This window comes from Pseudophryne corroboree, chromosome 8 (genome assembly GCF_028390025.1).
Source record: "Pseudophryne corroboree isolate aPseCor3 chromosome 8, aPseCor3.hap2, whole genome shotgun sequence".
Lineage (NCBI taxonomy): Eukaryota > Metazoa > Chordata > Amphibia > Anura > Myobatrachidae > Pseudophryne > Pseudophryne corroboree.
The window spans coordinates 406,559,842-406,704,020 of record NC_086451.1 but is presented as its reverse complement, the minus strand read 5'-3'; the positions used below and the strand labels follow the sequence as shown (position 1 = coordinate 406,704,020).

General features: G+C 44.4%; 2 protein-coding genes across 3 annotated transcripts in view; one reads left to right on the top strand and one right to left on the bottom strand.

Moving 5' to 3' along the window:
• Positions 1 to 1,387, top strand: part of LOC134949331 (uncharacterized) — a 9,865-nt gene extending 8,478 nt beyond the window's left edge. For both annotated transcript variants that reach the window (XM_063937828.1, XM_063937827.1), the window contains exons 4-5: positions 222 to 342; positions 417 to 1,387. In XM_063937828.1, the coding sequence (XP_063793898.1) occupies positions 222 to 342; positions 417 to 712 (417 nt within the window). In that variant the 3' untranslated portion in view covers positions 713 to 1,387. The remainder of the gene's footprint in view (positions 1 to 221; positions 343 to 416) is intronic.
• A 55,515-nt stretch (positions 1,388 to 56,902) lies between these two features.
• LOC134949330 (cytochrome P450 2B1-like) lies at positions 56,903 to 130,109 on the bottom strand. Its single transcript, XM_063937826.1, has 9 exons — positions 129,880 to 130,109; positions 121,514 to 121,676; positions 117,939 to 118,088; positions 116,469 to 116,629; positions 97,439 to 97,615; positions 94,391 to 94,532; positions 61,571 to 61,755; positions 60,935 to 61,076; positions 56,903 to 57,216 (listed from the first exon to the last, which is right to left on the bottom strand). Exons 1-9 carry the CDS (start codon positions 130,051 to 130,053, stop codon positions 57,032 to 57,034), a joined length of 1,479 nt encoding a protein of 492 aa, XP_063793896.1. The 5' UTR covers positions 130,054 to 130,109; the 3' UTR covers positions 56,903 to 57,031.
• Between the last annotated feature and the right edge of the window lie 14,070 nt (positions 130,110 to 144,179).

The following is a 144,179-nucleotide window of genomic DNA, read 5'->3' as shown; positions in this document are numbered from 1 at the left end:
TCAGCTCGTGGAGAAGTTGCCCATGGCAACCATTCAACTGCTCCGTACAATTGTATAGTATGCAAATTATAAATGTTACATAAATGCTGATTGGTTGCCATGGACAACTTCTCCACTGGCTCACTTCTCCGCACTTTTCACTGCTACATGAATAGACACCTGTGTCATTGCTGGTATCAACCTCTCCGTCTATAACACAGTCCTCTTTTCATCACCTTCAGAGCCTATCACAGCCCCCACTTTCGCCAACCAGCTGTAGGGTTCACACGCTGTCCCCCATCCGAAGGTGCTGCTGGAGTGATGTATCCAGTCAAACCAAGGACAAGACTCATGTGAAGGAAGGTGGGTGATACCTCCTCAGCTGGGAGTCTCCTCTCTGCATCACAGCCCTCATTAATTAATTCTGTTTCCTATAGGCAGAGCAGCTCACTGTAAGGAAAAGTGTCCACCTCGTTGCCTCCGCCATGGTTCCCAGCTGCACTGGGGGGTGAAGACAGCATGTGTGCTCATGGGGGGAGCCGCTGCAGGTCCAACCCTGGGTTACATGGTCACCTCCAGCCATGGTGCTCGCTCAGTTGACACTGCCCCCCCGGATTTTCGAGAGCTAGGTTACCACCCCTCAGCCGATGTAGAGGGCTGCCAGTATGACGTGGATTTTGAAGGCATGGACCAGGATTTTAATGGCTTAGATTTTGGTGGATTTGCCTTCTAAACATCGTTTGCTGTGTATAACTATCCTAAAGTGAGACTGCTGTGACCTCCCGTTAATTCAATCCCACGAAACATTACTCATGAGCTTCACGTACCCTTCTTTGTCAAGGGGCATTGGACACTAACAGATACTTCTTACCACTGGAAATGCTCAACAATCATTACAACCTATTACTGTATATAACACTGCTCGCCATCTATGTAAAGTCCTACAGATGGGTCCATGGTCATCTTGGCTAGTTTGCTGCACCTAGGCACAACATGGTTTATTAACATAAACCCTTCATCTATTGTTCTCAGAGGCAATACAATACAGAGAACAATACAGCAGGGGATTAAGTCATTACAGCAGGGGATTAAGTCCGACTGCCCAGTTTCTGTTAATCCTATTAAAGGTCAAGATAAACATGGACCCATCTGTAGATCTCCATTGTGTATTATCTCACTTGTGTTTTATGAAAGTGTGGTGACACATGTTGGTCTTTTTGTGATTATTTAACCATTGTGGAGCAAAGTTAATACCCTATGTTTATAAACTCCTTATTTATAGTATTAATATATGTTAGATTGTGAATTTTGAGCATGAAGCCTCCTATAACATGGGAATAAAATAATCCTCTTGAAACTTGTAGCATCAATTTTACAGCTTGCTTAATAAACTGAATTTTATACTGAATATGTGTGTGCTGGTGTAATAGTCTTCTGAGGGCGGCACTGAACTCCACAAAATACTAAGAACCTAACCTTGAATCAGTCACAATAAATTAAAAACTATTTCTTCTTATTGTTGTAGTTACAGGGAATCTGTCACACGGGTGCAGGATTTCAGATGTACCCCCATTTTGGGCCTTTTGGGGGACGGTTATCTAACCTTTTAAGTGTAGTTTTAACCCTTAGCAACCAATCAGATTCTGTGTGTGGTTCATTAGATCAACCATAATTAGGTCAACAGTCAATAGGTTGACCCTATGCTGAGACAGGCACTAAACGACATTGACTGGGAAGTTTTGTTTCATGCAAGGAAGAAGAGAAGGACAACTCTATTTTGTTGGGGCACTCCTCGGAATAATTAAAACTTAACTTTTAATAATTATATCAATTAAGTGACTTACACAGACATAACAACGTAAAACATACAATGATAAAACACACAGATGAAACCGAGTATATTGGACTCTCTCCTGTAGAGTAATATTTTATAGAAATGGAACACTGTTATTAAATCATTTCCTATTGTGTCTTATAAAGGTAGCTGTATAATATTTTGGACATTTATTGGAACAACTAGAGTTCTCTAATATTAAGGCTCATGCAAAGATATTTTCACTAAGATATGTTCTTATGTGTCTGAAAAAGGGTTGTCTTCTGTTTGCCGGCGGTCGGGCTCCCGGCGCTCAGTATACCGGCGCCGGGAGCCCGACAGCCGGCATACCGACACTTATTTTCCCTCGTGGGGGTCCACGACCCCCATAGAGGGAGAATAAAATAGTGTGGCGCGCGTAGCGCGCCACCGTGCCCGTAGCGTGGCGAGCGCAGCGAGCCCGCAAGGGGCTCATTTGCGCTCGCCAAGCTGTTGGTAAGCCGGCGGTCGGGCTCCCGGCGCCGGGATGCTGGTCGCCGGGAGCCCGACCGCCGGCCAGCCGTAGTGAACCCTCTGAAAAATAGTAACAATTTATCAAAGCATGACTGACTGGGACTTTAGATACAATTGTTTACCAGTCTCACACATTAGAAACATTTGTTATTGGACACATTGGTTCCATTACTAGCTCTTTAGCACCTGTTCACTGAGCAAAATTACAAAGTCCTGATGTACATACATCTACCTTTAATTTTACACATATGTGGTGATTAAAGATAAGTCAGAAGGAAGAGGGATATATATCATGTGACTGGTTTCTGCTTTTGAAAATCTGCTAAATGGCATTGAATTTTCAATGAGAGAACCGTATTGGCACACGCATAGATCCCAAGATATGTATCTGCTTTTGACCTGTCGTGTGACCGTAGGTCAACACAGGTCAATGAGAGTACAGATGAGAGGTCCCTGACAGAAAAAAAATATTCTTTGTTTGAGATGGTGCCCACCGAAAAATAATATATTAGACAATTATATCAAAACATGTTAAAACTTGCTGAAATTTCTTATATGCAAAATAGAGAGAAAAGAGGAATTCTCAATCTGAGGGTGTAAAATTATTTAGAATTGTGCATGCGACGTACCCTTTTGGCTGGTATTGCTAGAAGGAAGCTTCACATGGAAATAACATCAATGGTTTCTACTGTCCGCAATCATATCAAAGGACATTGAATTGCTGATGAGAGGACCAAAAAAATGCTTATCCATGGAATCAGACATGCTTCTACAGTTGGTATTTAGATAACCAGGTACCGATGAGAGGGTACAGAAACAAGAGGTAATGAGAACCAAGATAGGAGACTACATTATATGCTGCTAATAGCAATTGTACCTATATTCAGATGTAATATGTAATTCACACAACATTCCTATACATCATCTATGCGTGAATTATGAACCATATAGGTATTGGTAATTATTTATTTAATTGAGTCCTACATTCAATCAGATAAAAACTTCTGATACTCATCTAACCACCTTGTTAGAATATAATTAGCATCCCTGTAGATATAATTATATATGAAATCCCGTGGGTAGATCAAAAATGAGGCGGCACTCAGAGATTTGTTGAAAAGCAAACAGGTGTGTATTCAAATCATCACATCACATCAACGTTTCACGGAACTAATCCCCTTCATCAGGATGAACAAACAGTGCAGAAAGGGAAATATACAGACAGACTCACCCAAGGAGACTTCCCACTGCACATCACCGCAGTCCCAGCATCCCTGGCTCCGTCTCCCTCACTTCCGGGTATGTCACTTCCTGCGGAAGTGACAAAATGGGTCCCTGGCTGGTAACCACGGTGATGCTGTAAACAAAACAGAGGATCATCAATGGGACCAATAATCAGCACTCTGTGACAGAAATTTCCAAGACATTATGCCTTATTCTATATTATAATTAATCAAAAAAAGCTTAATTAGAGTTTGACCCTGATAGAGTCAAGTATCTACCTTTTTACATTAGCTATATACTAATACCGTGTAGCCGTAATGGCTGCTAAACCACGTGCACATGCTACGCACTCCGTACGCTATTTGCGTATGAAGACCTCGCACGTGGTACGCAAATTAAGTACACACGCTGTGCTGGGTGTACGGAATACCCACAGCGAGCATACACACAGACCGTAACCTTTATAAACTTTAAACACAGAATATGCTTACATTGTAAACCTTAATGCAACACACTATGATTGAGTTTGTATTGTAAACCTTACTACTGAAATACTGCAGCGATATAACGCTGCTTAACCTTGTTAATGTAAATGCTGTTAGAGCGATTTAGAAACTCAGAAACCCTTTGTACTAGCTAGAGAGACACAGACACCCTGCTGAGGTTCCAACACCTTTACTAACGAGCTTTTAGATATATCAAAAGGGGTACACAGTTACAGTTTATACTCTACATACTAACATATAATTCTAACAGAATATCTAGACAGAAATATACAATAACGTCACAATCTTATACTATAACAGAGAGAGAGAATATGGCCAATACAAACAAAGATTTAGAATGGTTACAGAGAATTATGTCAAAGTCAGAAAAATATCTCTATGCACACTACCATATTTGCACCTCACACAGGTCCGTGCTGCGCATGCGTACGCTCTCCCGTACGTACGCATACTCACAGTCGCGGGCACCCGCAGGCGCATGGTATGCGTATTTACGGTAGAGTTTATGCGATCGTAGCGTGCGACTCAATCATTACATATTTTCACTAATAATGTATTTTGTAGATCATGGTCCCTTTGATAGATTCTGAAAGTTTGGTTAATATAGAATGTTCATGAACAGAGAAATCCCTCTTTGTTTGATACGAAGGGTCAGACAGGAGTAATACAGTGGTGTTTAGTATCCATCGGAAGAATATTTAATTAGAAATATTCCGGTGTTGGTTCGAAGCAGATCAATCGCTCGTGCGAATAGTTATGGACATAAGAAGTTTATGAACATTTACTTTATTTGCACTTTATTACCCATGCGGCGGGAAACCCAGTTTCCCTCCCACCTGAGCAGTTGGAAATAGTCACAGCCCACCTGTATGAATCAACCTATGACCTTTTGTTATAATGCGAAGCCGAATTCCTGTGTCCAATGAACAATGAGATTGTAGGGACCAGTGAATTGTATTGTGTGTGGGGCATAAATAGGCAGGCCGACCGTATCCAGTTCACTCTCTTCAACGGTTCTCATTGCTGATAATCGGGAGCTGGATATCGAGGCGCATGCGATCGTTTCCCCTTGTGCGTAAGTTTTCTCCGCAGTCATATTGTCTTGATGTTATTATGAGCCATCTCTCTCTCCTCTCTTTTTCCCTTATTTTCCCTTGATTGTATTGTATTGTATTGTATGGTATTTCCTGTGTAATTATCTGGTTAGTTAGTCTATGTTATATTGTAGTGTATGCTTTGTACTGTGATTCTTTTGCAAGTATAATAGTCATAATACATATAATAGGTTTTGGACCCTAAGCCCAGGTATCTGTGTATTTCTTATAGTGTTAAGTATTCCCTGAGCGTCGGTGACGCCCAAGCAGCTTTGTAGTTAATCAGGTTACACCAGGTTGCATTTACACTCTATCACCACACTAAGGTTTACTGTATATTTCGTTGTTAATGGTATAGATATAAAGGTTTAACGTCGTAAGCGTCTGCACCGCTGGAGATCTCCTCGTGGTCCCAAGCGTCCGCTACGCTATAGCGAATCATTACGTTAGTCGGCAGCCAATAGCGTGCCTGCCTGTGATCTCTGGGCCGTAAGCGAACGTGACGCTTGAGCGTCTCGACTACGGTTGAGCGATCGTTACGCAACTGGCGTACCCTTACGGTACTTCTTACGTAGATAGCGTACAGTGTTCTTAGACCACTTAAAGTGTTTTATATACGATAAATATTTAGCTTTATCAATTGGGGGCCGTCCAGTCCTTCACATATCTGCACTAGGTAATATCAGCAGACATTATCCATCAGCAAAGGGCGGGAGGTTGTATCCCTCGTAGTGCTGACGGGATAAGCGTCTGCTTCGCTTAGGTAAAGGGTGCTGAAGGAATCCGGGAACCGGAGGTAAGAGCAAAACGCTAGTGTCTTTTAAAACTGTTTATTTTTCTGTCTTGCACGCACACATATATATCTGCATTTCCTTTTCATTTGTGTATTTTCGTATGTCACTCTCCTGTTTGCCAGTTTATAGTTGATAAACGTGCTGAGAGAGATTTGCCGCTATTTCAATAGTTTGAGTAAAGGTAATATAGTTAAAGTGTAGACAAACACACAGTTTTTGCCTGGGAGATAAGGCGAAGTCAGTGTGGTGTGTGGTAGATGATCAAGGATCATCTACATTGATAAAAGTATAAATTGTGTTACGGTGGATCTTTGCTTTGCGTACACGTGTCTCTAACAAAGACTTGCGTACGCAATCCAAAGGCCGACGCACGCAGCGTATATTACGCAACGGAGCGTCTGGGTACGCCCACGTAACTCAAACAACAGGCGATAAGTAGCGCAACGCGGTAAATAACGCAAAGCGATAAATAGCACAAATTGATTTCAGCTTTCCAAAACTTAGTTTAAATACCTTACTTTACTGCAACACCTCTGGGGAGAGCTATCAGACTACGGGAAATGATTTTTTTCTGATCAGAAAACTATAAGAATGATAGTGGGTTGAAAACGGTATGAGTGTATTGAATCCCGCTTTGTGGACTTTGTGATCTATGTGATAAAACGGTATTGAATCCCGCTTTGTGGACTTTGTGATCTGTGTGATCTATGAGCACGGCCTGAAGTGAAAACGTGCAACAGAGTGTGATAAAGTTTTCGTTGTATTACGCTCTGGCCAATGATCCTACCATTTATGGGCAACAAGTAAAAAACAGAATTTTAGGAAAATTCTTAGTGCGCACTTAGTGTCTATAAGTGGTACGATTGGACCGCACGGTTGTATGTGTGACCAATAACGCAACGTGATATGAGGTCGTATATCCATGCGTAAATCTTGCCCTCATACGTGTTGTAGGGAGCACATGCAAGCGTGATTCGTGTAAAGAAAAAGGAAGGGAATTTTCTCAGGAAAATCTCTAAAGATAGGGCCTGCAACGGCTACACGTGTCTGCTAGAAGGCGGACCGGAGATACCCGGAGCAGAAGAAGTTCAGTGGAAGAGCTTTAAGGATTTCCAACGAAGTTCTGTGTTTGGTGCATTTTAGGAAGTTTTTTCTGTGTTAGAAAGGTCCACAATGGCAGCCAAGTGCACAATACAGAGACGGTCGGAGGTCAGGATTCAGACTCCAGAGGCTTGCAGACCCCGAGGGTCTGCTCGGTTAGTAATGTGGAGGAGGTATGGTCCCCACACTGAGACCTTTTGTGATGAATGGACACGAATGACTGCGGGGGATAAGGCACCATTTCCCGGGATAGGTAGTTTTGACTTAGAGGTGTTGCATAATTTAAGGCGGAGGATCGGTCTCATAAAATCCTGGAAACAACGAGTTAAAAATGATGATTGTTTGCAGATATGGCTACAGGAAAGTGACATGCAGAGAAATGTAACTTACTTACCTAACTTTCATCTTGAGAGGAGAGACATGGCAATGGAGGGGATTATGGTTGCGGAGAAAAGCACAAGGGTGAACAATAAAAACGCTCTTAGCAACTGTAGTATAGATGATAAGAATAAGTGTAATAAATGTAACAAAGATAATTGTAATACTGTTGAATGTACAACTATTAACCCATGCAAGTCGCACCCCATGTCAAACTTTCCTCAGGAACACCAACAAGAAAGTGAGCCCAGAACGATGTCGGCACCTCTTCCAGAAGCCATCACACAAGACATCCAGGTGGACGCGACCCAATCGGTAAAGACTGTAATCAAACCCCCTAATGGAGGGTCAGGTGAGGTCGTGTCCACAGGTACGTATGGTATTATACATTACGCACAAACAAATGTACCTCATATTGTAGAATCAATTCAGAATGACGTTACTGGACTTAATCCTGTCAGGGTAATTGCAGTACCAAATGGGAAAACTGACTCTTCAGGAGTCACCCCCGTCAGGAACATCGCCATGTACTGCCCCTTTTCCCGAACAGAATTAAGAACAATTCTGTCTGAATTTCCTGATCCCAGGAAAGACTTAGTTGCTTGTCAAAGATACATTAGAGTGCTAGGACATACTGCAGAGCCAAATAACAAAGATTGGAGGACAGTTTTGAGGGCATGTTTACCCCCCGATGTTGATTCATTGAAATTTATCGCTGATTGTAAGCTAGATGAGGAAGTGCCACTAACAAACGAGTATAACCAAGATAATGTAAAAAGAATCAATCTACAGTTGAAAGAATATTTTCCCACAGTAGTAAAATGGAATAAAATCTTAACAATAAAACAAAAAGAAGGTGAATCCGCATCAGAGTATTTTCACCGGGCTCTGCAGGATATGGCTAGGTACACGGGTATAGATGACATTGACACTAACGTACACCACAGAGAGGTAGCTGTGTCTGTATTAATGGACAGCTTAAAAGACACACTAAAAAATCAGGGTACAAACCTCCATACCTCACTGGAGAGGCATCTCGGTGGCTGCATTAAGAGAGTCCGCTATCGAGCATGACCGCAATATCCAAAGAACCAGGGAAGCGCAGGGAGAACGGTTGATGGCGATGAGCATCCGAGCGTTTGAGGAGGCATCAAATCAACCAAGACCTCAGGTCATTGACACTTGGAGGAAACCAAGGATTTGTTATAATTATAGAAGAGAAGGGCATTATGCCAGCAACTGTAATAACCCACATAAAGTCAGACCCCCTAGACCAAGAAATGAGCAAAGTTATAACACACAAAATTATAATCAGGGATCATATAGGAAAAATTTTGGCCCACACCCATAATGTGCAGTCAGGAAAGGTGATCATTAGGACTGATGGTAAGCCTGAGGTTATAGTTAATAAATTGGGAGGTCATTCCCTGAAAACACAGGAATGACCGGGTGAAACGTTGTAAATGTATCTGTGAAATGTTTCGTTTTCTCTCTCCCCATCTCTGACGATTATTGGTAGGATTCAAACATTGCATACATACTTGGTCTTTGCAGAAGTCTACCAAACCCCAGCATGACCTATCCGCACCAATGTATTCTGGCCAGATACAGACAATGGAATATGGAAGTGCTGGGGGGAGGGACTGCGCAAGGAAACCATTGGACATGTAGATATGACAGCCTGATGATCTGACAGTGTTTTGAAATGTTTGAAAAATGTTTTTTTTTTCTTTTCCTATTGATGGCTATTGTTGATTTAAGTAATATACACATGCACATAAATTGTTCTCTCTCTTTGTTTTTTTTTGCTGTTGTTGTTTTCTCTCTCTTCTCACTCATGCTTTCATGTTTTAAAGATGGTATGTCACCCATCAGTTAGACAAATGGTAATGCAAGATTTTTGCTCCTTACAGAAAGATCGCTGGTTTGGAGGGAATATTGCATCACCAGAATGTTCGTTTGGAAGACTGAGAGACAGCACCTTTGAGAAGACAGCAGAACAAGAAGAACAACAAGACGAGAGAACTAATTATCGTAACAAGTTTCTCTCCCCCTCAAACTGATTTTCTGTACCCCCATTACAAATTTCTTCTTTTCTCCTCCTGTAAGATGGACTTGCCCCAAGAGACTGTGATCCGGATTTTCCTGTTGACCATGATGTTGACCAGAGCAGTCTGTTCCGGCGAGAGTACCATGGAGGTCGAGAGAGGTTCTGGAATGGGTTCTGATGATAAAGATGGAGGCGTAGTTTTCCGAGAACAACATAATCAACAAGCAAAGGCGAGTATCAGAAAACGATCCGATAGCATTGACCATAGAAGGAATTGTGAAGGATTGTTAGCTGAAGAAAACTGTATCTGTAGGCTCTGTAACAATGTCATTGAGGATGGGTGCATTAAGAAATGCCAATCCAGTTTTAATATCCATATGGATCGGCATCCATTGAGTGACTATCACTCCTTAGTGGGTAATGTGTTAAACAAAACAGATTGTTGGGTATGCTCTCAAGTACCTCAGGGTCATAGCAAATCAGGGCTAGTACCATTTCCTTTAACGATAGAGGAGGTACTTGAGTTAAATGGTGGGAGACCGGTGGACCGGAGGTTTAATATCTCCAGCCCTCCTAGTTTGAAGCTCCACCAATACCATGTGGATAGGTCCCTATTATGTTTCAACATCTCCAATCCCCGAAAACCGGGAAATTGGGAAGTGCCATGGAGTAACCACACCATGACCTTTTCGCATAGAGCAGATAGAATGCCTACAGATACAGAGCTTGTACGCCACATAGCCAGTAGAGGAAAATCTTTCCGGTATAGGTATACCTTAGGAAATAGGATTACTAAAGTTGGAGAGGTATCACCAGGATACTGTGCACATATCATACAACCTGATACGTGTACTAAGCAGATGAAAGAATTAGGGTTAGGAGATTTCACATGGAAGGTGTGTAATATGGTTATGTCCTACTCCGTCCCATATGTTCTCCCCGATGATGCATATTTCATATGCGGGAGAAAGGCGTACAAGTGGCTTGCCCCAAACTCTGAAGGATTGTGTTATATTGGAAAAGTACTGCCTGAAGTAATGACTGTATCACATGACAAAATTAAAGACATACACCGTGGTGCCCAAGCTCCTTATACTCACACCCATTACGAGCACGTTGTTAAGAGGCACCTGATAGAGAAGACAGAGCATCCGGCCTCTGATCTGATAAGTGAATCCACCGGGATTCAATTCTTAATCGCGTTAGATTTCACCCGCACCGCTAGAGGAGTGCTGAATTATAAATACATATCGGCGCTCGCAAATTTGTTAGACAATATCACTGAAATGTATGATGACACGTTTAGGTATACTGGAAGAGAACTTCAGGCTTACAAAACAGAACTGGTACAGCATAGAATGGTTCTCAATTACCTCACAGCAGTGACAGGCGGATATTGTGTCACACTGGCAACACAATACGGCGTGAAATGTTGCACATATATTACGAATAGCACCGAAGATCCGGTCGAGGTCATAGACCAAAAGATGGACGATATTCTCCAATTGAAGTGGGAATTTCGCAGGAGACACAATCTCACTCTTGCTGCTGTAGGTAATGAGCTGACTGGTTGGGTGTCATGGTTGAACCCGCGAAATTGGTTTTCTGGTTTAGGAGACTGGGCTCAAGGAGTCATAATGGATGTTGGGAAGTTTCTCCTATGTATCTTAGGTGTTGTCATATCGATTGGATTGATATTTAGATGCGGTCAGGCTTTAATGAAGTGCAATCATCGTACTAGGGTAATGAGTTTAAGGAGTGAGGAAACTGTAATTAACCTGGACTTGATTTATGACCCAAATGTAGAAACAATGATGTGATGAAAATGCGATTTCTACGGTCCGTTTCTTTCACCTGTTTTTCTGTTTTTCTCCAAGATAAAAAGACCCCCTTGGACGAGGAAGTTGATAAGACACTATACAGACAACGGATTGACCAAAGAAGAAGTTTTGACCACTTTAGATACGGACATTTGATGAACTTTGCCATGGATCCCCAGTTTCCCTAGAATTCTTAAACTCACGCTAGCCCAACATTTTTGTAAATCTATTGGCATTGACAAAGCTTTTTGCTCGCACCTAATGGGCAAAACAGCGCAAAGAAGACGACTTTCAACTGATACCGAACAAAACCTCAATCGACGACTGTACATTTACCTGACATAGAATACCACCGCATTTACCGTAATTATGTCTTTTCTTCATTTCTACAACCCACAGGTAATGACACACATAGTCGATAGGGAATACAGGCACAGATATCAGCAATCACATATCTCCCCCATTCATGTATCATCAACTAAAATGTGCTTCCCCATTTTGTTACAACCAAAACCGAAAAGAGCTCGGTAAAGGTTGACAGCCCATCCACAGACCCGTACCACGGGATAAGAAGGAATTCAAATGTATACTTCGCAATACCTCGAAGCTTGATTTACAACACGTACGGCACGATGATACATGACCCCCCCAAACATGGACTCATACACACATGCTTCTGCTATCTCACTAGGTCATACCCTTTTCCTACCATCTCCTCTCCTCCCTTACCCAACCATGTAAATGTATTAACCCCTAACATATATTTTTATCCTTTTGAAATGTTTTCATGAAGTGGCAGTTATTGTTGACTGCCAAAGGGTGGACTGTCAAAGTCAGAAAAATGTATCTATGCACACTACCATATTTGCACCTCACACAGGTCCGTGCTGCGCATGCGTACGCTCTCCCGTACGTACGCATACTCACAGTCGCGGGCACCCGCAGGCGCATGGTATGCGTATTTACGGTAGAGTTTATGCGATCGTAGCGTGCGACTCAATCATTACATATTTTCACTAATAATGTATTTTGTAGATCATGGTCCCTTTGATAGATTCTGAAAGTTTGGTTAATATAGAATGTTCATGAACAGAGAAATCCCTCTTTGTTTGATACGAAGGGTCAGACAGGAGTAATACAGTGGTGTTTAGTATCCATCGGAAGAATATTTAATTAGAAATATTCCGGTGTTGGTTTGAAGCAGATCAATCGCTCGTGCGAATAGTTATGGACATAAGAAGTTTATGAACATTTACTTTATTTGCACTTTATTACCCATGCGGCGGGAAACCCAGTTTCCCTCCCACCTGAGCAGTTGGAAATAGTCACAGCCCACCTGTATGAATCAACCTATGACCTTTTGTTATAATGCGAAGCCGAATTCCTGTGTCCAATGAACAATGAGATTGTAGGGACCAGTGAATTGTATTGTGTGTGGGGCATAAATAGGCAGGCCGACCGTATCCAGTTCACTCTCTTCAACGGTTCTCATTGCTGATAATCGGGAGCTGGATATCGAGGCGCATGCGATCGTTTCCCCTTGTGCGTAAGTTTTCTCCGCAGTCATATTGTCTTGATGTTATTATGAGCCATCTCTCTCTCCTCTCTTTTTCCCTTATTTTCCCTTGATTGTATTGTATTGTATTGTATGGTATTTCCTGTGTAATTATCTGGTTAGTTAGTCTATGTTATATTGTAGTGTATGCTTTGTACTGTGATTCTTTTGCAAGTATAATAGTCATAATACATATAATAGGTTTTGGACCCTAAGCCCAGGTATCTGTGTATTTCTTATAGTGTTAAGTATTCCCTGAGCGTCGGTGACGCCCAAGCAGCTTTGTAGTTAATCAGGTTACACCAGGTTGCATTTACACTCTATCACCACACTAAGGTTTACTGTATATTTCGTTGTTAATGGTATAGATATAAAGGTTTAACGTCGTAAGCGTCTGCACCGCTGGAGATCTCCTCGTGGTCCCAAGCGTCCGCTACGCTATAGCGAATCATTACGTTAGTCGGCAGCCAATAGCGTGCCTGCCTGTGATCTCTGGGCCGTAAGCGAACGTGACGCTTGAGCGTCTCGACTACGGTTGAGCGATCGTTACGCAACTGGCGTACCCTTACGGTACTTCTTACGTAGATAGCATACAGTGTTCTTAGACCTCTTAAAGTGTTTTATATACGATAAATATTTCGCTTTATCAATTACTTACATACACTGGGAATGATCGCTGCTCAGCTTCTGGTACCAGCTCCAAGTTAGTCAAGATGAAAATCGTTTGTGGAGTGTGAGAGAGTGAGCTGTCCAGGCTGGCTGATCTTATATACACTGCATACAGTATACTACAAAGGGACCTATAATCTCATTGTTCATTGGACACAGGAATGTCTCCTCACATCATAACAAAAGGTCATAGGTTAGTTTGAACAGGTGGGCTGTGACTATATCAAATTGCTCAGGTGGGAGGGAAACTCAGGATTTCCAACACATGGACAATGAACTGCAAATATAGAAAATGTCCAGAAACTACTAATGGCCATAACTATATGCAGGAGCGATTAATCTTTACCTAACCAACACCGGATTATTGCTATTAAAATACTCTTCGGTTAGGTACCAGACACCACTGTTCAACCTTAATCAGACCCTTTGTACCACGTAAAGAGGAATTCCTTTGTCCAGGGACCAATTCACTTTAAACAAACTTACAGTTATCACTAAGGGGAACATTATCTATAAAACATACTATTTGGTTTTATTATTAAACGACTGAGTCGCCCGCTAGACGCACACAAACTACCGTAAATGAACATACCACGCGCTCGAGCGCATGGCCGAGGCGCCATCACGCGGCTGCGTATATCCGCACGCATGGGAGAGAATGTGCACGTGCAGCAGGCACGCGCATGAGGTGAATATATGGCAACGTGTAGCATGATATTTTTCTGACTTTGACAGTCCACCCTTTGGCAGTCATCAATAACTGCCACTTCCTAAAACAGTTCAAAAAGAAAAAAATATATGTCATATGTAATACATTTCTATGATTGGGTAAGGGAGAAGAGAAGAAGGTGGGAAAAAAAGGTATGACCTAGTGAGATAGTAGAAGCATGTGTGTATGAGTCCATGTTTGAGGGGTCATGGATCATCGTGCCGTACGTGTTTTAAATCAAGCTTCGAGGTATTGCGAAGTATACATTTTAATTCCTTCTTATCCCGTATTACGGGCCTGTGGATGGGCTGTCATACTTTACCGAGCTCTTTTCGGCTTTTTGTTGTAACAAAATGGGGGAGCACATTTTAGTTGATGATACATGGAGGGGGGGAATATGCGAGTGCTGATATCTGTGCCTATATTCCCTATCGACTATGTGTGTCATTACCTGAAGGTTGTAGAAATGAAGATAAGAAGCAATTATGGTAAATGCAGTCATAAACTATGTGAGTTTAATATACATTTGTTGATTGAGGTCTTGTCTTGCGTCTTGTCTCGATGTACATGTTGACTGTAGTCTCTTTGGGCTTTTGCTATAATGCGAGCAAAGCCGTTTCAATGTCCATAAAATTTTAAATCACTAAAGTTCTGGGCTAGCGTTTTCATTAAAGTCACTAGGGATATTGGGGGCCGGCAACATAGTCCATAAAAAAATCTTTGTATAAATGTGGTCTTCAAATCCTTCTTCCAAGCGAGTCTTTGTACCTTGGAGAAAAACAAAGGAGAAACGGGTGAAAGAAACGGACCGTGGAATCACATTTTCATCACAACATTGTCTCTATCGTTGGGTCATACATCAAATTTGTTGTTGTTAGTACAGTGTCCTCGCTCCTTAGACTCATCACTCGGGCACTACGTTTACACTTCGTTAAAACCCGAACGCATCTAAATATCAGACCGACCAATATGATGACACCCAGAATACACAAAAGAAATTTCCCTACATCCATGATAATACCTTGGGCCCATTCTCCTAAGCCTGAGAACCAATTTCGTGGGTTCAACCATGACACCCAACTGGTCAGCTCATTACCCACAGCAGCGAGTGTGAGATTGTGTTTCCTTCGAAACTCCCACTTTAATTGTAAGATGTCATCCATCTTTTGGTCTATGACCTCGGCTGGGTCCTCCGTGCTGCTTGTAATATACGTGCAGCACTTGATTCCATATTGAGTTGCCAGGGTAACACAATACCCGCCTGTCACAGCTGTGAGGTAATTGAGAATCATCCTATGCTGAACCAGTTCTGTTTTGTAGGCTTGTAACTCTTTCCCAGTGTACCTGAATGTGTCGTCATACATTTCGGTGATATTGTCTAATAAATTTGCAAGCGCAGATATATATTTGTAATTTATCACTCCTCTGGCGGTGCGAGTGATATCTAACGCGATTAGGAATTGAATCCCGGTGGATTCATGGATCAGGTCAGAGGCCGGATGCTCTGTTCTTTCTATCAGGTGCCGTTTAACGATGTGCTCGTAATGAGTGTGAGTATAAGGAGCTTGGGCACTGCGGTGAATATCTTTCATTTTAGTGTGGGATACAGTCATTACCTCAGGCAGTACTTTTCCAATATAACACAACCCTTCTGAGTTTGGGGCAAGCCACTTATACGCCTTCCTCCCGCATATGAAATATGCATCATCGGGAAGAACATATGGGACGGAGTGTGACATAACCATATTACAAATTTTCCATGTGAACTCTCCTAACCCTAATTCTCCCATCTGTTTAGTACACGTATCAGTTTGTACGATCTGTGCACAGTATCCTGGTGATACTTCTCCAACTCGCATGATCCTACTTCCTAAGGTGTACCTATATCGGAAATATTTTCCACTGTGGCGTATGAGCTCTGTATCTGTAGGCATTCTATCGGCTCTGTATGAAAAGGTCATGGTTTTGTTATTCCATGACACTTCCCAATTTCCCGGCTTTCGGGGATTGGAAATGTTAAAGCATACTAAAGACCTATCCACATGATATTGGTGGAGCTTCAAACTAGGAGGACTAGAGATATTAAACCTCTTGTCCACCGGCCTCCCACCACTTAACTCAAGTACCTCCCCTATCGTTAATGGGAATGGTACTAGTCCTGATTTGCTATGACCTTGAGGTACTTGAGAGCATACCCAACAGTCTGTCTGATTTAACACTTTACCCACTAAGGAGTGATAGTCACTCAATGGATGCCGGTCCATGTGGACATTAAAACTGGACTGACATTTCTTGATACACCTGTGCTCAACTAAGTTATTACAATGCCTACAGATGCAATTCTCTTCAGCTAACAATCCTTCACAATGTCTACAAATAACATGGCTGCTAGATCGTTTTCTGGTACTCGCCTTTGCTCTGTGATTGTGTTTCTATTGGAAATTTACGCCTCCGTCTCAGTCATCAGAAACCCATTCTGGATCCTTTCTCGACCTCACTGGTACTCTCACTGAAACAGACTGCTCTGGTCAACATCATGGTCAACAGGAAAACACGGACTGCAGTCTCTTGGGGCGAGTCCATCTTACAGGAGGAGAAAGAGAAATTTGTAATGGGGGTACAAAAAAAAATAGTTTGAGGGGGAGAGAAACTTGTTACGATAATTAGTTCTCTAGTCTTGTTGTTCTTCTTGTTCTGTTGTCATCTCAAAGGTGCTGTCTCTCAGTCTTCCAAACGAACACTCCGGTGATACAATATTCCTTCCAAATCAGCGATCTCTCTGTAAGGAGCAAAAATCTTGCATTACCATTTGTCTAACTGATGTGTGACATACCATCTGTAAAGTATGAGAACATGAGAAAGAAGAAAAAAAACAAAAGAGAGAGAGAACAATTCATATATATATATATGTTACATAAACCAACAATAAACAACAAAACATTGTCAGATCTTCCGTTCACCATCAGGCTGTCACATCTACATGTCCAATGGTATCTTTGCATAGTCTCTCCCACCAGTATTTCCATACTCCACCCTTTGTATCTAGCCAGGATACATCGATGCTGGTAGGTCATATTGGGGTTTGGTAGACTTCTGAAAAGGTCAGGTAGTCAGGTGATGTTGGAGCTGTTGCGGTGAACGTCAGAGATGGGGAAAAAGAAACATTTTACAGATACATTACAATTCTTACCCGGTCATTCCTGTGTCTTCAAGGAATGACCTCCCAATTTATTAACTGTTACCTCAGGCTTTATCAAGGTTAATGATCAACTTTCCTAATCATAAATTATATGTGTGGACCAAAATTTGACATGTGTGATACCCGATTATACTTCCGAGTGTCGTAACTCTGCTCGTGTTCTTGTCTAGGGGGTCTGACTTTATGTGGGCTGTTGCAGTTACTGGCATAATGCCCTTCTCTTTTACAAAGATAACAAATCCTTGGTTTCCTCCATGTGCCAATGGCCTGGGGTTTTGGTTGATTTGATGCCTCCTCTAATGCTTGGATGCTCATCACCATCAACCGCTCTTCCTGTGTTTCCCTGGTTCTTTGACTATTATGGTCATGTCGTTGTCTAGGGGGTGTATATATCTTGTGTGTGTTTTTAGACCTACAATCTCGTGCAACATGACCTTCCCTTAAGCAGTTGTAACACCTTCTTACTTTTGACCTATTCACAGGGGTTTGTGGCTTGCTTTTAATGTTCCGGTCATGATTAATAGCGGACTCTTTCAAATCGACCACTGAGATATCTCTCCAGTTAGGTAGAGAGGCTTGTATACTCGTTCTTAATACTTCCTTTAAACCATTTATTAACACACAAACTGCTACTTTCCTGTAGTGTACATTTGTTTTAATATCTTCTATACCAGTGTATCTAGCCATTTCCTGCAGTGCCCGATGAAAGTAATTAGAAGTGATTTCCCCCTCTCTTTGTCTTATGGAGAAGATTTCTTCCCATTCCACATCGGATGGGAAATATACTCCTAACTGTTGATTGATCTGCTTGATATTCTCCTGATTGTGTTCCTCCGTACAAGGTACTTCGGTGTCTAATTCACAATCAGTAATAAATTTCGCAGAGTCAACATTGGAGGGCAGACATGCCCTCAGCACTGCCCGCCAACCTTTGTTGGTGGGTTCTGCAGAATTACCTAACTCTCTAATGTACTTCTGACATGCGGCTAGATTTCTCCTGGGATCAGGGAATTCAGACATAATTGTCATCAATTCCATCCTGGACCAGGGACATTGCATAGCAATGTCTCTGATGTGAGCGACCTTGTGACTATTAGTCCTTTCATTGGGGATTGTGTTCACCCTGACAGGATTTTGTTCCATTATGCTATTTTGTGTTAACTCTTCGGTGTAAGATGCATTTGTCTGTGAGTAACATACAATACCGTACTTACCTGTTGACACGACCTCACCTGACCCTCCGTTAGGGGGTTTGATTATTGCCTTTACCGAATTGGTCGTGTCCACCTGGACGTCTTGTGTGATGGCTGCTGGAAAAGATGTCGACATCGTGCTAGGTTCACTTTCTTGCTGGTAATCCTGAGGGAAGTTTAACATGGGGTGCAACTTGCATGGGTTAATAGTTGTACATTTAACAGTATTACAATTATTCTTGTTACATTTATTACAATTGTTCTTATCATCTATAATACAGTTGCTAAGTGCATGTTTATCAAACACCAGTGTGCCATTCTCTGTAACCACCCTCTCTCTTGCTGCCATATTTTTCTTACCAAAGTGAGAGTCAGCTGTATAAGCTAATCCTCCTTGTATTTCACCTTCCTGTTGCCATAATTGTAAACAATCATAATATTTGATCCGTCTCTTTGCAGATTTAATGAGACATATCCTTCCTCTTAGATTCTGTAACACCTCGGGACTAAAACTGCCTACCAGTGGGAACTTTTCCCCATCATGCACAGTCATTCTTTCCCATTCATTGCACAATACCTTTGTGTGTGATCCATCCGGACCTCCTGGTCTGTTATAGACCTTGCCGACCCTATTGGCCGGTTTACTAAACCAACCCGAACCGAGGTTGATCGCCCCCTACCTGAACAACTGGCCCCCATCTTTGCAGGTGTTGCTTTCACTACCTCTGACCTTCAAATCAGGGTCTTCAGCGAACCCTTACAAAAACCAAGATGTCCGGGGTAGGCCGGCGGTGGCAGTTTACCGAGTACTCCACTTACTCGACCACGTCGACCAATACGCCCACACACTGCACTAGCGCTGGCGTACTCGACCTAGGGCCCCTGCGACCTGAACCTCTATTTACTGGAACATGTGGGTGCGATCCGAAGAGCACTTAACCCTTTCCAGTAACTATTGGTTGTTGGATAGTTCCCAAGTGACTAGCGAACTTCCCTTAAAATAAAAAAAATTACACAAATCACGTTAGAATGTACAAATAGCGTTTATGACCCCTCTAGCGTACGCAAATGGTACTGGATCAAGTTACTAACTAATGCACACAATTACGTGCGGTACAATCGTTCTGCACATAAGCAACTAATCTTATGTGCGGAGCGACCAGTGGAATCGAAAATTGTGGCTGCGAATTCCTTCAGCCTGAGCTTAATGGCCTAGATGGGTACCGCACCAACCCTTTCTGGTGTTGTGCTCCTTTACTTTTTATCTATAGCGGACTTCTTAGTCTGCTGTACCTGGACCTCCTGGTCTGTCTGGACCTCCTGGTCTGTGCTACAGTAGACCTCCTGGTCCGCTATACTCTAATGCTCTTTTTTTTTTAATGTTTAACAAGGGATGCCTCCCAAGCCACCATGCAGTCACTTACACGTATGTACCTTCACGAGAACTTGATGATTTCCTTGGTTCAACCCCAAAAATTAGAAACTTATATATATGTATACACACTCTTTCACCTCATGTACTCTTTACTTTCGTTTCTGCGCAGAAATACCTTTCATTCAGTATCGCAGGCTAATCCCGAGGAGTTACAACTAGAGAAGGATCTTTTAGCTTAAAATTTTGTACACTGAAATTGACTTGCGCTATTTATCGCGTTGCCTCCTTTTCGCCTATTTAAAACAATACTATCGTGTGATTTGTATCATGTGGGCGTACCCAGACTCTCCGTTGCATAATATACGCTCCGTGCGTCGGCCCTTGCGTCGCGTACACTCGTTCTGTCCCTTGTTAGAGACACGTGTACGTAAGCCAGGTATGTCCACAGTAACACAACTAACACGTTTATCAATGTAAATGACCTTTAACTGTAATCATCTACTGAACACCACACAGAACTTCCTTGTATTTTAGGCAAGCCGTGTGCGTGTTTTACAAATTACTTCCTTACGTATTATTTTTACTTTTTAACTATCAATAGCAACAAATCTTTCTTAGCACGTTATCAATTATGAAATGGCAAACAGGAAAGTGAGATGTGAAACTTACACAAATGAACATGCAATTCTAAATTAATCTAATAACATACATTGATGTAAGCACACGCATATAGATATTACATATATGTACTAATCACTATTACTTATGTGAGACCTTATTCAGTACTTCTAATTTGCATATGAATGTGCTTTTTTTTTTAACTAACTCTGTAAAGGCGATTTCTTTCACTGCTGGGAGAGAAAAAAAACCCCCAAAGGTTAATTTGCACTTCAATGGTTATCCTACACCAAGCAGAGTTAACTAGGCTCTTGAATGGAGACAGTGACAAAACAAAAAAAAAAAAAAAACTACTTTGTTTTATTTGTATATTTCTTAAATCAAATATTTAATTTATTATTAACTTTTATTAAACTCTATCTGAACCACTTATGATTGACTATGATATAGATTAAATAAATGCATTAAAAAAACTCATTAAATGATGATTTCTTTTTGACAATGGATGGCTGATTATTTCCTGAGTCAACTGGAAAATCCGCCGCTTAGGGGGTTTTTTTTTACCTTCCCAAAATGGCCGCTGCTCCTCCCCCTTCCACCTCCATGAGGGTTACACAAAATGGTGGACAGACCATGCGGTTCCTTTTGTCATAAAGAAAATCATCATGCCAGCTCCTTTTAGTTATTTTTAAGCCTGGGTAAAAACTATCACGCTATGCAGAGCGATTAAAAATAATTTTTAAACCTATTTAAACAGACAAACCATCCAATCTGCGTGTGCAGTTGGCACCAAATAGAAATAAAAACCAGATTTACAAAGACAATAGCTTAATGTTCCTACCTCTGGTTCCGGATTCCACCAGCACTCCTACAACATAGCGAAACAGACGCTTATCTAGCCAGCACTACTGCCTTCCCGCCCTTGCTGACAGATAACGTCTGTTTTCGTTAGTGCGGATATGTGGAGGACGGATGAGCCCGCAATTGATAGAGTCAAGTATCTACCTTTTAACATTAGCTATATAGTAATACCGTGTAGCCGTAATGGCTGCTAAACCACGTGCACATGCTACGCACTCCGTACGCTATTTGCGTATGAAGACCTCGCACGTGGTACGCAAATTAAGTACACACGCTGTGCTGGGTGTACGGAATACCCACAGCGAGCATACACACAGACCGTAACCTTTATAAACTTTAAACACAGAATATGCTTACATTGTAAACCTTAATGCAACACACTATGATTGAGTTTGTATTGTAAACCTTACTACTGAAATACTGCAGCGATATAACGCTGCTTAACCTTGTTAATGTAAATGCTGTTAGAGCGATTTAGAAACTCAGAAACCCTTTGTACTAGCTAGAGAGACACAGACACCCTGCTGAGGTTCCAACACCTTTACTAACGAGCTTTTAGATATATCAAAAGGGGTACACAGTTACAGCTTATACTCTACATACTAACATATAATTCTAACAGAATATCTAGACAGAAATGTACAATAACGTCACAATCTTATACTATAACAGAGAGAGAGAATATGGCCAATACAAACAAAGATTTAGAATGGTTACAGAGAATTACTTACACACACTGGGAATGATCGCTGCTCAGCTTCTGGTACCAGCTCCAAGTTAGTCAAGATGAAAACCGTTTGTGGAGTGTGAGAGAGTGAGCTGTCCAGGCTGGCTGATCTTATATACACTGCATACAGTATACTACAAAGGGACCTATAATCTCATTGTTCATTGGACACAGGAATGTCTCCTCACATCATAACAAAAGGTCATAGGTTAGTTTGAACAGGTGGGCTGTGACTATATCAAATTGCTCAGGTGGGAGGGAAACTCAGGATTTCCAACACATGGACAATGAACTGCAAATATAGAAAATGTCCAGAAACTACTAATGGCCATAACTATATGCAGGAGCGATTAATCTTTACCTAACCAACCCCGGATTATTGCTATTAAAATACTCTTCGGTTAGGTACCAGACACCACTGTTCAACCTTAATCAGACCCTTTGTACCACTTAAAGAGGAATTCCTTTGTCCAGGGACCAATTCACTTTAAACAAACTTACAGTTATCACTAAGGGGAACATTATCTATAAAACATACTATTTGGTTTTATTATTAAACGATTGAGTCGCCCGCTAGACGCACACAAATTACCGTAAATGCACATACCACGCGCTCGAGCGCATGGCCGAGGCGCCATCACGCGGCTGCGTATATCCGCACGCACGGGAGAGAATGTGCACGTGCAGCAGGCACGCGCATGAGGTGAATATATGGCAACGTGTAGCATGATATTTTTCTGACTTTGACAACCCTCTCTGGGGATAGAAAGTGCATCTAGTGCTTGTGGAAGCCACCTGGCTTAACATTAAAGGTGCATTAAGTAAACATAAGGTAACATTTATAAAGTGGCTCTGTGTAAAGTGTATTAAAAGCGCTGATTCATATCCACACGTGGGTCCTAATTATTCTGTTCCACACCATATACAGTACTTTCCACATTCATGCGTATAGTCCATAAATAGATTGTAAATCATGTGAATAATTAAATAGGTATTTGGGTCATGGGTACAATCAGATAGAGGCGCATGATATTTCCCCAGCACCATATTGAAAATTAATAGACAAACTTGCATATATAAATAACCAAATAATTTACTGGCATAGATGGATAGAAACAGAGTATTTGGAAAGTTATATGCCTATATTGGCCGTGTGATATACTCCCAACTAATATTCAATCTTTAGTCAAGTGTATATATTAAATTCAAATCTCATACAGAAGTTGTAATTACACCTGTATTGAATAATCAATTTGGACCCAAATATTTAAATTCACGGGTACCAAATTATATATATATATATATATATATATATATATATACATATACATATACAGTACACATGTTCATCTGAACTATCCATGTAAGACCAAAGTAGTTGCAGAATTGCATGCCTATATTGGTCACGTGATATGTTCCTGGTTAGTGAAGGTATAATTACACCTGTAGTGAATAATAAATTTTGACCCAAATGTTTAGATTAATCAATTTGTATATATATGCACATATCTATCTGGACTATTACCAATGTCCAAATGAAAAATTTCTTAGGTATCAATTCATATATATACATATTTATTTATACTGCTTCAACATGATTTTTTTATAACGAAAAATTCATGGGTTATAATTCATATATATACACATGCACATATGCATTTTTACTGTTTCAGCATGATTTTTTGCAAGAAAGATAAAGGCAGGAAAGATAAAAATGAAATTATTCATATGTGTGCACATGTTCATCTGTGTCAATTCTACTGTTTAAATTCATGGATTCCAATTGTTACATATACACACATACATGATGATCTATGTTATACCAGCATAATTTATGCAAATGAAGGAAAGGGGAAGGGGACAGGTTGTACGCCATGCCACTGAGCCACCTCACCTTATATTTCATAAGGAGACATGTAAGGCTGGAGAAATAACAGGTGCCTATATTGGTAATAAAAATCCCCTATAAAAAGTAAGGTGTTACTTATCTCAAGGACGATTTGTCCGTCCTAACATGCCGGGGAAGCAGCCGCTCAGTGTCTCCGTGCCCTGATATGGAAAGTGCAGGAGCAGAGCGCCTTTTAAGGAGAGTCTCCGTTTTAATATATCAAGGGAGTACTTTCTCCATGCTGTGTCTCCGTGTCTCAGTACGGGGGATGCAGGGATAGTGGCCGCGTCCACGTGCGTCATCCTAACCAAATGTATGCCAAATTAGGTTTTATATATCTGTGTGTGTATATATATATATATATATATATATATATATATATTTCAAAACAAAGAGCCCACACATCCAGAAGTAATGCAAAAAAAGGGATTTTTATAAAAGATAGCAGCAGAGCAAAAAATTCACAAAACATCACATAAAGTGCATGAATCTGGAGCCAGGACAATAATGAAGTTATACAAGCCTGCCAAAATGGTCAGCTACAAGCAAGGTCCAATGGGCTCCGGTAAGTATCAGCATAGTGTCAACAGCCGTTTTGGTGCCCCATTAGCACCTTCATCCAGGACTACCAATACCAGTGCAAACGCTCCTTACATAGGGGGTCATTCTGAGTTGATCGTAGCTGTGCTAAATTTAGCACAGCTACGATCATCTTCCCTGACATGCGGGGGGACGCCCCCCCCTGCACAAATACAAAAGCGCTTTTTGTATTTAAGGATAACTCCCGGCCAGGGCAGCTCCTGCAGCTGGCCGAGAGTTGTTTGTCGCTGCCGCTGGCCAAAGCGGCTGCGTGAGACGTCATGCAGCTGCCGCGGCCGGCCCCATCAACGGTCTGGTCATGCCAGCATTGGTCATGCCTTCTAAATGGCTGCTTAACGCCGCCGTTCCGTCCCCTCCTGCCCTTCGACCACCTCTGTCTCAGAGGCGATCGCTAAGCACCGACGACTGCTATGCGTTGGCGCATGCGGCTCCGGCGCATGTGCAGTTCTGACCCGATCGATGCGCTGCAGCAAACTGCAGCGATTGATCAGGTCAGAATGACCCCCAAGGGGCCCCTAATGTGCATAAGCGTACTCACCTGTGTGGCGCCATTCCCGCCATGTCCGGGAGTCTTCAGCCAGAAGTGATGCCGCGTCACCATGGGAACAGTTACACAAACAAATCCGGAAGTGACGTCTTGTCACCATGGGAACTGTTCCACCATCAAACCTAGTCCGTCCTCCGCTTGCGAGTGTAAACAGTCGGGAGTGGTGCCACGTTACCTAGGCAACAGGTGTGGTATAAGCAAAACGGACCTTAGTAATAATATTTCCACATTAAACGTTAAGTAAACAAATGAATTGATGCAAACTAGTCACCACTGTACATTACACACTGGGGGTTTTATGTATGGAGCTATAAAGACAAATAACACTAAACAGACAAACACATATGAACACCATAATAATAATAATAATAATAATAATAATAATATTATACACAATACTACAGCATATGTCAAAAAATATCCTAATCAGAAAAAGTCACAAAAAGCAACTCAGACATTGGGCTTCATTTAGCCCACCAGGTGTTACTGTATTGAGTTTGTTAATCCAATAACACTCCTTTTGTAATAATAGCTTATTGCGGTCACTGCCACGTCTTAAAGGTGCAACTTGATCAATAGGCATACAGAAAAAGTCACTGAGCGTGTGTTTACAAGACACAAAGTGCCTGGCCACAGGTGGAGTATTAGAGTCTATAGCAATATAAGCCTTTTTAATGGATGTACAATACATTGCTATTCGTTCTTTCAAACTGCGAATAGTCTTACCCACATAAATGAGATTGCAAGGGCACATTATGATGTACACAACATATTTGCTATCAGAGTCCAAATGATGGCGTATGTTGTACACTATGCATGTTTTAGGTTCAATAAAGGAAGTCCCTAGGTGTAAGAATTAACAGGTGACACATCTGTGGCATCTGAAAACACCTGGTTTAGGTTGTAACCATGTCTTGGACTTAATTGGTCCTATGTCAGACTTGGCAATGACATTTTTGATGTTACTACTTCTCTTGTAGCAAAATAACGGCTTCTATTGACACAATTTGCCAATTACTGTATCAGCTTGTAGTATATACCAATGACGTAAGATGGTATCTCTAATGTGTTTCGAGGCAATGGAATATGTGTATGAAAAAATTATCCACTCCATTTTCTGGGGCTTCTCTGTAGACACCAAGGTATCCTCATGTTTAATCGACATGCATCTTTCGATAGCTTCTGCTATTTCTTTTACATCATAACCTCTGTTAATAAACCTATTGCCCATCTCGTTAAGAGCCTCAGGTAGTTCCGTGGGTTCTGATGTAATGCGCACCACTCGTAGTAATTGTAAAAAAAGCAATCCACGTTTCAGTGGCATAGGGTGGAAACTGTTTGCCAACAAAACTGTGTTTTTATCTGTGGCCTTACGCTAAATCTTGGTGGATATTCTATTACCCACCTTTGTAATACACACATCAAGGTAGTTAGCAGTGACCGCAGTATAACCAATAGTAAATCTAATGCTGGTTTCCAAACGATTCAAAGAATCTACAAATTGGGTAAGGAGTTCTGCACCACCAGTCCACACACCAAAAATATGTTGTCAATATAACGAACATAAAAATGAATATACTTTGAAAAAACAAAATTAGTCATAATATGTTGTTCTTCATAAAGATGCATATATAAATTGGCATATGATGGGGCCATGTTAGACCCCATCGCCATACCACATAGCTGTAAGAATAAAGAATTTTCAAAAAGAAAATAACTTTTACGCAATACAATTTCAATTAATAACAGCAAAAAATTGACCTGTGGACCCTTGTAGTGTGAGCTGGTGGTAATCAAACTCCTCACCACATCAATACCATCATCATGGGCAATATTGGTGTAGAGGCTCGTGATATCCAATGTCACCAAAAGACAATCATCAGGTAGCGGACCCAGTGACTCAATTTTGTTGATGAAATCAGTGGTGTCCTTAAGGTAATATTTAGTATTTTGCACTACCGGTTGTAGCTAAAAATCAATGAATTGTGACAACGGTTGACACAATGAACCACAAGATGAAATAATAGGTCTCCTGGGAAGGTGCACCAATGTCTTATGCACTTCTGGCAAAACGTAAAATAAAGGCACACGTGGATGCGGTTGTATAAAAAACCGTGCTGTTGTTTCATCTATCCATTGATTCAAAAGACCCATATTAATGACAGAATCAATGTCATTTTTATAGATATAAGTGGGGTCGTATTTCAAGACACGATAACACTGTGCATCCATAAGCTCCCTTTTTACTTCCGGCACATAGTTGTCCTTGTTAAGCATCACAATACCCCCTCCCTTATCTGAGGGATGTATAACCACATTGATGTTATCTTTCAATGAAGACAGGGCTAAATTCTCCTTCCTAGTCAAGTTGGTATAAGATATTTTTTTGTTGTTCCATGAAGGGTAATGTGTCACATTTAACCAGGTTAAAGAAGATCTCAATGGTGGGATTGTTGCTGAGGGGATCGAAAGTGCTTTTGGGTTTAAAGATATTCTCAGATAGACCAACCTGTTTAATATTTCAATACGCAAGGATCGGTGAAATCTATATAGCTCTACCTCGAAATCAAAAGCACTCTGTTTGTAAGTTTTAACAAACGAGAGGCCCTTAGATAGAACAGTCATTTCGGCTGGAGTAGGTAGGTAGTCTGACAGATAAAATACAACTACTTCTATTTGTTTTTGTTTGTTTTCTGTCCTGACGTGCTTTCTCCTGTTGCACCTCCTACACTGTGTCTTTCCACTGTACCTTTGTGCCTGCTTCTTGTTACCGACGCCCTTAAAAAATAATTCTGTGTTTGTGAGTGATCTGAGTCACTAGCAGATGTGTGGGTCTCAATGTCTGAAAATGATTTGTCTGCACAATATCTTCCCTTATGGAAACCACCCCTCCAATTGGGCCTGAGTTTCCCACCTAATATATACATGAGCCTCTTTATAATCTTCCTTCACTTTCTTGTATTTATTCTTTTTAAAAGCTGACAATTCACTATGAAAGGAATTTATAGAACTCTCCAACCTGGACAACCAGTCAATAGGTTTATCAGTTTTCAAAACATCCAAACCAATTGTCTCACAACTCAATATCTCCTTATTAAGTATTTCCAAATCTCTGTTGACTTGTTCAATCACAAGAATTGTAATGAACAATCATTGAGGATTTGACACCATTGTTTGCAGAAACCAGCATTAGATCTACCTAAAGTAGGTTGATTCCTAATTCTAAAGCCCCTAGGAATAATTTTCTCTTTAAAGTACTGGGAAAGTGTCAATCCATGTAGCTGTAACTCCACTCTCCGTTTCTTTAATTTCAATAAATCTGAAAACACCTCTGAGGGGCTGTCTACATCAAAAGCCAATGACTTGGTATCCGCAAACAAGATTCTCGTGATATCTTTATCCTCAAATCTTTTAATATCCGTCAGGTCATCAGAGTGTGTCATAGTTGTGTCCATATCAATGGTGTTCATTCCATAAAAACATCAAAAAAGTATTTTCTTGAAAAAGGATAGTTCAAAAAGATATCCTATGGTCTCTTGCTGAAAAGACCACAGAAAACATACTGAGGTGCAGACCAGTATAATAATGTTGCAATTTGAAAAGACTTGTCGCACATCAATCAGAAGAAAACAGAGTGCCAGCACATATTGAGGTAGATGCAGTTCAAAACAAAGAGCCCGCACATCCAGAAGTAATGCAAAAAAAGGAATTTTTATAAAAGGCAGCAGCAGAGCAAAAAATCCACAAAACATCACATAAAGTGCATGAATCCAAAGCCAGGACAATAATGAGGTTAGTACGTTAGCAGGGAAAGGGATACTACTGCACTAACATATTATAGAAAAGTTCCAAATTAGAACAAAAGAAACCACTAGTTATATTTTATATCAGATATTTGAATTATATAGGGGGTGCTGCCACTGAATATATTGTTGCCAATATATAGTTATGCACAAAAAGAAACAGAGAAGGATTGGACTTGAAGTGGCGCACTTAAACATTAAATTGATACATAAAATATAACTTTTATTAGAGTATATTTGTTAAAAAGACCTGTAGCTGTGAAATATTAAAACCAAAAACATATATATTGACAAATCAAAGTGTGATATGTGTGAATAAAAGACACACTGTGCTAACTGTGTAGTGCTACACATATATAATATATTATAGGTACTATGACCCTTGAATCAAATTATATGTGTTGTTAGGCTGAGTACCCAATGGCGCTTTGAAGTCACTGATCAGTTGTACTAGATAGGCTTACTGAGGGTACTGTAAAGTGCAATATTCCAATAGAAAGCTCCCCCTCAGTTTGGGCGCTGTGACCCCTCACTTATGTGCAATCATATGCTTGTACAGCTATGAGTCAGTGTTTATCCTCACTAGTGATCTCAATGTAATTAGCTGTTCTCAATCAGTTTACAGCAGGTAATATCTGAAGTCAGTATCACTTTAAGTGAATAATCTGTTTGGGCGCTATGACCCCTCACTTATATGCATTCATATGCTTATACAGCTATGAATCCGTGTTTCTCCTCACTAGTGATCTCAATGTAATATGCATATAAGTGAACACCAATTATCATTCACTTAAAGTGACACTGACTTCAGTTATTATCTGCTGTAAATTGATTAAGAACAGACAATTACATTGAGATCACTAGTGAGGAGAAACACTGACTCATAGCTGTACAAGCATATGATTGCACATAAGTGAGGGGTCACAGCGCCCAAACTGAAGGGGAGCTTTCTATTGGAATATTGCACTTTACAGTACCCTCAGTAAGCCTATCTAGTACAACTGATCAGTGACTTCAAAGCGCCATTGGGCACTCAGCCTAACAAAGAAAGAAAAACAGCCTAACAACACATATAATTTGATTCAAGGGTCATAGTACCTATAATATATTATATATGTGTAGCACTACACAGTTAGCACAGTGTGTGTTTTTATTCACACATCACACTTTGTTTTGTCAATTTATATGTTTTTGGTTTTAATATTTCACAGCTACAGGTCTTTTTAACAAATATACTCTAATAAAAGTTATATTTTATGTATCAATTTAATGTTTAAGTGCGCCACTTCAAGTCCAATCCTTCTCTGTTTCTTTTTGTGCAATAATGAGGTTATACAAGCCTGCCAAAATGGTCAGCTACAAGCAAGGTCCAATGGGCTCCAGTAAGTATCAGCATAGTGTCAACGGCCGTTTCGGTGCCCCATGAGCACCTTCATCCAGGACTACCGATACCAGTGCAAACGCTCCTTACATAGGCCCCTAATGTGCATAAGCGTACTCACCTGTGTGGCGCCATTCCCGCCGTTTCTGTCACTCCCGGGAGTATTCAGCCGGAAGTGACGCCGCGTCAACACAAGTTTGTTTTTGTGTTCTTTTGTATTTTTGACCAAATGTAAGCCAAATTAGGTTTTTTATATATATATATATATATATATATATATATATATATACACATATACATAGTTACCCAACAGTTGGTGCCTTCTGTGAGCTTGCATGCTCCACACAGCTTACCAGAGACTTGGCGGCACTCAGCAGACTGTTCACGTAGTTTGAAAGATGCTTTTATTTTCCAACGTTTCGGGCATACACCCGTTGTCAGGGCAGGACTCACAAACAATAAAATACAAAACACATATAAATACACCTCCAACAACACACAATTAAAACACAAGTGCACTCACATGCCCGGTGGCGCCCGGCGGCACCAGGTATACGCGTCTAGGTCCGACGTCGCAGTGCCCTGACGTCACCTGGCCCCGCTACACAGGACGAGCCCTTAGTTACAAAGTTGCTATAAACGAACACATAATAGCGAACCCAGTTTAAAACCAAAGATCACAATTAGTCTTATACAGCAAATGACGATAATAGATGAAATGTGTCAACAGCCACTACAAATTAAATAACGAGCACAAGCCCGCATTAACTAATATATCAAGTGCAATTAATCCATGTATTATGTCATACAACTAGATAGAAATTCTTAAAAGGATATTTTATCACAATACAATTTTGAAATGCTCACATGGTACCTTTTTTTTAAAATACAACAAAGAACTGCAAGAGAAAATAGCAACAATGCAAACACTAAGCCGCCGCCCTCTGGGAGTGTATCTTAGCTTAGCAAAAGTGCGACCGAAAGGTTCGCAGAACTGCTCCAAAATATTTACATGCAATTTCTGAGTAGCTGCAGACCTACTCCTACCTTGCGATCACTTCAGACTATTTAGTTCCTGTTTTGACGTCACATACATGCCCTGCGCTCGGCCAGCCACTCCCCTGTTTCCCCAGGCACGCCTGCGTTTTCATCTGACACGCCTGCGTTTTTTAGCACACTCCCGGAAAATGGTCAGTTACCTCCCAGAAACATGTCAATCACTCACCGATCAGCGGAGCGACTGAAAAGAGTCGCTCGGCCTTGTGTGAAACTGCATAGTTTTTTGTGAAAGCACGTTGCGTGTGCGCACTGCGGGCCATACGCATGCGCAGAAATGCCGATTTTTAGCCTGATTGCTGCACTGCGAACAACGGCAGCTAGCGATCAACTCGGAATGACCCCCATTATCCATGCCTGTGATGTCTAGCTTGATCACTTTATCTTTCAAGTTTTTATTTTGCATGTAAATTGGCATAAGACGTGTATCTTTCAATGAAGGAAGATCCTTATTTGTGTTGACCATTGGCCACCACTGTTTAGTTGTTTTTATTAATTTATCACTATTAGTAGTGTACCTGTTCACCCATGGAATAGTGGTGTTAGGCAACTGTTGCTTAACTCTTGGAGTTTGAAGTGTATCTCTAGACATACAGTACCCATCACTTTATGTTTCTGTATAGCTAATTCCTTCCTGTCATAACCACTTTCAACAAATCTTTGTTTCATATGATCCAATGCTGGCTCTACTTGCGTAGGATCAGAGGTTATACGTTTTACTCTAATTGGGAGTAAGGTAGGCTTTTACGCAATGGTAAAGGATGAAAGCTTTCATTACATAGTAGATTATTTCTATCTGTGCTTTTTCTGTATATGCTAGTCTGTAACTGATTGTTCGTCAATTGGATGTTGACATCCAAGTATTGTATACACTCTGCACTAATATTAAAAGTCAATTTAGCCTGACTTGCAGAAGCATTTTGTGAATCAAGTTAAGCGACTAATTCCAACTCTGTTCCTCCCCAAATTATCAATAAGTCATCTATACACCGGCGGTATGTTAGAATGTTGGGGTTCAGTATGCCATCATTGTAAAACAACCACTTTTCTAGCGCATATATAAATGCGTTTGCGTACGATGGGACCACTGAGGACCCCATCGCACACCCTGAGCTCTGCACAAAGTACTGGCCATTATGCAAAAAGTAATTTCTAGTAAAGATCAACATCAAAAGTTTTAATACAAAATCCACATCTGGTCCCTTGTATGCTGGATTATCAGTAATCAGTTCTCTGACCGCCTGCACACCTGGCACATGCGGTATGCAGGTGTTCACGTCTGCACTGCACAATAATGTATTATTGGGGACCAGTTGTAGATCCTGCAATGTAGTCAACAACATATTTGTATCCTTAAGATATGACGGAATTTTTTATATACAGGGATTTAACATTGAGTCAACATAGATAGACACTGGTTGATATAACGACCCACATGATGATACTATGGGTTGTCCCGGGGGGTCTTGAAGCCCTTTATGTATTTTAGGAACAACATAGAATAATGGTGTAATTGGATGCTCAACTGTTAATGCTCCGCATAATTCCACAGAAATAATAGAATTAAATTTGGCATGATTCAATATGCTGTCCAGCTTGGTCTTATATTTATTTGTTGGGTCAGATGGAAGACGTTCATAGGTGGTATCGTCCTGTTACTGGCGGTCACACTCCCTCTTATAGTCCAAAAAATGTTGAACCACCATGGCCCCACCTTTGTCCGCAGGCTGTATAATGATGTCAGTATGTTTGGCTAATATATCCATTGCCTTACGTTCATCCTGTGACATATTGTCATGAAATGCTTTTTGCTTGGCCACCTTGAAACCTTCATTTTCAAATATTTTTGTGAAGGTTTTAATAGATGAATTTTGGGTTGAGGGATCAAATTTTGATCTCGGTAATATTTTCTTTAACTGTTGAGGTATATCATCAATTACAGTACTCCTTTTAATTTGTACATGGAAAAAAATATCTTTAAGTCGTAGAGAACGGTTCAATCGATGCGTATCTAATTTCCATTGGAATGGGTCCATTCTCACAGAAGGCACAAATGGCAAACCTTTGGATAATACTTTGGTCTCGATGTCTGTCAAAAGTACTGATGATAAGTTAAACACTAAGTGCTCTACTGCCTTGCTTCCTTCCTATACACACACACACACACACACACACACACACACACACACACACACACACACACACACTGGTCCATAAGTGTGGAAACACCCTTATAAAAAGGAAATGAGTAAGGAAATGTTAATCCAGTGTCTACACATATAGGAGTGGGGTAAAAAAAATAGGGTATGTCACCAGTATGGTAGACATCTTGAAGTTGACCATCTTGGATGCAACTCCAAGTTTTCTAATTGGGAAGGTAGTCATGTGACATATCAAACAGATGCAGCATTTCATTAAAAAAACAATGGTGCTCTTCATATTAATGTATTTTTATTAATTCCCGAGTTATAACTGATTTTTCTTTTGTAGGTAGTAACATTAAAATTTCCTTACTCATTTCCTTTTTGTAAGGGTGTTTTCCCACTTATGGACCACCCTGGATAAATATAAAATACAGGGGCAGCCTAAACCCTTGGTATACACTAGTGGAATTTGTTGCAGGGCAGCATTAACCCTTTATTGGGGCACAGTGCATGCTGGGGCCCGCAAAAGTTTTTGGTGAAGTAATTTGTGAAAAAGCTGAAAAAAGTATTTTTTATTTTTTACAACTTGTGTGTGTTCAGTAAAGCTCAGTAGGTGCTGTTCCACTGCGTTAATAAATATAAGTACTGTGAGTCCACAGTGTGAAGTTGTCATTTGTGAACAAACATAGTTTATTTTTTCTTTTGTACAACTTGTTTGTGTTCATAAAAGCTCAGTAAATGCTGTGCCACCCACCATGTTAATAATATAAGCGCTGTCAATATGGATCTCAGTCAGTCGAACCAAATACTAACGCTGTGGCATGATGCCTTGTAAAGGAAAGCCGTTTTAAAAATGGGCATTCTCGCACAATGTCCCACACCTAATGCTTCTTGCACCCTATTACATTTTTAATATATGGACTGGCTTATATAGTTGCCTTCTTTTTGATTGGATTTATGTGGACGCACACCCACCCAAGTCTCTGAGAATGATTGCCTGAGGTTGTGGTGAACCAAAAAGAAACCCAGATAGGATTCACACTACCATATCCAGATAGGATTCACACTCACATACTCGTGAGTGGTATGTATATTACTCTTGAACCTTGCCATAGATAAAGATACCTTTACGTGCTTTCATCCATTTATACTATAAGTGAGTGGGGTACGCATCTTTTCTAACTTATTCTGGTGGAGGCCACACAGGAATTTAAGAAAATAAAAGAAACCTTTACATACACCTCATTTTGGGCTCTATTGTGAGTCAGGGTACGCTGTCATTCTGCTTGACCTATACTGCCTCCTGATTCATTGTGGGATCCTGTGTGCTTGATGGAAAACATTAGCTGACAATACTACACATTGTTTGGTTTAATTGTTTTTTTTTCTTCCATATTTCCTTTGGAATTGGGAACCTACTATTGAGATATTCACAAACAAAGGAGGAATACAAGAGAAAGGGACATACTGTACTTCTACAATATACTGTATAAGGAATGTATATCATATAATCTTTTTATTTTGTCTATTATACTTACACTATCTTTAATCAGCGCTTATACGGGTTCATTTTCCCTATCAATTGTTTCATCTACTCATGTTTCAGTACGCCCTAGGTCATCTACTGGAACAAATACAGGCATGATGCACACATCAGTGTAATCAGAGGCATCACATCTGAGCAGATATACTGTCCTCCAATCTAGGAGATTGGTCTACTTTCCAGGGAGTGGGGAGATCTTATACAAAAGTTATGATTTTACCAGCCGGTCATGTCCATGTATAATGCAAAAGCAGAAAAAAATATTGCATGGATTGCTGAAATGATTAACTTCTTATCAAAGAAAATCTGCTGATTCTATGTAAAGTCTCATCAAAGTCCAAATTACTCAATTGTTTATCAGAAATTACAGTATACCAGAAAAGCCGGGTAACACACCAGAGGCCTGAATTACAGTTAGAAGTATTTTGCTCCTCAACATTGGCAAAAAATCCTAAAGCAAAAATTGCAGTCTTACTTATTCTTATTTGCTCGTCTCAAGTTACGCCTGACTCAAAACAAAACACATAAGGGTCTTTTCATGAAGCAGTGAAAAGAGTGGAGAAGTGAGCCTGTGGAGAAGTTGCCCATGGCAACCAATCAGCTGCTTTGTGAAATTACATAGTATGCAAATGATAAATGTTACTTCAATGCTGATTGGTTGCCAGGGCAACTTCTCCACTGGCTCACTTCTCCACACTTTTCACTGCTTCATAAATAGACCCCAGAAAAAGAAAAAAGATCCCGCACCAGTCAAAAAAATAAATTTAAATGAAATCATATAGCAATATGTATTAAACCAACAATTAATTCATTTTAGAGTTAAGACGCTATTAACCACTTAGCTGACAATTTTTCCCTTTAAAACCGTTCATATAATTTTTTTTATTTTTGAAATTTAATATAGTTTAAAAAGTATTTTTTTTAATATTTCAATATTATATTATGCACATTTGCAGAACGGATCTCCGGGTCAAAAACTGGGGGACACAGTGAGGCGTCGTGGTCGCATGTGATCTGACCATGCCAGTTAATGGGTTAAGGGGTTAATCACAATTTTATGTTATACAGTATATGTTGGTGGTACTCCCCGGGTTACACATGAACTGTACAACATAGGGGTTCCTGTAATTGAGCTGGAGAAAAACAAAGAACCCTCTTTTTGGTGGCAGACTTAAAGAAAAATAGTTTTAACTTAATAGAAGGGTTGGAAAAAGAAACAGTTTAAAAAATAAATAAAAAAAACCCCGCAGTTTTTGGTTTAAACGAGTTGTGTTTTCATTACATTAATGTTTTAGTGAAAAAAAATGAATCATGTATTAGAAACCACCATTAATAAGCGAGCACGGCCCCCTTTTCTCATGTGCCGCCCTTTACGTCTCTTACTTGGCCTATCTTCTTTTCAATACTCCCTTTGATGGCACCAAATCCTTCGGTTTTCTGCCACCCTGATACTTATTACAGTGTTGTCTGCTGACGCAGCTATGTTTATATTCCCTGTACTTGTCCTATATTGTATTGAACTGTAAGTCACTGTCTTCATGTTTCGCTTATTTGTGTACTCTGTAATTGGGCACTTCGGATCCCATGTGGCGCCATATAAATAAAGAATAATAATAATAATAATAATAATAATATTATTTTTCAATAAAACTATTTTTTTTGCAGCTTATTATTCCTATTACATCTGAATATACATAGATAGGCTAAACATATTAACACATACAAAGTACACTCAGAGATAGATGAAATTAAAAGTAAGTACAACAAGTTAATGTTAAGCATTAGTCCTACTTATCATAAATAAAGAAATCTGAATAATGATAGAAAATTGAAAATACAAAAGCACTTTTCAGAGAAACGCGCGCGCGCACACACACACACACACACACACACACACACACACACACACACACACTAAAGAATAAAGGGAGGCATTAAGCATTAGCACTGTGCATGCCGCTGGCATTAAGCATTTTGAATAAAAACACAAATTTTTTATGCCCGGATTTCTCAAGCTAGCATAACGCCCCCTCTCTCTCCTTAGCCAATGCAGGGTGCTGTCCCCGGCCATCTGGAAAATGCTACTAGTGACAGCCGGGAGGCGGGTGCTGCTGTCGTTGTTGCGGGTGGCAGCGCGCCAGCTTCGGTGGCGGGGACAGGTGCGGGGTGTCCTGTTGGCCACCAGTTTATCAGTGGGCAGTCACATGGGAAGCGCAGCTGGAGCTTAGCAGGGAGAAAGCCTACTAGTTCCTTTGGCCAGGCTGCTGGGGCTGGGGAGACTGAGCCGGCTGTTTCCTTAGTTGTGAGGGGGAGTGCTAGGCACAGGATTGCTGACAGTCGGGCAGTTGCTGGGCTGGTAGGTGGGCGAAGCAAGCATGGGAGCTGCAGGGCTGACGTTACTGCCGACTCTGGGGTGGTTGCGCCAGGAGCCGCGGTGGTTACGTCAGTCCCTGGTGTGGACCCCTCTGTGTTGGTGATTAATGTAGACCACTAGTGGGTACTACATTAAACAAAGGAGCTTAATGTGTGGCGCACTCTTTTGTAATATTTGTTAATTCTAAAATATTACTTTTATTTCATCTCTTAAAACAAATCTCTATGTCCAGGCATATGGGTATATGTAATAGCCTGAGAGTGGAACTACAGATACACAACAGGGGAGGAGTGATGTGAAGCGTGGACAGCAGAAGCGGCTCGCACTGCTCTGTCCTTTCTGTCTCCAGGTGGACGGCTTTCCCCTACTCTCATTGTTTCCATTCACTGCCAAGGTATAACCACGGCACATCGAACAACAGCAGAAAGGGAAACCGTCAATATACACCTGGGACCTTGTATCTCTTAGATATAATATTTTTCTATAAAGTAACATTTTGCTTATAAGGATTTGATAGTAGCAATATACAGCTATACCAGCTACAATTAACATTAAATGTTTCTATACATCATATTTGTCTTTGAGATAAACACAAGACTCTTTATAGTTTAAATGGATAAAGTAAAGAGTATATAAGATCTGACAGGGTATATACCTTAAAAGGGGTGCTCTATAAGGACTATTACATAGTCTCAATAATAGAGACGGTTTAATATTTATGTCACTGAAACTATTCTATTAATTAGAGATGGAAAATGTTGCTATTTCCTCTAACGAGGGTTACCTATAATATGTGGTGATTGCTACTATTTAAACCTGAAGGGATATATATATATATATATATAAATATAAAAAATTTCTACAATTGAGGAGACATTCATTGGCTTGTTAGATTTGAACACCATTGGAACACACGCCTCCTGAAAGCGATGTATAATTCCCCATGCGTGATTAAAAAACGTAATATTATGGAGGGAATCAATGAATATTTTTACCTATGAGTTGGACATATGAGACAGTATATTAATTATCTGTTCTCATTATCCTCTCTTTTTTTTGGGCTGCAACTGTGGATACAAATTGCATAAAATTACATATGTACGACCACTACAGTCTGGGCAAATAGACTGGTAGACAGAGTGTACGCATGTTACATATCACAATTTTGGATTTCTTCTCATGTTTTTTGCATTTATAAAGCTGAGGGCAGCCTTAACGATCTGCACGGGGATGTCATTAAGGTAATCATTCAATTAAATCCTCTCTTTACTATTGTAGCTTCACGACATCATAAGGTTTCATAGGTAAATAGTCACATATATTTTTTCTAGAGAATAGTTCTATGTCAGATTCATGTCTAGGATCTGAGACTGAATAAGTCACGCTAATAAGCAAAATTTATAGCCATTAGCATAATTAATTATGGTGGAATACACAACCCCTGGAGGTTATTACTCAAAATGCCTACACCAATCATGCATTATTCTTTCTGTGTCTTTGTCTGTGTGGTTTATCTTTTGATGTAATGCTTAAATCTTCTGTATTATGTGCATTATGTGAGTTCTAGTTGGCGCCGCGGATGGCTGCCTCGGTGCTGCTCTGCCAAGCAGCCTTAGTTTTTAGTCTTAAATGTATAATATGTCTACTGTACAGTTGCATATGTGCAGTATGAACTCATATGTGTAATGTTTGTAATGTATGCTACATTTTTTTCCTCCATGTTGCTGCTTGGCGATGCATTGTACCACAAAGAATTCCTAGTGTACGTGAGTACACCTGGCCAATAAAGCTGATTCTGATTCTGATATCACTTAAGTTTGATTATACTATTGTTAATATTCCGCCCCTATTAATCTTGGAATTTAACCAATATTTGAATATTGGAAATTAGGGGCAATTATCTGTAGTTCCACTCTCAGGCTATTACATATACCCATATGCCTGGACATAGAGATTTATTTTAAGAGATGAAATAAAAGTAATATTTTAGAATTAACAAATATTACAAAAGAGTGCGCCACACATTAAGCTCCTTTGTTTAATGTAGTACCCACTAGTGGTCTACATTAATCACCTTTAGAAATATATACTGCAACCTCAGCTTAGTGGCGCACCTCCAACCTATTACTATTTTTGGGCCCTTTCTTTAAGGCCAAATAATTCTTTCATTGGTTGGTTTCCCTTCAATATATCGATAATTGTTGAATAAATGCCTGTGCATTGTCCTTTGGACTTTGTTGTCTTTCTCTAGAGAACCCTCTGTGTTGGTGTCGGCCATGGTGACGATGGCCTCCGCTCTGTCGCCAATAGTGGCAGCCCGGGCTCCGGATGGGCGATCTGCTTCGGTCAGCTCCAGTAGCTCAGCCTCTAGGACCGGTGCTTCTGAAGAGGCTGTGGCTCAGTTACTTAGGGCCTGCTGAGACATCAGTGCGGCTGTGGCGAAGCTTGGTCCTGAGGTGCCCTCGGCTGCTGAGGGTCCTGCGGCTTTGTCTAACCCCTTGTTGTCTGCGAGCGGTGCTTCGGCTCCGGTGTTTCTCTCCTCTGTTGCAGGTGGTTCGAGCGATGCCAGCGCGGATGCCGAGGAAGATGTGCTTCTAACGTCAGTGTCTGGGTCAACACAGGGTGATCCCCCCGGGTCGGATGGTGAGTGCAGTGCAGCATCTGTTACTAGTCGGGTTGTCATCAACATCCGGTCGTTTTTCCAGTAGATCTTCGTTGACTGCATCGTCGTCTTTGTCATTGGCGTCCGGCAGTAGCGTGACTAGGGCCAAAAAGTGGGCGGCCCGCTATGCATGGCGTGAAGCTCAGAGGAGTATGGCAAGCGGCAATGTTTGTCCTCTAGTGCGCATTGGGCTAGGAAGCGGCGCAACTTGCCAGGCGTGGTACATTGCGACTACACGAAGGTGCTGTGGGGGCTTTGTGATAGATATCGGAAGCGGATACGCAGGGGGAAGTATGTAGACATATTCACCCTCACCGACGAGGCGAAGAAGGATTTCCGCGCGGCTAAGGCGATGGGTGGTTTTGGGGTTGAAGCCTTCTGGTTGTATGATAATTGGCTAGCAGGTTTTTGTGTGTTTGCGGCTTGCTATTTGGAGGATTGGGTGGGATGAATATTTGAATATTATGTGATATATTCATTTAGTGCATGAGATGCAGCGCAAGTACAAAGATACTGAATGGAGGGTCTATGATGACAGGGCCGAAACTATGGTTTCTGTCACCCGGGGCAAGGCAGTCATTTAACAACATACACACACAGGGTTACACTGCACTGCTCCAACACACACACACACACACACACACACACACACACACACACACACACACACACACACACACACACACACACACACACTCAGGGTTACACTGCACTGCTCACACACACTAGGTTAAAGTACACTGTCTGCACACACACATATTGTACATATACAGCTGCCTCTCCCTACCTTTACACACTTCTAGTGCTGATCTTCTATATCAGTCAGGGCCCCCTCCTCTCCATTTCTGAAGCGCGCTGTAACACACACACAGCGCTGGCACATTATGTGTGTGAAGCGGCGCCTGTGTGAAGCGGGAAGCATCTCTACGGAAGCGTCCTGGCGCAGAGGAGCGGGACGGCGCCTCTTCAACCCTGCGCCATCCTGCACTGCTAGTTGAAGTTCCCGCTTACTACCTGGCGCCGGCGCCCTCTCCTTTTCTGAGCCCAGGTCGCGTGCCCCCCTAGCCCCCCCAGTTGCTGCTCTGATGATGAGGAATATAGACGTAAGCAGGATTGCTTGGAGGTGATGGACTTTGGCTGCAAGGATGTGGAAGTCTGGTTGGATATTACGAGGTTGGTGCAGGGAAGTAAGGAGGTGGCAGCATCTGAGGTGCAAATGGCATCCTCGGGCGCATTGCGCTTGTTAACTGATAATCTTCTGACGCGGCGCGTGGGTGGAGCAGCACAATCAAGTTTTTCGGCCCCCTCAAAAGGCAAGTGTTATGCCTTTAACAACTCCTCTTGCCCCCTGGGGAAGCGGTGTCGTTTTCGACTCCTCTGCTTGCACTGTAACGGGGGTAACATCCTGCTTCCAATTGCTTCCGATCGGATAAGCAGGGTTCCAAGCCCAGGAGTGGCACAACATCCAAGCAGACAAGTAGCATTGTCCTTAAATAGGGCTCCCACACTGATCTGTTTGGCAGCCATGGCCAAATGGTTAGGGTGGTATCCGAACAGGGTTGATGCTGACTTCTTGTTTTCTGGTTTTCGTTTTGGTTTTCGTCTGACAGTTGAAAGGGAGGTAGTTCTTAGTTGCCCCAAAAATGTGCGGTCAGCTCGAATTTTTCCTGAAGTTCTTTGGGAAAAAGTTGAGCTGGCGGTTAGGCTAGGGAGGATGGCAGGGCCCCTTTTCACAAACTCCTTTGGAGAACTTGATTGTCTCTCCCATAGAGGTTGTTCCCAAGAAAACTCCTGGCAAGTTTCGGCTGATTATGCACCTGTCTTATCCATTTGGGTCCTTTGTTAATGATGCGATACCTCCCAAGCATTGTTCGGTGGGGTATCAGTCATTTGATGAGGCATTTTGCTTGGCGCGGGCGCATGGCTCCGGGCCCTCATGGCTAAAATAGATGTGGAGTCTGCTTTCCGCTTGCTCCATTTACACCCGGATTCATTTCGGTACCTTGGTTTCCGAGTGGGCAGGGATCATTTTGTCGACAAATGCTTGCCAATGGGATGCTCCGTTTACTGCGCGTTTTTTGAGTGTTTCAGCACTTTCCTCACTTGTGTGTGGAGTTTTCCTGCGGGGGTCAAGGGATAGTTCACTATCTCGATGATTTTCTTTGTGTGGGTCCTGCGGGTTCTATGCGTTGCAGCAGACTGTTGTTTTTCTTGCGCGCTCTCTTCTGGCATTTCGGGGTACCGGTTGCGGAGGACAAGACCAAAGGGCCACATACGTCTTTTTTGGGTATCGAAATCGATACTGTTGCAGGAGCTTGTCATTTGCCACGGGACAAGGTGATGAAGCTTTGCGATGCGATTGCTCTGAGCTCCAGTAGGTTGAAAGTGACGCTTCGGCAGGCCCAATCTCTGTTAGGCCCGTTGAACTTTGGCTGTTGCATTATTCCCATGGGGAGGGTGTTTTGCCGCAAGCTCGAGCGGGCCACGGCCGGGGTTGCGAAGCCGCATCATTTTGTCTACCTTTATTCAGAGATTCAGAGAGACCTGTCTGTTTGGGATTTATTTTTAGTTGATTTTAATGGTGTTAGGATTTGGTTGGCCCCATCCGTCGACAACTACGAAGTGCAGCTTTTCACCTAAGCCGCGGGATATTCGGGTTTTGGATGTTACTTGAACGATTCCTAGTGTGTCGTGCCTTGGCCTGCAAGTTGGCAGCAGAGGGGTCTCATGAAGGACCTCTTGCTGCTCGAGTTGTTTCCTATCTTAGTGGCTTTGGAAGGTTGCGGCGAGCAGCTTAGCGATCGCAGCATCATGTTCAGGTGTGACAACCTGGGCGTGGTGCATGCCATTAATAATCAGCGAGCTAAGGCATTGCCAGTGCTGTGAGTACTTGCACGAGTGGTGCTGATTTGCATGCAGCACAATGTGTTGTTTCAAGTTCGGCATGTACCCGGTGTCGATAATACAATTGCCGACACCTTATCTAGGGGTCAATGGGATAGGTTTCGTAGGCTGGCTCCGGAAGCTGATTCGGTTGGTTTGCCCTGCTCCTCTTTTGTTTGGCAGGTTATCGAGACGAATTACAAGGATTAGCTGCAAATTTGCTTGCCCCTGCCACTTTGCAGATGTACCAATGGGCCTGGACGGAGTGGGAAGATTTTTCCCGTGACCAAGGGCCTCGAGATGAGACCGGTTGTTGCTTTTGCTGTCGTTTGTTTGGAAACTCTTTGTGGAGGGTCGGTCGAGAGCAGCAGTTTCTCATTACCTTGCGGGGATTTCTCCAAATTGAGAGGTGTTCCGGACTACACTAAGAGTTTCCTGTTAACTAAGGCAATGCGGGGCTGGGCACGGCATTCGCCTGTTACTCATAAAAGGCGTCCCATTGATAGCTCCCTGCTATCTTCAATTTTGGGAGCGGTTGCAGATGTGGCAGTGTCCAGTTTTGAGACTGGCATATCATGGCATATCATGGAGCGTTTTGGGTGTCGGAATTGGTGGTTTCGTCCAAACGGACGAATGCAACAATATTGCGTGCGGATGTTGTCACGGGAGAGAGGTCCTTGCTATGCAAACTGAGCAGGTCCAAAATGGACCAATTGGGTCAAGGTCGTTGGGTCACGATGGTGCCCTCAGGGTTCGAACGGGTATGTCCGGTGGCTTTGGTCAATATGTATGTGGAAGTACGGCCTTTCTCCGGGGGGTCATGGCTTCTATATGCAGATGGTTTGCTGCTGACTAAATATCAGTTTGGCTGGATGCTTCGGCGCTGTCTTGCTGGTTTGGGTTTTTCTACTGGGGACTTCGGCACGCACTCGTTTAGGATTGGGGCTGCCACCTCTGCTGTGTTTGCGAGCCGCTCTGTGGACAAAATTAAGGCTTTGGGCCAATGGCAGTCGGCCAGTTATAAGAGTTACATTCGGCCACTCCCTCAGTAGTTGTGCTGTTTTTGTTTTTCTGGTTAATGATTGATTACTTGGTTTGGTCTGTTTTTGTCAGTGGTGTTCATGTCTTGTTAGTCTCCCCCTGTCCTCCCTACTCGGGGATTAGTAACTCGCCACTGCTGGCAGTGGGGGTCTTGAGATCTTTAACAATTTTTTACCTGTACTGATGGACTGAATCTGGTCTACTCAATTTTAATTCGGCTAATTGGCTTTTCAATTATAAGTTCCACAGCAGGTTTTTAAGTTTCACCTCCAGCTGAGTTCACCTGTTTTTTCCCATCCTCCTCCTCCAAGTGAAGGTTGAATGGATACCTTTGTTTGGTGTTTTATTGTTGTTATTTGGCAGGGTTTGTACAGAGCATTGGTGTGGGCTGTTACTGCCGTTCTTTCTTGCAACCATTTCTATATTCTGCTTTATTAGATATATTAGGTTACTACTTATAAATAAATTAAAGTTTTTCTGCTAAATTCAAGTCTTTATTTTAGTTGTTAAGTATAATTATATATCACTGGATGAGTTTAACTGGACGGCCCTCAGCCGTTCAGGAGTTTATAAAAAAGCAATGTTTTTTTTTTAACATTTGCTTTAAACCCTGGTGGTTTAAACAAGCCAACCCTGGATAATAGGATTAAAACACAACCTTTATTGATACATAAAAAAAGGGATCACATTTTATGACCTTAATATTCTCCTCTTAATATCATACATGTAGTGCCCAAACAGACAGGGGTTAGCTGTGTTAAACAGCTAAACCCATCTAAAGTCCTGTTTTGGGCAGCCAAACTCCCATTCGGACGACTTACAACTCAGGAGGCTGTGAGAAGAAATGTCCTCCCCACGGCTACTGGGCATCTAAACGAAGCTACAATTGAATTGCTCCATATTGTGCCCCCCCCCCCCCCCTAGTGGTAAAACAACCGATTTGGCCTAATGGAGTCTTAATCTAGCTCGGTGCACAAATATACCTAGAACAAGCATAGACAAAAGAAGATGTTGCACTACAGGAAGCATATACAGCATGTGTCAGTTACAAGTATGAAAAGGGGAGTTTCAGGCCTTCTATAGACATCAGATATCCAGTAAATCACCATCATTGTAGACATCACTGGAAGACACCCTGGAAGTGACAGTAAATAAATAGACCTTAAAATTGTAACTAATGGTCTCTATATTAAATTAAAAAATAACACCACCACAGTAACCTCATGTTTAGCATAATTTCTGGTGCTAATACAAAGAGATAACAGCACTTTTTTTTTTACAATTTATATCACGCTTACCCAGGTGCGTATCTACCTATTGGCCAGGATGGCACTCGCCAGGGGCGCCAGACGAGGAGGGGCGCCGCCCAGCGGTGCCACCCGCAGCCAGTACATAGATTTAATATTAATGTCAGCAGCCGCAGCAGCTGTCTACTCCCGTCTCCGCCCCCCAAGGTCGTCCCCCCGGTAGTTTGTCACCTGCACTAACGACCATAGCAGACAGCAGTGGCAGCCACTGTAACTGGCACCGGGGTCCGCGGTGCGTACTGCGCGCTGCGCACTGCAATCAAGAAACTACATAAACTACAGCTCCCAGCAACCCTTGCTGCCAGGAGCTCACTGCAGCAAGGGCTGCTGGGAGGTGTAGTTTATGTAGTTTATTGATTGTAGTGTGCACCGCGGACCCCGTTGCCAATTACAGTGGCTGCCAGGGCCGCCATCAAGGGGGATTTGTGGGTACTGACGTCCCGTTCCCGGAGAGACAGGGGGGCCCGAAAGGACATCTTGGATCACCAGCCAGCCATGGGTACAGAGGCACTGCCACTGACTGAGGCAGCTCTGTGGCATTTCAAATTTGCCGCTGTCCTAGAGCTAATCGGAGCTCGCAGACTGGCAGCCAATCAGGGGTGGCCGCCAATCTGTGAGTTGTGATTGGCTCATGCACAGTGGCAAACTTGAAATGCTGCTGCGCTTCCTCTTCATGCTCGGCTGCAGAATCACGATCACCTTGCTATGTCTGGCTAGAAGCAGGGAAGGGGTGAGAGGGGGGAGTCCTAGGAGTGGAAGTATCAGCGGGCACCTGCAACTCAGGGGAATTAGTTTAGTGAGTGACCCTAACGCCACAGACCAGGAGAGCAGATGATTGGTGGTGACGTCACAGTGGGAAGCACTGAGAGGACACGTGACAAGTACATGGGAGACTGGTACCCATGCCAGGAGTTGGGACACAATTCCTGACTGGTGTCACTGCAGGACTTTATCATTAATGTGTTTTCCTGTGGATACTAACTGGAATTATACGCCAGTATCACGGGAATTATACGACAGTATTCCGAGAATTATATGGCAATATCACAGGAATTATACGGCAATATCACAGGAATTATACGCCAGTATCACGGGAATTATACGACAGTATTCCGAGAATTATATGGCAATATCACAGGAATTATACGGCAATATCACAGGAATTATACGCCAGTATCACGGGAATTATACGACAGTATTCCGAGAATTATATGGCAATATCACAGGAATTATACGGCAATATCACAGGAATTATACGCCAGTATCACGGGAATAATACGCCAGTATTCAGAGAATTATATGGCAATATCACAGGAATTATACGGCAATATCACAGGAATTATACGACAGTATCACGGGAATTATACGACAGTATTCAGAGAATTATATGGCAATATCACAGGAATTATACGGCAATATCACAGGAATTATACGCCAGTATCACGGGAATTATACGACAGTATTCCGAGAATTATATGGCAATATCACAGGAATTATACGGCAATATCACAGGAATTATACGCCAGTATCACGGGAATTATACGCCAGTATTCAGAGAATTATATGGCAATATCACAGGAAATATACGGCAATATCACGGGGAATAATATGTAAGTATCACGGGAATTATACGGCAATGTCACAAGAATTATACGCCAGTATCACGGGAATTATACGCCAATATCATGGGAATTATACGCCAGTATCACGGGAATTATACGGCAGTAACACTGGATATATGGCAGCAGAGGACACCACCACTGTGACTGGTCACTGGACTGATGTTGCACAAGACACTGACTACACTGGACTTGACAGCACAACACAGCAACACTTTATATAGCTACACTGGCAGGAGAGGACACCAACACTGTGACTGGCTGGACTGATGCAGCACAATACACTGACTACACTGGACTGGACTGAGCAGCACAACACAGTTCAAGACTCGTCACCCCACTTTCCTGCCCCCACACAGACAATGAACACTGAGGATATGTCCTCTCAATACACTCTCCGAGACTGGAGTGAAAATGGCCGCGACGAGCGGCTCCTTATATGGAATCCAAATCCCGCGAGAATCCGACAGCGGGATGATGACGTTTTGCCGCTTTCGGGTTTCCGAGTCATGCGGGAAAATCCGAGCCGGACTCGGATCCAGGCTCGAGACGTGAAGTTCGGTAGGGTTCGGTTCTCTGAGAACCGAACCTGCTCATCTCTAGTTACAATATACCCATGCAAGGAGTTGGGACACAATTCCTGGCTGATGTCACTGCAGGACTTTATCATTAATGTGTTTTTCTGTGGATACAGCTTAACATGTTAAAATAATGCCCAACCCCACAGCCCAAACTTTATATTTAAAATAAAATAAAATTGGTTTATGCACTGATGCCCAACACCAGCTATAACTCCACCCACCTTTTTTTATAGGGGCGGGAGGGGGGGTAGGGTGTGAAAAGAAAGGCTGGTGTTCACTAAAACACTAACATGTATTTGAGTGCTTCTGCTCGCAGTGGATCTATGACGGGATATACGGGTTCTGCAAACAGTCGCTATGTGTAATTCCAGCGTGGGATGGTAGCCGCACCAGGTGTCTTGGTTACCAGGACAATCGGTGGCCGCATCACCAATGTCATGCATGGGATATTTTACAATTTTGGAGTCTCCGAGTGTTCTTTCCTGCCTGCATTTTTGGTGGGGACATACCCCATAGGAGAGCCCTGGAACATGTTACCCTGAGGGGATCCTGGAGTGCTGGGGAATATTGTGAGTGTGTGTATATGCATATGTATATTATATATGTATATATACATGAGTGTGTGTATATTATATAATTTACTCACATCACCATTTCAACGTTTTGGTTCCATAACGTAACCTTTCTCAAGACATCCCACCAGTAGAAGAGAAAGAGACATGTCTCTGTCTCTTCTACTGGTGGGATGTCTTGAGAAAGGTTACGTTATGTTTTTGTTAGAGATGAGCGGGTTCGGTTCTCAGAGAACCGAACCCTACCGGACTTTGCCTTCCGAGTTTGGTTCCGAGCCAGGCTCGGGTTTTCCCGCCTGACTCGGAAACCCGAACTCGGCAAAACTTCATCATCCCGCTGTTGGATTCTCGCAGGATTTGGATTCCATATAAGGAACCGCGCATCGCGGCCATTTTCACTTCAGTCTCGGAGACTGTATTGAGAGGACGTGTCCACAGTGTTCAGTGTCTGTGTGGGGGCGGGAAAGTGGGGTGGCGAGTCTTGTGCTGCTCAGTCCAGTCCAGTGTAGTCAGTGTATTGTGCTGCATCAGTCCAGCCAGTCACAGTGTTGGTGTCCTCTGCTGCCATATATCCAATGTAGCTGTATAAAGTGGTGCTGTGTTGTGCTGTCCAGTCCAGTATAGTCAGTATATTGTGCTGCATCAGTCCAGCCAGTCACAGTGTTGGTGTTCTCTGCTGCCATATATCCAGCGTAGCTGTATAAAGTGGTGCTGTGTTGTGTTGTCCAGTCCAGTGTAGTCAGTTTATTGTGCAGCATCAGTCCAGCCAGTCACAGTGTTGATGTCCTCTGCTGCCATATATCCAGTGTAGTTGTGTAAAGTGGTGCTGTGTTGTGCTGTCCAGTCCAGTGTAGTCAGTGTATTGTGCAGCATTAGTCCAGCCAGTCACAGTGTTGGTGTCCTCTGCTGCCATATATCCAGTGTAGCTGTATAAAGTGGTGCTGTGTTGTGCTGTCCAGTCCAGTATAGTCAGTGTATTGTGCTGCATCAGTCCAGCCATTAACAGTGTTGGTGTCCTCTGTTGCCATATATCCAGTGTAGCTGTATAAAGTGGTGTTGTGTTGTGCTTCATCAGACCAGTGGTAGTGTCCATTAGTCATTCTAATGACGATATACGCTGCTGCTATATGTCCACTGCTACAGTATTATAATAATAATAACAACAACAACCACAAGTCCCTTACAGTGTTAGTGTGTTGTGCTGCATCAGACCAGTGGTAGTGTCCTGTCCATCAGTCATTCCAGTGACGCTATATGCTGCTGCTTTATGTCCACTGCTGCCGTATAATAATTATCACAACAACCACTAGTCCCTTACAGTGTTGTTGTGTTGTGCTGCATCAGACCAGTGGTAGTGTCCTGTCCATCAGTCATTCCAGTGACGAGGCAGACACAGTGGTATACGTTGCTGCTATATTTACACTACTGCTGTATAATAATAACAACAACAACAACAACAACAACAACAACAACAACAAGTCCCTTACAGTGTTCCTGTGTTGTGCTGCATCAGACCAGTGGTAGTGTCCTGTCCATCAGTCATTCCAGTGACGATATACGCTGCTGCTATATGTCCACTGCTGCAGTATAATAATTATAACAACAACCACAAGTCCCTTACAGTGTTGTTGTGTTGTGCTGCATCAGACCAGTGGTAGTGTCCTGTCCATCAGTCATTCCAGTGACGAGGAAGTCACAGTGGTATACGTTGCTGCTATATGTACACTACTGCCGTATAATAATAATAATAATAACAACAACAAGTCCCTTACAGTGTTGGTGTGTTGTGCTGCATCAGACCAGTGGTAGTGTCCTGTCCATCAGTCATTCCAGCCATTCCTGTGCCGCATATTGTCTTATAGAACTCCTAAAAAATAATGGAGAACAAAAATTTTGAGGAGAAAATAGGGAAAGATCAATAAGAACCACTTCCTCCTAGTGCTAAAGCTGCTGCCACTAGCCATGACATAGACGATGAAATGCCATCAACGTCGTCTGCCAAGGCCGATGCCCAATGTGATAGTAGAGGGCATGTAAAATCCAAAAAGCCAAAGTTCAGTAAAAAGAACCAAAAAAATAAATTTAAATCGTCTGAGGAGAAACGTAAACTTGCCAATATGCCATTTACGACACGGAGTGGCAAGGAACGGCTGAGGCCCTGGCCTATGTTCATGACTAGTGGTTCAGCTTTACATAACGATGGAAGCCCTCATCCTCCTGCTAGAAAAATTAAAAGAGTTAAGCTGGAAAGAGCACAGAAAAGAACTGTGCGTTCTGAGATGGTATCACAAATCCCCAAGGAGAGTCCAAGTGTGTCGGCTTTTGTGATGCTTGACCTTCCCAACACTGGACGGGAAGAGGTTGCTCCTTCCACCATTTGCACGCCCACTGCATGTGCTAGAAGGAGCACCCACAGTCCAGTTCCAGATATTCAAATTGAAGATGTCACTGTTGAAGTACACCAGGATAAGGATATTGGTGTTGCTGGAGCTGAGGAGGAAGTTGACGATGAGGATTCTGATGGTGATGTGGTTTGTTTAAGTCAGGCACCGGGGGAGACACCTGTTGTCCTTGGGACGAAGAAGCCCATTGTGATGCCTGAGCAAACTACCAAAAAAGCCACTTCTTTGGTGTGGAATTATTTCTCCACAAATCTGGACAACAGGTGTCAAGCCATCTGTTGCCTTTGTCAATCTGTAATAAGTAGGGGTAAGGATGTTAACCACCTAGGAACATCCTCCCTTATACATGCGCATGCATCAGAAGTCAGTGTCAAGTTGTGAAACTTTGGGTAAGAGCGTAAGCAGTCCACTGACACCTAAATCCCTTCTTCCTCCTGTACCCAAGCTCCTGCAAGCCACACCACCAACTCCCTCAACGTCAATTTCCTCCTCAGTCAGGTACGTCAGTAGTCCTGCAGGCCATGTCACTGTCAAGACTGAGGAGTCTTCTCCTAACCAGGATTCCTCCGTAGGATCATTGACTGGTACACCTGCTGTTGCTACCACTGCTGTTGTTGCTGCTGGGAGTCGATCGTCATCCCAGAGGGGAAGTTGGAAGACCACTTGTACTACTTTCAGTAAGCAATTGACTGTCCAACAGTCCTTTGTGAGGAAGATGAAATATGACAGCAGTCATCCTTTTGCAAAGTGGATAACTGAGGCCTTGACAGCTATGTTGGTGTTGAACATGAGTCCGGTATCCGCCATTAGTTCAGTGGGACTTAGAGATTTGTTTGAGGTACTGTGTCCCCGTTATCAAATCCCATCTAGGTTCCACTTCTCTAGGCAGGCGATCCCGAGAATGTACACAGACGTCAGAAAAAGAGTCACCAGTGTCTTACAAAATGCGGTCGTATCCAGTGTCCACTTAACCACAGACATGTGGACAAGTGGAACAGAGCAGACTAAGGACTATATGACTGTAACAGCCCACTGGGAAGATGTATGACATCCCGCAGTAACAACATCAGCGGCAGCACCAGTATCAGCATCTCACAAACGCCAATTCGTTCCTAGGCAGGCTACGCTATGGATCACCGCTTTCCGTAAGAGGCACACAGCTGACAACCTCTTACGGAAACTGAGGAACATCACTGCAGAATGGCTTACCCCAATTGGACTCTCCAGGAGATTTGTGATATCGGACAACGCCACCAATATTGTGCGTGCTTTACATCTGGGCAAATTCCAGCACGTCCCATGTTTTGCACATACAATTAATTTGGTTGTGCAGAATTTTTTGAAAAATGACAGGGGTGTGCAGGAGATGCTGTTGGTGGCCCGAAAAATTGCGGGCCACTTTCGGCATTCAGCTACCGCGTGCCAAAGACTGGATCGCCAGCAAACACTCCTGAACCTGCCCTGTCATCAACTGAAGCAAGAGGTGGCAGTGAGGTGGAATTCAACCCTCTATATGCTTCAGAGGATGGAGGAGCAGCAAAAGGCCATTCAAGCATATACATCCACCTACGATATAGGCAAAGGAGGGGTAATGCATCTGACTTAAGCGCAGTGCTGAATGATTCCGTCTTGTGCAAGGTTCTCCAACCCTTCGAACTTGCCACACGTGAAGTCAGTTCAGACACTGCCAGCTTGAGTAAGGTCATTCCCCTCATCAGGCTTTTGCAGAAGCAGCTGGATAAATTGAAGGAGGAGCTAAGACGGAGTGATTCCGCAAAGTATGTGGGACTTGTGGATGGAGCCCTTCATTCGCTTTGCCAGGATTCAAGGGTGGTCAATCTGTTGAAATCAGAGCACTACATTTTGGCCACCGTGCTCAATCCTAGGTTTAAAGCCTACGTTGTATCTCTCTTTCTGGCAGACACAAGTCTGCAGAGGTGCAAAGACCTGCTGGTGAGTAAATTGTCAACTCAAGCGGAACGTGACCCGTCAACAGCTCGTCCTTCAATTTCTCTCGCCACTGGGCTGCAAGGAAATGGATAAGATTTCCCAGCCCACCCGCTGGCGGTGATGTAGGGCAGTCAGGAGCGAAAGCTGACATCTGGTCCGGACTGAAGGACCTGCCAATGATTACTGATATGTCTACTGTCACTGCATATGATTCTGTCACCATTGAAAGAATGGTGGAGGATTATATGAGTGACAGCATCCAAGTATGCATGTCAGACAGTCCGTATGTATACTGGCAGGAAAAAGAGGCAATTTGGAGGCCCTTGCAGAAACTGACTTTATTTTACCTAAGTTGCCCCCCCTCCAGTGTGTACTCTGAAAGAGTGTTTAGTGCAGCCGGTAACCTTGTCAGCGATCGGCGTAGGAGGTTACTTCCACTAAATGTGGAGAAGATGATGTTCATCAAAATGAATTATAAATTCCTCCGGGAAGACCTTTACCAGCAATTGTCTCCAGAAAGTACACATGGACCTGTGATGGTGGATCCCAGTGGGGACAAATTAATACTCTGTGTGGAGGATGTACACAGTGAAAGGGGTGAGGAATCGGAGGATGAGGTGGACATCTTGCCTCTGTAGAGCCAGTTTGTGCAAGGAGAGATTGAGTGCTTCTTTTTTGCTGGGGGCCCAAACAAACCAGTCATTTCAGCCACAGTCATATGGCAGACCCTGTCGCTGAAATTATTGGTTTGCTAAAGTGTGCATGTCCTGTTTATACAACATAAGGGTGGGTGGGAGGGCCCAAGGACAATTCCATCTTGCACCTCTTTTTCTTCTTTGCATCATTTGCTGTTTGGGGACTAGTTTTTTTTTTGTGCCATCCTGTCTGTAACTGCATTGCCACTCCTAGATGGGCCAGGTGTTTGTGCCGCACACTTGTGTCGCTTAGCTTGGCCATCCAGCTACCTCATTGCACCTCTTTTTCTTCTTTGCATCATGTGCTGTTAGGGGACTATTTTTTTTTTTTGTGCCATTCTGTCTGTAACTGCAGTGCCACTCCTAGATGGGCCAGGTGTTTGTGCCGCACACTTGTATCACTTAGCTTGGCCATCCAGCTACCTAATTGCACCTCTTTTTCTTCTTTGCATCATGTGCTGTTTGGGTACTAGTTTTTGAATAGTGCCATCTTGTCTGCAACTGCAGTGCCACTCCTAAATGGGCCAGGTGTTTGTGCCGCACACTTGTGTCGCTTAGCTTAGTCATACAGCCACCTCGGTGCAACTTTTAGGCCTAAAAACAATATTGTGAGGTGTGAGGTGTTGAGAATGGACTGGAAATGAGTGGAAATGAATGTTATTGAGGTTAATAATACCGTAGGATCAAAATTACCCCAAAATGTTGTGTTTTTTTGTTTTTTATGTTTTTAAAAAAATCATCGAAAACCAAAACCAAAACCAAAACACGGAAGGGTGGTTTTGGCAAAACCAAGCCAAAACCAAAGCACAAAAGTGGAATTAAAACCAAAACCAACACACAAAACACGAAAAGTGCCCTCCGCACATCTCTAGTTTTTGTCTACACTGGTGATGTGAGTAAATTAAGCCTGCTGAAAAGTCCCTGGTGAGTGCACTTCTTCTTATTGGAATAGATATATTTTGTCAAAGTCGGAAAAATATCATGCTACATGTTGCCATATATTCACCTCATGCGCTTGCCCGCTGCACGTGCACATTCTCTCCCGTGCGTGCGGATACTCGCAGCTGCGTGATGGCGCCTCCTCGGCCATGCGCTCGAGCGCGTGGTATGTGCATTTACGGTAGAGTTTGTGTGCGTCTAGCGGGCAACTCAATCGTTAAATAATAAAACCAAATAGTATGTTTTATAGATAATGTTCCCCTTAATAATAACTGTAAGTTTGTTTAATGTAACTGGTCGCTGGACAGAGAAATTCCTCTTTGCATGATACGAATGGTCAGACAGGGTTTGAGCAGTGGTGTTTGGTACCTAACTAAAGAACATTTTATTAGGAACAATCCGGTGCTGGTTAGGTAAAGATTAATCGCTCCTGCGTATAGTTATGTCTATTAGTAGTTTCTGGACATTTACTATATTTGCGGTTCATTATCCATGCGGCGGGAATTCTGAGATTCCCTCCCACCTGAGCAGTTTGATATAGTCACAGCCCACCTGTTCAAACTAACCTATGACCTTTTGTTATAATGCGGAGAGACATTCCTGTGTCCAATGAACAATAAGATTGTAGGGCCCTTTGTAGTACACTGTATGTTGTGTATATAAGGGTCACTGTCCCCAGACCGGCCAGTACTCTTTCTCATCAACATTTATCTCTGATAATTGGAGGACTGGATCCGGTTGCGCTAGCGAGTGTTCCCCGTATGGTATGTTTCTCTGTGGCCACTTTGTTACCCGTTTTAATGTTAGCCATTCATTCTTAGTCTATGTATTTGTGTTTGCGATCGTTCGCTATTGTGTATATTTCTGTTTAGTTATTCTGTTAGATATTAATGTTAGCCTGTAGTGTATGAACTGTTAACTGTTTTTTTCCCTTTTTACTTAGCTAAATATTGTTAGTAAAGGTGTTGGAACCTTAGCAAGGAGTGTGTTTCACCATTTGTTATTAAGGGTTGCTGAGCATCTCAATCGCTCAAACAGCTAGCATACAGACCAAGGTTAAACAGTATTATATCATTGCAGTATCTCAACACTAAGAATTACAGTATAAGCATACTCTGTGTAAGGTTTAAAAGGTTATTATCTGTGTGTACGCTCGCTGTGTGTATTCCGTACTCACAGCGCAGCGTGTGTACGTAACTTGCGTACCACGTGCAAGGTCTTTGTACGCAAATAGCGTACGAAGTGCGTAGCACGTGCACGAGGGACAGCGGCCATTACGGCTTCACGATATTAGTAAATAGCTTGTGTTCTAAGGTATACAATCAGCTTTATCAATTTTGTATAGCCCGATGTGATATACTGGGTTAGCATTTTTTGCAGATTCAGTATATAGGGGGACATTTACTAAACAGTGATAAGAGTGGAGAAGTAAGCCAGTGGAGAAGTTGCACCATCAACTAATCAGCAGCTCTGTATCATTTTATAGTATGCAAATAATAGATGTTACTTCAGTGCTGATTGGTTGCCATGGGCAATTTCTCCACTTGCTCACTTTCCCGCTCTTATCACTGCTTAGTAAATTTCCCCCATAGGCACTACTGTGTGGCATAATGTGTATAGGGGGTACTACTGTGTAACATAATGTGAATAACGGACATTGCTGTGCTGTGTAATGTTAGTGAGGGATGCTACTATGTGGTGTAATTTGTATTTGGGTACTATTGAGTGGCCACCCCCCTTTTTTGTTGCATGCACGTTCGATATTTCAAATATGAGCGGGTGTGGGGCGCCAGTCCTTTACTTTGCCTGGGGCGCTCAGACTCCTAGACACACCCCTGTGTTTACCACAATGTGTGCTTCATTTTCACTTTCTGATCCCTTCACTTTTGCAAAATACCTTTAGGGATGTTTAGAGATATTGCTCAAAATGCCAAATACACACTAAAACCAGATAAACCAATTAGATGTTAGCTTTCATTGTATGTCTTGTGGTAGACAGATAAAGCATATTGCTGATTCGATGCTATGGTTTTGGGGGGTCATTCCGAGTTGTTCGCTAGCTGCATTCGTTCGCTGTGCAGTGATAAGGCAAAAAAAACCCGGCACTTCTGCGCATGCATATGCGGCGCAATGCGCACGCGCGACGTACTATTACAATGAACGATGTAGTTTCACACAGGGTTTAGCAAAGCATTTCAGTCGCACTGGTTGCCGCAGAGTGATTGGCATGAAGTGGGCGTTTCTGGGTGGCAACTGACCGTTTTCAGGGAGTGTATAAAAAATGCAGTCGTGCCAGGAAAAACGCAGGCGTGGCTGGGTGAACGCAGGGCGTGTTTGTGATGTCAAAACAGGAACTGAACAGTCTGAAGTGATCACAAGCACTGAGTAGGTATTAAGCTACTCTAAAACTGTACAAAAAAAACTTTGTAGCCGCTCTGCGATCCTTTTGTTCGCACTTCTGCTAAGCTAAAATACACTCCCAGTGGACGGCGGCATAGCGTTTGCACGGCTGCAAAAAACTGCTAGCGAGTGATCAACTCGGAATGACCCCCAGAGTGCAGATGTGTGCATGTGAGCAATGTTAGTAAGTAACCCGGCTTTATAAGTTTACATGCTGTATTGTAAGATAGCATGAAGCGTTACTTTCTAGTCGGCATGGTGCCATAACTTCTCAGAGTAATAACCCACTCGCTCTCTAATTAATATTTCCCTATAAAAACGACAACACATACATCTGTAAGAAATAGAATTAATATTTTATTGTTTTCAGTCAAGTCATATAAAGGTAATGGAAACTAAAGTATAAAAGCTATAAAACTATTGTTATAAATTAAAATAAATGCTGAAGTGTGGAGGTGGCAGAGTGCTAATGACGCGGTATGGCAGACATCTTGTAGGATCGGGGAAAGTGGCCAGCGCTGCTTGTTTCCGGGGTTAAGTCCAAATCCTTGGGAGACACCGGTGTGGTCAGAGTGAACTTCTGAAGGAGAATCGTGAGAAAGAGAAACAGCTCCATGCGGGCCAGACCTTCTCCTGGACACTGACGCCTCCCTAAAAAGGATGGCATCCATACAGTAAGCGCAAATGAAACAAAAAAGAAAAAAAATAGCGTTAAGACTCTTGGCAAGGCCAAATTTTACTCTACTGTTTTAATGCATCACTGTTGCAGAGTATGGTCCAGTATTATTTATGTGACCCTTTCATTAGAGCTGGCCTGGATGTTACTAGAACATAGATTCTCAAACTCGGTTCTCAGGACCCCAAACAGTTCAGGTTTTCCAGGTCTTGTCACAGAATCACAAGTAAAATAATTGACTAAATACCACAATAAAATATGTATTTTTGAATTAGTGTCATATTCATTAATTATTGATGGAAGCAGCAATTATATTGTGGCACTAACAGGGTTAGCATGCACGTGCTTCCATCATTTATTAAGTAATAAGGCCCTATTCATTGATTTTTGTGAAATCTCCTTCAAAAGCCCTGATATATATTTTAATCTATCTATCTACAGTACATTTTGTGTGTGTGTGTGTGTGGTGTGGTGTGTGGGTGTATATATATATATATATATATATATATATAATATAATACAGGTATAACACTTCCAAAATGAATCAAAGGGCGCAATACAATCACTATCTAAATATACCAGCAATATAATTGACCAAATAAATTTATTAGAAGCAAGACATCAGTGGAAAATTCAACAATAAAAGAGATAACCCTTTCAAATACACATCGTGTCAATGAATTTTATGAAGGGTACATTATGGACGCAAGAAGTGTACAGATCACCGCAGTCCATCCCTATACCCCAAGGGATGGACAGCACTAGCAACGTGTCCATTGCCGCTGAGGGCCGCGCGCAGCGGAATCCTCCAGCACCCCGCCCGCGTCTAGCAAGCATTCCACCCTGCTTACAGTGGAACGCACCACCATTCGGGCTATTACCACCAAAGCGGAAGTGATGTAAGTGTTCTTTGGGTATAGGGATGGACAGCGGTGACCTGTACGCTTCCTGCGTTCCAAATGTTAGTTTATGTGGAACGCAATACGGAAGTGATGTCACTTCCGGCAAAAACTGAAACTTTTATAGTTATCTATTTATAGTTGGTTTCTAACCACGCATTACTTCTTAAATAATGATTTATTACTCACTAAGGCTCACTTAGGTTTTCCTTTATTACTAATTCCTTATAGTTTAGTTATTTAATAGAGTAGGATAGATATAATTATTTGCTTACTTTTGATTGGATATGAGATCCAGGAAGTGAGGTAGGAGGTGAATTGGGTATATATAGCCCATTAGCACACTCATTCATTCACTTACACTTTGGGAGAGAAGCACATAGGAGCACACAGGAGCTTGTAAGTACTTAATGGATACCTTAAACCACTAAACAATTGATGTTTAAATAGCATTAGATCCTAATATTATTCATTTATTTATTTTATAGATTTAGTTTACATGGTGATAAAGCTTTATATTTAGCTGCTCACCCAGAGTGGGTATGTATATATATATATTTTTAAATAAGAATTAAATTATTATTAAATTATTATTTAACTAATGATAGCACATCCCTTATGTAGGATTTATTACTCTCAATCGATTGAACCTTCATATACGATGAAAAGAGGTCACTTTAGTTCATAAGTAAGTGATCAAATTTGCACATACTAGAGCTTCTTCTATCTTTATGGAATGTAAATTGATAATATGATATTAATTTTGTAGAATCATCCGTCAAAGCTGAATTGTAGAACTGTTCCACAAATTTGAATATTCTTTTGTTTGTCATGTGGATTGATGATATAGGTATGTAAAGTTTAGAAATCTACTATCTATTACATTAGTCACTTGATGGCCTATTGAATTAAGATTTGTAAGATCCATTTAGATGCATTTAATTATTTGTTTGTATGTCCTCATCTCCTTGAATTTGATTGTTTTAAACAATTGTTAGATTGATATTTTATGTATTTTTTATTATTCATTCATTGATTGTATTGCATGTATGTATTTATTTTTACCAGCTATACAGACCTTCCCTCTGAAGAAGTCCGTATAGTACGAAACGTGTCAGTGTTGAAGAGTGAGAGAAAATAATGTACCCTTCATAAAATTCATTGACACAATATGTATTTGAAAGGGTTATCTCTTTTATTGTTGAATTTTCTACTGATGTCTTGCTTTTAATAAATTGATTTATTTGGTCAATTATATTGCTGGTATATTTAGATAGTGATTGTATTGCGCCCTTTGATTCATTTTGGAAGTGTTATTACATTTTGATCCTTGCTAACAGAAGGGTTGTGTTAAAGGGCAGCAACTTTACAGCGCAAGAAAAAGGTATATTTTGCTACTGATATATATATATATATATATATATATATACTGATTGCTACTAATTCTATTTATTGCAATGGGTTTTACTTAATTTATTATACAGAAATATATTTATTGAGTAAATATTTATTTGAAGTGAACAGAGAGGGTTATTCAGACCTAATCGCTCCTCTGCGAAGTTGCAGAGGTTTGCGATCAGATAGCCGCTGCCCAGACAGAGTGAATACCTGCCCCGTGCAAGTCTGTGTATGGCTTATGGAAATCTCAGCAATTGCCGGTCAGCTGTAAATCTGTTCGCAACTCACTCATCATCTAATGATTTTTCCAGTCTGTGCAGTCTGCGCGTAGCCCAGGACTTACTCCTACAGTGCGATAGAATCAGGCTGATCGGGGCCGGAGCTGATGTCACACACCCTCCCTGAAAACGCTTGGGAACGCCTTCGTTTTCCCTGACACTCCCAGAAAACGGCCAGTTACCACCCCCAAACGCTGGCTTCCTGTCAAATCAACTCGCATACGCCTAGCGATCAAAAAAGTTGCTGTTTTTTTCAGTGATTGGCTTAGCGGATGCGTACTATGATCCGTACGCATGCACAGTCGATCGGTAATCGGCCGGCTTGTGAGTTTGCACAACAGTGATCAGGTCTGAGTAACCCCCAAAGCTCGCTCTCTGAAATACATTTATTTATAATAAATGTTGTTTATTGGAATACTCTCAGTTTCCCAATTAGAATACTCTGTTTCCCAGTTTTCTCCCTTTCCCTAAAATTCTTCCTATCCACCCCCATAAACACCATTCCTAATTGTGTGTCCTGCGTCTCTGTTCCAATAGGGGTGGCACTCCTTCAGAGAAGAGTGACGCCATTGACCAGCACAAGATGGAAAACTGCATATATAATGTAATTTCTATGTACAGTATTGTTGGTGACAGTGGGGGGTCTATTTACTAAGCCCTGGATAGAGATAAAGAGGACAGAGATAAAGTGCCAGCCAATCAGCTCCTAGCTGCCATGTTACTGGCTGTGTTTAAAAAATGACAGGAGCTGATAGGTTGGTACTCTGACCCAGATTTATCAAGCCTTGAAGAGTGATAAATAAAGTACCAGCCAATCAGCTTCTAACTGTTATTTTTCAAACACAGCCTGTAACATGGCAATTAGGAGCTGATTGGTTGGCACTTGATCACCATTCTATTTATCACTCTCCAAGGTTTGATAAAGGGGGGCCTTTAGCTCTGTCCACTTTATCTCTCTCCAAGGCTTAGTAAATAGACTTGAGGGTAATGTTGGACAATTAGTCCAAAGTCTGATTAAGTGCCTGATACACATAACACACACACACACACACACACACACACACACACACACACACACACACACACACACACACACACACACACACACGACACCGCACCTGCAGAGAAAGGCAGCACAGCCAGTCCCTTCTTTAGCACCCCCTGATCATCCAAGAACCGTTCTGGGGAGAACATCTCCGGCTGGGGAAAGTATTTAGGATCCTTCAGTACAGTCGTCAGCAAGGAGAGCACCTCCATGTCCTGATGTGTAATGGGAAGGAAAGGATATTATAACATCTGCTTATATGAGAGATAAATATTAATCTTACTCAAATTTTACTAAAACTCATTCTAACATTTCTCTCTAATTGTAATTTCATGTTATAAAGTCTACCCGTTACCTGCACTGAATGGACAATATTCATAAGAATAAATCTAGAAATATCACTGAGGCATGAGGTACCCGTTTCCTAAGTGCATTACTATTCTATATCATAATATCAGCGCAGTGTGATAAATACATAGTACAAAAGATTATATCATAGTTGCCGACTTTCTCCTCTGGGAGGGGGCAGCCAGGTTGGCAATTGCCAGGTCGCCAATTGGGGAGGAACCAAAAGGGCAGCATGGTGGAGTGTGACGGCCTACTGAGTCACCAAGTGGAGAGAGCCAGGAGATGTTTGGGAGTCTCCTTAGTGGAGAATAGGCAAGTATGGATTATATCCTTGCCAGATACATTAGTACAGCGTATTTACCTTGGGTATAACGTAGCCTCGGACCGAGGTCTCCTCTGTTGTGCGGTGGGGCAGCCCAGTGGGGACAATATCACTGAATCTCTGGATCTCATGGATTACAGCTTCAGTATAAGGCATCTTGAATCGGTCTTCTGCTGATGGACACTTATCACCTATTACCTGGTCTATCTCCTTCTGGATCTTCCCTAAACAATGAAGAAACTGAAAGTTACCCTATTTGCATGTTATTGGGGGAAATAGGAGATAAGACAGAGGCAGAAGGTAACTGTGTTTGACAAAAGTATTATTTCTCTTACGTCCTAGAGGATGCTGGGGACTCCGTAAGGACCATGGGGTATAGACGGGCTCCGCAGGAGACATGGGCACTCTAAAGACTTTAGTATGGGTGTGCACTGGCTCCTCCCTCTATGCCCCTCCTCCAGACCTCAGTTAGATCCTGTGCCCAGAGGAGATTGGGTGCACTACAGGGGAGCTCTACTGAGTTTCTCTGTAAAAGACTTTTGTTAGGTTTTTTATTTTCAGGGAGCACTGCTGGCAACAGGCTCCCTGCATCGTGGGACTGAGGAGAGAGAAGCAGACCTACTTAAATGATAGGCTCTGCTTCTTAGGCTACTGGACACCATTAGCTCCAGAGGGTCGGAACGCAGGTCTCACCCTCGCCGTTCGTTCCGGAGCCGCGCCGCCGTCCTCCTCACAGAGCCGGAAGATAGAAGCCGGGTGAGTATGAGAAGAAAGAAGACTTCAAAGGCGGCAGAAGACTTCAGATCTTCAATGAGCTCCCGCATTTACACACACACTGGTGGCACTGTATGGGTGCAGGGCGCAGGGGGGGGGGGTGCCCTGGGCAGCAATTATGAAACCTCTAGGGACACTGGCATAGATATATACTGCGGAGGCTGTATATTGCAAAAATCCCTGCCAGTATAAGAATCTGAGCGGGACCGAAGCCCGCCGTTGAGGGGGCGGAGCTTGGTCCCTCAGCACTAACCAGCGCCTTTTTCTCCACAGCACGCTGCAGAGAAGCTGGCTCCCCGGACTCTCCCCTGCTGAACACATGTACAGAGGGCAAAAAAGAGGGGGGGGGGCACATTTATTTGGGGCAGTGAGTATATTTATATAAAAGCGCTGTACTGACTGGGATTTTATTCCAGTGTCCAGTGGCGCTGAGTGTGTGCTGGCATACTCTCTCTCTCTGTCTCTCCACAGGGCCTTATTGGGGGACTGTCTTCATATATATATATCTATCCCTGAGTGTGTGGGGGTGTCGGTACGTGTGTGTCGACATGTCTGAAGCGGAAGGCTCATCTAAGGAAGAGGTAAAGCAGATGATTGTGGTGTCTCCGTGATTGGTTGGATATGTGGAATGTTTTAAATGCAAATGTGTCTTTATTACATAAGAGAATGGACAAAGCAGAGTCCAGATAAAAAACAGGGAGTCAATCCATGGCTTTGGCTGTATCACAGGGCCCTCCAGGGTCTCAGAAACGTCCCCTGTCCCAAGTAGCAGATACTGATACCGACACGGGTTCTGACTCCAGTGTCGACTACGATGATGCGAGGTTACACCCAAGGGTGGCCAAAAGTATTCATTATATGATTATTGCAATAAAAGATGTTTTGCATATCACAGATGACCCCTCTGTCCCTGACACGAGGGTATGCATGTTTAAGGAAAAGAAGCCTGAGGTAACCTTTCCCCCATCTCATGAGCTGAACGCGTTATTTGAAAAGGCTTGGGAAACTCCAGACAAGAAATTGCAGATTCCCGAGAGAATTCTTATGGCGTATCCTTTCCCCGCACAGGACAGGTTACGGTGGGAATCCTCGCCCAGGGTGGACAAGGCTTTGACGCGCTTGTCCAAAAAGATGGTGCTACCGTCTCCAGACACGGCAGCCCTTAAGGATCCTGCTGATCGCAGACAGGAAACTATCTTAAAATCAATTTATGCACATAGGGGTGCCTTGCTCAGACCGGCAATAGCGTCGGCTTGGGTATGTAGCGCAGTAGCAGCATGGGCAGATAACTTGTCATCTGACATTGATACCCTAGATAGGGATAGCATTTTATTGACCTTGGGTCACATTAAAGACGCAGCCTTATATATGAGAGACGCTGCGAGAGACGTTGGGCTGTTAGGTTCAAGAGCCAACGCCATGGCAATTTCTGCTAGGCGAGCCCAGTGGACCCGCCAATGGATGGGTGATGTCGACTCAAAGAGACATATGGAAGTTTTGCCTTACAAGGGTGAGGTTTTATTTGGGGAGGGTCTCGCGGACCTGGTTTCCACAGCTACCGCGGGTAAATCTACTTTTTTACCTTATGTTCCCCCACAGCAAAAGAAAACACCACAATATCAGATGTAGTCAGGGCCTTAAAAATTTATGTAGCCAGGACGGCTCGAGTTCGGAAAACAGAGGCACTGTTTGTCCTGTATGCGGCCAATAAAGTTGGCGCTCCTGCTTCTAAGCAGACTATTGCTCGCTGGATCTGTAAAACGATCCAGCAGGCTCATTATACGGCTGGATTGCCGGTACCAAATTCGGTAAAGGCCCATTCCACTAGGAAGGTGGGCTCTTCTTGGGTGGCTAAAAGGAAAAAGAAACACCTGTATAAAAAAGCGCTTTAGAGCAGCAGGGGAATGGTAATCCAAAAAGGGGCGTTACCCTCACCCCAATAAAGTTAACCAGATACTAAAAAGGATTTGGATCTCCTATCTACTGCGCTCCCCAAATATATAGATACGTGAAGAAGGGAATAAACCTCTACTTATCTTAGGAGGTCGGTATTATTTTCACACGTCCCACCTTCTTCTCGTTAGGTTTTATTATGAGTATTAATAGATGGTGTTATTCCAAAAGGTCCAACAACTCATGTAAGAGAAAATAAAACACAATCTAGTGTATTACCGTCATACAGATCCCTTCATTGAATAAAAATACAACATGGGTCTATGGATTCAGATCAATAATAAGTGTGATCCACACATATGTATAAAATACAATTTTTTAATACTAAAAAAGTTCCAATTATAAAGTATGCTTCAGTCACATTGATATATGACACATGTCCACTGTTACATCCAGTAATATGTGAGGGTGGCTTCCTACCAGATTTTGGAATTTAGAAGTGCTTATAAAAAAGCTGTGCAGATGTCTCAGCAGCCCCAGGGAAAACCAGCTTCAATGGTCAGCACCCCGTCCTCTCCTCGTCTGGTATGTCCGTCACAGATCCTCACCGTCAGCCAACGCGTTTCGATCAAATTTGCTGATCTTTATCAAGGCATAGTACTGATGACCTCCTCTTCCAGCTCTTTATACCCTTGTGAATTAATGTTCCTAATTGCTGGGAGGAGCCACTCTCACTCACAATTAATGGCATTTTTACATTTATTAAATCATCCCAGACTAATCTAACATAAAGGAAGCACTCTACAAGATGGTATAATATCCATATATTTCATGTTAAAAGATACTAACACAATCGTAAATGAATTAAAAACATAAAACATAAAATTTCGCTAACCGGAAGTGTCCTGTGTAAATAGGATCAACTTCCGTCTATACTGTTATGAGGGTTCCACACAGCGGAAAGAAGGAATCCTATCCCTCTATCTCAGCGTCACATCCTGTCACATGATCGCTCCGTCACGTGACCGCTGCGGTCTGCATCAGTGTATCTCATGTTCGTTCCGAAAATATGTCCGGTCACGTGATACTCCACGGCTGGAAGTCCCTCAGCGGCCATTTTTAAAACTCCAAAGAGGGGATTTGACAGCACATCTCCTCATTACTACAGTGTTATAGGTATAGAAGGGCGGAAGTATATATACCGCCATATTGCTTCCTGGAAAAAAGAGATTTCCTTTATTATCATAACAGGAAAAATGATCTTATAAAAAAACCTTATAGAAGACTACAATACACACAATCCATATTCTTCCAGTTACTATAAGAAAATGGGCTATAAAAAAATCACTGGTAGTCAAACATATCTAATTTATTCAGCATCACACCTAGCCAAGAAACCATTTTACCTCAAAGTCCTTATTCAGGCCACCCGGGATTAGAGTTTTTAGTGAATGAATACAGTATATTGCATTTCAGTTTTTGCTAGTGTTGCAGCTATATTATTACATCTCCAATTCCCCTTTATCTGTTTTAATGCTCCAAATACTTTTAACTGTTTGATGTCCTGACCGTGGATTTGTTTGAAATGGGATGAGAGTGCATGTGTCTCAACACCATTTCTTATATTACGGAGATGCTCTGTGAGTCTTGTTTTTAAGTTCCTACTAGTCCTACCAATGTAGAATAAGTCACAACTACATCCCAAATAATAGATCACATTTCTTGAGGTGCATGTTATGAACTCATTAATTTTATTATTTTGTCCATTTATTTCGATTTCCGTGCACTTTGCTGCACCTCTGACCTCTTTGCACATACAGCAGGCACCACACCTAAAAAAAACCTTTGACAAAGTGCGAATATTTGCGTTCGGCGGTGACATAGCACTCCTGACCAATTTATCTGTAATGTTCTTAGCTTTCCGATAAATGAATTTGGGTCTATCTGGCAACAATTTTTCCAATAAAGGGTCACCCTTCAAGATCGTCCAATGGTTCCTGAAAATCTTCTCGATTTGTTTGTGTTGGGTGTTATAACCCGTAATAAAAGCTAAGGAATGATTCTTCTTTCCATCTGATACAGGTATCTTTTTTGATGGAAGTAATAAATCCTTTCTGTCTATAGTTTCACACTTAGTGACAGCCTTCTCAATGCTTATATTACTATAACCACTATTCCTGAATTTTTTAATCATTATGTCGGCTTATTCCCTGTAAACCTCATTATCTGTACAGTTCCTCTTTAGTCTCTGTAACTGACTATTAGGTATGGACTCAAGCCAATTGGCATGGTGGCAGCTAGTAGTGTGAATATATGTTCCTGAATCAGTCGACTTTATGTAATTACGAGTTTTTAATTGTCCATTTTCCACATAAATATTTAAATCAAGGAAATTTACACTGGTATTACTGACTTCAAACGTCAGTGAAATATTGTAGTCATTCTCATTTAGCTGATCGCAGAAGGTAGTCAAAGTTTCTCTATCACCCCTCCAAATAAAAATGATATCGTCTATGTATCTAGACCAGGATACCAGGCTCGCCCAAAACTGATGGTTTTGCCATACATGTTGGGCCTCCCACATGCCCATAAACATGTTGGCATAGCTTGGGGCGAACCTGGTACCCATGGCCGTCCCCACCTTTTGCAGGTAGAAACTATCCTTAAAGTGGAAATAATTATTTCGCAAAATGAAGTCAACACCTTTTACCAAAAAGTCACATAATTCTGACTCATAGTTACTATCTGATAAATATGTAACCACTGCCTCTATTCCTAAATCGTGATTAATGATCGTATACAGCGAAGTAACATCTGATGCAACTATATAGCAATTCTCGTCCCATTGTATACTTTTAATGACATTTAATGCATCTCTGTTGTCCTTTAAATGCGAACGATTTTTTTGTACTAGAGGCTGGAGGTGGAAGTCTATGAACTCCGACATATTAGCAGTCACCAAATTAATTCCCGACACTATGGGTCTGCCGGGCGGGTTCTGCAGGTCCTTATGGATTTTCAGCAAAATATAAATAACGGGGATACTTGGATCTGTAGGTATCAAAAATTGACCTTCTGCCTCACTGATGGTACCGTTATCTACATAAGTTTTAACTAATGTCGTAAAGCCGGTCACGATCCTTTTAGTTGGATCCCCTCTCAATTTTTTATAGGTATATCCATCACTCAATTGTCTTATCACCTCGTTCTCATATTTGTCTATATCCATTATTACGACTCCTCCACCCTTATCCGTTGGTTTTATTATGATGTCTTTATTCGATTTTAATTCTTTTTAAGCCTCATTCTCTTTTCTTGTTAAATTATAGTGAATTTTCGGCGGTGTGAGTGCTTCAATATCCTTGTTCACTAGTGAGAAAAAGGTTTCTACATAGTTTCCCCTCATATAGGTCGGGTTGAAGATGGACTTAGGTCTAAATACTTTTTTGGGTGGGTAATCTTCCATTAATTCCTCCTCTGGTTTCTGTTTACCAGCAATCTTCAAGGATAGTTTTCTTACATATTTTTGCAGGTCCACATAGACCTCAAATTTATTAAGCTTAGCTACCGGGGCGAATTTCAACCCTTTTTCAAGTAATGAAATCTCCGACTCCCCTAATATATGTTTGCTCAAATTAAAAATCTTTACCTTATTTTCCACTTTTGAGGTCTCAGTCTCTTGTGGTTCCATAACCCCTGTCCTACAGCCCTTCCTTTTCTCTCTTCTATTTTTCCTATTCTTGATGTTCCTTCTTATCTTTCTTCCTTTCTTTCCCCCCCTTTTTTCTCTCTGTTTCCTACCTATTATGTGTATTTTCGTTTCCTCATCCCATCCTCTAAAAAAAGATCGTCATTTTGGAATCGACTAAAACGATTCCGACGGTATGGGGAATTATTCAATTCGTTTCTTTCCCTTCTCTGGTAAGTGGGTAAACCTTCTCTTCTCCAATTATTGGACCTATATCTACTATGGTCTCTTATCGTGGGGTAGTGATCTTGTCGATCTCGTGGTGCGTCACTATAGACATTCCGGGGATGTAATAATATAGCTGCAACACTAGCAAAAACTGAAATGCAATATATTCATTCACTAAAAACTCTAATCCCGGGTGGCCTGAATAAGGACTTTGAGGTAAAATGGTTTCTTGGCTAGGTGTGATGCTGAATAAATTAGATATGTTTGACTACCAGTGATTTTTTTATAGCCCATTTTTTTATAGTAACTGAAGAATATGGATTGTGTGTATTGTAGTCTTCTATAGGGTTTTTTTATAAGATCATTTTTCCTGTTATGATAATAAAGGGAATCTCTTTTTTCCAGGAAGCAATATGGCGGTATATATACTTCCGCCCTTCTATACCTATAACACTGTAGTAATGAGGAGATGTGCTGTCAAATCCCCTCTTTGGAGTTTTAAAAATGGCCGCTGAGGGACTTCCGGCCGTGGAGTATCTCGTGACCGGACATATTTTCGGAACGAACATGAGATACACTGATGCGGACCGTAGCGGTCACGTGACGGAGCGATCACGTGACAGGATGTGACGCTGAGATAGAGGGATAGGATTCCTTCTTTCCGCTGTGTGGAACCCTCATAACAGTATAGACGGAAGTTGATCCTGTTTACACAGGACACTTCCGGTTAGCGAAATTTTATGTTTTATGTTTTTAATTCATTTACGATTGTGTTAGTATCTTTTAACATGAAATATATGGATATTATACCATCTTGTAGAGTAGTTCCTTTATGTTAGATTAGTCTGGGATGATTTAATAAATGTAAAAATGCCATTAATTGTGAGTGAGAGTGGCTTCTCCCAGCAATTAGGAACATTAATTCACAAGGGTATAAAGAGCTGGAAGAGGAGGTCATCAGTACTATGCCTTGATAAAGATCAGCAAATTTGATCGAAACGCGTTGGCTGACGGTGAGGATCTGTGACGGACATACCAGACGAGGAGAGGACGGGGTGCTGACCATTGAAGCTGGTTTTCCCTGGGGCTGCTGAGACATCTGCACAGCTTTTTTATAAGCACTTCTAAATTCCAAAATCTGGTAGGAAGCCACCCTCACATATTACTGGATGTAACAGTGGACATGTGTCATATATCAATGTGACTGAAGCATACTTTATAATTGGAACTTTTTTAGTATTAAAAAATTGTATTTTATACATATGTGTGGATCACACTTATTATTGATCTGAATCCATAGACCCATGTTGTATTTTTATTCAATGAAGGGATCTGTATGACGGTAATACACTAGATTGTGTTTTATTTTCTCTTACATGAGTTGTTGGACCTTTTGGAATAACACCATCTATTAATACTCATAATAAAACCTAACGAGAAGAAGGTGGGACGTGTGAAAATAATACCGACCTCCTAAGATAAGTAGAGGTTTATTCCCTTCTTCACGTATCTATATATTTGGGGAGCGCAGTGGATAGGAGATCCAAATCCTTTTTAGTATCTGGTTAACTTTATTGGGGTGAGGGTAACGCCCCTTTTTGGATTACCATTCCCCTGCTGCTCTAAAGCGCTTTTTTATACAGGTGTTTCTTTTTCCTTTTATCTGTTCTTTACCTCTAACACCAGTAGATTTTGCCGCTTATAGTCATGTTCTCAGTAAGAGAGAATAGACTTAATATGTGCACTAATTTGTTTGAGGGAGATGAGGATATTGTCTCCATAGAAGATGATGATCTTGAGAGTAGTATGAAAAAAATGGAAAAATTATTGTTGAAAGAAGGGAGATTGTGGTTGGAGGTGACCTCCCTGGAAAAGTATTTGTCTAATAAATTGATTCCGAGAGGTTTAAAAATAAACAAACCTCCAGTTTCTCTGACTCCACTGAGGAATTTAAGAGAGAATGGGAGAAAATAATTGACGATTGTTCATTCCGATTAATGGAATTAATAATACAGGAAAGGAAAGGAGATCTGAGGGCTGTGGAAGAGGAAATTGATTTATTAAGAACATTAATTGCACCCTTCTCTAAACAGCCTGAATATAGAGAGTTTGAAAGGAATATTACATCTAGATTACAGAGGAATGAAAAAGAACTAATGACAAAAAAATCCAGGAAATTTAATAGGGATAAGAAAGGGATGGAGGATGCCCCTAAGGAACCAATCAAACCTGCCCCCCCCCCCCCCAATTAGAGGGGGAAATGATTACAGGAGAGAGCAGAAGGATTACCATACTGCCCAATCTGGAGATAGGAGGAAATTCCATAACAGAGAGGAAACACAACAAGGATGGAGGAGGGGTAGGGGGAGGATTCCCTCTAGGAATGTCTATAGTGACGCACCACGAGATCGACAAGATCACTACCCCACGATAAGAGACCATAGTAGATATAGGTCCAATAATTGGAGAAGAGAAGATTTACCCACTTACCAGAGAAGGGAAAGAAAAGAATTGAATAATTCCCCATACCGTCGGAATTGTTTTAGTCGATTCCAAAATGACGATCTTTTTTTAGAGGATGGGATGAGGAAACGAAAATACACATAATAGGTAGGAAACAGAGAGAAAAAAGGGGGGGAAAGAAAGGAAGAAAGATAAGAAGGAACATCAAGAATAGGAAAAATAGAAGAGAGAAAAGGAAGGGCTGTAGGACAGGGGTTATGGAACCACAAGAGACTGAGACCTCAAAAGTGGAAAATAAGGAAAAGATTTTTAATTTGAGCAAACATATATTTGGGGAGTCGGAGATTTCATTACTTGAAAAAGGGTTGAAATTCGCCCCGGTAGCTAAGCTTAATAAATTTGAGGTCTATGTGGACCTGCAAAAATATGTAAGAAAACTATCCTTGAAGAGGTTCTTTGCTGGTAAACAGCAACCAGAGGAGGAATTAATGGAAGATTACCCACCCAAAAAAGTATTTAGACCTAAGTCCATCTTCAACCCGACCTATATGAGGGGAAACTATGTAGAAACCTTTTTCTCACTAGTGAACAAGGATATTGAAGCACTCACACCACCGAAAATTTACTATAATTTAACAAGAAAAGAGAATGAGGCTTTAAAAGAATTAAAATCGAATAAAGACATCATAATAAAACCAACGGATAAGGGTGGAGGAGTCGTAATAATGGATATAGACAAATATGAGAACGAGGTGATAAGACAATTGAGTGATGGATATACCTATAAAAAATTGAGAGGGGATCCAACTAAAAGGATCGTGACCGGCTTTACGACATTAGTTAAAACTTATGTAGATAACGGTACCATCAGTGAGGCAGAAGGTCAATTATTGATACCTACAGATCCAAGTATCCCCGTTATTTATATTTTGCTGAAAGTCCATAAGGACCTGCAGAACCCGCCCGGCAGACCCATAGTGTCGGGAATTAATTCGGTGACTGCTAATATGTCGGAGTACATAGACTTCCACCTCCAGCCTCTAGTACAAAAAAATCGTTTGCATTTAAAGGACAACAGAGATGCATTAAATGTCATTAAAAGTATACAATGGGACGAGAATTGCTATATAGTTGCATCAGATGTTACTTCGCTGTATACGATCATTAATCACGATTTAGGAATAGAGGCAGTGGTTACATATTTATCAGATAGTAACTATGAGTCAGAATTATGTGACTTTTTGGTAAAAGGTGTTGACTTCATTTTGCAAAATAATTATTTCCACTTTAAGGATAGTTTCTACCTGCAAAAGGTGGGGACGGCCATGGGTACCAGGTTCTCCCCAAGCTATGCCAACATGTTTATGGGCATGTGGGAGGCCCAACATGTATGGCAAAACCATCAGTTTGGAGCGAGCCTGGTATCCTGGTCTAGATACATAGACGATATCATTTTTATTTGGAGGGGTGATAGAGAAACTTTGACTACCTTCTGCGATCAGCTAAATGAGAATGACTACAATATTTCACTGACGTTTGAAGTCAGTAATACCAGTGTAAATTTCCTTGATTTAAATATTTATGTGGAAAATGGACAATTAAAAACTCGTAATTACATAAAGTCGACTGATTCAGGAACATATATTCACACTACTAGCTGCCACCATGCCAATTGGCTTGAGTCCATACCTAATAGTCAGTTACAGAGACTAAAGAGGAACTGTACAGATAATGAGGTTTACAGGGAACAAGCCGACATAATGATTAAAAAATTCAGGAATAGTGGTTATAGTAATATAAGCATTGAGAAGGCTGTCACTAAGTGTGAAATTATAGACAGAAAGGATTTATTACTTCCATCAAAAAAGATACCTGTATCGGATGGAAAGAAGAATCATTCCTTAGCTTTTATTACGGGTTATAACACCCAACACAAACAAATAGAGAAGATTTTCAGGAACCATTGGACGATCTTGAAGAGTGACCCTTTATTGGAAAAATTGTTGCCAGATAGACCCAAATTCATTTATCGGAAAGCTAAGAACATTAAAGATAAATTGGTCAGGAGTGCTATGTCACCGCCGAAAGCAAATATTCGCACTTTGTCAAAGGTTTTTTTTAGGTGTGGTGCCTGCTGTATGTGCAAAGAGGTCAGAGGTGCAGCAAAGTGCACGGAAATCGAAATAAATGGACAAAATAATAAAATTAATGAGTTCATAACGTGCACCTCAAGAAATGTGATCTATTATTTGGGATGTAGTTGTGACTTATTCTACATTGGTAGGACTAGTAGGAACTTTAAAACAAGACTCACAGAGCATCTCCGTAATATAAGAAATGGTGTTGAGACACATGCACTCTCATCCCATTTCAAACAAATCCACGGTCAGGACATCAAACAGTTAAAAGTATTTGGAGCATTAAAACAGATAAAGGGGAATTGGAGATGTAATAATATAGCTGCAACACTAGCAAAAACTGAAATGCAATATATTCATTCACTAAAAACTCTAATCCCGGGTCGCCTGAATAAGGACTTTGAGGTAAAATGGTTTCTTGGCTAGGTGTGATGCTGAATAAATTAGATATGTTTGACTACCAGTGATTTTTTTATAGCCCATTTTCTTATAGTAACTGGAAGAATATGGATTGTGTGTATTGTAGTCTTCTATAAGGTTTTTTTATAAGATAATTTTTCCTGTTATGATAATAAAGGTAAACTCTTTTTTCCAGGAAGCAATATGGCGGTATATATACTTCCGCCCTTCTATACCTATAACACTGTAGTAATGAGGAGATGTGCTGTCAAATCCCCTCTTTGGAGTTTTAAAAATGGCCGCTGAGGGACTTCCGGCCGTGGAGTATCACGTGACCGGACATATTTTCGGAACGAACATGAGATACACTGATGCGGACCGCAGCGGTCACGTGACGGAGCGATCACGTGACAGGATGTGACGCTGAGATAGAGGGATAGGATTCCTTCTTTCCGCTGTGTGGAAACCTCATAACAGTATAGACGGAAGTTGATCCTGTTTACACAGGACACTTCCGGTTAGCGAAATTTTATGTTTTATGTTTTTAATTCATTTACGATTGTGTTTGTATCTTTTAACATGAAATATATGGATATTATACCATCTTGTAGAGTAGTTCCTTTATGTTAGATTAGTCTGGGATGATTTAATAAATGTAAAAATGCCATTAATTGTGAGTGAGAGTGGCTCCTCCCAGCAATTAGGAACATTAATTCACAAGGGTATAAAGAGCTGGAAGAGGAGGTCATCAGTACTATGCCTAGATAAAGATCAGCGAATTTGATCGAAACGCGTTGGTGACGGTGAGGATCTGTGACGGACATACCACACGAGGAGAGGACGGGGTGCTGACCATTGAAGCTGGTTTTCCCTGGGGCTGCTGAGACATCTGCACAGCTTTTTTATAAGCACTTCTAAATTCCAAAATCTGGTAGGAAGCCACCCTCACATATTACTGGATGTAACAGTGGACTTGTGTCATATATCAATGTGACTGAAGCATACTTTATAATTGGAACTTTTTTAGTATTAAAAAATTGTATTTTATACATATGTGTGGATCACACTTATTATTGATCTGAATCCATAGACCCATGTTGTATTTTTATTCAATGAAGGGATCTGTATGACGGTAATACACTAGATTGTGTTTTATTTTCTCTTACATGAGTTGTTGGACCTTTTGGAATAACACCATCTATTATACTCATAATAAAACCTAACGAGAAGAAGGTGGGACGTGTGAAAATTAGAGATGTGCACTTGAAATTTTTCGGGTTTTGTGTTTTGGTTTTGGGTTCGGTTCCGCGGCCATGTTTTGGGTTCGACCGCGTTTTGGCAAAACCTCACCGAATTTTTTTTGTCGGATTCGGGTGTGTTTTGGATTCGGGTGTTTTTTTCAAAAAACCCTAAAAAACAGCTTAAATCATAGAATTTGGGGGTCATTTTGATCCCAAAGTATTATTAACCTCAAAAACCATAATTTCCACTCATTTTCAGTCTATTCTGAACACCTCACATCTCACAATATTATTTTTAGTCCTAAAATTTGCACCGAGGTCGCTGGATGACTAAGCTAAGCGACCCTAGTGGCCGACACAAACACCTGGCCCATCTAGGAGTGGCACTGCAGTGTCACGCAGGATGGCCCTTCCAAAAAACACTCCCCAAACAGCACATGACGCAAAGAAGAAAAAAAGAGGCGCAATGAGGTAGCTGTGTGAGTAAGCTAAACGACCCTAGTGGCCGACACAAACACCTGGCCCATCTAGGAGTGGCACTGCAGTGTCACGCAGGATGGCCCTTCCAAAAAACACTCCCCAAACAGCACATGACGCAAAGAAGAAAAAAAGAGGCGCAATGAGGTAGCTGTGTGAGTAAGCTAAGCGACCCTAGTGGCCGACACAAACACCTGGCCCATCTAGGAGTGTCACTGCAGTGTCACGCAGGATGGCCCTTCCAAAAAACACTCCCCAAACAGCACATGACGCAAAGAAGAAAAAAAGAGGCGCAATGAGGTAGCTGTGTGAGTAAGCTAAGCGACCCTAGTGGCCGACACAAACACCTGGCCCATCTAGGAGTGGCACTGCAGTGTCACGCAGGATGGCCCTTCCAAAAAACACTCCCCAAACAGCACATGACGCAAAGAAGAAAAAAAGAGGCGCAATGAGGTAGCTGTGTGAGTAAGCTAAGCGACCCTAGTGGCCGACACAAACACCTGGCCCATCTAGGAGTGGCACTGCAGTGTCACGCAGGATGGCCCTTCCAAAAAACACTCCCCAAACAGCACATGACGCAAAGAAGAAAAAAAGAGGCGCAATGAGGTAGCTGTGTGAGTAAGCTAAGCGACCCTAGTGGCCGACACAAACACCTGGCCCATCTAGGAGTGGCACTGCAGTGTCACGCAGGATGGCCCTTCCAAAAAACACTCCCCAAACAGCACATGACGCAAAGAAGAAAAAAAGAGGCGCAATGAGGTAGCTGTGTAAGTAAACTAAGCGACCCTAGTGGCCGACACAAACACCTGGCCCATCTAGGAGTGGCACTGCAGTGTCACGCAGGATGGCCCTTCGAAAAAACACTCCCCAAATAGCACATGACGCAAAGAAGAAAAAAAGAGGCGCAATGAGGTAGCTGTGTGAGTAAGCTAAGCGACCCTAGTGGCCGACACAAACACCTGGCCCATCTAGGAGTGGCACTGCAGTGTCACGCAGGATGGCCCTTCCAAAAAACACTCCCCAAACAGCACATGACGCAAAGAAGAAAAAAAGAGGCGCAATGAGGTAGCTGTGTGAGTAAGCTAAGCGACCCTAGTGGCCGACACAAACACCTGGCCCATCTAGGAGTGGCACTGCAGTGTCACGCAGGATGGCCCTTCCAAAAAACACTCCCCAAACAGCACATGACGCAAAGAAGAAAAAAAGAGGCGCAATGAGGTAGCTGTGTGAGTAAGCTAAGCGACCCTAGTGGCCGACACAAACACCTGGCCCATTTAGGAGTGGCACTGCAGTGTCACGCAGGATGGCCCTTCCAAAAAACACTCCCCAAACAGCACATGACGCAAAGAAGAAAAAAAGAGGCGCAATGAGGTAGCTGTGTGAGTAAACTAAGCGACCCTAGTGGCCGACACAAACACCTGGCCCATCTAGGAGTGGCACTGCAGTGTCACGCAGGATGGCCCTTCCAAAAAACACTCCCCAAATAGCACATGACGCAAAGAAGAAAAAAAGAGGCGCAATGAGGTAGCTGTGTGAGTAAGCTAAGCGACCCTAGTGGCCGACACAAACACCTGGCCCATCTAGGAGTGGCACTGCAGTGTCACGCAGGATGGCCCTTCCAAAAAACACTCCCCAAACAGCACATGACGCAAAGAAGAAAAAAAGAGGCGCAATGAGGTAGCTGTGTGAGTAAGCTAAGCGACCCTAGTGGCCGACACAAACACCTGGCCCATCTAGGAGTGGCACTGCAGTGTCACGCAGGATGGCCCTTCCAAAAAACACTCCCCAAACAGCACATGACGCAAAGAAGAAAAAAAGAGGCGCAATGAGGTAGCTGTGTGAGTAAGCTAAGCGACCCTAGTGGCCGACACAAACACCTGGCCCATCTAGGAGTGGCACTGCAGTGTCACGCAGGATGGCCCTTCCAAAAAACACTCCCCAAACAGCACATGACGCAAAGAAGAAAAAAAGAGGCGCAATGAGGTAGCTGTGTAAGTAAACTAAGCGACCCTAGTGGCCGACACAAACACCTGGCCCATCTAGGAGTGGCACTGCAGTGTCACGCAGGATGGCCCTTCGAAAAAACACTCCCCAAATAGCACATGACGCAAAGAAGAAAAAAAGAGGCGCAATGAGGTAGCTGTGTGAGTAAGCTAAGCGACCCTAGTGGCCGACACAAACACCTGGCCCATCTAGGAGTGGCACTGCAGTGTCACGCAGGATGGCCCTTCCAAAAAACACTCCCCAAACAGCACATGACGCAAAGAAGAAAAAAAGAGGCGCAATGAGGTAGCTGTGTGAGTAAGCTAAGCGACCCTAGTGGCCGACACAAACACCTGGCCCATCTAGGAGTGGCACTGCAGTGTCACGCAGGATGGCCCTTCCAAAAAACACTCCCCAAACAGCACATGACGCAAAGAAGAAAAAAAGAGGCGCAATGAGGTAGCTGTGTGAGTAAGCTAAGCGACCCTAGTGGCCGACACAAACACCTGGCCCATTTAGGAGTGGCACTGCAGTGTCACGCAGGATGGCCCTTCCAAAAAACACTCCCCAAACAGCACATGACGCAAAGAAGAAAAAAAGAGGCGCAATGAGGTAGCTGTGTGAGTAAACTAAGCGACCCTAGTGGCCGACACAAACACCTGGCCCATCTAGGAGTGGCACTGCAGTGTCACGCAGGATGGCCCTTCCAAAAAACACTCCCCAAACAGCACATGACGCAAAGAAGAAAAAAAGAGGCGCAATGAGGTAGCTGTGTGAGTAAGCTAAGCGACCCTAGTGGCCGACACAAACACCTGGCCCATCTAGGAGTGGCACTGCAGTGTCACGCAGGATGGCCCTTCCAAAAAACACTCCCCAAACAGCACATGACGCAAAGAAAAATGAAAGAAAAAAGAGGTGCAAGATGGAATTGTCCTTGGGCCCTCCCACTCACCCTTATGTTGTATAAACAGGACATGCACACTTTAACCAACCCATCATTTCAGTGACAGGGTCTGCCACACGACTGTGACTGAAATGATGGGTTGGTTTGGACCCCCACCGAAAAAGAAGCAATTAATCTCTCCTTGCACAAAACTGGCTCTACAGAGGCAAGATGTCCACCTCATCATCATCCTCCGATATATCACCGTGTACATCCCGCTCCTCACAGATTATCAATTCGTCCCCACTGGAATCCACCATCTCAGCTCCCTGTGTACTTTGTGGAGGCAATTGCTGCTAGTCAATGTCTCCACGGAGGAATTGATTATAATTCATTTTAATGAACATCATCTTCTCCACATTTTCTGGAAGTAACCTCGTACGCCGATTGCTGACAAGGTGAGCGGCGGCACTAAACACTCTTTCGGAGTACACACTTGTGGGAGGGCAACTTAGGTAGAATAAAGCCAGTTTGTGCAAGGGCCTCCAAATTGCCTCTTTTTCCTGCCAGTATAAGTACGGACTGTCTGACGTGCCTACTTGGATGCGGTCACTCATATAATCCTCCACCATTCTTTCAATGGGGAGAGAATCATATGCAGTGACAGTAGACGACATGTCCGTAATCGTTGTCAGGTCCTTCAGTCCGAACCAGATGTCAGCATCAGCAGTCGCTCCAGACTGCCCTGCATCACCGCCAGCGGGTGGGCTCGGAATTCTGAGCCTTTTCCTCGCACCCCCAGTTGCGGGAGAATGTGAAGGAGGAGATGTTGACAGGTCGCGTTCCGCTTGACTTGACAATTTTGTCACCAGCAGGTCTTTGAACCCCAGCAGACTTGTGTGTGCCGGAAAGAGAGATCCAAGGTAGGTTTTAAATCTAGGATCGAGCACGGTGGCCAAAATGTAGTGCTCTGATTTCAACAGATTGACCACCCGTGAATCCTTGTTAAGCGAATTAAGGGCTCCATCCACAAGTCCGACATGCCTAGCGGAATCGCTCCCTTTTAGCTCCTCCTTCAATGCCTCCAGCTTCTTCTGCAAAAGCCTGATGAGGGGAATGACCTGACTCAGGCTGGCAGTGTCTGAACTGACTTCACGTGTGGCAAGTTCAAAAGGTTGCAGAACCTTGCACAACGTTGAAATCATTCTCCACTGCGCTTGAGACAGGTACATTCCACCTCCTATATCGTGCTCAATTGTATAGGCTTGAATGGCCTTTTGCTGCTCCTCCAACCTCTGAAGCATATATAGGGTTGAATTCCACCTCGTTACCACTTCTTGCTTCAGATGATGGCAGGGCAGGTTCAGGCGTTTTTGGTGGTGCTCCAGTCTTCTGTACGTGGTGCCTGTACGCCGAAAGTGTCCCGCAATTCTTCTGGCCACCGACAGCATCTCTTGCACGCCCCTGTCGTTTTTTAAAAAATTCTGCACCACCAAATTCAAGGTATGTGCAAAACATGGGACGTGCTGGAATTTGCCCATATTTAATGCACACACAATATTGCTGGCGTTGTCCGATGCCACAAATCCACAGGAGAGTCCAATTGGGGTAAGCCATTCCGCGATGATCTTCCTCAGTTGCCGTAAGAGGTTTTCAGCTGTGTGCGTATTCTGGAAACCGGTGATACAAAGCGTAGCCTGCCTAGGAAAGAGTTGGCGTTTGCGAGATGCTGCTACTGGTGCCGCCGCTGCTGTTCTTGCGGCGGGAGTCCATACATCTACCCAGTGGGCTGTCACAGTCATATAGTCCTGACCCTGCCCTGCTCCACTTGTCCACATGTCCGTGGTTAAGTGGACATTGGGTACAGCTGCATTTTTTAGGACACTGGTGAGTCTTTTTCTGACGTCCGTGTACATTCTCGGTATCGCCTGCCTAGAGAAGTGGAACCTAGATGGTATTTGGTAACGGGGGCACACTACCTCAAGAAATTGTCTAGTTCCCTGTGAACTAACGGCGGATACCGGACGCACGTCTAACACCAACATAGTTGTCAAGGCCTCAGTTATCCGCTTTGCAACAGGATGACTGCTGTGATATTTCATCTTCCTCGCAAAGGACTGTTGGACAGTCAATTGCTTGGTGGAAGTAGTAAAAGTGGGCTTACGACTTCCCCTCTGGGATGACCATCGACTCCCAGCAGCAACAACAGCAGCGCCAGCAGCAGTAGGCGTTACACGCAAGGATGCATCGGAGGAATCCCAGGCAGGAGAGGACTCGTCAGAATTGCCAGTGACATGGCCTGCAGGACTATTGGCATTCCTGGGGAAGGAGGAAATTGACACTGAGGGAGTTGGTGGGGTGGTTTGCGTGAGCTTGGTTACAAGAGGAAGGGATTTACTGGTCAGTGGACTGCTTCCGCTGTCGCCCAAAGTTTTTGAACTTGTCACTGACTTATTATGAATGCGCTGCAGGTGACGTATAAGGGAGGATGTTCCGAGGTGGTTAACGTCCTTACCCCTACTTATTACAGCTTGACAAAGGCAACACACGGCTTGACAAATGTTGTCCGCATTTCTGTTGAAATACTTCCACACCGAAGAGCTGATTTTTTTGGTATTTTCACCAGGCATGTCAACGGCCATATTCCTCCCACGGACAACAGGTGTCTCCCCGGGGGCCTGACTTAAACAAACCACCTCACCATCAGAATCCTCCTTGTCAATTTCCTCCCCAGCGCCAGCAACACCCATATCCTCCTCATCCTGGTGTACTTCAACACTGACATCTTCAATTTGACTATCAGGAACTGGACTGCGGGTGCTCCTTCCAGCACTTGCAGGGGGCGTGCAAATGGTGGAAGGCGCATGCTCTTCACGTCCAGTGTTGGGAAGGTCAGGCATCGCAACCGACACAATTGGACTCTCCTTGTGGATTTGGGATTTCGAAGAACGCACAGTTCTTTGCGGTGCTTTTGCCAGCTTGAGTCTTTTCATTTTTCTAGCGAGAGGCTGAGTGCTTCCATCCTCATGTGAAGCTGAACCACTAGCCATGAACATAGGCCAGGGCCTCAGCCGTTCCTTGCCACTCCGTGTGGTAAATGGCATATTGGCAAGTTTACGCTTCTCCTCCGACAATTTTATTTTAGATTTTGGAGTCCTTTTTTTACTGATATTTGGTGTTTTGGATTTTACATGCTCTCTACTATGACATTGGTCATCGGCCTTGGCAGATGACGTTGCTGGCATTTCATCGTCTCGGCCATGACTAGTGGCAGCAGCTTCAGCACGAGGTGGAAGTCGATCTTGATCTTTCCCTAATTTTGGAACCTCAACATTTTTGTTCTCCATATTTTAATAGGCACAACTAAAAGGCACCTCAGGTAAACAATGGAGATGGATGGATACTAGTATACTTATGGATGGACGAGCGACTGCCGACACAGAGGTAGCTACAGCCGTGTACTACCGTACTGTGTCTGCTGCTAATATAGACTGGATGATAATGAGATAAAATTAAAATATATATATATATATCACACTAGTACTGTAGCCGGACAGGTATATATTATGTAATGACGGACCTGCTGGACACTGTCTGTCAGACTCAGCACTGCAGACTCCTAAAGTAAGCTACTAGTATCAAGAAGATAGAAAAAAAAAATAAACCACGGGTAGGTGGTATACAATTATGGATGGACGAGCGACTGCCGACACAGAGGTAGCTACAGCCGTGGACTACCGTACTGTGTCTGCTGCTAATATAGACTGGATGATAATGAGATAAAATTAAAATATATATATATATATATATCACACTAGTACTGCAGCCGGACAGGTATATATTATGTAATGACGGACCTGCTGGACACTGTCTGTCAGCACTGCAGACTCCTAAAGTAAGCTACTAGTATCAAGAAGATAGAAAAAAAAAAGAAACACTGGTAGGTGGTATACAATTATGGATGGACGAGCGACTGCCGACACAGAGGTAGCTACAGCCGTGGACTACCGTACTGTGTCTGCTGCTAATATAGACTGGATGATAATGAGATAAAATTAAAATATATATATATATCACACTAGTACTGCAGCCGGACAGGTATATATTATGTAATGACGGACCTGCTGGACACTGTCTGTCAGACTCAGCACTGCAGACTCCTAAAGTAAGCTACTAGTATCAAGAAGATAGAAAAAAAAAATAAACCACGGGTAGGTGGTATACAATTATGGATGGACGAGCGACTGCCGACACAGAGGTAGCTACAGCCGTGGACTACCGTACTGTGTCTGCTGCTAATATAGACTGGATGATAATGAGATAAAATTAAAATATATATATATATATATCACACTAGTACTGCAGCCGGACAGGTATATATTATGTAATGACGGACCTGCTGGACACTGTCTGCAGAATGCGTTTATAAAAACACCACACGACGAGTGTTTAACTTTTTCAGGCAGACAATCACAATATACTGGTGGTCAGCAGACAATCACAATACTGGTGGTCAGTGGTCACTGGTCAGTCACACTGGCAGTGGCACTCTGGCAGCAAAAGTGTGCACTGTACTTAAAATATGTACTCCTGCTATAACTGCTCCCCAGTCTCCCCCACAATTAAGCTGTGTGAGCAGTGAGCACTCAGCACAGTCAGATAATGATATACAGTATATGATGCAGCACACTGGGCTGAGCACAGATATGGTATGTGTGACTGTGTCACACTGTGTATCGTTTTTTTTCAGGCAGAGAACGGATTAATTAAACTGGTGGCACTGGTCACTGGTCACACTATCAGCAGCAAGTAGTACTCCTCCTATATGCTCCCCAAAATTTGTGTCTCTCTCTAGTACTAGTCTCTCTAAACGGAGAGGACGCCAGCCACGTCCTCTCCCTATCAATCTCAATGCACGTGTGAAAATGGCGGCGACGCGCGGCTCCTTATATAGAATCCGAGTCTCGCGATAGAATCCGAGCCTCGCGAGAATCCGACAGCGGGATGATGACGTTCGGGCGCGCTCGGGTTAACCGAGCAAGGCGGGAAGATCCGAGTCGCTCGGCCCCGTGTAAAAAAACCTGAAGTTCGGGCGGGTTCGGATTCCGAGGAACCGAACCCGCTCATCTCTAGTGAAAATAATACCGACCTCCTAAGATAAGTAGAGGTTTATTCCCTTCTTCACGTATCTATATATTTGGGGAGCGCAGTGGATAGGAGATCCAAATCCTTTTTAGTATCTTCTTGGTTGGCTGCCCGAGGTGTCTCGGCATTGCAACTTTGCCGAGCGGCTACTTGGTCGGGTTCAAACACTTTTGCTAAATTCTACAAGTTTGATACCTTGGCTGAGGAGGACCTCATGTTTGCTCAATCGGTACTGCAGAGTCTTCCGCACTCTCCCGCCCAGTCTGGAGCTTTGGTATAATCCCCATGGTCCTTACGAAGTCCCCAGCATCCTCTAGGACGTAAGAGAAAATAAGATTTTAAACCTACCAGTAAATCTTTTTCTCCTAGTCCGTAGAGGATGCTGGGCACCCGTCCCAGTGTGGACTAAATTCTGCAAGGCTTGTATATAGTTATTGCTTACATAAGGGTTATGTTACAGTTGAGATCAGTCTCTGGCTGATGCTGTTTTGTTTCATACTGTTAACTGGTTCGTATATTCCATGTTGTACGGTGTGGATGGTGTGGGCTGGTATGAATCTTGCCCTTAGATTAACAAAAATCCTTTCCTCGTACTGTCCGTCTCCTCTGGGCACAGTTCTCTAACTGAGGTCTGGAGGAGGGGCATAGAGGGAGGAGCCAGTGCACACCCATCTAAAGTCTTTAGAGTGCCCATGTCTCCTGCGGAGCTCGTCTATACCCTATGGTCCTTACGGAGTCCCCAGCATCCTCTACGGACTAGGAGAAAAAGATTTACCGTTAGGTTTCAAATCTTATTATTGCTATTCACTCTCAGGCGTCAAAGGACATGGTGACACCTGCATGTCCTAAAAGGGGCATAGCTTTATTTAAAGGGGGTGTGGCCTTGCAGGGATCCCAATGACATCACTTTGGGGGCAACCCAGCATCCCCGGAGATGCTGGGCTGCCCCCGGAGACTGGTCTGCCTGCACCGTCGACTCCTCTTAAATGACAGGAGCAGGGTGCTGCAGGAGAAAGTCACACTGCAGCACCCGGCTCCTGTCACTGCAGAATAGCCGGAATTTTGGTGTCCCCCACTCCGGGGTGACACCCGGGTGCGGCCCGCACCCCCCTCATGATGCCACTGCATTCACTGTATGGAAGCTTTTTGTAGAGAAGGTGCGGAATTGCAGGCTGGGCCGGATTAAGGGCCACTTGGGCCTGGAGCTGAAAATATTCAAGGGCCTATTGTGGGAAATGGGGAGGTGTGATCAGTGCTGTGTGGATGTGGTAAGAGCCATGTAAGCATGTACACCCCCTACACTATCAGCGCCAATGTCTCCCTATATATGTAAATATATAAATAAAAGATTGCTTGAATTTGTGAGGAAAATAGAAATGCAATCGTAATAGTTATGAATTATGGCTTCCATGTGGCCAGCTGGTGGCTATTAATCATCATGCTACCATGGTGATGGGCCTATTTTTATGTGGAGGCCTGGAGCGGGAGCTCCATCTGCCCCATTGTTAAACTGGCCCTGACTGCAGGTTTGGCATGTTAGGAGGTTTTTGTTTTTAATTGGTTCCTGCGAATGGGTGTGTAGGGGCCCCAGTGCATTGCTTTGCCCAAATCCTACAATGCTGAAAAGATGGCCTTGGACATAGATTATTTCTTTCAAATTAATCCATATTATACCCAATCCAGTATTATTGTCATCAGGGCTGTAACTAGGTGTGTGCCAATGGTGCCTTGCCCACAGCACAAATGCACTTAGGGCGCATCACCTGACAGCACAACGGCATGGCCGCTATCTCTGGTACACTCTCAAAACGGCATAAAGGTGTTCAGGGAACCTTTCTCTCACCTGCCCTCACTTGAGGGTGGTGTGTGGTATGTAAAATAAGATTTTTTATTGTGTATAAATTAGTGATAAGCGGGTTCGGTTCCTCGGAAACTGAACCCCCCCGAACTTCACCCATTTTACACGGGTCCGAGGCATACTCGGATTCTCCCGTATGGCTCGGTTAACCCGAGCGCGCCCGAACGTCATCATCCCGCTGTCGGATTTTCGCGAGATTCAGATTCTATATAAGGAGCCGCGCGTCGCCGCCATTTTCACTCGTGCATTGGAAATGTTAGGGAGAGGATGTGGCTGGCATCCTCTCCGTTTATTAATGTTGATGCAAATATTTGTGCTTATTGCTTAATTGTGGGGACTGGGGAGCAGCTGTATTATATAGGAGGAGTACAGTGCAGAGTTTTGCTGATCAGTGACCACCAGTTTTATCCGTTCTCTGCCTGAAAAACGCTCCATATCTGTGCTCAGTGTGCTGCATATATCTGTGCTCACACTGCTTTATTGTGGGGACTGGGGACCAGCAGTATTATATAGGAGGAGTACAGTGCAGAGTTTTGCTGACCAGTGACCACCAGTATTATACGTTGTCTGCCTGAAAAACGCTCCATATCTGTGCTCAGTGTGCTGCATATATCTGTGCTCACACTGCTTTATTGTGGGAACTGGGGACCAGCAGTATTATATAGGAGGAGTACAGTGCAGAGTTTTGCTGACCAGTGACCACCAGTATTATACGTTGTCTGCCTGAAAAACGCTCCATATCTGTGCTCAGTGAGCTGCATATATCTGTGCTCACACTGCTTTATTGTGGGGACTGGGGACCAGCAGTATTATATAGGAGGAGTACAGTGCAGCGTTTTGCTGACAGTGACCACCAGTATATATAGCAGTACGGTACGGAAGGCTACTGCTCTACCTACCTCTGTGTCGTCAAGTATACTATCCATCTAGATTCTATACCTGTGGTGCATTTTAGTTTTGCAGTTTGCTGACAGTGACCACCAGTATATATAGCAGTACGGTACGGAAGGCCACTGCTTTACCTACCTCTGTGTCGTCAAGTATACTATCCATCTAGATTCTATACCTGTGGTGCATTTTCGTTTTGCAGTTTGCTGACAGTGACCACCAGTATATATAGCAGTACGGTACGGAAGGCCACTGCTCTACCTACCTCTGTGTCATCAAGTATACTATCCATCTAGATTCTATAACTGTGGTGCATTTTAGTTTTGCAGTTTGCTGACATTGACCACCAGTATATATAGCAGCACAGTATGGAAGGCCACTGCTCTACCTACCTCTGTGTCGTCAAGTATACTATCCATCCATACCTGTGGTGCATTTTAGTTGTGCGCAGTATATATAGTAGTAGGCCATTGCTATTGATACTGGCATATAATTCCACACATTAAAAAATGGAGAACAAAAATGTGGAGGTTAAAATAGGGAAAGATCAAGATCTACTTCCACCTCGTGCTGAAGCTGCTGCCACTAGTCATGGCCGAGACGATGAAATGCCATCAACGTCGTCTGCCAAGGCCGATGCCCAATGTCATAGTAGAGAGCATGTAAAATCCAAAAAACAAAAGTTCAGTTAAATGACCCAAAAATCAAAATTAAAAGCGTCTGATGAGAAGCGTAAACTTGCCAATATGCCATTTACGACACGGAGTGGCAAGGAACGGCTGAGGCCTTGGCCTATGCTCATGGCTAGTGGTTCAGATTCACATGAGGATGGAAGCACTCATCCTCTCGCTAGAAAACTGCAGTGCCACTCCTAGATGGGCCAGGTGTTTGTGTCGGCCACTTGGGTCGCTTAGCTTAGTCACACAGCTACCTCATTGCACCTCTTTTTTTCTTTGCATCATGTGCTGTTTGGGGACTATTTTTTAAATCTGCCATCCTGTCTGACACTGCAGTGCCACTCCTAGATGGTCCAGGTGTTTGTGTCGGCCACTTGGGTCGCTTAGCTTAGTCACACAGCGACTTTGGTGCACCTCTTTTTTTCTTTGCATCATGTGCTGTTTGGGGACAATTTTTTTGAAGTGCCATCCTGTCTGACACTGCAGTGCCACTCCTAGATGGGCCAGGTGTTTGTGTCGGCCACTTGTGTCGCTTAGCTTAGTCACACAGCGACCTTGGTGCGCCTCTTTTTTTCTTTGCATCATGTGCTGTTTGGGGTCAATTTTTTTGAAGTGCCATCCTGTCTGACACTGCAGTGCCACTTCTAGATGGGCCAGGTGTTTGTGTCGGCCACTTGTGTCGCTTAGCTTAGTCACACAGCGACCTTGGTGCGCCTCTTTTTTTCTTTGCATCATGTGCTGTTTGGGGACTATTTTTTTTAAGTGCCATCCTGCCTGACACTGCAGTGCCACTCCTAGATGGGCCAGGTGTTTGTGTCGGCCACTTGTGTCGCTTAGCTTAGCCATCCAGCGACCTTGGTGCAAATTTTAGGACTAAAAATAATATTGTGAGGTGTTCAGTGTTCAGAATAGACTAAAAATAAGTGTAAATTATGGTTATTGAGGTTAATAATACTATGGGATCAAAAAGACCCCCAAATTCTATGATTTAAGCTGTTTTTGTAAAAAAAACACCCGAATCCAAAACACACCCGAATCCGACAAAAAATTTTCAGGGAGGTTTTGGCAAAACGCGTCTGAATCCAAAACACGGCCACGGAACCGAATCCAAAACCAAAACACAAAACCAAAAAAATTTCCAGTGAACATCTCTAGTATAAATACAATTTAGTAAGTCCAGTGATTGGTGGGGCAATCTCTCTCTTTCTTGAACTTTGCCTGCCTAATGTGTAAAAAGGGAGACTCTGCTGCCATAATGTGTAAAAGGGGGACTCTGCCAGCAGTAATGTGTAAAAAGGGGTCTCTGCCTGCCGTAACGTGTAAAAGGGGGACTCTACTTGCCGTAATGTGTAAAAGGGTACTCTACCTGCCTAATATGTAAATGGGGACGCTACCTGATGTAATGTGTAAAAGGGGACTCTACCTGCTGTACTGTGTAAAAGGGGACTCTACCTGCTGTACTGTGTAATAGGGGACTCTACCTGGAGTAATGTGTAAAATAAGAATTTACTCACCGGTAATTCTATTTCTCGTAGTCCGTAGTGGATGCTGGGTACTCCGTAAGGACCATGGGGTATAGACGGGCTCTGCAGGAGACTGGGCACTCTTAAAAGAAAGATTAGGTACTATATCTGGTGTGCACTGGCTCCTCCCTCAATGCCCCTCCTCCAGACCTCAGTTAGGGAAACTGTGCCCGGAAGAGCTGACATTACTAGGAAAGGATTTGGAATCCAGGGTAAGACTCATACCAGCCACACCAATCACACCGTACAACTCGTGATAACTATACCCAGTTAACAGTATGAACAATACCTGAGCCTCTCTCAACAGATGGCTCATACAATAACCCTTTAGTTAAGCAATAACTATATACATGTATTGCAGAGAGTCCGCACTTGGGACGGGCTCCCAGCATCCACTACGGACTACGAGAAATAGAATTACCGGTGAGTAAATTCTTATTTTCTCTGACGTCCTAGTGGATGCTGGGTACTCCGTAAGGACCATGGGGATTATACCAAAGCTCCCAAACGGGCGGGAGAGTGCGGATGACTGCAGCACCGAATGAGCAAACTCAAGGTCCTCCTCAGCCAGGGTATCAAACTTGTAGAATTTTGCAAAAGTGTTTGAACCCGACCAAGTAGCAGCTCGGCAAAGTTGTAAAGCCGAGACCCCTCGGGCAGCCGCCCAAGAAGAGCCCACCTTCCTCGTGGAATGGGCTTTTACTGATTTAGGATGCGGCAGTCCAGCCGCAGAATGTGCAAGCTGAATCGTGCTACAGATCCAGCGAGCAATAGTCTGCTTTGAAGCAGGAGCACCCAGCTTGTTGGGTGCATGCAGGATAAATAGCGAGTCAGTTTCCCTGACTCTAGCCGTCCTGGAAACATAAAGTTTCAGGGCCCGGACTACGTCCAGCAACTTGGAATCCTCCAAGTCCCTAGTAGCCGCAGGCACCACAATAGGTTGGTTCAAATGAAACGATGATACCACCTTAGGGAGAAATTGGGGACGAGTCCTCCATTCTGCCCTTTCCATATGGAAGATCAGATATGGGCTTTTACATGACAAAGCCGCCAATTCTGACACACGCCTAGTCCAAGCTAAGGCCAAAAGCATGACCACTTTCCACGTGAGATATTTTAGCTCCACGGTCTTAAGTGGCTCAAACCAGTGGGATTTTAGGAATCCAACACACGTTAAGATCCCAAGGTGCCACTGGAGGCACAAAAGGGGATGAATATGAAGCACCCCTGTAACAACGTCCGAACTTCAGGCAGTGAAGCCAGTTCTTTTTGAGAGAAAAAGGGATAGGGCCGAAATCTTGGCCTTTATGGATCCTAATTTTAGGCCCATAGTCACTCCTGACTGTAGGAAGTGCAGGAATCGACCCCCCCTGGAATTCCTCTGTAGGGCCTTCCCGGCCACATACCAAGCAACCTATTTTCGCCATATACAGTGAAAAAGTCTTGCTGTCACGTCTTTCCTAGCCTTTATCAGCGTAGGAATAACTGCATCCGGAATGCCCTTTTCCGCTAGGATCCGGCGTTCAACCACCATGCTGTCCAACACAGCCGCGGTAAGTCTTGGATCAGACAGGGTCCCTGTTGCAACATGTCCTGACTGAGAGGCAGAGGCCATGGGTACTCTGAGAGCATTTCTTGCAGTTCCGGGTACCGAGCCCTTCTTGGCCAATCCGGAGCAAAGAATATTGTTCACACTCCTCCGTTTATTACAATTCTCAGCCCTTGGGTCTGAGAGGAAGAGGAGGGGATATATAGACCGACTGGAACACCCACGGTGTTACTAGTGCGACCACAGCTATCGCCTGAGAGTCCCTTGACCCAGCGTAAAACCTTTTTTATCTTTTTATTGAGGTGGGACGCCATGTAGTCCACCTAAGGCAGTTTCCATCAATTTGCAAAACTGCGTGAAGACTTCCTGATGAAGTCACCACTTTCCCGGGTGGAGGTCGTGTCCACTCCCGGAATGAACACTGCTGACAGTGCGCTTACTTGATTCTCCGCCCAGCGAAGAATTCTGGTGGCTTCTACCCTCGCCACCCTGCTCCTTGTGCCGCCCTGGCGGTTTACATGAGCCCCTGCAGTCTGACTGGATCAGAACCGGTTGGTCGCGAAGCAGGAACTCCGCTTGACGTAGGGCGTTGTATATGGCCCTTAGTTCCAGGATATTGATGTGAAGGCAAGTCTGTTGGCTTGACCACAAACCTTGGAATTTTCTTCCCTGTGTAACTGCCCCCCACCCTTGGAGGCTTGCATCCGTGGTCACCAGGACCCAGTCCTGAATGCCGAATCTGCGGCCCTCGAGAAGGTGAGCACTCCGCAGCCACCACAGGAGAGACACCCTGGCCCTGGGGGATAGGGTGATTAACCGATGCATCTGAAGATGTGATCCGGACCACTTGTCCAGTAAGTTCCATTGTCCTTGCATGGAACCAGCCGAAGGGGATGGCCTCGTATGATGCCATCATCCTTCCCAGGACTCGAGTGCAGTGATGCATTGACACCTGTTTTGGTTTTCAATAGATTCCTGACCAGTGTCATGAGCTCCTGAGCTCTCTCTATCGGGAGATAAACCCTCTTCTGGTCTGTGTCTAGGATCATGCCTAGGCGAGGCAGATGAGCTGTAGGAACCAACTGCGACTTCGGAAAATATATAGAATCCAGTCGTGTTGCCGTTTCACTTCCAGAGAAGGTGATACGCTGTCCAGCAACTGCTCTCTTGATCTCGCTTTTATGAGGAGATCATCCAAGTATGTGATAATAGTGACACCTTGCTTCCGCAGGAGCACCATCATATCCGCCATTACCTTGGTAAAATTGGTAATGACAATCCCGTACCGCAATTCTGAGGTAAGCCTGATGAGGTGGATAAATGGGGACACGAAGGTATGCATCCCTTATGTCCTGATTCATTTCAGGCTTGCAATGACCGCTCTTAGCGATTCCATCTTGAACCTGAACCTTTTCAGGTATATGTTCAGGGATTTTTATTCAATATGGGTCTAACCGAACCGTCTGGTTTTGGGATTATAACATGGTCGAATAATAACACCCTCTTGTTGAAGGAGGGGACCCTTGACCACCACCTGTTGAAGATACAATTTACGAATTGCAGTTAACACTGGCTCCCTCTCTTGGGGGGAAGCCCGCCGGGTCCTCGGTGAGGGGGCATCTTCTCACAGTCCAGCCTGTATCCCTGCGATACAATTTCTATTGCCCAGGGATCTAACAGGGAGTGAACCCACTTGTGGCTGAACTTACGAAGGCGTGTCCCCACCGGGCCTAGCTCCGCCTGTGGAGCCCCAGCGACATGCGGTGGATTTTTGTAGAGGCCGGGGAGGACTTCTGTTCCTGGGGACTAGCTGTGTTGTACAGCTTCTTTCTTCTGCCCCCGGCTCTGACAAGAAAGGACACACCTCAGACTTTCTTGTTTCTTTATTCGAAAAGCTGCATTTAATAATGTCGTGCTTTCCTAGGCTGTGCAGGAATATAAGGCAAAATATCAGAATTACCTGCTATAGCTGTGGAGACCAGGCCCGAGAACCTTTCTCCACACAATCCTCAGCCTTCCATATGCCTCTTAAGTCGGCATCATCTGTCCAATGTATATTCTACAGGACATGTCAAGCAGAAATCGACATAGCTTTTGTCTCTAGGACCCAGTATACTCATGTCCCTTTGGGCATGCTTTATAATTATATATCTATCACTTAAGACAGCATCTTAAAATATTTATATGCATACTAGGGTCTCAATCTCTGCTGATAAGGTACCTGTCCACGCTGCCACAGCGCTATAAACCCATGCCGACACAATCGCCGGTCTGGGTAGTATACTAGAATGTGCACACTATCTGCAGGATCCCTGAGAATAGCTAGTGCAAACATGACACCCAAGGGGAAGATTCTCAACACATCCTGGCCCCAGGGCCGGATTAAGCCTTGGGGGTGCCCGGGGCACTTAAAACAGGGGGGCCCCGGTGGAAGGTGAGGGATGTATATTAGATTGTGCATACTTCCCAACATGTCCCATTCCAGGGGGGACACAATGCTCTCTACCTGGACTTACCACTTAATATATGAGTGGCGTCACCTGTATTGAACTATTTAATTGATAATAAAGGTGTTTCAACACAGGTGATTGCAATCATAAATTAAGAAGGAAGTCCAGGTAGAGAGCATTTTGTCCCTCCTGGAATGGGTCATGGTGATAGGTATAGATTGTGTATATTAAATTTAAACCAATGGTGTATATTAGTTTTAACTAATAGTGTAATAATGTCTAGGTACTGTTTATAGCTCCGCCTAACTGAAAGACAACTATTTTATAAACTTTTCTTGTAGTGGAACATAGACAACTTAACCTTAAAATAAACACAGAAAAATTATTTATTATGGAAGAATAGCAGCAGCCTTTGTACTACTTACACACTGAGACAGGACTCAGGAGGACTCCCTGTGTGTGTCTCTATCTCTAGATCCAAGTGGTTTAGTAGCATAACAGTTTACACAGGACTCAGACGCCCAGGCGGGGAGGAGGAGAAGCTGGGCTCCCTGTGTCACTTACAGCTCTCTCCACCCTCCTATCTCTCCTCTGGTCAGAAAGCGCCATCGGTAGCTCCTGAAACATGATATTTCTGTGTCTCTGCCTGCACTGCATACTGTCCTGCTCTCATTCTGGCTGCTGATTCTGCTACTGCTTAAGAGGGAAAGCTAGTGATGTTAGTGTGATCTGGCCGGGGGGCCCTCTGACAAAGGGGGGCCCGGGGTACAGTATGCCCTGCATCCCCCCCTTAATCTGGCTATGCCTGGCCCTAGTGGGGAAAGGATACAGCCTGAGAATTCTCTTGTGGGAAGCTGCCGTCTCTTGTCTGGAGATTCTCGCTCTTTTTCCTCCTGAGAGGAGGGAAATTTACCTCAGCATTCTTCCCCTTAACATGTGTACTCTCGTGTCAGGGACAGATGAGTCATCAGTGATATGCAAATCATCTTTTATTCCAATAATCATATATTGAATATCTTTTAGCCCTCTTGGCTGTAACTTTGCATTATCGTAGTCGACAGTGGAGTTAAACTCCGTGTCGATACTTTGTTATTTCGGATAGTGAGCATAGAGAGACTCTGAAGGACTCTGTGACATAGGGACAGACCAGGGTAGATTTCCTTTCTGTTCCCTAACCTTTTGTGCAATAATTTTACCTCAGCACTTACACATATCCAAACAGGTGTCGGCGTTGTTGACGGAGACACCCTCCCACACACTTATCCGCTCTATCACCTCCTTAGAGGAGCCTTTTACCTCAGACATGTCGACACACGCGTACCGACACACCACACACACAGGGGATGCTCTATTTGAAGACAGTTCCCCCACCAGGCCCTTTGGAGAGACAGAGAGAGAGTATGCCAGCACACAGCGCTATATAATACAGGGATGTACACTATACTGAGTGATTTTTCCCCTATAGCAGCTTATATACACAGTTTTGCGCCTAAATTTATGTGCCCCCCCCTCTCTTTTTTACCCTTTGTGTACCAGGATACTGCAGGGGAGAGCCTGGGGAGCTTCCTTCCAGCTGAGCTGTGAAGAGAAAATGGCGCCGGTGTGCTGAGGAAGAAGGCCCGGCCCCCTCAGCGGCGGGCTTCTGTCCTTTTATGCACTTTAATGGCGGGGGTTAATGCACATATACAGTTTATCAAACTGTATTATGTGCTTTTCGCCAAATAAGGTAATCTAATTGCTGCCCAGGGCGCCCCCCCCAGCGCCCTGCACCCATCAGTGACCGGAGTGTGTGGTGTGCTAAGGGAGCAATGGCGCACAGCTGCAGTGCTGTGCGCTACCTTAATGAAGACCGGATTCTTCAGCCGCCGATTTTCAACTTCTCTTCGTTCTTCTGGCTCTGCAAGGGGGACGGCGGCGCGGCTCTGGGACCGGACGACCGAGGACTGGGCCTGTGTTTGATCCCTCTGGAGCTAATGGTGTACAGTAGCCTTAGAAGCCCAAGCTAGCTGCAAGCAGGTAAGTTCGCTTCTCTCCCCTCAGTCCCACGTAGCAGTGAGTCTGTTGCCAGCAGATCTCACTGAAAATAAAAAAAACTAACAAATACTTTCTTTTCTAGGAAGCTCAGGAGAGCCCCTAGGGTGCATCCAGCTCTGGCCGGGCACAGATACTAACTGAGGTCTGGAGGAGGGTAATAGAGGGAGGAGCCAGTGAACACCAGATATAGTACCTAATCTTTCTTTTAAGAGTGCCCAGTCTCCTGCGGAGCCCGTCTATACCCTATGGTCCTTACGGAGTACCCAGCATCCACTAGGACGTCAGAGAAAATGGGGTTCTACCTTGCGTAATGTGTGACAGGATCTCTACCTGGTTTAATGTGTAAAAGGGGTTTTACCTGGTGTAATGTGTGTTAGTGGTGCTACTGAACTACTACTACTGTACAGCGTAATATGAATTGGCACTATTTTGTGGCCACGCCCCTTCCTCATGAAGCCACACCCCTATATTTTTGTCACATGCTGCCCCTGTTTTGTATTTGGAGAGGGGCGCCAATGCTGTTCCTTGCACACAGCACTACAATGTCTAGTTACGGCACTATCATTACCTTGGATATCTGGATATTTAAGTAGAACAAGGCAGCCATATCGGAGAGTGGTGCTGACAGTCTCTGTCCCAGCAGTGAACAAGTTTAATGTAGATGACACAAGATTCTCCATGTGGAACTCTGTGTCTGGATTCTCCTTTTCCTGAATAAAGAAGACACATAATATTAGTCACCAAGCCACTGGTGCTAGTGCTAGTCATAGAATACACCATTAGGAGACATTTACTAAAGCTTCTAAAACAGAGAATTGGTGATGTTGCCCATACCAACCAATCAATCAGATGCTGTCTACCATTTCTCTATTGCCTTTTAGAAAATTATAGACAGCATCTGATTTGTTGCTATGGGCAACACCATCACTTTTCTGTTTTAGAAGCTTTAGTAAATGTACCCCTTAGTGCAGGGGACCCAAAAGACAGATTGGAGGAAGATCGGTGTCCTGATAATCGGAACAACTCCATACACTTCAGTGTGGAATGGGCTGAATGTTACTCAGATGGAACCAGCACTGCAAGTATGGCGGTACGAGGCGGTACGGCGTACCAGTAAGAAATTCTCAGCCGGTACGCCGTACCATCGGGCCATCCACCATACCTGCATCCCGCTGGCTGCTGTGTGAGGGGAGGAGAGCGCAGCGCCTCTCCTGCCCCTCAATTCTCTGTGATGCCGGGTCTCACTCTCCAGTGGCAGCGGTGGGGTGCTAGCCAATCAGAGCTCGCAGGCCAGCAGCCGCGGCTCCTGATTGGCTGTCGGTCTGCGAGCTCTGATTGGCTAATGAGCCGGCGCCTCATTTGAGATACCTGCCGCCGGAGACCTCACTGGACTTCACGTGCATTGAAGGGCAGGAGAGGCGCTGAGCTCTCCTCCCCTCACATAGCAACAGAACAGGCAGCGGTGAGCAGCGGGTGGGGGGCCACAGTGGGTCAATGTATATCTGGCACAGTGGGTCAATGTATATCTGGCACAGTGGGGCAATGTATATCTGGCATTGTGGGGCAACGTATATCTGGCACAGTGGGGCATTGTATATCTGGCACAGTGGGGCAATGTATATCTGGCACTTTGGGGCAATGTATATCTGGCACTGTGGAGCAATGTGTATCTGGCACAGTGGGGTAATGTGTATCTGGCACAGTGGGGCAATGTGTATCTGGCACAGTGGGGTAATGTGTATCTGGCACAGTGGGGTAATGTGTATCTGACACAGTGAGGTAATGTGTATCTGGCACAGTGGGGCAATGTGTATCTGGCACAGTGGGGCAATGTGTATCTGACATAGTGGGGCATTGTGTATCTGGCACTGTTGGGGCATTGTGCATCTGGCACTGTGGGGGCATTGTGTATCTGGCACTGTGGGGGCATTGTGTATCTGGCACTGTGGGGGCATTGTGTATCTGGCACTGTGGGGGCATTTGTGTATCTGGCCCTGTGGGGCAATGTATATCTGGCACTGTGGGGCAACATGTATCTGGTACTATTGGGGTCATATGTGTATCTGGCCCCCCATATGTGTATCACACCCCCATTTTAATTGGCCACGCCCCATGTGGCATTTGACCACACCCATTTTTTTTGGCACACATGCACACAGTACCTATAAGACATTTATTTTACTTGCACCACTGGAAGGAATAGAAAGGTTTGATAATCAAACCAAATGATTCAGACCATCTTTCAGATGTTTTCAGGCTGCAAATGATTATTGTTTATGTCCATGCACTGAATGATAATTATTCAGATTGGTTGTTTTATTGGCTGATCTAAACAATTATCCTTCAATGTCTGACCAGCTTCTGGTCATAATTCATAAAGAAAAAAGAAGCAAATTGTTACTTATCACTATACATCGCATCAGTTCGACGTTATGATGGAGTATCTGGGTCTCCAGCAACGCTGACTCCTCCAGTGGTCCCCTTTTGTCTGGAGTATGCCAGTGGGTCCCTCTGTGCATGTGCTGCCCATTGAACTCCCGGCAGGCTGCTTGGAGGTAAGGGGGGCGGAGCCAACATTGGGTGCCGGGTAGAGAGCAGGGAAGCATTGAGCTTCCCTGCAGTTAACACACCGCAGTACAGGCTACACCATTCTGAGATGGCGAACCTGAACTGCATGGAGAAATGGAAAGCTGAGCTTTCCATTGCTTCATGAATTGCAATCACCATACAAAAGTATGGTGATGTGATTCAGGCACAGAGCGGGGGTGCCGCTGGAGAAGTCATGGACTTAACATGCATCTATAAACCCTGTGATGCAATTTGAACCAATTTGCAAGTTCAAAAACACAGAAAGAAAAAAAATATATATAGTTCTATTGTTTGTACTGCTTGGTGTGCTTTACTCTAGTGCACTTTGTACAAAGCCCTGTGACTCCATACAGTTTGAACTGAGCTGCAAGTTCAAAAACAGAAAAATAAAATAAAATACATTGTTCTATTGTTTATACTGTTTGATGCGCTTTACCTTAGTGCACTTTGTTCACGTGCATCTATAAGCCCTGTGACTCCATGCAGTTTGAACTAAGCTGCATGTTGAAAAGCAGAAAAAAATACATATATATAGATCTATTGTTTGTACTGTTTGATGCGCTTTACCCTAATGGCAATGTTTCATACAGTAGATGTGCTATAAACTGCCATGTATATGTGCGGCTGCTCTATCACTTAGTAACCAGCCAGATCACTGCAGCATTTGGCCAATATTGGTGAAAACAATTGTGATCTGTGAGATGGTCAAAGTTGACTGGAAATGACTGGAAATAAATGTTATTGAGGTTAATAATACTCTAAGAACAAAAAAGGCCCAAATGATGTGATTTTAGCTTTTTTGTCAATTTAAAAAAATAAATGCAAATTCAAATTCAAAACCAGTCACGGCAGTTTTGCAAATCCAAATCCATATTCAAATCAGAGCCAACTCCAAATCAAGCAAAAATGGTCCAGGGCACATTTCTAGTTAAAAATTATAAAATCGATGGAAATCGACCTTTTGTAAATATGCCCCCAAGACAGCAAACAAAAAAAATATTTAACATAAGGACATTTTGTTACTTGCCTGCTGCATCTTAATCAGAAAACAGTCAATAAAGTGCCGGGGAGAGAGGGCATCCAGGGTCTTCAAGCTGCTTTTCACCCTCTCCTTGACAAATGTTTTAAGAGCTGTCAGACATTGCACACCTTGCTGGTGGGGCCCAGGAACATTGATCAGCAGCCCATGGAAGTAGTAGAAAATCTACAAAATCAAGTCAGTATAGCAGATTAGGGCTCCATTTATGGATTGTTGAGAACATTTTTGGTCCTTTTCACAATGTTTAGCGGCATTCTTACTACAATATGTAATAATAATAATAATAATAATAATAATAATAATAATAATAATATTTATATAGCACTTTTCTCCTAATAGGACTCAAAGTGCTTTTAATTTACCTATTACAGCTCACAATCCAAAATAAGCTTAACAGTAGATATTAGTGAAATGCGTGAGCAAATAGGTAAATTTTGAGTCTATTTTTAATGGATTCTAGAGTGGAGGCTTCTTGAACTGTGCAGCGAAGAGAGTTCCATAGAGTTGGAGCCACAAAGCTGAAAGCAGATGAATTCATGGAGATTCTACTGTACTGTTAGTAGTCCTACATCTACAGATCATAATAATCAAGTGGGACATTGAGGAATCAGAAGCTTCTTCAAGTGCCTTGGTCCCTGGTCATGCAGGGCTTTGAAAGTGAGTAAGGCAATCTTGAAAATGATTCGCCATTTTACAGGCAGCCAGTGAAGGGAGTAGAGGATGGGTGTTTTGTGGCTGGAACAGGGCTGGTTAGTTAATAGCCTGGCAGCTGCATTTTGTACCATCTGCAAGCAGCGTAATTCTTTTGCTGCTTTTGGGCATTGCAGTAGTCTAGGTGTTATGATACAAATGCATGTATGACTTTAGACAGCTCTTCTGAGGGAATTAAGTGCTTGATTTTGGCTATGTTCATCAGATGAAAGAATGAGGATTTGATTGTGGCTAATACCTGATGTTTAAGTGTCAGACTACTATCCAGGACCAAACCAAGATTCCGCACATGTTCAGTGTTTTATAGTTCTGAACTCCCAACCGTAAGTCCTGTCAGTTGGCTATGCTGAAGTCTCATTCTGTGACCTACCATCAGGATTTCTGTTTTATCAGGGTTCAGTTGCAGCCAACTGGCACTCATCCACTCGTGGAGCTCAGATAGACAACCATATAGAGTTGTTATTGGGTTATCAGTACCTGCATAGGAGTGGTAGACCAGGCCATGACGTCTGATTATTTCACCCAGTGGTACAATGTATACTGCCAAAAGCATGGGAGATAGTATAGAACCCTGTGGGACACCGCAAGTCAATGGCACGGGTGATGAAGAGTATACTCCAGACGAAACTCTGCCAGCAAGAAATTATTTGAACCAGCAAAGGACTGTGTCATCCAGTCCACAGAAATTCTTCAGGCGCTCAATTAGAATCCCATGGTCCATGGTGTCAAATGCTGCAAAGAGATCCAGAAGGATTAAGAGTGTACCGTCACCTCTGTCTCTTGCCATAAGAAGATCATTAAGCACGCATACCAGGGGGGTGTAGTTATGTGACCAGTGGTCACATTTACCGATGGCTACATCTTGCCCTCTCTAAAACCTGACAGTCTAACAGGAACTATTGACAGAGAGCCCACAAGGGGCTTTTTTGCACCCCCCCTTCCCACTGGCATTCCCAGCGGTGGTCACACATACCCAACCCATACCTGGGCTGTTTTGGTACTATGTCTTCTCCTGAATACTGACTGGAATGGATTAATAAATGTCATGGGTTGACAGGCGGGTTTCTAGTTGAGTAGCAATCACTTTCTCAATAACCTTTCCTAGAAAAGGAAGGTTTGATACTGGCCTGTAGTTGGACATGCAGTCGGGGTCTAAATTAGATTTTTTAAGAAGTTGTCTGACAGTTGCTCCCTTTAGTGGTTAAGGAAAAATGCTTGTCTGCAAAGAGCATTGAACTATTTTTGCAAATACAGGGCCAGTTATTTCCATACACCCTAATAAAAGCTTGGTTGAGGCAGGGTCCAGATCACACGTAGTGGGACACAACATTCGGGTAATTTCATCAATGTCTTTTACTTCCACTTGGTCAAAGTTGTTCCATGAAGACAGGTGGCTTACATTGGCAGGATCTCCTTTGGTGTCACTGTGCAGATTCCAGCCCGGATGGTGGATATTTTATCTGCAAAGAATTTTGTGCACAGGAGATCTTGGCCAAGTTGAGTGAGGTCATCGTCAACCCATGCATTGAAATCCCCAAGGATCAGCCATCTTTGATGCTCCAGAACTAGTCCAGTAACCTGCAAACTCTTGTAGAAATATCTTCCCATCTCCAAGGAGGCAGTAAATAAGAAGAACTCTGAAACCTAATTATGTAGAATTCTGGGCAGCGATATACTCAAATGAGTAATTTCCACTGAGCAGCCCCTAAGTTTAAGTGCTTTTTTATAGCAGATGGCCACCCCGTCCCCTGTGGTCCAGTCTGGGGTTGTGAATGACAGAGTAGTTTGTTGGAACTGCAGCTTCCAAGATTGGTGCTGCATTTTCATCTAGCCAAGTCTCTGTAATACTGGTACTATATTTACCCTGCCAGGACAGTGCTAGCTACAATATACATTCTATAAAATGTTATATATAAGCTGATTGGTGTCATGGGCACCTTCTCTTTCAGCCACTTCTTCAGTTTAGAAGGTTTGATACATTTTACCCAAAATTGGCACGCATCCATATGATATTGCGGGAGATGTATCAAACGTTGGAAATAAAGTGGAGAGAGATAAAGTATCAACCAATCAGCTCCTAATTGCCACTTTACAGGCTTTGGGGGAGATGTACTATGCAGTAGCAGATTTACCACAAAGCAACCCAAGCAGATGCTTAGGGCCCGGTGAGTCCCAGGGGCCCTGATGACAGGGCTATTTAATGGAGGTTACATTTATTTGAGCTGGCACCTCACGCCGCTCGATCTCCTCTCCTGCACAGTGCACTGTCATTGTGGATGAGCTGACAAGAATGAACTGTGCCCAGGTTTGGTTCGCTGAGGGCTTTGTAGTGGTGGCCGGGTGTGGGAGGCAGCAGCAGCGGATGATCGGGGGTTGGGCGAGGCTCCTTTCTGAGTACCTGCCCAGAGCTCCTATCTCCATGCGCGGGTCGGATGGATGCTGAATACTGCAAGGGGAGAGTGAGGCATGTTGCCATCTGCTGTGGGGCGAATATATATATATATGTTTATACACTGTGACCACCCCCTGTGTGTGCATCTATATATGTGTATACAGCATCCCAGGTGCCCTCCACATTAAGTATAATAATATTGGGAATGACGGCACTCACAGTCACATCCAAAAAGAACAGATCACCACGGCCTATTGTAATTCAACATTCCTGATGAAAATTTGTATAATAATGTAAACGCTGAATTACAAGAGGTTGTGGTGACCCGTTCTTTTTGGATCTGACCTTGAGTGCCGCCATTCCCTGTATTATCTATCTATCTATCTATCTATCTATCTATCTATCTATCTATCTATCTATCTATCTATCTATCTATCTATCTATCGTTAGCAGTTAGGCAAAACCATGTGCACTGCAGGGGAGGCAGATATAACATGTGCAGAGAGAGTTAGATTTGAGTGGGTTATTTTTAGTAATGAGCGGGTTCGGTTCCTCGGAAACCGTACCCCCCCCCGAACTTCACCCATTTTACACGGGTCCGAGGCATACTCGGATTCTTCCGTATGGCTCGGTTAACCCGAGCGCGCCCGAACGTCATCATCCCGCTGTCGGATTCTCGCGAGATTCGGATTCTATATAAGCAGCCGCGCGTCGCCGCCATTTTCACTCGTGCATTGGAAATGTTAGGGAGAGGACGTGGCTGGCGTCCTCTCCGTTTATTAATGTTGATGCAAATATTTGTGCTTATTGCTTAATTGTGGGGACTGGGGAGCAGCAGTATTATATAGGAGGAGTACAGTGCAGAGTTTTGCTGACCAGTGACCACCAGTATTATACGTTGTCTGCCTGAAAAACGCTCCATATCTGTGCTCAGTGTGCTGCATATATCTGTGCTCACACTGCTTTATTGTGGGGACTGGGGACAAGCAGTATTATATAGGAGGAGTACAGTGCAGAGTTTTGCTGACAGTGACCACCAGTATATATAGCAGTACGGTACGGAAGGCCACTGCTCTACCTACCTCTGTGTCGTCAAGTATACTATCCATCTAGATTCTATACCTGTGGTGCATTTTAGTTTTGCAGTTTGCTGACAGTGACCACCAGTATATATAGCAGTACGGTACGGAAGGCCACTGCTCTACCTACCTCTGTGTCGTCAAGTTTACTATCCATCTAGATTCTATACCTGTGGTGCATTTTAGTTTTGCAGTTTGCTGACAGTGACCACCAGTATATATAGCAGTACGGTACGGAAGGCCACTGCTCTACCTACCTCTGTCGTCAAGTATACTATCCATCCATACCTGTGGTGCATTTCAGTTGTGCGCAGTATATATAGTAGTAGGCCATTGCTATTGATACTGGCATATAATTCCACACATTAAAAAATGGAGAACAAAAATGTGGAGGTTAAAATAGGGAAAGATCAAGATCCACTTCCACCTCGTGCTGAAGCTGCTGCCACTAGTCATGGCCGAGACGATGAAATGCCATCAACGTCGTCTGCCAAGGCCGATGCCCAATGTCATAGTAGAGAGCATGTAAAATCCAAAAAACAAAAGTTCAGTAAAATTACCCAAAAATCAAAATTGAAAGAGCCTGATGAGAAGCGTAAACTTGCCAATATGCCATTTACGGCACGGAGTGGCAAGGAACGGCTGAGACCCTGGCCTATGTCCATGGCTAGTGGTTCAGATTCACATGAGGATGGAAGCACTCATCCTCTCGCTAGAAAACTGCAGTTCCACTCCTAGATGGGTCAGGTGTTTGTGTCGGCCACTTGTGTCGCTTAGCTTAGTCACACAGCGACCTTGGTGCGCCTCTTTTTTTCTTTGCGTCATGTGCTGTTTGGGGACAATTTTTTTGAAGTGCCATCCTGTCTGACACTGCAGTGCCACTCCTAGATGGGCCAGGTGTTTGTTTCGGCCACTTGTGTCGCTTAGCTTAGCCATCCAGCGACCTCGGTGCAAATTTTAGGACTAAAAATAATATTGTGAGGTGTTCAGAATAGACTGTAAATGAGTGTAGATTATGGTTATTGAGGTTAATAATACTATGGGATCAAAATGACCCCCAAATTCTATGATTTAAGCTGTTTTTGAGGGTTTTTTGTAAAAAAACACCTGAATCCAGAACACACCCGAATCCGACAAAAAATTTTCAGGGAGGTTTTGCCAAAACGCGTCCGAATCCAAAACACGGCCGTGGAACCGAATCCAAAACCAAAACACAAAACCCGAAAAATTTCCGGTGCACATCACTGGTTATTTTGTTTCTGAGCAGGGTAAATACTGGCTGCTTTATTTTTACATATGTTATATCTGCCTCCCCTGCAGAGGGGGTGCAGCTCATGATTGAGGCCATTAGGGATGTGTTACACATCACTGACAAAGCACCTGAGCAGGTCAAAGAGGCGTTCTTTACAGACAATAAGAATGCATCCCTGACCTCCCTGCGTCTAAGGAATTAAATGCATTATTTAAAAAATCCTGGGAAAACCCGGAGAAAAAAATTGCAGATCCCAAATGGGGTTCTTGTTGCTTTTCCTTTTCCTGGGGAGGATAGGGAAAAGTGGGAAAACCCCTTATGGTAGACGCTTCTGTATCTAGGCTGTCTAAAAAGGTGGTTTTATCTGTCCCTAGGTCTACCGCTTTGAAAGAACCTGCAGAATGCAAGATTGAGACTACGCTCAAATCCATATACACTGCTTCAAGCGTGGCGTTAAGGCCCACCATTGCCTGTGCATGGATTTCTAAAGCCATAGTAAAGTGGTCTGGCACATTACTAGAGGAATTAGATTCTCTGGATAGAAGTGACATTGAAATGTTTTTACGTCACACACAGGATTCTGCTGGTTTCATGGTGGAGGCCATGAAGGACCTGGGTCATTTGGATGCAAGGACATCTTCCATGGCTGTCTTGGCATGCAGGGGACTCTGGCTGCGCCAATGGTCTGCAGACGCGAAATCCAAGAGTAGTGTGGACAACCTACCCTTCACAGGTCAGGCTCTATTTGGGGAAGCATTGGATGCGTGGATCTCCACGGCATCCATGGGTAAGTCAACCTTTCTTCCCACTCAGACACTGAAGAAATTATTTTCTACGTTTACAATGCAGTCCTTTCGGACTGCAAAGGTTAAGAAGTCCAAGCCCCCCCCCCCCCCCCCCACACACACACACACTTTCTTAACACGTGGGGGTATATTTACAAAGATTCGTGTTTTTGCCGTTTTTAAGAGTGTTTGATCTCGAATGGTATCGGGTGCATTTTACTGCAACTTTTTGAATCCTGATACGGTCATTCACTAAGCTGCCGACTTTTCCAAATTCGTATTTTCCGATGTTGATATGATTCGTAATGTCAGGCAGTGTTTTACGGGAGTGATGAGTAAAACACTGACTGACAAAACACAAGGAATCCTGGACGGATCTGTGAGATCCGTGCAGGGCTTCATTGTGTACCTTAAAAAGGTGTTTAAATTGTTTTAAAATCTGAAAAAAATTGCGTGGGGTACCCCCTCCTAAGCATAACCAGCCTCTGGCTCTTTGAGCCGATCCTGGTTGAAAAAATATGGGGGAAAAAATGACAGGGGTTCCCCCATATTTGATCAACCAGCACCGGGCTCTGCGCCTGGTCCTGGTGCCAAAAATACGGGGGACAAAAAGCGTAGGGGTCCCCCGTATTTTTGGAACCAGCACCGGGCTCCACTAGTCAGAGAGATAATGCCACAGCCGGGGGACACTTTTATCTTGGTCCCTGCGGCCCTGGCATTAAATCACTAACTAGTCACCCCTGGCCGGGATACCCTGGAAGAGTGGGAACCCCTTAAATCAAGGGTTCCCCCCCACCAGCCACCCAAGGGCCAGGGGTGAAGCCCGAGGCTGTCCCCCCCATCCAAGGGCGGCGGATGGGGGGCTGATAGCCTTGTGAAAAAAATAGAATATTGTTTTTGTAGCAGTACTACAAGTCCCAGCAAGCCTCCCCCGCAAGCTGGTACTTGGAGAACCACAAGTACCAGCATGTGGGGGGGGGGAACGGGTTCGCTGGTACCTGTAGTACTAATACAAAAAAATACCCAACAAAAAACAGGACACACACACCGTGACAGTAAAACTTTATTACATACATGCACACCTACACACATACATACTTACCTATGTTCACACGAGGCTCGGTCCACTTATTCATGTAGACTCCACGGGGTACCTGAGAAACAATGTATACTCACATAATCCAGGGTAGCTTCTGTCCTCTTTGTAATCCACGTACTTGGCAAAAAAACAAACCCAAAAAGCCGAACCACGCACTGAAAGGGGTCCCATGTTTACACATGGGACCCCTTTCCCCGACTGCTGGGACCCCCCCTGACTCTTGTCAAAGAGGGTCCCTTCAGCCAATCAGGGAGCGCCACGTCGTGGCACTCTCCTGATTGGCTGTGCGCTCCTGTAGTGTGATTGAGGCTGCGCACTGAAGATACAATGTAGCGCATAGGCGCTCCATTGTATCCAATGGTGGGAACTTTGCGATCAGCGGTTGACCCCACACAAATTCCCCCCCCCCAGTTTTTACAGTAAACAGACCCTTTCCCATAGATAACCATGCACAGATCTCACTGATCCGTGCATGGTTATCCAAACTCGACTGGAAAAAGCAGGTCTATTTTTTTGCTGCTTTTTTTAACGAGTCGCAAAAAAATACACCCGCACTTGAGCACTCAGAGACTAACACCCAAATACGAATGAATAGTGAATACCCGTGTTGTGTGAAATAACAGCTGTGTTTGACCGATGGTCTATTCATTCGTATTTCTGAACTTTGCCAATCAAACCATTACGAATAGCCCAAACACTGCCGAGATTTGTGCTTAGTGAATTCCCGTGTTGGGACTTAGAAAAAAAAACACAAATCGGACAAATTCGGATTTTTAGTAAATATTGGCCGTGGTCGGGGAAAATCTAGAAAACATGCACCTGCAGGATTCCAGGAACAGAAGCCTGGCTCTGTTTCCTCAAAATCCTCAGCATGTTGGACCTCCTAGCCTTTACAGCAGGCGGGTAGGAATGAGGGGGGTCATTCCGAGTTGTTCGCTCGCAAGCTGCTTTTAGCAGCTTTGCACACGCTAAGCCGCCGCCTACTGGGAGTGAATCTTAGCTTATCAAAATTGCGAACGAACGATTAGCAGAATTGCGAATAGACACTTCTTAGCAGTTTCTGAGTAGCTCCAGACTTACTCGGCATCTGCGATCAGTTCAGTCAGTTTCGTTCCTGGTTTGACGTCACAAACACACCCAGCGTTCGCCCAGACACTCCTCCGTTTCTCCAGCCACTCCCGCGTTTTTCCCAGAAACGGTAGCGTTTTTTCACACACACCCATAAAACGGCCAGTTTCCGCCCAGAAACACCCACTTCCTGTCAATCACATTACGATCACCAGAACGAAGAAAAAACCTTGTAATGCCGTGAGTAAAATACCTAACTGCATAGCAAATTTACTTGGCGCAGTCGCAGTGCGGACATTGCGCATGCGCATTAGCGACTAATCGCTCCGTTGCGAGAAAAATATAACAAGCGAACAACTCGGAATGACCCCCGAGATTCAGACATTTCAGTCATGTCTGGGTGTCTTCTGGCCTGGATCACTGATTACAGGATATTGGCCCTCATTCCGAGTTGTTCGCTCTTTATTTTTCTTCGCATTGCAGCGATTTTTCGCAAACTGCGCATGCGCAATGTTCGCACCGCGCCTGCGCCAAGTAAATTTGCTAAGAAGTTTGGTATTTTACTCACGGCTTAACGAAGAAATTTCTTCGTTCTGGTGATTGGAGTGTGATTGACAGGAAGTGGGTGTTTCTGGGCGGAAACTGGCCGTTTTATGGGAGTGTGCGGAAAAACGCTGCCATTTCTGGGAAAAACGCGGGAGTGGCTTGAGAAACGGGGGAGTGTCTGGACGAACGCTGGGTGTGTTTGTGACGTCAAACCAGGAACGAAACTGACTGAACTGATCGCAGTGGCAGAGTAAGTATCGAGCTACTCGGAAACTGCAAAGAAATTTCTGATCGCAATTCTATTCGCTATTTTGCGAATCTTTCGTTCGCTATTCTGCAAAGCTAAGATTCACTCCTAGTAGGCGGCGGCTTAAAGTGTTCAAAGCTGCTAAAAGCAGCTAGCGAGCGAACAACTCGGAATGAGGGCCATTGTGTCCCAGGGGTACAGGCTGGAGTTTCAAGAGCTCCCACCTCACAGATTCTTCAAATCAGGCTTACCAGCTTTGCTGACAGAAAGGGCTATCCTACAGGAAGCCATTCAAAAATTGGAAAAGGCAAATGTCATTGTTCTAGTTCCACCTCATCTGGAAAGCAAGGGTTACTATTCAAAACTATTTGTGGTACCGAAACCGGATGGTTCGGTCAGACCGATTTTGAACCTGAAGTCGTTAAACCCTTATTTGAGGGAATTCAAGTTCAAAATGGAGTCTCTGAGAGCGGTGATCTCAGATCTGGAGGAGGGGGAAGTCCTGGTATCCCTATATATCAGAGATACGTACCTCCACATTCCGATTTGGCCACCACATCAGGCTTATTTCAGATTTGCGCTGTTGGACTGTCACTATCACTTCCAGTCACTGCCATTCGGCCTCTACGCGGCACAGAGGGTGTTCACCAGGGTGATGGCAGAGATGATGGTACTCCGCAAGCGGAGAGTGAACATAATTCCATATCTGGACGATCTGCTGATAAATGCATCGTCCAGGGAGAGTTTGTTACAGTCCATTGCTCTCACGACTCGACTGCTCAGGGATCATGGATGGATCCGAATCTTCCAAAATCACATTTGGAGCCGACAAGGAAATTTTCTTTCCTAGGGATGATACTCGCCACAGTAGTGCAGAGGGTATTTCTACCTGTGGAGAAAGCATTGGTGATACAAACAATGGTCCGGGATGTCCTGAGGACAGCTGGGGTATCGGTTCAACAGTGCATTCGCCTTCTGGGGAAGATGGTTGCCTCCTATGAGGCTCTGCAGTATGGAAGATTTCATGCACGGTCCTTCCAACTTAATCTCCTGGACAAGTGGTCGGGATCTCACCTGTACATGCACCAGAGAATACGTTTGTTGCCGATAGCCAGGATTTCACTCCTATGGTTGCTGCAAATGCCTCACCTTCTCGAGGGCTGCAGGTTATGGATTCAGAACTGGATCCTTCTAACCACGGATGCAAGTCTCAGAGGTTGGGGTGCTGTCACCCAAGGGGAAAGCTTCCAAGAAAGGTGGTCAAGTCTGGAATCCATCTTTCCAAAAAATATTCTGGTACTAAGAGCCATGTACAATGGTCTTCTACAAGCAGCACATCTTCTGCAAGATCAGGCCATTCAGGTGCAGTCGGACAAGGTAATGACGGTGGCCTACATAAACCGACAGGGCAGAACGAAGAGCCGAGCTGCAATGTCAGAGGTAACAGGAATCTTCCTCTCGGTGGAAAAGCACGCGGTGAGCAATCTTTTTTCCGGGAGTAGACAACTGGGAAGCGGACTTCCTCAACAGACACGATCTCCATCTTGGAGCGTGGGGCCTCCACCTAGAGGTGTTCGCAGAGGTGACAAGTCTTTGGGGCGTACCTCAAATAGACATGATGGCCTCATGCCTCAACAAGAAGCTTCGGAGGTACTGTTCTAGGTATAGGGATCCACAGGCAGTGGCGGTGGATGCCCTGGTCACTCCGTGGGTGTTCAAGTCAGTGTATGTGTTCCCTCCACTTCCGCTCTTCCCAAGGATTCTCAAACTCATCAAAAAGACAGGAGTTCAGGCGATCCTCATTGCTCCTGACTGGCCAAGAAGAGCTTGGTACACGAATCTTCTGGAGTTCCTGCTGGAAGATCCGAGGCCTCTTCCTCTTCGTGAGGACCTTCTGCAACGGGGCCGTTCACTTATCAAGACTTACCATGGCTACGTTTGTCGGCACGGAGGTTGAACGCCAGATCTTAGCTCGGAAGGGCATTCTGACTACGGTCATACAGGCTAGGAGAGGAGTAATGTCTAAGCATTTACATTGGATTTGGAAAAAGTATGTGTCTTGGTGTGAACCTAAGAAATTTCCTACGGTGGAGTTTCAACTTGGACGGTTTGTACTCTTCCTGCAAGCAGGTGTGGATGTGGGCCTACGTTTGGGATCCATAAAGGTCCCAATTTCGGTCTTATCCATTTTTCTTCCAGAAACAATTGGCTGCCCTCCCTGAGGTTCAGACTTTCTCGAAAGGGGTTCTGCACATCCAGCCTCCCGTTGTGCTTCCTACAGCACCCTGGGAACTTACCGTGGTGTTGCAATTCCTTCAATCGGATTAGTTCGAGCCTTTACAGGAGGTTGAGGTCAAGTTTCTTACTTGGAAGGCTGTCACACTGTTGGCGTTAGCATCTGCTAGACGTGTGTTGGAATTGGGGGCTTTGTCCTGTAAAAGCCCCTACTTAATTTTCCATGAAAATAGAGCTGAGCTCAGGAAGCAACAGCAGTTCCTTCCATAGGTTGTGTCAGCATTTCATATCAACCAACCTATTGTGGTGCCATTGGCTACTGATTCCTCACTTCCCTCTAAGTCCTTGGATGTTGTGAGGGCTTTGAAGATCTATGTGAAGAGGACTGCTTGTCACTGAAAGTCGAACTCTCTGTTTGTTCTTTATGATCTCAACAAGGTTGGGTGTCCTTCTTCTAAGCAGACGAGTATTCTACGGCAAGATTGCCGTGTCCAAAATCTGTTAAGGCTCACTCTACTCGGAAAGTGGGTTCTTCCTGGGCGGCTGCCCGGGGTGCCTCGACTTTACAGCTTCGCCGAGCAGCTACTTGGTCTGGGTCGAACACGTTTGCTATGTTCTACAAGTTCAATACTTTGGCCTCTGGGGACCTAAAGTTTGGTCAATCAGTTCTGCAGGAGCCTGCGCGCTCTCCCTCCCATTCTGGGAGCTTTAGTACATCCTCATGGTACTAATGCGGACCCCAGCATTCTCTAGGACGTAAGAGAAAATAGGATTTTAATTACCAGCTGGTAAATCCTTTTCTCGTAGTCCATAGAGGATGCTGGGCGCCCGCCCAGCGCTTCTTTATCCTGCAGTGGTTACTTCAGTACTACTTCGTTCTTGGTTTAGAACTGTGTTGTTACTTGGTTAAGTAATGTTGTTCTGCCGTTGCTTATGTTTCAAGCTGGTTAGCTTGGTTTGGCTTGTATGTGTGAGCTGGTTTGAATCTCACCACTATCTGTGTAAATTCCTTCTCTCGAAGTTGTCCATCTCCTCGGGCACAGTTTCTATACTGAGTCTGGTAGGAGGGGCATAGAGGGAGGAGCCAGCCCACACTATTAAACTCTTAAAGTGCCCATGGCTTCCAAGGGACCCGTCTATACCCCATTGTACTAAAGTGGACCCCAGCATCCTCTACGGACTACAAGAAAAGGATTTACCGGTAGGTAATTAAAATCATATTATCCGCCTCACCTACAGTGCACATGGGCCCTCATTCCGAGTTGTTTGCTCGCTAGCTACTTTTAGCAGAAATGCAAATGCAAAGCCGCCGCCCTCTGGGAGTGTATCTTAGCATAGCAGAATTGCTAACGAAAGATTAGCAATTCTGCTATTAAGTATTTCCTTGCAATTTCTGAGTAGCTCCAGACCTACTCCTAGGGGGCATATTTACTAGGCCTCCAGACCTACTCCTAAGGAACTTTGCGGTCAGCGGTTGACCGCGAGTAACCTCAACCGCTGATCGCAAAGTTCCCACCATTGGATACAAGGGAGCGCCTATGCGCTACATTGTATCTCTGCCGTGCGCAGCCTGACTGACAGCTCAGGAGCGCACAGCCAATCAGGAGAGTGCCACGACGTGGAGCTCCCTGATTGGCTGAAGGTACCCTCTTTGACAGGAGTCAGGGGGGGTCCCGGCAGTCGGGGAAAGGGGTCCCATGTGTAAACATGGGACCCCTTTCAGTGCGTGGTTCGGGTTTCCGGTTTGTTTTTTTGCCAAGTACGTGGATTGCAAAGAGGACACAAGCTACACTGGATTATGTGAGTATAATTTTTTTCACAGGTACCCCGTGGATTCTACATGGAGAAGTGGACCGACCCTCGTGTGAACATAGGTAAGTATGTATGTATGTATGTATGTAGGTGTGCATGTATGTAATAAAGTTTTACTGTCATGGTGTGTGTGTTCTGTGTTTTGTTGGGTATTTTTTTGTAGTAGTACTTCAGGTACCAGCGGGCCCGTTTCCCCCCCGCATGCTGGTACTTGTTGTTCTCCAAGTACCAGCTTGCGGGGGAGGCTTGCTAGGACTTGTAATTTTGCTACAAAAAACAATATTCTTCTTTTTTCACTTGGCTATCAGCCCCCCATCCGCCGCCCTTGGATGGGGGGGACAGCCTCGGGCTTCACCCCTGGCCCTTGGGTGGCTGGAGGGGGGGGCCCCTTGATTTAAGGGATCCCCACTCCTTCAGGGTACCCCAGCCAGGGGTGACTAGTTAGTGATTTAATGCCAGGGCCGCAGGGACCTATATAAATGTGTCCCCCGGCTGTGGCATTATCTCTCTGACTAGTGGAGCCCGGTGCTGGTTCAAAAAATACGGGGGACCCCTACGCTTTTTGTCCCCCATATTTTTTGTACCAGGACCAGGCGCCGAGCCCGGTGCTCGTTGTTCAAATATGGGGGAGCCCCTGTCAATTTTTCCCCCATATTTTTATAACCAGGACCGGCTCAAAGAGTCCGAGGCTGGTTATGCTTAAGAGGGGGGACCCCACGCATTTTAAAAAAAATGTTTTAACACTTTCCCACCCCTTCCCACTGATAAACATGCACGGATCTCACGGATCCGTGCATGCCTATCAGAACACAGTAAAAAAAAGCAGGTCTATTTTAAAACTGCTTTTTTTTTACGAATGGTATTTTTTCACGGCAGTGTTTGGCTATTGCCGGCAGTGTTTGTGAAATAGAATTTTTAGTAAATTACCGAGTTGTATCAAATAGGCGTATTTGACCGATGGTGTATTCATTCATATTTTTTTTCTTTGACTTAAAAAAAAATACGAATGCCCTCATCACTGCCGTGATTTCAGTTTAGTAAATTCCCGAGATGACACTTTGAAGAAAAAACACCAAATCGGTCCAAATCAAAAAATAGTCGGGAGCTTAGTAAATATACCCCCTAGATTGCGATCACCTCAGTCCGTTTAGTTCCTGGTTTGATGTCACAAACACGCCCAGCATCCGGCCAGCCACTCCTCCGTTTCTCCAGCCACTCCTACGTTTTACCTGGCACGCCTGCATTTTTTAGCACACTCCCTGAAAACGGCCAGTTTCCGCACAGAAACACCCACTTCCTGTCAATCACACTACGATCAGCAGAGCGATTGAAAAGCTTTGTTCGCCCGTGAGTAAAATAGCATAGTTTTGTGTAAAAATACTTAGCGCGTGCGCCCTGCTGTGCATACGCATGCGCAGAACTGCCGGATTTTAGCCTATTAGCAATTCTGCTAAAAATAGCAGCGAGCGAACAACTCGGAATGAGGGCCATGGTTTTGCTGATTAGAGGAAAATGTTGTTTTGCAATCACCCTTGAATTAGGCCCTAAAAGCGGTACTCAGAAACTGAATGTAAATAACTATTAAATCATGTCCAAAATACATCAACGTTTCGGGGTGTGACTCTGTTCATCTATAGAGTGAGTGTGAGAGAGAAAGAAAGAAAGAAAGAAAGAAAGAAAGAAAGAAAGAAAGAAAGAAAGAAAGAAAGAAAGAAAGAAAGACTATGGTGTGTCCTCCTGTGTGCAGGGCCGTTGCTACCATCAGGCAGCTTTAGGCAGCTGCCCCAGGTTGCCGGCTCCTGGTGGGGGCCTACAACAAAAGTGAAGGATGTTTTTGAACGAGACATCCTTCATCTACATGAAGGTGGCTGCAGGGCTTACCAGCTGCAGCTGCCACTCTCCCCGCACTTTGCTGCTGTATCTCTGCTCTCTCATCCCCTTCCTTCCGTGCTGCCCAGGGTAATTAGTTATGTAGGAAAGTCACTAAAATGCCAAAATGCTGTCAATATTGTGTGGCGGTCACAGCAATCTTAATGTTGTCTGGTGTTGTCACTGCAATGCCACTTAGGGGAGCAGGATAGAGACAGTTACAAACAAAAAGGGTGTAAGGGGGAGAGAGACAAGAGAGGAGCAAGAAGAGAGGGTGTCAGGGAGAGAGAGAGAGAGAGAGAGAGAGAGAGGGTTTCATGGAAAAAGAGAGAATGAGAGAAAGAGAAAGAGGAGCAAGAGAGAGGGAGTCAGGGAGAGAGGGAGGGGACAGAAGGGGAGGAACAAGAGAGGGAGGGGAGAGAGGGAATAAGAGAGATAGAGAGTGTCAGGGAGGGAGAGAGATAGAGAGAGAGTAAGAGAGTGTCAGGGAGAGAAATAGGGAGAGACAGAGAGTGAGAAAGAGGGCATCAGTTCGAAAGAGATAGAGTTTCAGGGAGAGAGTGTATCAGGAAGACAGTCAGGGAGAGAGAATGTCTAAGGGAGAGAGAGTGTGTCAGGGAGACAGTCAGGGGGAGAGATAGAGACAGTGTCAGGGAGACAAGGAGAGAAACAGTGTCAGGGAGGGAGAAAGACAGTGTCAGGGAGAGAAAGGGATGGTGAGAGAAACAATGTCAGATAGAGAGAGAGAGACAGTGTCAGGGAGAGAGAGAGGGAGAGAGTGTCTGGGAGAGAGACTGTCAGGGAGAGAGCAAGAGACAGAAGCAACGGAGAGAGAGTATCAGAGAGAGAGAGAGGGGGGGCAGAGAGAGAGAGAGGGAGGGGGGTGCAGAGAGAGAAAGAGAGAGAGAGGGAGGGGGAACGAGCACTACCTGACTCCAGCAGAGGTCTCTGCACTTTCCACCATTAAGCCCCGCCTCTAAATACCCACAAATCGCGGCACTCAGAGCCAGCCAGGTAGACCCACCTCACATCCTCTGCTGCATCCTCTGTGAGACTGCAGCATTGGGGGAATGGGGGATTATGATATCAGCGGAGGCCGTTCTTAGCAGGGGTGAAGGAGAGCTACGGGCCATGAAAGCAACCCATGAATGGGTAGAGGGGGAAAAGCGGGTCCTGGAAGCAATGTACATGTAGTTTGTGTAATCCCGCACCAGTTCTTTAACTATAATTTTTTGTGTATACAGTTCAGTTGTATTATGGTACTCTCTGCGTTACTAAAAATACTTGGGGTTTCTCTCGACCCTATATGACCCTGTTCGCAGGTGCCCTCCAAATGCTTTTGAGTCCTAGACTCATATGAAGCTACCAAAGAAAAAAAGAAGAAAGAAGCATTTTCTTGGACGCACTCTACCACTAATTATTTGTTTAAAATATCTATTCTTTATTGGATATACGTTAAAATTCTTAAGGAATTGGTGAAATATTAAAATATAGTGTGAATAAGAAAAACAAAATGTGATAATAAAAAACTACTCGTTTCCGAATGGTGATCCCTCAAAGTATTATTTCAATAAAGGCTATATTGCCTATAACATAGTATCCGTGTCTTTTATTGGTGTTGTCCTATAAACAGCTTTTTAGTAAATATAACAGGCTACCAGTATTGTTGCTTGTCCTTTAGCAACAGTTTAAAGTATGCTCTCATACAATGTAGCTACTATTGCTGTTCTTGTAAATTGTAGCTTATAAACATTGCTGACTCTCATACAATGTAGCTACTAGTGCTGTTTCTTATAAACTGTAGCTTACAAGCATTGCTGGCTCTATTATAAGGATGTATCTCTGTTAATCTTTCATGCAGGGGAGATATTTCCTCCACTAATTACCCTTAATAACCACAATTACTTGCAATTATATTCTTATATGCTGCAGTTATTAATTAGCTAGATTTTGTTGTATATTGTCCAGTTGTCTGTGATTAACACGTCATCCTTTCTATATTAATCAAGGGATATCTTTCCTAACTTGTCTAGTGTATTGTCTTATAAGCTATTTAATAAATCAATTAGCCTGTATATATCAACCATTACACTTCCATCCCATCTGAGTGATTGTATGTGTTTTTAGCAACCGTGCATAACACTGTTATTTCATTGTAATCTCTCTGTGTCAGTAGTATTTTCTATTCGTTTATTATTCTAATAGTACTGATTAATACTGGAGAGTAATTGGATTAAATGTATTATGATCACAGCACTGTATGACCTTGTAGGCTGTGATCATATGAGATGCAGGTATGCACTGGAAACCGGCCGCCCGTCTTAATGCCGCTGGCCGCACTGAGCTCAGCGTGTATGCGGGCTGACGCCGGGACTCCCTGCTCTCTCTCTCCGCCTGACGGCTTCACTCACGAAGCCGCTGCCGGCAGCGGAGATCGTGAGAGGGGGCAATCACGGTCTGTTGCTTATCTCAGAGGAGGACAACACATTTGTATTTACATTTACACTTATAGACACATTATTAGCATTTGTTTAACTTTGAGTTCTAACACCACCCGGAAGCAGCCCACGGCCGTTCCACCTTAGGCTTCCTCAGGGCGCCCTGAGGAAGCCTAAGGTGGAACGGCCGTGGGCTGCTTCCGGGTGGTGTTAGAACTCAAAGTTAAACAAATGCTAATAATGTGTCTATAAGTGTAAATGTAAATACAAATGTGTTGTCCTCCTCTGAGATAAGCAACAGACCGTGATTGCCCCCTCTCACGATCTCCGCTGCCGGCAGTGGCTTCGTGAGTGAAGCCGTCAGACGGAGAGAGAGAGCAGGGAGTCCCGGCGTCAGCCCGCATACACGCTGAGCTCAGTGCGGCCAGCGGCATTAAGACGGGCGGCCGGTTTCCAGTGCATACCTGCATCTCATATGATCACAGCCTACAAGGTCATACAGTGCTGTGATCATAATACATTTAATCCAATTACTCTCCAGTATTAATCAGTACTATTAGAATAATAAACGAATAGAAAATACTACTGACACAGAGAGATTACAATGAAATAACAGTGTTATGCACGGTTGCTAAAAACACATACAATCACTCAGATGGGATGGAAGTGTAATGGTTGATATATACAGGCTAATTGATTTATTAAATAGCTTATAAGACAATACACTAGACAAGTTGGGAAAGATATCCCTTGATTAATATAGAAAGGATGACGTGTTAATCACAGACAACTGGACAATATACAACAAAATCTAGCTAATTAATAACTGCAGCATATAAGAATATAATTGCAAGTAATTGTGGTTATTAAGGGTAATTAGTGGAGGAAATATCTCCCCTGCATGAAAGATTAACAGAGATACATCCTTATAATAGAGCCAGCAATGCTTGTAAGCTACAGTTTATAAGAAACAGCACTAGTAGCTACATTGTATGAGAGTCAGCAATGTTTATAAGCTACAATTTACAAGAACAGCAATAGTAGCTACATTGTATGAGAGCATACTTTAAACTGTTGCTAAAGGACAAGCAACAATACTGGTAGCCTGTTATATTTACTAAAAAGCTGTTTATAGGACAACACCAATAAAAGACACGGATACTATGTTATAGGCAATATAGCCTTTATTGAAATAATACTTTGAGGGATCACCATTCGGAAACAAGTAGTTTTTTATTATCACATTTTGTTTTTCTTATTCACACTATATTTTAGTATTTCACCAATTCCTTAAGAATTTTAACGTATATCCAATAAAGAATAGATATTTTAAACAAATAATTAGTGGTAGAGTGCGTCCAAGAAAATGCTTCTTTCTTCTTTTTTTCTTTGGTGGGTCCTGGAAGCAGTTCGGGCCCCATAGCAGCTGCACCCCTGCACCCTTGTTAGTTACGCTACTTAGTATTCTGATATGTTGATACTCACTAAACCCCATGTAGAGTTCATGAAGCGTAGGGTCCTGTAGATATTTCTCAGCAGAGTCAAAAACTGCTCATCCTTGTACTCAAAATGCTTCCCAAACACGATAGAGCAGATAATGTTGGATACAGCACAGCTAAAGAGGAACGTGGGGTCAAACGGCTTCCCTAGACAGACACCAAATAGCAATATCAGTGACACCAGTAACAGCAAGGAGACATGGGGTATATTCAATTGAAGTCGAAACTGCCGTCTTGTTGGAAAGACTGTAGTTTTTGACAATTTTAGGTCGGAAGGGGTTCCGACCTATTCAATAGACCCCTAATTTTTCCGACAAGTTGGGAATTCTGACTTGATGGAAAGCACATGGATCGGCGTAATAGCTGCCAGTCCACGTGCTTCTGTCGGAAACAGGGCGAAATCAAATAGGTTTTGGCCCCGTTTCCGACAATCTCAATCCGACTTTAAAAAAATTTGGATTGAGGAAATGAGACGGTGAGCGGGGCGGTGGGCAATAGGGGCACAGGGCACATAGGCAAGTACCTGACGGCCGTCCCCCCAGCCGGGCTCCTTTCTCTCCTGGCAGCACTCCCCAGTCGGCACTAGGCTGTGTGGCTATGCGGGGATCTGAGGCTCCCTCCAACCCCTCCCTGTGATCTCACACACGGGGAGGGCTGACTGCTGACAGCAGCAGCCCGGACGGGACACCGGGAATGGTCAAATCTGACAGTCGAATTTGGCTCAAATCAGACAGTCGGATTTGTCCGCTCATTGAATAGGGCTTGTTGGATCCATTCCGACAAATGCATGTCGGAATGAATCTGACAGCAATTGATTATACCCTATAGTGAAACAGACAGAAGGGAGCTATGACACGAGGTCTGTCCCTCTTAATGCAGGATGACACAGACAGAAGGGAGCTATGAGACATGGGGTCTGCCCCTCCTACTGCAGGGTGACACAGACAGAAGGGAGCTATGAGACATGGTGTCCTTCCCTCCCACTGCAGGTTAACACAGACTGAAAAGAGCTACAAGACATGGAGGTCTATTCATGAAGCACTGAAAAGTGTGGAGAAGTGAGCCTGTGGAGAAGTTGCCCATTGCAACCAATCAGCTGCTCTGTACAATTGTATAGTATGCAAATTATAAATGTTACTTCAATACTGATTGGTTGCCATGGCCAAATTCTCCACTTGCTCACTTCTCCACACTTTTCGCTGCTTCATGAATAGACCCCATGATGTCTGCCCCTCCCACTGCAGGGTGACACAGACAGGAGGGAGCTATGAGACATAAGGCCTGCCCCTCATACTGCAGGGTAACACACACAGAAGGGAGCTATGAGACCTGGGGCCTGCCCTTCCCACTGCAGGGTGACACAGACAGAAGAGAGCTACGAGATATGGGGTCTGCCCCTCCTACTGCAGGGTGACATAGACAGAAGGGAAGTATGAGCCATAAAGTCTTTCTGTACCTTCAGTTTTGCCACATTCCTCTACAAGACACATTGCCTCCTCCTGGATTCTCTCTTCTATGCTTCTCTTCCCCATGCCAAAATTCCTTAGGGTGGTAAGTGCAAAACGGCGCATTTGCTTCCAGCATTCCCCATTGCTGACAAGGATACCTGGGGGAGGGAATGTTCATCAAGTTAAGTGTGACTCTTTGATACTGTATACTATCCAGTACTGCACATTCATACGATATGCCAGTGGTTCTCAAACTTTTTTGAATCACTGCGCCCTAGAGTATCAGAATTGTTTTCACGGGGCCACTAGGACAAAAGTTAGTATTGAGAAATTTAGAATAAATATTAAATTAAGTAAATTAAGTTTATATGTCATCCTTAGGTTAACTGTGTGGTAAGAGACACAATTTGCTTCTGTTTTTCCACATATTTTATAAGTGGCAGCCACCAGCACTGGTTTTGCCTATTACATTGACCATAAATATTTTGAATTGGTCCTGGACCACTAACCTGAGGCACCCCTGCAGGGGTTCCGCGGCACCCCAGGGTGCCACGGCACACAGCTTGAGAACCACTGCCATATGCTGCATAATAAATGCAGTGTAGAGCAGACATGTAAATACTAGAGATGAGCGGGTTTGGTTCTCAGAGAACCGAACCCTACCAAACCTCACGTCCCGTCCCCGGATCCGAGTCCGGCTCGGGACTTACCGCCAGACTTGGAAACCAGAACGAGGCAAAATGTCATCATCCCGCTATCGGATTCTCACAGGTTTTGGATTCCATATAAGCAGGGTCGGACTGGCCCACAGGGGTACCAGGGAAACCACCAGTAGGCCTCACTGCCTGAGTACCCACTCCTTCCTCTAGGGATCAGGTTCCAGACTGTGCACTTATATTATACATGGTAGATATGTTGCATTACACTGCACTAGACTATTGTGTATTTCAAACCTCTGTGGAGGTTGGCCACACCCCCTTTGTAGGCTGGCCACACCCTTAAGTATGGGCCCCTATCCCTGCATTCCCCCGGTGGGTCCTTCATGCCCCAGTCCGACACTGCATATAAGGAGCCGCGTGTCACCGCCATTTTCACTCTGGAAATGGAGAGTGTAGCGAGAGGACGTGCCTCCATCCTCAGTGTCTGTGCGGTAAAGTGGGGTGGCGATTCCAGTGCTGTCTTGTGCTGCTCAGTCCAGTGTAGTGTATTATGCTGCATCAGTCCAGTCACAGTGGTGGTGTCCTCTGCTGCCATATGTCCAGTGTAGCTGTATAAGTCCAGTGCAGTGATGCTGTGTTGTCCTGCATCAGTACAGTGGTAGTGTCTTTTGCTGCATCAGTCCAGTCACAGTGGTGGTGTCCTCTGCTGCCATATGTCCAGTGCTGCTGTTTAAGTCCAGTCCAGTGGTGCTGTGTTGTGCTGCATCAGTCCAGTGGTGGTGTCTTTTGCTGCATCAGTTCAGTCACAGTGACGGTGTCCTCTGCTGCCATATGTCCAGTGCTGCTGTATAAGTCCAGTCCGTTGCAGTGGTGCTGTGTTGTCCTGCATCAGTCCAGTGGTGGTGTCCCTGTGCTGCTGTAAAAAACCAATGGTACTGCCATATAAGTCCAGTGATACTGCCGTGTATGTCCAGTAATACTGCCGTATAAATCCAGTCCAGTGGTACTGCTGTATATGTCCAGTGGTACTGCCGTATAAATCCAGTGATACTACCGTATATGTCCAGTGGTACTGCTGTATAAATCCAGTCCAGTGGTACTGCTGTATATGTCCAGTGGTACTGCCATATAATTCCAGTGATACTGCCGTATATGTCCAGTGGTACTGACGTATAAATCCAGTGGTACTACAGTATAAATCCAGTCCAGTAGCACTGCGTATAAGAACAGTGGTACTGCCATATAATTCCGGTGATACTGCCGTATATGTCAGTGGTACTGCCGTATAAATCCAGTGATACTGACGTATATGTCCAGTGGTAGTGCCGTATAAGTCCAGTGATACTGCCATATAAGTCCAGTCCAGTGGTACTGCCGTATAATTCCTGTCCAGTGGTGCTGCCATATAAGGTCAGTGGTGGTGTCTTTTGCTGCATTAGTTCAGTCACAGTGACGGTGTCCTCTGCTGCCATATGTCCAGTGCTGCTGTATAAGTCTGTGCTGTATAATATTTACTCCAAATAAAGGGGTTATTAATGTTTAATCCAAATTTTTTTTACAGGGTTTGCCCTGTGTGGTGTAGAGGTACGCTCTCCTGTGCTGCATTTTGTTATATAACTTCAGTAAAATAATGGAGAACAAAAAATTTGGAGGATAAAATAAGGAAAGATCAATAAACACTTGCTACTACTGCTGTTGTTGCTGCTGGGAGTCGATAGTAATCCCAGAGAGGAAGTCGGAGGACCACTTGTACTACTTCTTCTAAGCAAATGACTGTCCAACAGTCCTTTGCGAGGAAGATGAAATATAACAGCAGTCATCCTGTTGCAAAGCAGATAACTGAGGCCTTGAAAGCTATGTTGGTGTTAGATGTGCGTCTGGTATCCACCATTGGTGCAGTGGGACTGCAGTGCCAGGTGTTTGTGCCGCACACTTGTGTCGCTTAGCTTTGTCATACAGCTACCTCATTACACCTCTTTTACTTCTTTGCATGATGTGCTGTTTAGGGCCTAGTTTTTTTAAGTGCCATCCTGTCTGCCACTGCAGTGCCACTCCTAGATGGGCCAGGTGTTTGTGCCGCACACTTGTGTCGCTTTGCTTAGTTATACAGCTACCTCATTGCACCTCTTTTACTTTGCATGATGTGCTGTTTGGGGACTAGTTTTTTAAAGTGCCATCCTCTCTGACACTGCAATGCCACTCCTAGATGGGCCAGGTGTTTGCGCCGCACACTTGTGTCACTTAGCTTAGTCATACCGCTACCTTGGTGCAACTTTTAGGCCTTAAAACAATATTGTGAGGTGTTCAGAATAGACTGGAAATGAATGTTATTGAGGTTAATAATACCTTAGGATCAAAATTACCCCCAAATTCTGTGATTTTAGCTATTCAGATCCAAAACCAAAACCCGCAAGGGTGATTTTGGCAAAACCTATCCAGTCCCAAAACCAAAACACAAAACACGAAAAGTGCCCGCTACACATCTCTAGTAAATACCGGACCTATATTTATAGAGAAAATATTTTATATATATATATATATATATATATATATATATAATATACAGGTTAAGTATCCCTTATCCAAAATGCTTGGGACCAGAAGTATTTTGGATATCGGATTTTTCCGTATTTTGCAATAATTGCATACCATAATGAGATCATGGCGATGGGACCCAAGTCTAGGCACAGAATGCATTTATGTTTCATATACACCTTATACACACAGCCTGAAGGTCATTTAATACAATGTTTTTAATAACTGTGTATTAAACAAAGTTTGTGTACATTGAGCCATCAGAAAACAAAGGTTTCACTATCTCAGTCTCACTCAAACAATTCTGTATTTCAGAATATTCCGTATTTCGGAATATTTGGATATGGGATACTCAACCTGTATATATATTGACATCACAATGCACTCACCGTATCCTTTCAGCACATATTCAGCCACCGGCATATTCCCTCTCCCACTGAATATATCTCTCTGGTCTATCAGGGTCTCTTTCAGTAAATCATATCCACAAAGCACCACTATTGGCTTTGATCCAATATATATAGTGAACACTGGTCCATATTTTTCCTGAAACTGCACAGATAACCAGGAATGAGGGTAAGTTCATGTTTTAGATATTAAACTTGCTTGTTTTTCAATGAAGACTTAAAACCTCTGTGGTTTGTAGTACTCCTGGGGGGAGATGTATCATTATTCACAAAAGCAGACCTGTAAATATTGTACATTTTATGCATATTATCGCGTCAATGAATTTGATATTTTTCATCATACAGTATGTATCAATCTAAAATAAACCTCGATAAATTATTGCTTTTGCAATGTCTTTCATATATTTTTATGCAATTATATTGCAGTTCTATCGCAGTTTATCACATTTTTGTAGCTTTACACAGCTGGCCTTGCTGTCTGTAGAGGAAGGAAAAAGAGAATCAGTGCACACACCAGGGATTGATGACCGTGCAGCAGGAACAGCAGGCCTGTCCTGGTAAGTTTACTTACCTCAGTACTTGTAAGTTTCCAGGAGGTGTCTGCTGCGATAAGTGCATTAGGTGGTGCGGGGAAGGGGGGAAATATCCCAGCAGCCATAGGCATTTTTATAATGGGTGCAGTGCATCACACTGCATCTATATACTATACTTACCCCACCGGAGTCCCGCGGTGGCAGCTTTGCGCTGTGGACACAAATCACTCAGAAAATGGCCACCTGTCCCTATAGTGTGATCGGGAAACGCATTGCATCGACCCGGCTTTCCCGCTCGCACAGCACAGCGAGCCGGGTTGAACACGCATTCAACCCTGCTCGCTACCCGAGTTTAAATACCAGTTCGCTCGACTGGCCCCTTTCAGACCGCACAGCAACACGGATTATGCGCGCTCATGAAGCAGGCAGGATGTGGTTAAAAGCTATAAAATATTGGCAGTTGTGTAAAGTGGGAGGGGACAAAAATGTAAATCACGACATTTAGCCCCACCCCCTACCCAGGGACCCGTGAATTGCAGGCATTTCCCCATCTTGTGGTCAGGACCAATGACAACACAGTCCGGCCGAAGTATCCTGCTGCGTCTCTTCTCAAGGCTTCTTCCGGAGCGGAGACATACAAGGTAGGCAAGTATGCTATTAATGAGAGTGTTACTGCAATGGGGAGAGATATGTCAAACCTTCTAAAGAGGACCAATGAAAAAGATGCCCATAACAACCAATCAGCTTAAAGTACATTCTATAAATGATAGGTAGAAGCTGACTGGTTACTAAGGGAAACTTCTCCTCTTTAGAAGGTTTGATACATACCCCCCCCCCCCCCCCCCCCATCCTATGGCAGGAGCATGCTCAGTGGGATCATTACTACCCCTTTCACACCGCACATATAACTCTGTATCGACCCGGTATATTGCTGGGGTGACCCGGGTTGCTGTGCAGTGTGAAAGGGGTCAGTACAAAATTCCTGTGCTGCCTGACCTGGTATTTCAACTAAGGAATAAAGAAGGGTTATTCCCGGGTTATCTCCGGGTCAGGTGCAGTGTGAACGGGTTGCCGAGTCGATGTGACCTGGGATCCGTTAACAGTATAGGCAGAGGTGGCGTGGAGATGATCTCATCTCCCAGCGCCACCTCCGCACCAACCCCCGATGCCGCCTCCGTCCCCGGGTGCGACTTGGTATTGCGATCTGAAAGCGGTATAAGCTGCCAGCTCTCAGTGCTCTCAGAGTCCAACCATGACAGTCAGAAAAGTTCATCTGGGTACAAGTTTATTTATTTATTTTTGAAATCAGTGAATAAACTATATATGTAAAGGAATCTGGTTGAAACTATTTATTTTATCATTTTACACCAATATCATAACAGCATTTGTTTTAGTTTTTTTTTTTTTTTTTTTTACAAAATATAGAAACTGGTTGACATGTACTAGAAATGTTAATCATAAACATTCTACTGAAATGTAAAAAAACCTAAGAAAAAATTATAGAAGTAGTTTGTTCTTGTTTAACTTTATGATACCATGATTTTTTAAAAACAAAAAACCTGTCACTATATTGATGTATCTTTTATCACCATTTCAATGATTTAATGCTATTACAGTATATCTACAGTATATATCACAGGTGGTAGTGTTAGACTTCTACGAATACACTTAATACTCATATTTCTTTTATTGAAATGTACATAAATAATGCTTATGTTGAAACAGGTTACAGGGTTAGATTACAGCAAATATTGTAGATATTGAACACATATTTATTAAGGTACATTACCCAGAAAATGTGTTTTATAGGGACCAAGCTATCTTATACATGGGTGTGGATCATAGGGCCGACCACACTTAGGTCGACAGTGTCTAGGTCGACCACTGTTGGTTGACAGTAAGTAGGTCGACATGGTTTCTAGGTCGACATGTACAAGGTCGACAAGACAGGAGGTCGACATGAGGTGTTTTTTGTGTCGTTATCTTCACAGTGACCGGGAACCCCAAATAGTGCACCATGTCCCCTCGCATGGCTTACCATTCCCAATTGTAGTCCAAGTAGATCGTAAAGCATGAAAAAGTTAAAAAAACATTTTTTTTTTAAAACTCATGTCGACCTTCTGTCATGTTGACCTAGAACATGTCGACTTAGAGACCATATCAACCTAGAAACCATGTCGACCTACTTACTGTCAGCCAATAGTGGTCAACCTAGACATGGTCGACCTAAGTGTGGACGACCTAGAGACTGGATACCCTTATACATATATGTATAAGTTAGAGATGAGCCTGTGCGGATTTACTCAGTTCTCTTCGCCAAAATAGCGCAAGTTTGGATTTATCCAGATTTGTCTTTTTTTTTTTATATATATTTATTAGGTTTTTTACAGTATAGAAAACACAGGTATAGGTACATTATACAGTGACAGAAAGGCAGTATCCGGATTTGTCTTATTGGCTTTCCAAAACACATGTGAGCTGATGTCACAACTGAGGGCTGGTGCTGACCAGGGGAAGCCTCAATTGTAGGAGCTGAGGTATATGTGAACCTGGGAGGCAGTACAGGGTTCTTAGACATGCAGGGAACCTTTACCACAGATGCCCGAAGGCGTGACCACAACAACAAAGGAAAGCTCAAAGGTTTTATTGAAACTCAGCTCACAAGCGTATGTCGGCAGTTAGCAATATTAAGAACAGCATATAAGTCACAGTTAACAGGAGTGCATATACTGTAGGTAGTCTCTAGGTGTGGTATAATTAAGCACAGTCTTGAAGGACTTGGAGATGATATGTCCACTCCTTACCAACACCGATGCACTGGGTAGCTGATAGGAAACAGAAGCTGATGACTGAACTGCCGGGAAATGCCGGATAGAACCGACACAGGTGGTGAGCTGGAAATGGTGTCAGATACCAGTGTAATGGAAGATCAGATGCAGAAACACTGGTGATGCTAGAGATCGATGACAGAGCACTGATGGTGACTAGGGATCGATGACGGAACACCAATGGTGACTTGGGATCGATGACGGAACACCGATGGTGACTTGGGATCGATGACGGAACACCGATGGTGACTGGGGATCGATGACGGAACACCGATGGTGACTGGGGATCGATGGCAGAACACCGATGGTGACTGGGGATCGATGGCGGAACACCGATGGTGACTCGGGATCGATGTAGAAACACCGATGGTTACTGGAGATCGATTGCGGAACACCGATGGTTACTGGAGATCTATGGCGGAACACCGATGGTTACTGGAGCTCGATGGCGGAACACCGATGGTTACTGGAGCTCGATGGCGGAACACCGATGGTTACTGGAGATCGATGGCGGAACACCGATGGTTACTGGCAGGGCAGAGCACCGCTGGAAGCCGGTGTCGGGAAACTGCCAGTCACAGGGTGCAATGATGAGACATTGCAGAGTCAGGCTGTACTGCAGAGAAAGTCCATGGGAGAACTGCACACTGGAATCACTGAAGACACTTGAAGCACTGACATCTTTCCACCCCAGGAACAGGATATTTATACCTGCTGGGAAGCAGGGATTGGCTGGCTGATTAAGCAGAGTCTAGAGTACAGCTGCTGGATAATTAGGCTGAGACCAGAGTGCAGCTGATAGGCTGAAAGGTAACATGTGACTAGGAAAACATGGCTGCGCCCATGTTAGCTTTTGGAGGGAAAGATTATTTGTAACTTGCATGTGAAACTTAACCCTGATGCTGCCAGAATCACAGTAAAGAGATTTGAGACAACGAGATGCAGCGTGCTGCACACAGACAGTGCAGATGAAATCCAGGATTGGAACTCTGGGACTGTGTCAGGAGGCATTTGGAAGGTAAATAATGATAAGGAATTACCTGGATCGTGACAGCACCCCCTCCTTTAGGAGTGGCCCCAGGACACTTCTTATAAGTTCTTTACCTGAACAAACGGAAGGATCTAGATTGAATCCTGATGAACTTGAACTGGCTGGAACTGGAGGAGACTGTACCGGACCTATGGACAAGACCAGATTGAGCCAGACAAACTTGAACCGACTGAGACCGGCAGAGACTTTAGACCGACAGATAGGACAGGATTAGATCCGAAGGTGCTGGAATCGGCTAGAACCGAAGGAGGCTGATCCGGACAGATGGATGTGACCGGATTGGGTCCGGAAAAGCTTGAACCGGCTGGGACCGGAGGAGTCTTCGGATTGACAGTTGTATTGGCTGGAACTGGAGGAGTCTTTGGACCTATGGATGGAACCGGATTGGGTCCAGAGATATCGGAATCGGCTGGAACCGAAGGAATCTTAAAACAGACGGATGGAACCGGATTGAGTCTGGAGACAAATGAATCAGCTGGAACTGAAGGAGTCTTTGGACCTACGGATGGAACCGGATTGGGTCTAGAGATATTGGAATCGGCTGGAACCGAAGGAATCTTCAGACAGACGGATGGAACCGGATTGAGTCTGGAGACAGTTGAATCAGCTGGAACTGAAGGAGTCAGAATCCGGTTAGAACCGTAATGAGTGGTATCCGAGTGTTCAGTTAGACCATCCTGGATCATGCTGGATGCCAACAGGGCGGTGCTCTCTGAAGACGGCAAACAGGAGTTCATAACTGCATCTGTAGCACAAAAATTTCCATCTGGGAACTTGGCTCTGGATACTTCCCTTGGGGCTGAAACTTTGGTGACCCCTCTTGGGGTTGACGAATCGGACACCTCTCTCAGGGTTGTTTTCTCCAGCACCCTTCCTGGGGTTGACAGATCAGAAACTCCTTTTTGAGAAGACTCATATGCCCCTACTAGAGCTTGAACATTGGATATCCCTCCTTGGGCTGTAGACACAGACGCCCCTTCTTGGGCTGAGTAAAGAGCGTCATCATTCCAGAAAAGTTAAGACGCTAGGATCTGGAACTGTACGAGATATTGACCGACTGTTCGTGTCCCCTGACGTAGCCGGAGGATATCAGAGGAGGCTGAGGTCACACGACCTGGTTCATCAAAAATGCGCCTGAAGGTTGCCACGAAATATGTGTATGAAGAGAGCAGGGCATCAGACTTCTCCCATAGAGGTGATGCCCAATCTAGGGGGGAGCCACTGAGGAGGGAGATGATGTAAGCAACCTTGGTGCGGTCAGATGGGAAACTGCCAGGCTGTAACTCGAAATATATCTCACACTGATTTAGGAAACCCCGACAGGCTTTTGGGGAACCATCAAACTTGGCAGGTGTCGGTAAATGGAGACACGGAGCAGAAACGGGAATGGTGGGTGGGGATACCACCAAAGGTACTGCAGTCGGCACACTGGACGCCCCTGAACCACAAAGGGTCATTTGGATTCCATCCAGCCGAGAGGAGAGGTCCTGGAGACAGTGGATCACATGGCCCTGTGCAGTCTCCTGACGTTCAAGGCAGGCTGCAAGTTCTTGCATCGGCCTGGTCGCTTGGACCTGGTCTCCGGCCAGATCCATTAGGTCAGTGCTTACTGTCACAACTGAGGGCTGGTGCTGACCAGGGGAAGCCTCAATTGTAGGGGCTGAGGTATATGTGAACCTGGGAGGCAGTACAGGGTTCTTAGACATGCAGGGAACCTTTACCACAGATGCCCGAAGGCGTGACCACGACAACAAAGGAAAGTTCAAAGGTTTTATTGAAACTCAGCTCACAAGCGTATGTCGGCAGTTAACAATATTAAGAACAGCATATAAGTCACAGTTCCCAGGAGTGCATATAGGTAGTCTCTAGGTGTGGTATTATTAAGCACAGTCTTGAAGGACTTGGAGATGATATGTCCTTACCAACATCGATGCACTGGGTAGCTGATGGAAAACAGAAGCTGATGACTGAACTGCCGGGAAATGCCGGATAGAACCGACACAGGTGGTGAGCTGTGAAATGGTGTCAGATACCAGTGTAATGGAAGATCAGATGCAGAAACACTGGTGATGCTAGAGATCGATGACAGAGCACCGATGGTGACTTGGGATCGATGACGGAGCACCGATGGTGACTTGGGATCGATGACGGAACACCGATGGTGACTTGGGATCGATGACGGAACACCGATGGTGACTTGGGATCGATGGCGGAACACCGATGGTGACTGGAGATCAATGGCGGAACACCGATGGTTAATGGAGATCGATGGCGGAAAACCGATGGTTACTGGAGATCGATGGCGGAACACCGATGGTTACTGGCAGGGCAGAGCACCGCTGGAAGCTGGAAGCCGGTGTCGGGTAACTGCCAGTCACAGGGTGCAATGATGAGACACTGCAGAGTCAGGCTGTACTGCAGAGAAAGTCCATGGGAGAACTGCACACTGGAATCACTGAAGACAATTGATGCACTGACATCTTTCCACCCCAGGAACAGGATATTTATACCTGCTGGGAAGCAGGGATTGGCTGGCTGATTAAGCAGAGTCTAGAGTACAGCTGCTGGATAATTAGGCTGAGACCAGAGTGCAGCTGATAGGCTGAAAGGTAACATGTGACTAGGAAAACATGGCTGCGCCCATGTTAGCTTTTGGAGGGAAAGATTGTTTGTAACTTGCATGTGAAACTTAACCCTGATGCTGCCAGAATCACAGTAAAGAGATTTGAGACAATGAGATGCAGCGTGCTGCACACAGACAGTGCAGATGGAATCCAGGATTGGAACGCTGGGACAGTGTCAGGAGGCATTTGGAAGGTAAATACTGATAAGGAATTACCTGGATCGTGACAGCTGATAACCAATAAGATGCCGTTTTTGAGTTCTGAGTAAATCCTAGTAAAACCGAGTAAATCCGAACCCGCTCATCTCTAATATAAATTACTACTTTTAAATTATTTTCCATTACAGACAGTGTCTTATAATCTATATCTATAAATCCCACATGAAGCAAAAATGATCATATCATATTTTATAAAAGGTTTTCATTTTCTGTACTGCATGCTTACCTACATTCTGGCTGCTCTCTGCGGGAGAGAGCAGCCAGGTCGGCTCAGAGGGCGGGCAGGGGAGGCTGTGATGTGGATGAGGGGGTGGGCCGGAGGCGGAGCGTGGGCGGAGTCATGATGACACATCATTTAAGCCACGCCCCCACTCTGTAATGCCGCGATCACCGGCATTACACTGCAGGGGGCGTGGCTATGATGACGCGATTCAGCAAGAATCGCGTCATCAACTGCCCGGACCGGCCACTTTACACACTAAGTGGGCGGACGGGCAGGGGGACCCCGCGAATCGGGAGACTTGCCTGCTCTTCCGGGGGGCCGGGAGGGTAACCCGATTTTCGGGAGCCTCCCCGGCCATTCCGGGAGAGTAGGCAAGTATGCTGTACTGTATATAAAATAGTTTTAATAATTGTTACACAGATAGAAAACACTGTAATAGAATCAGGGCCGGCGACAGGGGGGGTCAAAGGGGACACCTGTACCGGGCCCCAAGGATCAGAGGGGCCCCAAGTATATGCCACTTAGTGTCCGGCAGGGATGTGAGCAGGGAGTCATCATGGAGTTATTGGGGAAAGACAGACCATGGTGTGTGTGGGGGAGGAAGGAGAGATATGCATATTTATATATTTGTATTCTGTAGTTAAATAAATAAATATATATTTATTTAATAACAGTTTATTATATACAGTAGCGCAGCAAATTTTGTTGCTCTGAGGGGGCCCCAGAGATATCACTGTACCGGCCCCAAAATGTCTGTTGCCAGCCCTGAATAGAATTAAAGCCTTTGTACAAATACCCATGTTTGCCTAGATTTAATTTCACATAGCATCTTGAATTACTAGCATTGGTTTAACCCAAATCACTTTCTTACCTTTTGGAGTGAGACCAGGAACTTTCCAGGAGTCATATGGTGAATGTTACCTATGAGTGGAAGTGGGGGAGGACCAGGCGGCAGAAGGGATTGCACCTTGGTGGCCTTTTTCAGCCATGCTGTGCAGACCAGAGCAAGCAGGACAAGAATAATGACAGCAGTAGGCAGCAACATGTTCTCTCTAAGTTTGGAGACCTGAGACCTGTAATGCTGCTGTACACAAGGATTTCCCTTTTATGCACATTGTAAGCCACCCACCTCAGGTGATCCCAAATGTGTGACCTGTAGGTTGTGTTGCCCACTGGCATCACACAGGGAGGTGTATTTCCACTATGTGCCAAAGAATGAAGTGATTTTGAAATGGACAAACTGAGTGATCATTACATTGCCAAGATTAATTGCATAATAGTAATTTCATTGCTAAACGAGCTATCCAGGACTTTTTTGTGTTAGGACGGCATCCTCAAAGATACAGAAATACTGTGTAAATTAGACACTGTTTTCAGTATACATTAATGAGCAGATTCATAATCTCTCTACAAAAATTGTAAAATATCTTAAAGATTTTATTGATAAAATGGTATTCACATCTATAATGAAAATATTTTGTATACTTAAAATATTTTTTACCGCTGAACTGGCCCACAGAGTAAACCCCGGAGGGCCACCCCTTCCTCTAGGGATAAGGTTCCAGTCCAGATTGTGCACTTGAATTATATGTTATATTACATACTGTATGTTATATTATACTGCACATGACTATGGTGTATTTTCTAGAGTGTTATTAATCTGGTACATTATCATGCATGCACTAGGCATATTTACTATATCTATTTATAAAGGAGCCCAGAGCCGGATTATATAGTTAATGAGTACATTAGGGCACGGATTTGAGGCTCAGTGACAAATTACCATCCTTTAGTGTGAGCCACAAACCATTATAATAAATCCTAATGTTGAGTTATGTTCTTTTGAAGGGAACCCTTCAGTGGGATCCTTTCAAGGGGACTGTTTGTATAGTCAAGTCTTTAGAGCAATTTTTATTATTAGCGATAGATTCATCATTTCATTGAGGGCTATTGACACATAGCAGGTGTGTACACGAGTGATGTTTTAGTCACATCTTATACTTTTTTGATATTTATAAGGTTGTTCAATATGTCACTTTAAAGTTGAGATTCAGGTATGATATATCACTCATATGAATTGTGTAGTTTATGATACCATTTTATAGAGTGGCAACATGTTTTTTACTTTTTTATTAGTCACTAGATGGCGACAGTGAGCCTCTTATTCAGTTTTAACACACTGGTGTGTATTATTCTGTTTCTTCATTGCACATTTTTTTATGTTTATTATCAAATAAGGCTGTATAATATTATGTATTTTGATCTTTTTGGGAAGCTTTGTATGTATTTTCAGGTCACACAGCGATGCGGCATTCCATGCTGCCCACTATGGTAACCTGAGCAGCGCTGATGTTGTGACCCGGCGGATGTCACTTCCGGTGTGACATCACGCCTGGGACCGGAAGTGAATTGCGGACGCCGGGGACACACACTGGGAAGATGCACCATAATCTGGAGACCTGTCAGTTTGTGTCTTTAAGCACTGTTTGTATTACACTGGTTGATGTGTGTGTCCTGCTGACGGGGGGGGGGGGGGGCAGTACCCCGAAACGTTGAATTAAATCACCACGTTTTTTCACTATTTTTGAAGTCCGGGAGTGCCACTATTCTATGGCGTGTATTATAGGGGGTTGACAGGTCCCTTGAGTGCACCCTGGCAGGTTATTTGAAGGCTTTCCGTGGAGTGCCGGCTTGTGGAGTTTGGTGTTTGGTATATTGGAACCAGAGTGTTCGCTGCAGAGACACTGGGACCCAGCAAGGCACCAAGGAAGCGGTTTAACATACTTCAGAACCCTCCAGCTGATTTTAAAGCACGTATTTATTATCACTTTTTTTCTGATTTGCAAAATTTGCATTGTTCACCAGCACTTTATGATATAGCACACAACACTTTTGGAGCGGGACGTTGCACTATATATTTGGCACACTTGCATTTGTGTGTGCCTATGCTTCTACATCTGTAGCCCTCAACACACGGAGGGGTGTGTAGTGGTCACATTTGATTATGATGGCAGGGGCCAATGAGGAATTACCTGAAGTGCTGGGACAGATGTTGCAATGTGATACACAGGACTGTTTTAGTTTTTCTGATATAGAAGCATCTAACATCTTATATACTGAATCTGCGTTTGATACGGCTATCAATGGCTCCAGTGAGGATATATTTAAAGTACTTTTTAAATTGAAAAAGCGTGAGATAGACTTTTTATATCATGGGACGACTCTCTCAGACTCAGGGGCAAACGCAGGATTTCTAGAGGAGGGTTTCTAAATGCAGTCCGGGATTTCCCACTGTGCCGAACATCGGGCAACTGGAAATCCCCCCTGCGTTTACCTATGCTTGTCCCCATATATCAACTGCAGATACATTCATTATGTATATCTTATCGCTCTAGATCCTGCGCACAGGATACCCCCCTCAGGGGTAAACGCAGGATTAATGGGGAAGGGGGGGGGGGTGGTGGTGTTACTTCTGTGTGTGCACAAGTGTGTTCGTGTGCACACACACACATGTAGATATATAGAATACATATATTACATAGAACACATACACACAAATGCACACATAGAACACACAAACATACATATATACAGTACACACACTCATAGAACACATCAATACATACATAGATAGATATACATCATACACAGAACATGTACATATAAGTACACACATGGAACACATACATATACACACACATATACTTATACACAATTACAGACCACATACTGTACACTTACATTTGGAAACTGCCTGTCCTGAAGGAATAGGATGCTGCAGTTGTTATTAATGCAGGGCTGGAATGGTTCACGTTTCAACAATAAGCCCCCATGGCATAATTGGTCCGGCAACTTAGCCCCGCCCCCTCGCAGCTAAATGTCGCGATTCACGAGTTGGCGTTGAGGGGGGGGGGACCCAATATGACTCAAATACATGAGAATCCTGTCATATTGGCCCTGCCCCTTCCCGACAGACCCGCGAATCGCGGCATATAGCCGCAAGGGGGCGGGGCTACAATTGCTGGCCATCTGGACCACAGCTGGAAAATAAATGTTTGGTCCCTCGGGGGTGTTTCTAGGTACTCAGAACGCCCCCCCCCCCCTGCGTGCGCCACTGAGACTATTTTCGCAATAAGCAAATCCCCAGGGGCTTTAGAGTGCACAATACCCCCACCATAAGGAGATACAATACAGCATTTTGCACCAAGTGGATAGCCATTTTAAACAAGTGCTCAATGGCCTTGATGCTTTTAGTCATTGAGGAATCCACTAGAGAGCTTATATTGATGAAAGAAAAAATTTCCACCTTTGAAACAGAGCACATGAGCACTTTAATAGCTGCCACTGCCACTGACTGGGTCAATAAACTAAAAACGAAAATTGAGGATTACCGCAAAGATTTGATACGATATAAAAAAGAAAAGCTGGCCAAGGTACAACAAGATTATGCACGGCACAGGGTATACAACTGGCTGCACACAGGCTATAGAAATCCTGGAGGTATACAACTACGAAAATCCCGGAAAAGGCGTCCGTGGCAGAGACAATCCGGTAACTCCAGTACATCAGCCAGCGACACAGATGGTTCCACCATCGAGGGAACAGTGACAAATTCTCGTGCGGTCCCTTTAGGCGTAGACACCCGCAGGACGCGGCCAGAGATGCGCATAAACGCACCCGACGGGATGGGGGGGGGGGGGGGCTACAGTTGCAGAGGGAGAAAAGGAAGCAGACCCCAAGGGGGAAGCGATTTTAGTCTTCAATCTCTCAAAAAAAACCTAGATGAAGCTGAGATGCAGGTATTGAGTAAGGGGTTAAGCTTTATCCCCACAAATGCTCCTAAATCGTTCCAGTGGAGGGTTGAGAATTACAAATTTCAGAGAAAGTTAAGACTGAAGGAACACTTCAGCAAACATAAATTAACTCGAGAGACCGATTCTACAATACCCCCCAAATTGCGTAAACTGGGAGCCCCATCGACCTTTGACCCACAGTCATTTAATCCAGCCATAAAAATTTTCTCCAGGATGCTGGAACAATCAGCAGAAGAAATTAACCCCCAGGTTAGATTTAACCTCACACATGAAGAAAACACTGCCTTAAGATCTCTGAAAGCACGGCATGACATCATCATCAAAGGGGCAGATAAAGGGGGAGCTATAGTGGTTATGGATCTCGAGATGTACAAAGCAGAGTGCACCCGACTGCTATCAGATTCTACCACATACAGACAGTTGGAGAAAGACCACACCGAGGTGTTTAAACTAGAGATGAGTGGGTTCGGTTCGTTGAGATCCGAACACCCCGAACTTCACCTATTTTACACGGGTCCGAGGCAGCCTTGGATCTTCCCGCCTTGCTCGGTTAACCCGAACGAGGCCGAACGTCATCATCCCGCTGTCGGATTTTCGCGAGATTCGTATTCCATATAAAAAGCCGTGCGTTGCCGCCATTTTCACTCGTGCATTGGGGATTGAACGGAGAGGACGTGGCTACGTTCTCTCTCTGAAAAGCTCCATATCTGTGCTCAGTGTGCTGCAAATATCTGTGCTCAGTGTGCTGCAAATATCTGTGCTCAGTGTGCTGCAAATATCTATGTTCTCTGCCTGAAAAGCTCCATATCTGTGCTCAGTGTGCTGCAAATATCTACGTTTTCTGCCTGAAAAGCTCCATATCTGTGCTCAGTGTGCTGCAAATATCTGTGCTCAGTGTGCTGCATTGTGGGGACCACCAGTATATAATTATAGTAGTACAGTACAGTAGGCCATTGCTGTATCTTGCAGCTCCGTGTCAGACTCAGTTCTAGACAGTATCCTGATCATCAGTACTCAATATCTGCTGCATTATTGTGTGACCAGTATATACTATATATATATATATATATATATATATATATATATTATAGTAGTACAGTGCAGCATTTTGGTGACCAACAGTATATAGTTGTACGGTACAGAAGTCCATTGCTGTATCTTGCAGCTCCGTGTCACTTCAAGTATCCATGTCTGTGCTGCATTGTTGTGAGCAATATATATAGTAGTACAGTGCAGCATTTTGGTGACCAACAGTATATAGTTGTACAGTACAGTAGGCCATTGCTATTGATATAATAATATTACTGGCATATAATTCCACACATTAAAAAATGGAGAACAAAAATGTGGAGGGTGAAATAGGGAAAGATCAAGATCCACTTCCACCTAGTACTGAAGCTGCTGCCACTAGTCATGGCAGAGACAATGAAATGCCATCAACGTCGTCTGCCAAGGCCGATACCCAATGTCATAGTAGAGAGCATGTAAAATCCAAAAAACAAAAGTTCAGTAAAATGACTAAAAAATCTAAATTAAAAGCGTCTGAGGAGAAGCGTAAACTTGCCAATATGCCATTTACGACACGGAGTGGCAAGGAACGGCTGAGGCCCTGGCCTATGTTCATGGCTAGTGGTTCAGCTTCACATGAGGATGGAAGCACTCATCCTCCCAGTAGAAAACTGAAATGAGTTAAGATGGCAAAAGCACAGCAAAGAACTGTGCGTTCTTCTAAATCACAAATCCCCAAGGAGAGTCCAATTTTGTCGGCGGTTGCGATGCCTGACCTTCCCAACACTGGACGGGAAGAGGTGGCTCCTTCCACCATTTGCACGCCCCCTGCAAGTGCTGGAAGGAGCACTCACAGTCCAGTTCCAGATAGTCAAATTGAAGATGTCACTGTTGAAGTACACCAGGATGAGGATATGGGTGTTGCTGGCGCTGAGGAGGAATTTGACAAAAAGGATTCTGATGGTGAGGTGGTTTGTTTAAGTCAGGCACCCGGGGAGACACCTGTTGTCCGTGGGATGATTATGGCCATTGACATGCCTGGTCAAATTACAAAAAAAAAAATCACCTCTTCGGTGTGGAAGTATTTTAACAGAAATGCGGACAACAGGTGTCAAGCCGTGTGTTGCCTTTGTCAAGCAGTAATAAGTAGGGGTTAGGACGTTAAGCACCTAGGAACATCCTCCCTTATACGTCACCTGAAGCGCATTCATCAGAAGTCATTGACAAGTTCAAAAACTTTGGGTGACAGCGGAAGCAGTCCGTTCACAACTAAATTCCTTCCTCTTGTACCCAAGCTCCTGCAAACCACACCACCAACTCCCTCAGTGTCAATTTCCTCCTTAGACAGGAACGCCAATAGTCCTGCAGGCCATGTCACTGGCAAGTCTGACAAGTCCTCTCCTGACTGGCATTCCTCCGATGGATCCTTGAGTGTAACGCCTACTGCTGCTGGCGCTGCTGTTGTTGCTGCTGGGTGTCGATCGTCATCACAGAGGGGAAGTCGGAAGACCACTTGTACTACTTCCAGTAAGCAATTGACTGTCCAACAGTCCTTTGCGAGGAAGATGAAATATCACAGCAGTCATCCTGTTGCAAAGCGGATAACTCAGGCCTTGGCAGCTGTGTTGGTGTTAGACGTGTGTCCGGTATCTACCGTTAATTCACAGGGACTTAGAGAATTTCTTGAGGTAGTGTGTCCACGGTACCAAATCCCATCTAGGTTCCACTTCTCTAGGCAGGCGATACCGAGAATGTACACAGACGTCAGAAAAAGAGTCACCAGTGTCCTAAAAAATGCAGTTGTACCCAATGTCCACTTAACCACGGACATGCGGACAAGTGGAGCAGGGCAGACTCAGGACTATATGAATGTGACAGCCCACTGGGTACATGTATTGCCTCCCGCAGCAACAACAGCAGCAGCGGCACCAGTAGCAGCATCTCGCAAACGCCAGCTCGTTCCTAGGCAGGCTACGCTTTGTATCACCGCTTTCCATAAGATGCACACAGCTGACAACCTTTTACGGAAACTGAGGAACATCATCACAGATTGGCTTACCCCAGTTGGACTCTCCAGGGGATTTGTGACATCAGACCACGCCACCAATATTGTGCGTGCGTTACATGTGGGCAAATTCCAGCACGTCCCATGTTTTGCACATACAATTAATTTGGTGATGCAGAATTTTTTTAAAAATGACAGCGGCGTGCAAGAGATGCTGTCGGTGGCCCGAAGAATTGCGGGCCCCTTTCGGCATTCAGCCACCGCATGCCGAAGACTGGAGCACCAGCAAACACTCCTGAACCTGCCCCTCCGTCAGCTGAAGCAAGAGGTGGTAACGAGGTGGAATTCAACCCTCTTTATGCTTCAGAGGATGGAGGAGCAGCAAAAGGCCATTCAAGCCTATACATCTGCCTACAATATAGGCAAAGGAGGGGGAATGCACCTGACTCAAGTGCAGTGGAGAATGATTTCAACGTTGTGCAAGGTTCTGCAACCCTCTGAACTTGCCACACGCGAAGTCAGTTCAGACACTGCCAGCCTGAGTCAGGTCATTCCCCTCATCAGGCTTTTGCAGAAGCAGCTTACGAGATTGAAGGAGGAGCTAAAACGGAGCGATTCTGCTAGGCATGTGGGACTTGTGGATGGAGCCCTTAATTCCCTTAACCAGGATTCACGGGTGGTCAATCTGTTGAAATCAGATTACTACATTTTGGCAACCGTGCTCGATCCTAGGTTTAAAGCCTACGTTGTATCTCTCTTTCCGGCAGACACAAGTCTGCAGAAGTTCAAAGACCTTCTGGTGAGAAAATTGTCAAGTCAAGCGGAACGTGACCCGTCAACAGCTCCTCCTTCACATTCTCCCGCAACTGGGGCTGCGAGGAAAAGGCTAAGAATTCCGAGCCCACCCGCTAGCGGTGATGCAGGGCAGTCAGGAGCGAGTGCTGACATCTGGTTCGGCCTGAAGGACCTGCCAACGATTACTGACATGTCGTCTACTGTCACTGCATATGATTCTCTCACCATTGAAAGAATGGTGGAGGATTATATGAGTGACCGCATCCAAGTAGGCATGTCAGACAGTCCGTACGTATACTGGCAGGAAAAAAAGGCAGTTTGGAGGCCCTTGCACAAACTGGCTTTATTTTACCTAAGTTGCCCCCCCTCCAGTGTGTACTCCGAAAGAGTGTTTAGTGCAGCCGGTCACCTTGTCAGCGATCGGCGTACGAGGTTACTTCCACAAAATGTGGAGAAGATGATGTTCATCAAAATGAATTATAATCAATTCCTCCGCGGAGACATTCACCAGCAATTGCCTCCAGAAAGTACACAGGGACCTGTGATGGTGGATTCCAGTGGGGATGAATTAATACTCTGTGAGGAGGGGGATGTACACAGTGAAAGGAGTGAGGAATCGGAGGATGATGATGAGGTCGACATCTTGCCTCTGTAGAGCCAGTTTGAGCAAGGAGAGATTGATTGCTTCTTTTTTTGGTGGGGGCCCAAACCAACCAGTCATTTCAGCCACAGTCGTGTGGCAGACCCTGTGGCTGAAATGATGGGTTTGTTGGGTTTGTGTGCATGTCCTGTTTTAGGACTAAAAATAATATTGTGAGGTTAATAATACTATAGGATCAAAATTACCCCCAAATTCTATGATTTAAGCTGTTTTTGAGGGGTTTTTGAAAAAAAAAAACACCCGAATCCAACAAAAATTTTTAGGGGAGGTTTTGCCAAAACGCGTCCAAATCCAAAACACGGCCGCGGAACCGAATCCAAAATCAAAACACAAAACCCGAAAAAATTTCCTGTGCACATCTCTAGTTTAAACAAGAACGGTGGACATTGTTGGAATCAGCTGAACAACAAGGCTGGATTTATACAGAAACTAAAGGTGGGTACACACTAGTAGATATATCTGCAGATCAATTGATCTGCAGATATATCTATGTACGGATCGGGCAGTGTGCTGTGCATACACACTGCCCGATCCGTCGGGGGACTGACGTCATGAACTGGGCGGGCGTGTACACACGCCCGCCCAGTTCACCTGTCAATCATCGCCGGCCGCCGCAGCATGTGTATGAGCGGTCAGCGACGCGCCAATATATCGTTAGATATATTGGCCGTCGGCTGTGCTGCGCAGCCGACGCGATACGTCTGTGAACGACGGAGTTCACAGACGTATCGCCCGTACACACTGGCCGACGGTCCCGCGATGTATCGGCCGTTCAAGAGAACGGCCGATATATCGACCAGTGTGTACGGGCCTTAAGACACTATTGATGAGAACGACTCCCAGGACTCCAGTGTTTTACGTGAGTCATAAGATACATAAGTACACACAGAGACCCCCTGGCAGACCCATCATATCAGCCAGGGGCTCTCTGTGTGAGCCGGCGGCAGTTTTCATTGACACATACCTACAGCCCTGTATTATGGAAACATTTACCCACCTTAAAGACACTTTGTGACTTTTACGTACTTTATCCACTTTTTCTACCATACCAGATAATACCATTCTTGCCAGCATTGATGTATAACACAAACAAAAGTCCTGGATAGCTCGTTTAGCAATGAAATTACTCTTATGCAATTAATCTTGGCAATGTAATGATCACTCAGTTTGTTCATTTCAAAATCACTTCATTCTTTGGCACATAGTGGAAAAACACCTCCCTGTGCGATGCCAGTGGGCATACATAGAACAAACATATATATATATATATATATATATATATACACACACACACATACACTATATATATATACTAGGTGCTTCATCGCGCCCTACGGGCGCTCTTCACACCGTCGAAATGGGCTATGCCCCTTAACCCCAGGCCGCTTTGCTGGGGTTGAATATTTGTATTATATGGAGTATTACCTGCCTTCCTAGGTTTGTTAGTGGTTAAATATTGCACGACGAAAGGGCGTCCGATGGTGAGACGGGAGTAGTCCCTTGCGATGGTGTGAAGAGTGGCTGCAGGGCACGATGATGAGGCAGGGAGTCTGTAGATGCTGTGGGTGGAGGGGGGGGGAGTGGATGCAGGTGGGGGGGGGGGTGCGGGACCTATAACTATGTGATTGTACGTGTAACAATATATAGGACATGGATAAGGATGTATGTGATATAGAAATACCCGCATGTAGAGGTAAATGGTGTCATTAGACACAGAGGGGAGTGCTGCTACAATGCGGAACAGGGTCAGCTGTATCCTCTCTCTACACCATACCATCCTTGAGGTGTAGTGATGCGGACATGTTGCGCACGCGAGCCCTCCACGCGGCCGCAGGGCTCAGGTGCACCAGTTCCCTCTGCTATGTGCGCGTCTCCCTCGGGGGCAGTAGGAGGAGGGTGCGGAGCCTGGTGCTGCTCCCAGGGCCAATGGCTATGCAGCACGGTCATGTGCTCGGTGCTGGGCTTGCGCCCTGCGCTTGGTGTGTGAGGGATAAGGATGAGGCGGCAGAGCGGAGCATCACCGATATACCGGTAACCAGGGCCGGCAAGAGAAATCTTGGGGCCCGGTACACCAATTTCTCCGGGGCCCCCCACCCTGCCTAGACCCCCCCCCTTATAAAGCACAAAGTCGCTGTAAAAAAATTATATATATATATATATATATATATATATACACACACACACACACACACACACACACACACACACACACACACACACACACACATATACTGTATATATATATATATATATATATATATATATAAAATATACAGTATATATATTATAATTTATACATATATATATATACACACACACACATATATATATATATATATATATGGTCCTTGTATGGGCGGCATACAAGGACCATATACACAGATGCAGATCTGAGGGGAGGGCATCGAAACAAGGTGAACGGAAGTCCGGAGTGCCAGGGACATTTTTTGCATATATATATATATATATATATATATATATATATACATACACACCTAGAACTCACCATACACACATTTATATAGAATAATATGGCAGTACCTTGACATAGTATACAGTATGACAGGCTGTGAGGGTGCCATCCGGGCACGTAGGGAGCAGGGTTGGACAGAGGTAGTGCTGCGGGCAGCTGCTATAAGGAGCCCTGACTCACACAGTCAGTGTAGCCTGTGTTTGCTGCTCTGCTGCCCGGCTCTTCAGCGGCAGCAGATCGTCAGACAGGGACGGGGCGGCAGAGAGGCATGCCGCAAGCATAATGAAGGCAACAAAGCGAAGACCAACCAGACCAAGCAAGTGATGGGGCCCCCCTGAAGCTCGGGGCCCGGGAGGGTTGTCCCCTCTGACCCCCCTGTCGCCGGGCCTGCCGGTAACTACGGGGGGCACCACAGGGGGTTTCGGCTCCTGTCCTCCTGGTGAGGGTTTGTCAGGGGGGTATCCAGGAGCCGGTGGTATGGACCCTGTATGGGCACAGGGGGGTAAGGAGGGGACACAGAGACGTGGGGCGGTAGGGAGGGGATACAGAGACGCTGGCGCTAGGGAGGGGATACAGAGGGGCGGTAGGGAGGGGATACAGAGACGCTGGGTGGTAGGGAGGGGATACAGAGGGGCAGTAGGGAGGGGATACAGAGACGCTGGGCGGTAGGGAGGGGATACAGAGGGGCGGTAGGGAGGGGATACAGAGACGCTGGGCGGTAGGGAGGGGACAGAGAGAGGCGGGGCGGTAGGGAGGGGACAGAGAGAGGTGGGGCGGTAGGGAGGGGACAGAGAGAGGCGGGGCGGTAGGGAGGGTATACAGAGACGCTGGGCGGTAGGGAGGGGATACAGAGACGCTGGGAGGTAGGAAGGGGATACTGAGACGCGGGGCGGAAGGGAGGGCATACTGTGATATGGGGCGGTAGGGAGGGGAAACAGAGACGCGAGGCGGTAGGGAGGGGATACGGAGACGCAGGTTGGTAGGGAGGGGATACAGAGACACAGGGCGGGAATACCGAGACGCAGGTCGGTAGGGAGGAGATACAGAGACGCAGGGCGGTATAGAGGGGATAGAGAGACGCAGGGCGGTAGGGAGGGAATACAGAGATGCAGGGCGGTAGGGAGGGGACAGAGAGACGCGGGGCGGTAGGGAGGGGATACAGAGATGCAGGGCAGTAGGGAGGGGATACAGAGACGCAGGGCGGTAGGGAGGGGATACAGAGACGCAGGGTGGTAGGGAGGGGATACAGAGACGCTGGGCGGTAGGGAGGGGAAACAGAGACGCAGGGCGGTAATGCAGAGACGCAGGGCGGGAATACAGAGACGCAGGGCGGGAATACAGAGACGCAGGGCGGGAATACAGAGACGCAGGGCGGTATGGAGGGGATACAGAGAGACGCAGGGTGGTAGGGAGGGGATACAGAGACGCAGGGCGGGAATACAGAGACGCAGGGCGGTAGGGAGGGGATACAGAGACGCAGGGCGGTAGGGAGTGGATACAGAGACACAGGGCGGTAGGGAGTGGATACAAAGACACAGGGCGGTAGGGAGGGGATACAGAGATGCAGGGAGGTAATACAGAGACGCAGGGTGGTAGGGAGAGGATACAGAGATGTGGGGCGGCAGGGAGGGGATACAGAGACACGGGGCGGTAGGGAGTGGATACAGAGACACAGGGCGGTAGGGAGGGGATAAAGAGACGCAGGGTGGTAGGGAGGGGATACAGAGACGCAGGGTGGTAGGGAGGGGATACAGAGACGCAGGGCGGTAATACAGAGATGCAGGGCGGTAGGGAGGGGATACAGAGACGTGGGGCGGCAGGGAGGGGACAGAGATACGCGGGGCGGTAGGGAGGGGATACAGAGACGCAGGGCGGTCGGGAGGGGATACAGAGACGCAGGCGGGAATACAGAGACGCAGGGCGGTAGGGAGGGAATACAGAGACGCAGGGCGGTAGGGAGGGGACAGAGAGACGCAGGGCGTTAGGTAGGTAATACAGAGACGCAGGGCGGTAGGGAGGGGATACAGAGACGCAGGCGGGAATACAGAGATGCAGGGCGGTAGGGAGGGGGATACAGAGATGCAGGGCAGTAGGGAGGGGATACAGAGACGCGGGGCGGGAATATAGAGACGCAGGGCGGTAGGGAGGGGATACAGAGACGCAGGGCGGTAGGGAGGGAATACAGAGATGCAGGGCAGTAGGGAGGGGATACAGAGACGCAGGGCGGTAGGGAGGGGATACAGAGACGCAGGGCGGTAGGGAGGGGATTCAGAGACGCAGGTGGGAATACAGAGACGCAGGGCGGTAGGGAGGGAATACAGAGACGCAGGGCGGTAGGGAGGGGATACAGAGACGCGGGCAGGAATACAGAGACGCAGGGCGGTATGGAGGGGATACAGAGATGCAGGGCAGTAGGGAGGGGATACAGAGATGCATGGCGGTAGGGAGGGGACAGAGAGACGCGGGTGGTAGTGAGGGAATACAGAGACGCGGGGCGGGAATACAGAGACGCAGGGCGGTAGGGAGGGGATACAGAGACGCAGGCGGGAATACAGAGACGCAGGGCGGTAGGGAGGGGATACAGAGACGCGGGGCGGGAATACAGAGACGCAGGGCGGTAGAGAGGGGATACAGAGACGCAGGCGGGAATACAGAGACGCAGGGCGGTAGGGAGGGCATACAGAGACGCAGGCGGGAATACAGAGACGCAGGGTGGTAGGGAGGGAATACAGAGATGCAGGGCGGTAGGGAGGGGACAGAGAGACGCGGGGCGGTAGGGAGGGGATTCAGAGATGCAGGGCAGTAGGGAGGGGATACAGAGACGCAGGCGGGAATACAGAGATGTAGGGTGGTAGGGAGGGGACAGAGAGACGCGGGGCGGTAGGGAGGGTATACAGAGACGCAGGGCGGGAATACAGAGACGCAGGGCGGTAGGGAGGGGATACAGAGACGCAGGTGGGAATACAGAGACGCAGGGTGGTAGGGAGGGGAGAGAGACGCGGGGCGGTAGGGAGGGGATACAGAGACGCGGGGCGGGAAATCAGAGACGCAGGGCGGTAGGGAGGGGATACAGAGACGCGGGGCGGGAATACAGAGACGCAGGGCGGTAGGGAGGGGATACAGAGACGCAGGCGGGAATACAGAGACGTAGGGAGGGGATATAGAGACGCAGGCGGGAATAGAGAGACGCAGGGCGGTAGGGAGGGGACAGAGAGACGCGGGGCGGTAGGGAGGGGATACAGAGATGCAGGGCAGTAGGGAGGGGATACAGAGATGCAGGGCGGTAGGGAGGGGATACAGAGACGCAGGGTGGTAGGGAGGGGATACAGAGACGCTGGGCGGTAGGGAGGGGAAACAGAGACGCAGGGCGGTAATGCAGAGACGCAGGGCGGGAATACAGAGACGCAGGGCGGGA

What these genes read in the sequence shown, in the direction of transcription:
- LOC134949330 (XM_063937826.1), bottom strand. Translation starts at nt 130,053, where the DNA reads ATGTTGCTGCCTACTGCTGTCATTATTCTTGTCCTGCTTGCTCTGGTC. An exon ending in GGAATGTGGCAAAACTGAAG is followed by an intron (nt 116,630 to 117,938) that starts GTACAGAAAGAC and finishes GTGTCTGTCTAG; the next exon opens with GGAAGCCGTTTGACCCCACG. An exon ending in GAGGCTACGTTATACCCAAG is followed by an intron (nt 61,077 to 61,570) that starts GTAAATACGCTG and finishes ATTACACATCAG; the next exon opens with GACATGGAGGTGCTCTCCTT.